The 126,500-nt window shown below is 58.2% G+C and overlaps 5 protein-coding genes across 6 annotated transcripts in view; 3 read left to right on the top strand and 2 right to left on the bottom strand.

Annotated features, from left to right (window-relative positions):
• Window positions 1–4,969: 4,969 nt before the first annotated feature.
• LOC117643073 (SLIT-ROBO Rho GTPase-activating protein 1-like) lies at window positions 4,970–53,427 on the bottom strand. Of its 2 annotated transcripts, none has more exons than XM_034381727.1 (15): window positions 52,851–53,427; window positions 14,697–14,935; window positions 13,959–14,291; window positions 13,692–13,820; window positions 13,383–13,604; window positions 13,001–13,294; window positions 12,765–12,914; window positions 12,519–12,684; window positions 12,221–12,433; window positions 12,035–12,137; window positions 11,727–11,954; window positions 11,566–11,636; window positions 11,295–11,478; window positions 10,947–11,205; window positions 4,970–8,051 (listed from the first exon to the last, which is right to left on the bottom strand). In XM_034381727.1, the coding sequence occupies exons 1-15, from the start codon at window positions 52,933–52,935 to the stop codon at window positions 6,864–6,866; spliced, it is 3,864 nt and encodes a 1,287-aa protein (XP_034237618.1). In that variant the 5' UTR covers window positions 52,936–53,427; the 3' UTR covers window positions 4,970–6,863. The 2 variants fall into 2 exon arrangements, with proteins under 2 accessions (XP_034237618.1, XP_034237619.1); XM_034381728.1 differs by lacking the exon at window positions 52,851–53,427 and adding an exon at window positions 36,895–37,010.
• A 183-nt stretch (window positions 53,428–53,610) lies between these two features.
• Window positions 53,611–56,371, top strand: LOC117643075 (intraflagellar transport protein 74 homolog). The gene is made up of 8 exons (XM_034381730.1): window positions 53,611–53,946; window positions 54,035–54,241; window positions 54,308–54,557; window positions 54,643–54,839; window positions 54,921–55,325; window positions 55,407–55,733; window positions 55,813–56,037; window positions 56,122–56,371. The coding sequence occupies exons 1-8, from the start codon at window positions 53,881–53,883 to the stop codon at window positions 56,338–56,340; spliced, it is 1,896 nt and encodes a 631-aa protein (XP_034237621.1). The 5' UTR covers window positions 53,611–53,880; the 3' UTR covers window positions 56,341–56,371.
• A 126-nt stretch (window positions 56,372–56,497) lies between these two features.
• Window positions 56,498–58,927, bottom strand: LOC117643076 (uncharacterized protein F21D5.5). Its single transcript, XM_034381731.1, has 8 exons — window positions 58,699–58,927; window positions 58,216–58,556; window positions 57,988–58,125; window positions 57,716–57,895; window positions 57,338–57,619; window positions 56,958–57,245; window positions 56,797–56,858; window positions 56,498–56,710 (listed from the first exon to the last, which is right to left on the bottom strand). Exons 1-8 carry the CDS (start codon window positions 58,835–58,837, stop codon window positions 56,584–56,586), a joined length of 1,557 nt encoding a protein of 518 aa, XP_034237622.1. The 5' UTR covers window positions 58,838–58,927; the 3' UTR covers window positions 56,498–56,583.
• Window positions 58,928–58,976: 49 nt separating this feature from the next.
• On the top strand, window positions 58,977–64,334 carry LOC117643074 (probable ATP-dependent RNA helicase kurz). The gene is made up of 17 exons (XM_034381729.1): window positions 58,977–59,167; window positions 59,369–59,551; window positions 59,621–59,920; window positions 60,004–60,271; window positions 60,358–60,583; window positions 60,688–60,877; window positions 60,957–61,172; window positions 61,260–61,630; window positions 61,712–61,880; window positions 61,985–62,217; window positions 62,304–62,527; window positions 62,607–62,870; window positions 62,958–63,190; window positions 63,282–63,495; window positions 63,581–63,887; window positions 63,971–64,068; window positions 64,153–64,334. Exons 1-17 carry the CDS (start codon window positions 59,000–59,002, stop codon window positions 64,227–64,229), a joined length of 3,741 nt encoding a protein of 1,246 aa, XP_034237620.1. The 5' UTR covers window positions 58,977–58,999; the 3' UTR covers window positions 64,230–64,334.
• A 60,742-nt stretch (window positions 64,335–125,076) lies between these two features.
• Window positions 125,077–126,500, top strand: part of LOC117642949 (zinc finger protein ush) — a 10,483-nt gene continuing 9,059 nt past the window's right edge. The window contains exon 1 of the mRNA XM_034381586.1: window positions 125,077–125,167. Coding sequence (XP_034237477.1) covers window positions 125,092–125,167 — 76 coding nt within the window. The 5' untranslated portion in view covers window positions 125,077–125,091. The remainder of the gene's footprint in view (window positions 125,168–126,500) is intronic.

Below are 126,500 nucleotides of genomic sequence, written 5' to 3'. Positions count from 1 at the left end.
TCTCGCCTCGAGTCCCAGCAGGTGTGTGACTCACCATCAAAAGTCATTTTGTGCTATCATTCGCGTGTCCCCTCGGGCCCCTCCACTCGTAAGCCCTCGACACGGGACATCGCTTATCGATGTCGGCAAGCCGGCGATGGACTGAGGCTGAGGGACCGGGGCAGAGCACCATTAGGCGACGTCATCCGGTTTGTGTCACTCTGTCTCTCTCGCACCCTGTCGGATCGCGTCGTGAGTGCGAGAGGGACAGAGCGATGGCAGCGCCAGGATTCGGAATCAGCCTGGTGGCCCTGCGTCACCGTGACAACGGCTGGCTGGTTGCGCGACCCCGGGCCCGGCCGAAGGGCCAGGCCGAAGGGCCAGACCCACCTCCAGGACTCATTTCCAGGACCCGGGCGGCTCCTGCGCGCGTCCTGCACGCGTCCTGGACGCAGGCTGACTCGACCCGGACCCCGCGGTCCTTGCTGCACTCGGTGAGGATGCCCGTCCCCCTCGATGGCGCGCGATGGCGGGTAATGCTGGGCCTGGATTCGGTTTTACAGCTCAAAATTGGGGGTCATATTTCTCCGTCGGTCCGCGCGGCGGGCGTCCGCCAGGTCCCTGTTCCAAACGCCACCTGTTCGCCTAGTGCGTCTCTTGTTGTTTGTTTTCGGTCCTTCTTCGCGTGGAGCCGGGCGCGCCACGCGTTGCACCTACCCGAGCCGGTCACAATAAAAACTAGAAAAAGAAAAGAGGGAGAAGAAACAGGCGCGTTGCTGTCGTGTGTTTTGTGGTGCCGCGGGACCGCGCGAGACAGGGTGATGAAAAGTGGCCGCGCTGGCGGTTTCGGCAAAGGTTTTCGCGGACCCCGGTAGGTGATTCACAGCGTCATGGGTTCGCTGCGACCTTGCATAACCGGGCGGGTGTCAAGGTCGCAGGCTCGGCCGCAGGCTTTCCTGGGGAGGGACCAGCGCGGCGCACAGACAGTGCAGAGCGCAGAGCAGGGCGCAGGGCGGGCCTGGCCTGGCCGTGCCTTGCCCCGCGACGCCCGCACCGCACAGTGGGCCAGAAGACTGGTGGAGGCGGACAAAACTCTAGACGCGTTTTGAGCTCCAGAGTCGCTAAGCAGGACTCGAACCGGACGTGTGACCAAACCAATGGACTCCTCGCTCGGAGAGCTATCCATTGGTGGGGTCACACGTTCCGTTCGAGTCCCATTTAGCGACTCTGCAGCTCAAAACGCGTCTAGAGTTTTGTCCGCCTCCACCGGTCTTCTGGCCCACTGTGCACCGCCGTGCCAGCCAAGCCGTGCCAAGCCGTGCCAAGCCCTGGGTAGCCAACTCAACAGCTCCTCGGTCCCGACGTCCCGACACTGGAGCGGTGTAATTTCAATGATTAGGCGCCATTGTGTAACCTGCGACGCATGCGATGAGTGAACTCACACACACGCACCGAGCGAGTCGTGCCGAGCCGCCCCAGCTTGTTGTAAGAGAGAATGAAAACGAGTGTGCGTGTCGGGGGAAGCGTGTGAATTCACTTTTGATATCCACTCAGGTTTCCGGTAAACACGGGCATCATGATGGAATCCTAGGAACCCTAGGATCTTAACAATCTCCCCGTAAATTTCCAAACGAAAAAAATAATTCAGTGCAATCTTTGACACACGTCGTGCAACTGGTACTTGTCAGTCAACGGTTTCCAGTTTGTTAAACGGTCGCTGCTTTGTTTCCAATCCAGGCGAGGTGTGCTGCTTGAGAGTCGCCTCAGGCAGCCTCGGGTAGCCGTCTGATTCCGAACACTGCTTTCGTCGCTCTGTCTCTCTCGCACTCATGGGGCGCTCCGTAGGGGTGCGAGAGAGACAGAGCGACGAAGCAGTGTTCGGAATCAGACGGCAGCCTCGGGCCTCACAGCAGATGCGGTATACAATTAATGAAGCCATGGGGCATCTGGAATGAAGCCGCATCGCATCTGATCGCCTAGGCTGTGGCTGGCTGTGCCTGGCTGTGCCTACACTGGCTCCGCGCGGTCCGGTTTGCCCGGCGCGCCGCACTGCCCAACGGTCACTCTGTCTCTCTCGCGCCCAAACGGGACGCCCCACGAGTGCGAGAGGGACTGACTGGGCTGCATCAGCGAGTGACCCGTCGTGATAGATTACCCCCTCAGCTCGTGCAAGGTGCGTTGACTGGGATGGTAGCGGCCCGGCGCCAGCCTCCAGGCGGTCCAGGCCAAACTCCAAACGCGCCCGTCACGCCACTGTCACGGAGTCACGGCCCGTCCCCGTCACGCCACTGTCACGGAGTCACGGCCCGTCCCCGTCACGCCACTGTCACCTAGTCACGGTCACGGCCCGTCCCCGTCACGCCACTGTCACGGAGTCACGGCCCATCCCCGTCACGCCACTGTCACGTAGTCATGGTCACGGCCGTCCCCGTCACGCCACTGTCAGGGAGTCACGGCCCGTCCCCGTCACGCCACTGTCACGGAGTCACGGCCCGTCCCCGTCACGCCACTGTCACGGAGTCTACGGCCCGTCCCCGTCACGCCACTGTCACGGAGTCACGGCCCGTCCCCGTCACGCCACTGTCACGGAGTCTACGGCCCGTCCCCGTCACGCCACTGTCACGGAGTCACGGCCCGTCCCCGTCACGCCACTGTCACGGAGTCACGGCCCATCCCCGTCACACGCCACTGTCACGGAGTCACGGTCACGGCCCGTCCCCGTCCACGCCACTGTCACGGAGTCTACGGCCCGTCCCCGTCACGCCACTGTCACGGAGTCACGGCCCGTCCCCGTCGACGAGGTGCCGCAGGAACGAGGCAAATCCAAAACTACCACTTTTCGGCCGGCGGAGCGGAGCGCCGTGGGGGTAGGCAACCCCACGACGCGCGTGTCACACGGGCTGGCCTGGGCGGCAGGCGCCCATTACCACTACTATTAAGGGCTAGACCACACATGATCGTATGCCATTTCGGGCCCGACACATGCCCGCCTGCACTGCAAAACGAGACGCCCGCGAGTCCGCCCCGCCCGCTCTGTGCTCAGTGCTGCTACACTTTTAATTTGGACCGTGCGTCTGGAAGGGCCGGCAACAGGTCAACCTGCCCGGCGGCCGGGTGGGCCGGGTTGCGCAACTGCGGTAACTAGATCTGGAGGCGAGCGAGAGAGAGACAATCGGAGGGCCGCTCATCCGACGTGCGAGAGGGAAAGAATCGGGCATTTCTTCCCATTTTATTTTTAATGCGTTTCTGAGGAGAGACACGACACGTGCGGACGTGGATAAAGCGGCTGGATGGATTGGGCGGGGAAACGACCACCAGGACGAGCAGGACGAGCAGAGGAATGCGTTTGCGTGTGTCTCAGAGTCCCAGGCATCGGCCATGTCCTTTATTTATCCACGTCACGCCGAAATCCCGGGCCGCCTTCTCAGGCCGTGACAGCCGGCACCGCCACGGCAGCATCAAAGTGTCTGTCTCTCTCGCACCCGTGCGGAACGCCCCATGAGTGTGACAGAGACAGCGCGATTCTTCGATTCTTCGGAATGAGACGGTAGGCTTAGCGGTTTCCGCCGCGATCCGCGCGTGCCGCCCCGCCGGCCATTGTCTTCTGGCCCTTCTGGCCTGCTGATCTGCTTAGGCTGCTTAGGCACGGCGAGCGCAGCGTGCACAGCCTTGGCTGCTTGGCGGACCGGCCGGATGCCTATTCTTGAAGGCGGCTGGATGGCTGGATGGCCCAGGGCGCGGTTAATTAAAAACAAAAACCGATGGTGCTGCGCTGGGCTGCGCTGAGCTCATCGAACATGATCTACCGCCCAGCTTCCTGTCCGCCGGGTGGACCCGCTGCCGCCTGTTTGATTTACAAGCCGCTGAAGGACCCGTCACACACGAAATAGGCGGCGGGGTGGGGCGGGTTCGACTCCCGGCCAGGTCGCGCGCTTTTTGTGTTTTGTTTTGTTGAAGCAATCGCTGGCTCATGCTGGGCCCCGCGGCTTAAGGCCGCCCGTGGAACGCGCTGTAGGCAACCCTTCGTGCTTGACATGAAAGGCAGCCTGCCCACTGCAAGCACCCCAGCACCTAGAGACTGCTTGTGACCGAACACGGCGAAGGGGCAACGCATCATCACAACATCCAGTTTGGCCACCTCGGCCTGCCCAGGCCTGGCCGCACCCGGGAGGGCCGCCGGGCCACCATCGACGCTTCCCATACCAGGCGGGCCATGCCAGGCGGGCCATACCATCCCGACACGTCCTTGACCCCCTGAGCCAGCCTGCCTGCAGGCTGATTCCGAACAGTGCCAGACCAGCCACCAGCCATGGTGCAGCAAAACCAGGCAAAACCAGCCAGCCAGCATCCGCCGGCACGGCAAAGGCATAGATAGTCGCAGTGAACCAGTGTGCCCCGCCCCCTCCGAGGCCCCCTCCCCTGCCTCTCCAGCCCTATGGCGCCCTAGGGCCTGCACCGTACATTACGGCATGGTATGGCACGGCATGGTCCATCGCCACTTGCGCGTGGCGTGGCCACGCGTGGCCTCTCACAGACCCGGCGGGTTGGCTCCTTGTCGCACTTTCCATTTCGATAATTTCGAGTATTTTACGAGGATGCGGCGAGGAGGTACCCGAAGGGGCTCTACCCAGTCGGTCAACTGATGATGAGTCCCCTTGCGACACGCCACCGGTACCGCCGCGCCAGTGCCGGTGACGCTCCAAGCCAGAGTGAGGCAGAGGCTTGGGCAGAGGCGGTGGGCGGTCTGGAATCCCATCAGGCCTGCCATTGGGGTGCCCTTACATGTGGCTTGCAGTGCGGTGCCTTACACACGGCCTTCCCTGCAGTGCGACAGCCCCGACAGCCCAGCCAGACTAACGTTTTCCCCTTTTTCAGGCACAGGCAAATGCTGGCCACTGGAGTTTATCACATTTCGACCCTTACCCATTCACTGCAATGAGCCGGATGTTCCAAAAAGTGATTGTCAGGTGTGAAAGAAAAATGCAGAGAATACATGTATACAAGTCTTTCAATTTTTTATTCAATCAATTTAGTCCATGAACAGAACCACGACCGGACGGACAGGCCAGTAAAATCAAGAGGAATACAAATTGAACTGTCTTGAATGTATGAGCTTGGTGATCATTTTAGTGGTCTGCCTTGAACACCCTAGCAAACAACTGGTATAATTCAAGTTTTATCAGTTCTGCTGGTTCTGAAATGCACGCAACAAATATCACAATAATAAAAGTAGAGAGGCATGAAATATTTGAAAAAAATAAGTCGAAAGTAAAATAAATTGCTATTGCACATTTGTATTGATAATTTGATTAGGGCTGAATTTCACAAACAATTTCACATTCATAACGGATGATATCACATGCCTTCGTCTCTTTGGTTTATGATGAGCAAAACTTTGAGTAACGACGGACAAAGTATCAAAGTAATGCCAGTACTCAACCAGCTGAAAGCTACATTAACATTCAGAAAACCCAGGTATCATAAGCATTAGTACTGTACATGAAAGTATATGTTTGAACAATACAACCATTACATAAGTAAGTGGTATACATGCAATCACAAATGAAAACTAGTATCAATCACAATAATATTTTTTCAAACAACAACAAAAAACGTGTGACTTTCACAACATTGAAAATACTTAACTCGATACATACAAATCAAAATTATTCTCACTTTCTACATCATGAAGTCAGTCTTGTGAAAGTAATAAAATGTTAATCTAAGCAATATGACCGCATTAATTTAGGAATATTCATTCAGAGAAAAATAATACATTCCAAAACGTGGACCATTATGACCTTTCTCTAGCCCATAAATACATATCTTTTCTGTACACATTAGATTTGTTGTTAAAACAAAGTCAAAACAGGTTTCCATTACAACCATTGTTACAATTAACATACATAAAGAGGGCAGAATCGAGGCAGAATCACTCCTCTGGATGCCAACTGGATGCAAAGCCAGAAATGTTTGCATAAGGTCCCTTCATCACAAATTTATTGTTCATTGAGCACATTAGCAAAAATGCACTCTGAGATATTAACAAGGAAAGTCATATGATCAACTCAAGTGAATTCTCTCAAAACAGGTGATGAACTAATTTTCACACCTGATTTAAATTCTGTTTCTCTTCCTTAAGAGTTTACATTTGAAGATTTACCATGGTCCAAATCAGCTGAACTCACAACATGTAGCACACCATATCAGAAAAACCTATCATTCAAAGATGAACATAAAAGGAATCTGTAATCAAAACTACCAACCTTTTTAACAATTTTCAAACAACACAATTGTTACATGTGAAAATAGAGGCATAGAACGACCTACATTAGTACAATTTGTCGCAAGCTCATGATCAAAAGATTCCATAAAAACAATTCAAAGAAAAGTTAAAGTACAACTTAATTGCATTTTAAACAGAGGTAAAATGCAGCAAAACTGCAAAAATAGTACAACATTTCAACAAAACAAAGCATTGCTGTAAAAGGGGCCCGAAATAACGCTCTTCATTATTAACTTAGGTTTGGTGCAGTCGAATAAACACACCTCAGACAAATCAGGCATCCCCTTCATTATTGCCCTGCTTTCACATTCTCAATTAAGTTTTAAGACAAGAGAAGTAAAAAAAATCTAACCAAATTAAGTTATGAAATGAGTTCTCATACACTATACAAAAAAATCAGTCTCAAAACCTAATGGATAAAAATTAGTTCAAAATTCTTTTACAAAATAAAAGTTGAACACTGAAATTTCTATGCATTATGTGCACACATGCAAAATGGAATAAAATCTATATTTGATTGGAATAGCCTACTTAGTTAAATAATACACACTATAAAGGACTGCTTAGAATGCCAAATTAGAAAACTAACTGAACATGCTTAACTGGCACTTTCTGGTGCCGATGAAGTATGATCAGAATCTTTTGACACCGGATTGGGAGGCACTGGTACCGTAGACACAGGGATGAGAGGTTTTTTCATGATTTGTGGCTTTGCTTTGAGAGGTGGTTTGAAAGAGGATCCAAGAGGCTTTTTGTCAGTGTCACTAGGAATAGCAGCTGAAGCTGAAGATTGTTTTGTTAAACAAAATACACCGGATTTTACATCTTTCTCACTCTGGCAGTCAACAGACTTTGAATGTCGTGGGGAACTGTGAGATGTAGAGCTAGACTTACTCTCCAGTGGAGAGCCTAAACTTTGAGAAGCTTTTGTGTTCTTCTTCAAGGTACACTGATTTTGCTTTGCAAAACGTTCTGCAGCTGTAGTCATATCAGGACTCTCTGGACCTGTAGGACTTGGAATCGCGTGTGAATCAAGATCTTTCTCTTCAGCAACAGACGCACTGTGACCGTTTGAACTAGAGTTGAGTCGAAGTGGCAGGTCAAGCACCAAGTCTGGTGTCTGTTTTTGACGTAAATCACAAACACCCTCAAGTGAACTACTCCTAGAATACTGTTCGACCTCGAGGGCAGCTACTTGATTTCTGACAACAGGAGCATTCTTATTCTTGTCTGCGATATCGTTGCCAGACAGAACTGCAGTGGCTACACACTGTGCCGAAGACAGAGCCTCGTCTATGGAATGGTGAGAGCGTTTCAGTCCTGATAAGGGCAAGGAGGATTCAGTATGCGAGGCAGGCCGCAGGCTGGCCTGGAAAAGGGCCTCAGGTTGAGGTTGGGGCTGGACTTGGGGTGGGGGCTGTGATGGCGGCTGAGCCTCGAGCTGAGGTTCGGGTTGTGCGGGTTCAGGTTCGGGGTCGGTTCGAGGCTCCGGTTGAGGTTGGGGTTGGGGTTGGGCCTGCGAGTGCGACAGAGCGAGGATCACGCTCACGGCGGCGGCCTCGGTCGGGGGCGACTCGCTGGAACCACTGGCACCGCTGTCAGGCGAGTGCGGCGAGAGCGCGCTCTCCTTCAAGCACAGCGTCAGCTTGTCCTTCTCCGCCCCGTGCCCGTGGTCCGAGAGGTGGTGGAGGTGGTCGGGACGCGACAGCTGGTCGTCGCACGCCGACTCCTTTCCCGAGTCCAGGCTGGTGCAGCTGGCCGACTTGTGCATGGTTGAGTCGACAGGCTGAAATAACAGACCAATTTCATTAGGCACGTCATGCTGGATGTTTCAGAGCAGCTGAGCCACACCCCCCAATTGTTAATAGCTTCCTCAAAAAAATTAAATGACAAGTTATCATCAAAAATAATTTAACCAAAAGTCTAAATTAACAGTCTTCAAGAAAATTATTTTTGGCACACCACAGCCCAAACAGCAGAATAAGCATTTCTAACTACATAAGACGCATGCAAAATAGTCTCATGAAAAAACTTTTCTACTTCTAAAGATCAAAGCACAATCAAAGTGCAAACTTTAATAACTCAATTTCAAGAGTTGAGTGTCCAGTCGCCAGAATAGAATTCACCCGCAGCGTTAGCTGGTGACAATAGATGCCATGATATCAATTTCATCAATTACCTTCATTTCAACCTCAGGAGGGTAGAGGCAGAAGATTAAAACAGCTGTAAAAATGTATATCAGAAACAAAATTGGAATTATATATGAACATTTATTGTCAAATAATTACATCTTGAATGATACATGAAACTTAAATCTAAGCTTGCAAAAGTGGGCCAAGCAATCAATGGTTCCTGCCACAGTCCAGACATGCACCTTCTGTCAGGACTGTATTTTACAAAATATTTATGGACAATTATGAAACCTTGATGTAACAAAATAATCATGCACTAATGATAATTGCTTCAGCAATACATGAAAAATAAAAATACAGGCACAAATGACTTGAATTGATCTCAGTTCTGTGTGCAACTGGGTTTAAAATAAACCCCAGAGGCTATGAAAATATGTACAGGACTAATTTAAAAACAAAGATTTCATAAATTTGTATGTCAATGTTTGAAACAAGAAATGTGATGTCCATAAATTGTAGGTACAATGGAAGAAAAGCTGGGGGGTGAGACATTACCAAATTACTGGCCTCTGCTAAAAGGGCATTTACATCCTGGTATAAAAAATACTGTACATCCTATCAGCACAAAAAAATTCAGAACGTGCCAACATAACAAGCTCACAGCCTTTTCAATAAATGCCATAGATAGCTTCTGCTATCAATCTATTTGTCTTTAATTGCTGGTTATGTAGAATAATAATAAGAGCTCTGAATGTGATCAATAGTTACACAAAACCACTGTCTCACAAATGAAGTCCGAAATCTTCACACATTCTCCCATGTACATGCCTCAGCTGTTCAAAATAAAGTATTTTTACAGAAAGTCATCACAAAAACACAGTCCTAAATTGATTATCAATTTGTAAAATTATTAAGCAAGTTGCTTTTCTTCATCTCATCAAACAATAAAACAGATTCAGCTACAAATGTAAATGTAATCCTCTTGATTTTGGAAGATAACTGTACGCAGTTAAACCTAGAAATACAATAATATTCAATGAAAACACTTATGCACAATAAAGTGATGGCAGAAATGATGTCAAATTAATTTCATAACACACAGGTAATAATCCAAGGAGAGAGAACATAAAGTTAAAAGACAAACAGAGAAGCACAATTGACCAAAGAATGAAATCTAGGATAAGCATATCATGGATCTATGCCAATAACCTCGAAATATACTGAAGCACAATCAAGATGAACGAACATGAAGCTTTTGGAGGCAGAATGGGAGCTGTTGAATTTTAGGTGGTTCCAAATTTGAAGGGGAGGCTGGTGGGAGTTCAAAAAGCGAACATGAGAATGGAGGATAGGGCTGGTTAAGAGGAGACAAAATGCACAAAGGAGGAGCTAACTAGCAAACATTCTTAACATTAGAAATTAATTACAAATTATGATGATTCAAATGACTAAGTAAATGACAAAGCCTTACTTTTTAGAACACAATATCACAGATTCTTAATTTCATAAAGATAGATTTCCATCACAGCATCATGAAACGGGCAGAAAAGATAGTGGTATGATATTCACTTTCAAAAATGTACTATGGCAACCACAGCAGGAAGGACCAAAGTCACTAGAAGTGAATTGGTTAGATAGTTTGATAGCTCAGAGCTCTTTTTCTGGGTACTCTTGGATGTTAAAACATTTAGATGAAACATGAAGACAGATTCTTTACATAGAAAGCGCATTTGAAATGCTCACTGGACACTCTAAACGTGTTAAATTAAAACAAAGCACAGTAAGCATGCAAATATTTAATTTCTAAAACATCTGAAGTGAGGCAAGTTGACTACGACACACTAAGAATGCAAGAAAGCCTCTCGGAACCATGTCCCAATTCACACTGCGACAGGTTTCATTTATAAAACTGGATGTGGACAAGAAATTGCAATGAATAAATCTACTACAACTTGCCCCAAGCAGAAAATGACCCTTCTACTGAATCAAAAAGTCTGGTAACCCGTTTAGGCATGCGTCAAAAGTAAAACTAAGAGATTCAAACAAAAAATAAAAATACTAGTAACGCTCTACAACATAAACACACATTCAAACACATGAATCTACAAACACACAGAAAACATACAGACACCTCCACGCAGTTAAGAGCATAGCAGAAGAAACAGAATATTGAATTTGAGATGATGAGAAACATTCTTTTCAGCTATTGTAGTGTATGCAACTTTAAAAATAAAACAAAAAAAAGCTCAGATAGCAATTAAAGTTGAGAGTTTGCAGAACCAAATACTGTAACCCTCGCGTTTCTCATTACCTCAAACAAGCAACCATACGTAACAAAATACTGCTTTTGTATCAAATTTAAAGCAGCACATTACAAATGGTTGCAGTGGGCTTCTAACAGAAAAGGATGATGCAAACAAAACAAATAACCCATAAGAAGCACACTTGACATTATGTTTCTTTTGTTGCCCAGCAAACAAAACACAAACAACTCTTTTAATGAGAAGTAATGGTTTAGAGAAAACAAGCTAAACAGTTGTTTCCAGTACCTCTGCTGTTGGAGATAGGAGAGGTGGTGGTGGAGGGTCACAAACGACCAGGGAAGTGGGAGAGCGACCTCCAAGTCCACCAAGTACCCCCAGTGCAGGCCATGTAGCACTGCTGCCTGAACCCAGCAGTGGAGAGTCGTTTTGTGTAGAGCCAGAGGCTCCTGAAAGTACAGAGTCATTCGAGCTTGATGCTCTTCTTCTCATAGATTCATCTGAGGAGCTTGACTTGAGTAATTCTAATTTATCTCGTTCTTCATCCCTACAAAAATGAAATAAATTTGATAAGCACCAAAGGAAGAACGGCACAAATTATAAGGTATAGCACAAAGATAGTTGTGCACTACTCACTTTATCTTCAGAAGTATGTACTTGTCGGGTATAAGGCCTTCCACACCCCGAGCTCCTCTTCCTCGCCACCAATCATTTGAGACTTGAGTAAAGAGCTGCAAGTGATCTCCTTTCTTAAAACTTAGCTCCCTCTCTGATCTTGCTAGGAAGTCAAACTGTGCTGTTGCTTCAAGAGATTCACATTCTGAAATAAATGTGACAGTAAATAAATAAATATGTGATCAATGATTAACTGTTAAAAAAGACTTTTTCAAATGAAATGTGAATTTACCATCTTCTGATGGATACACCTCTGAATCAACATCTTCTTGTGCATGGTCTGATGGGGAATCACCAACATCACTAGAACAATTGAAATTTATGTTAAGTCTGATGTACTTACAGAGCAAAGAACTATTCTGTTTCTAGCCAGTTGACTTCAACACAACTCACTTATCGTCAGGTTCTCTTGTGATGAACTTTTCATACATTGGACCAGGTATTGAACTAGTGGGAGGGAATATATCTTCATAGTACAGGATGATGTTCTTTATCAGTTCATTAACTTGGTTCTGATACTGCACTTGATCCTTGTCTTCTGGTACAGGAACCAAAGTTGGTCCAAAACAAATTGCTAAATTGTAGGGGTCCATCATATTCTCATCTGAAAATTCTGAGAGACTGAAGAAAAAAGCATATTATTACCAAAACAGCCGCCTAAATGAAAAACACTCTTATGAATAGTCCACAACGAAACTCACTGATTCAAAAAGGAAAAGAGGTATCTAAGAATGACGACAAAGGGCCTTGGCAGACTTGTTACCAGATCCTTCATTTTGATGATGAACTCTTTAGAATCTAGTTCTGGAAGTAAAAGAAAGGGATAACGCTTAGTACTCTACATAGAGCAACTCTCATGATTTTCAAAGAAAATAAGTAATACATACGTGCAAGTTCCATAAAAAGTTCAAAGTACACAATGGGGAAAAGAGGTTCTCTCAGTTCTCTGAGGTACAGTTTGAGGACACCAGCAACAGAGTTTATATCACTAGCATCAGTTGTGTCTGCTAGTGGATCTTCCCCCCTCTCAAATGCTTCCCGGAAATTGTTTATTTCAACTTGTGATCCAGACACTCTGAAAATGCCTTGATGGTGAAGACCTGCACAAACAGATATAAAGTCATTAAAATCAAGTTACAAATGAACAAATTTTTGGTAGTGAATTAGCAATAATGAAAAACTTGCCATATAAATTGATGACTCTAATGCAGCTTTTCACAATAAGGGGTATGTCTTGGTTTGACATCTCTAAGTATTCTTCAAGGGATCCGCCAAACAATTTAGGCTGCCCATTCATCTGCAGCCGGCCAATGCGCTTTCTACGAATTGGCTTTGTGCTGTTTGGTTGTCCCTGCAAATAAATTATCGTGTATCAGTTAAAGAAAGAACAAGAGAAACAAAATTGAAGATAAAATTATATTTTCAACTTACATTTTGATTTGTTGTAAGACTCATGTTGAGGTTGACTGATGGCATATTCTCATTGGTTTCTCCACTACTAACGAGTGTCTGACGAATGTGTTCATGCTTAGAATCCAGTCTTGCTATTCGGCTGGTGCCCAAAAGGTATTCTCTAAATTTCTGTAAAGAAGAAACAAATTTAGATCAATATAGGACATCAATACCACACTGCAAGGTAGATTGGAAATTGAATGAGGAATACTAACAGACAGATAAAACTCTTCAGTCTCATGACGATCAGCACGCATTTTTATTGCTACCGTTTCAGGCGGACGGGTTGGCGGTGTAGGAGTGATGTCTGCACTTCCAGTGAAGAGTGCTGAACAGTCATAATCTTTGGCTGTGATCATTGCTAATAAAGTAGTTTCTGCAGTTTCTAAGGTCTTCCATACTTCTTCCGACTCTGCTCTAAGGCTCATTATACGATTGGTAAGTTGATACAGTCTTGCTTTTAACTCATCTTTTAAGGCTGGTAGTAAGTCATTGTCAACAGTAACCAACTGAAAATAGAGTAAAGTTAAAAGGACTTGAGGACTTGCATAAAAACATGTATAAAAATTTTGTTGAAATAAATGATTAAAAACATACCTCATCACTTCGTAAGCCTTGGAACTCAAATTTCTTGGGTATAACAAAAGCTGTATGATTACTTTCCAAAAATCTTTGCTTATCTAATCGAGAATCTAGAGAATTGATACATGAATTAAGCTGATCAGACTGCAGCTGTGATGATCTAATTCTTCCTTCCTCGAGGGACATGTGTAAGAGTAATGCTCTGGTCACACATTGGTGAAAGCCAAAGTCCATACACTGAAAAGAAGACAAACCAAACAGTTAAAACTTTACGACATAAAATGTACTGGACTTAACAAAGCAGCAACACACAAGAGTACTAACATCTATAAGATCAGACAAGTCATCAACAAAATATTTATGAATTGTTGTGTTGGCTGCTTCAAGGCATAACACATATTCATTCCTGGCTTTCAGAGCCTTAAGACTGGCGTCATTGAATTTGTTTTTCCGCTGCAAACAAACAACAGGCTCAGTTAGTGACAGAAGTTATTACAAGATGCGACGTTTTTTGGGGCTTGCATCTCCTCCGACAGCAGAAATCAAGTAAATGAATCAAGCTGGGCCTCGCCTCGGCGCCCTCGGCCTCACCTTCTGCACCTCCTTCTCGATGAGGCGGTACTTCTTGGAGCGGGGCAGCTTCTCGGCCGAGATGCTCTGCTCCAGCTTGACGCGCTGGGCCTCGGCCAGGCGCAGCTTGCCCTCGGCGGCGCGCATCTCGCCCTGGTAGCAGTGGTACGTCTTCATGGTGGTGTGCAGCTCGTGCAGCACACGCAGAATCTCGTCGTGCAGCTCCTGCCCCACCTCGCGGCAGCGCCGGTAGATGCGCTGCACGTCCTCGGCCACGCGCGCCAGCCGCGGCACCAGCTGCGTCGTGTACACGTCGGCCAGGCTGGCGTGGTCGCGGCTCAGCGTGCGGGTGCTCTGCGAGGACAAGAAGCAGGTCAAGCAGAGCCAGAGCCACAGGCAGCCTCGCCGACACTCTCACACCCACACGGGGCGTCCCACAGTGGGCCAGAAGACCGGTGGAGCGGCCAAAACTCTAGACGCGGTTTGTGCTCCAGAGTCGCTCAACAGGACTCGAACCGAGCGTGTGACCCCACCAATGGATTCGTCGTTCGGAGAGCAATCCATTGGTGGGGTCACACGTTCGGTTCGAGTCCCATTTGGTGACTCTGGAGCTCAAAACGCGCCTAGAGTTTTGGCCGCCTGCGCCGGTCTTCTGGCCCACTGTGCATCCCATCAACTGTCGAGAACCAGCAGCCTCCAGGTGCTAGTAGGAGATTGGCACGAGGGCCTGGCCTGCCAGAAACTGCAAACGAAGCTCACCGTGACGAGCTGCTGCCAGCACGAGTATGACGAGAAGAGCGGCCACTGCTCGCGCTTCAGCTTCTGCTCCTTGTGGCGCATGGTCAGCGACCGGGCCAGCTTGTCCAGGCCGCGCGAGTACTCCAGCTCCACCTCGGCGCGCCGCCGGAAGTAGTCCTGCAGCTCCTGCACGAGCGCCACCTGAGTCTCCAGGCGGCCGTCCAGGCAGCGCAGCTGCTCGCCCAGCTGCACGCGGACATCTGCAAGCAGAAGACGGCCATCGTCAGCGAAGTACGAAGTGGCGGGTTCAAACACTCCGAGTACGCCCTTTGCTGGCGGGGCGTCCGTCAGAAAACAGATAAGCGTTATGCCGTCCTAGAGTCCGGCGGTCGTCGAAACAAACACTCTCGTTTTCTTTCAGTTTACTCCGACTTTTCCCGCGCAAACAACACATTCAACACATCGGGCGCCAGGGCACGCCAGGGCTGCCAGGGCCCGGAATCTCACACCTGGACCCTCCTCTCCTCGACGGCGTCCTCGCCGTCCCGCCTTCCCACGGTCTCACTCAGCACGGCTCGGCCCGCGATAGGCCCGATTCCTAATTATAAGTAAACGGGCAGAGCACAGTGGGCCAGGCCAGAAGACCGGTGGAGGCTGTTCAAATCCCGGACGTGTTTTAGAGCTCTAGAGTCGCTAAATGGGACTCAGGTCGAACATGTGACCCCACCAATGGATTGCTCTCCGAACGAGGAATCCATTGGTGGGGTCACACGTTCGGTTTGAGTCCCATTTAGCGACTCTGGAGCTCGAAACGCGTCTCGAGTTTTGGCCGCCTCCACCGGCTTCTGGCCCACTGTGCAGAGCCGACTCGCCTTGCCCCGCGATCGCGACGCGGACGGCCAGCTGTCTCTCTCGCGCTCGAAGGGCGTTCCGTGTGGGTGCGAGAGGCAGTCTGCAGCGGGGCCGAGCTGAGCCGGGCGACGCCAACGAGTGCGCGTCCGAGGCGCGCGGACGGCGACGGACGGACGGACGGACACAGCGCTGCGTCCGCCGGTTCGCCACCAGAGAGGTGTCACGGATTATTTTTAGCTGGTAGGTGTGGGAGGCGACGCGGGCAGAAAGGCAGAAACCGAGGCAAACAAAACAATAGAACGGGACGAGCAACACCGCCGGCACCGCGGCACCGCCTTGTCGGCCAGCTCGAGCAGCGCCGGGGCGTGGCCGCGTGGCCGCCGGGCCGTCGGACGAGGGCGGCGGGGAGGAGGGAGGACACGGCGGGCACGCATTTCCGGAGGCGGAGGAGGTCGTGATCGAGAACAGAAACAGGCGCCAACGCATGCATGCGCGGCCATGCACTCCCATACGTCGCGTGTGAGAGAGACGGAGTGCCTGCTAGTCCGTGCGATCGAGCGAGCGAGAGAGAGAGCGCCGTGCTGGTCGGGCCGCCCCGCCGAGCACAGCCCCGCGGCGGGTTGCCTACCCAGCACGGCGCTCCACGCTCGCTCCGCCAAAGGCCGCCAGAGGCTTGCCGACGCACGCGCCGCGCCACCGCAAAACGGACGGCACACTGCAAGGCGTGCACACCAACAGAGATAAGCGAAGTGCACAAAGTAGCAGCGCCGCGCGCCGCGGCCAAGAGGCGCGTCAACAAGGAGGGAGGGCCGCCGCAGCAGCACGCCGCAGCACTCTGCTATCGGCGACACAACGCACAGTGGGCCAGACGACCGGTGGAGGCGGACAAAACTCTAGACGCGTTTTGAGCTCCAGAGTCGCTAAACAGGCCTCGAATCGAACGTGTGACCCCACCAATGGATTCCTCGTTCGGAGAGCAATCCATTGGTGGGGTCACACGTTCGGTTCGAGTCCCATTTAGCGACTCTGGAGCTCAAAACGCGTCGAGAGTTTAGGCCGCCTTCGCCGGCTTCTGGCCCACTGTGCAACGACGCGGTGCGCGGTCACCACCGCCATGTGCAGCTCGTGCAGCTCCAGCGACGAGGCGCACCAAAACAAGTTCCGGGAGGCCGCGGCGCGGCGAGGCGGCAGGCACGCACACGTGTTGATAAGCCCAAGCACAGCCAGAGCGCGGCGCGTTCGACGACGCGCCGAGACAACGCGACAACAATAACAACAAAAGACAGACAGACAGACACGCAGGGCGTAGCGTGCCGGGGGAGGGGGCCCGCGACCGAAATAGCCATTCAAGTCGAGCTGTTTCCAGTCAGTCACGGGGATTACAAGCAAACACACACGCCCGACTCGACATGCGCAATACCGTCTGCTTTGGTTCGCCCTTCTTGTTTTTCGAATTTCCGCGTCCGCGGGTCCGGCCCAGCCAAGGGCCTGGCGGCGCGGCAAAGCGCGCGACAAACGCGCTTACAAATTGGCCACATTCATCAACCTGAAGAGTCACCACGCACTCTCTCTCTCTCTCTCTCTCTCTCTCTCTCTCTCTCTCTCTCTCTCTCTCTCTCTCTCTCTCTCTCTCTCTCTCTCTCTCTCTCTCTCGCACTCGCGGGGCGTCCCGTAGGGGTGCGAGAGGGGCCAGACTGCAGGCAGAGAGCGGGGCGACGCGACGGCAGCTGTGCCCCCGCGACGGCCGCGACCGCCCGCCAGCACGCGGCACGCCGTTACTCGCGTGGGGCCGCGCCGGGCCATGACGGGGAGGGGGGGAGGGGGGGAGTGGCGGTTCATTCATGGCGCCAACCTGCCGGCCGCCTGCTGGCTCTGCTGGCGCGACCTCTCTCTGCGGGCTTTCGTCGCGCTGTCTCTCTCGCACCCCTGCGGCATCTCGTAGGGGTGCGAGAGAGTCGGAGCGACGCAGGGCCGGGCCGGGCCGCCCTGCCGCCCTCGCGGTCCGCGGCCCCGCAGCCAAGGCCGGGCGGACGCGGCGCGGCGGTCCGTCCAACTGCACCGCTGCACCGCTCGGCCGCCGTCGTCGGGGCAGCGGCCTGCCCATTGGGCCTACCGCACGCCACGGCACGCCACGGCACGCCTCGACGCGAAGCTTATCATCCATCACGTTTCGGCCCGCCACTCACCGAGTCCGTCCGCCTGTCCGTCCGTCCGCCTGTCGCGGCGCTAGATTCGCGAGCCAGGTCGACGGCACGGCACTGCCGTATCGCCCCGACGTGTACTCTGCACGCGTGCATTCCCCCATGCACCCACTCGTCGAGGCCTTCCTTTCTCTCTGTCTCTCTTCCCCTCTCGCTCGATCCCACAGGGGGATTAGGAAACGGTAAAGAAATTCCATCCAACTTCAGCACAACAAAATAAACTGAGCGAGTGTCATTACTTAATTTTACAAGGCACTCATTTTTTGTACGTTGTGCATATCAGTCCCCGATTTTTTTAGAGCCGCTTCCTTCCTGTTGCCCAATCCCCCGAACCTTCGCCCCTCCTCCCCGGACGGTCAATCCCGATCCCGCGCCGATAAACGGCCCGATGCAGCTATGCAGCGCACGCACGTCCACACACACACACACACACACACACACAGGCCGCGTCGCCTCGCCCCCGCCCCCTCCGCCTCCAGCCGAGCGTGGACGGCCGATAGCACCGCGAGCGCGGTCCCCATTTTCCGTCATCACCGCCGCCGCCGCCGTCGTCATTATGAACGTGGTCGCCGTCGTCGCCGCGTCCCGTTTGAACCCCGCCGTGGCGTGCGGCGTGCCCGCCGTGCCCGCCGCCCTGATAGCTCGATTAGAGCGACAGGACGACCGGCTTGATGGCCGAGACAATCCCAGACCATGAGAAGATGACGAGCTCGACGACGATCATGACGTTGCACACACACACACACACGAAGTGCACACACACACGAAGTGCACACACAGACACACACACACACACCCACACACACACACAGACACGGAGTGCACGTACACGACCCAGGCCACGTTTTCCAAACAAGGCGAAAGTCAATAAAGCGACGCGGGACAGGCCTGTGATTCCGAAACGCGCGCCGCCCATCGGCAGGGGCGGGCCCGGCAGGCCGATGCCGGTCCGAACGGTGCTTTCGCCGCTTCGCCGCTCTGTCTCTCTCGCACCCCCGCGAGACGCGCGCCCCGTGAGACATGGACGCGACACGCTAAATTGGATCTTTTTTAAACAGGCCCGGCCGGCTCTCCTCCCTCCTCGCGAAACTAGTACCGGTGTGCGCCCGGCCGGGCCGGGTGGCCGGTCCCGGAGTCCCGGCCTGGTTTCTACTCGACCACGCCGCGCCGCGCGCACCAAACCGCGACCTTGGCCCTGACCTCGCGGGCAAGACGCGGCCCCGCGGCCCCGCCACGCAAAGGCTGTCGGGTTCCCACGCCCCGGGGCGCCAGGCACCGCTCCGCGCGCACCGCGCGCACCGCGGCTAGGTGGTAATGAGGCCCTTGGGGCGGGCGGGGCCGGAAGACCAGCCAAACATCCGGCCCACTCGGCCAAATTGCAGCCGTTTGGGGGTCAGTACTACAAGCACCAGCAGGACGGCGACCACGGATCCCCGCAGGGCGCCTGGTCGGCTGGACTCGGACACGCGCGTGCAGGCGGCTGCTCGGCCACGCGCCATGCGGATGATCCACTGTAGGGCCGAATTCTGGAACGTAGTTCCCCCACGCGCGAGCAACGCCCGTATCCCGCTCGCCGCCCGTTCACGAGATGAGGGCCTTCGAAACCGGAGCAAAGCCAGAGTCCAGCGTCCAGCCTCGCGTCCAGCCTCGCGGCCTGCGTCGCGTACTGACCGCAGAGGGCCGTAGTGCTCCGCGCCGCGGCCTGGCCTGCACCAGGGCCTTGACGGCCTGACCACAGCCACAGCTGTGCGCCGGCCGGCCCCGGGTGACCTACACTACGCTCGCTATACCGCGAACCGCGAACGCGCACCGCCCGCGGACATGTTCCAAATTAAAGCCGCGCAGAAAACGGAAAACGCGGAGCGGGTGGGGCCGCCAGTCAACCAGTGTGCCAGCGAGGGGCTTAAGTCGAAACAGGGCCCCGCCCCGCACAGTGGGCCAGAAGACCGTGGAGGCGGCCAAAACTCTAGACGCGTTTTGAGCTCCAGCGCCGCTAGATGGGACTCGATCCGAACGTGTGACCCCACCAATGGATTCCTCGTTCGGAGAGCAATCTATTGGTGGGGTCGCACGTTCGGTTCGAGTCCCATTTAGCGACTCTGGAGCTCAAAACGCGTCTTGAGTTTTGGCCGCCTCCACCGGTCTTCTGCTGGCCCACTGTGCCCCGCCCGGCCCCGCAAACAGCGAGCACCCAGGGGCACGCACCACGCGTGGGCACCAGCCTGTCTGCCTGTTGGGCCGTCCGTCGGGCTGCAGGCCGCTGCAGGCTGCAGGACGAAAGCCAAGTCCGTCGACGCCTGTCGACTCTGTCGCGCGCATCCTGGACGCATCCTGGATGCACCCCAGTGCAGCATCGCCATGCAGACAGCATCGCGCTCCATCCGGGAAGGCGAGTTGGGCCCCGCCTGTTAAGCCCCCCCCCCCCCCGCAACACCCAGCCACGCCCCCACGAGCCCCCCTCCCCCGCACAGCATCCCCCCACCCCCTTCCAGATATTGATTTCCTGCGAGAATGCCAGGCGCTCTGCTGCTGGACCCCCGAGGGGGCGGTGGGGGGCACAGAGATCCAGCCATCGAGCCCCACTCCGCCCCCCAGCCGCCCCAGCCAGCACCAAGGAAGGCATCATCTCGCCCGGACTAGAGTAGGGCGCAGTTGCACAACAAGTCAAGCCCCGCCATTGTCACGGCACCATTTTTTCTTGCCGCCCCCATTTACACACATGCACACACAGTGTGTCACACACTGGCGTGGCACGTGCACTGCTCCACCCTTCTCCGAGCAGCAAGGCGGCAACGCGCCATGGGGGCGTTCGGCGGCGCCCCGCCCCGCCCCGCCCCGCCCGCTATCCGGTTTCAAGGGCAATCCAGCGGGACTCGATCCAGGAGGGCAAGGGGCGCGGCGGCACCGCGCCTTGGCACGCCTTCCCTTGCATAAAGGCCCGTGTTTTGTAAACAAACGGGATCAGACCGCCCCGCCCCGCCTCGGACCGCAGACGCACTAAACGCACTAAATAAGGACGGAGGGCTTTGGGGAGGCGGACTGGCTGACTGGCTCACTGACTGGCCGGCTGGCTGGCTGCCTGGCCGGCTGGCTGGCCGGCTGAGCTGTCAGGCTCACGAGGCGGAATAATGGACATGTGTGCGCGGTGCAGGATGAGTCAGGTGCAGACACATACTCTCTCTCTCTCTCTCTCTCTCTCTCTCTCTCTCTCTCTCTCACACACACACACACACACACACACACACACGCGCGCGCGCGCACACACGCCAACCACCCAACACGTCGCTGTTATCGAAATTGGTTTCAGCCCAGCCAGGCCCCCCGCCAGAGCGTATGTAAATCTGATTGATGGTTCACTTTCCCGGTCACCCCGCCCCGCCGCCACCCCGTCCACTTCCGGCTCATGCGGGGCCGTGGCCGTCAGCGCCAAACGCGAAGAGGGGAGCCAGAGGCTCTGCCAGAGCGCACCTCGGGGACCGCCACTGCCACTGCCACGGCCACGGCCACGGGCATGGGAGGGGCAGCCGTCCCTATTCGAAGGGTGCGGAGCGGCGGCGCAGGGCCCGTCCGGGAGCAAGCAGGGGGCGACACGCCACTGATCCAGGTGGGCGACGAAGAGTGCATTAGTGCACCCCAACCCCACCCCGCCACTAACGCCCTATCGCTGCGCAAAGCAGGGTAACGGACTGCTGTCTCTCTCTCTCGCACCCAGACACGACGCACAATAAGTGCGAGAGAGACAGAGCCACTACAGCACTGTGCGGCATCAGCCCCTTAAGGCCGTGTTAAAGACCCCTGTATCGCCCTGGCCGTCGTCATGAGCGGCCTCTACCTCCCCCACGCTCTCGCTCTCGCTCTCTCTCTCTCTCTCTCTCTAAGGTTCTTGAAAAAATAGTCCATGATCAGATGTATGATTATGTTATATGTAATGGAATTATGAACCCACTTCAATCAGGGTTTAGAAAGGGGCATAGTACCACTACAGCTTTGTTAAAGATTGCGGATGATGTAAGGTTAGCCATTGATCAGAGGAAACTGACCTTATTAGTGTTGTTGGATTTTAGTAAGGCGTTTGACAGAGTTAACCACAAGTTGCTCCTAATAAAACTTAGAAATATTGGTTTCTCTGAATCTGTCATAAAATGGTTTCTTGATTATTTGTCAAATAGGTGGCAGAGAGTTCTATCAGGTGACTTCATCTCTGACTGGTCTCTGGTAAAAACTGGAGTGCCTCAGGGCAGTGTACTTGGTCCACTATTGTTCGTTTTGTACCTTTATGATTTTCCTAGTATCCTTAGAAATGTTAAACATCATCTTTATGCAGATGACACACAACTATACGTTCATTTTGATATTAATGATATCGACAGGGCTGTCACATTGATGAATGATGATCTTGCAAACCTACTTAAGTATATCTCTGGTCATAATCTTACCCTTAATATTAGCAAAACTCAACCGATTATCATAGGATCTGGTCCTTATATTAACAGGCTGAACCTAATGGATGTTCCTTTAATCAGTATCAATGATACTACTGTGCCATATAAAGATGAAGTTGTAAATCTTGGAGTCACCTTTGACTCGACACTCAGCTGGAGACAGCACGCGAATAAAGTTGTGAGTAAGGTGTTTGCCACTTTTGCACAGGTTCGCCGTAACTTTGATTGTCTACCTCGAACTATAAGACTGCGTATTGTTCAAAGCCTAATATTGCCTCATCTCGACTATGGTTCGGCTCTTTTTACTGATATGAATAAGTACACCACTGTTAAACTTCAAAGAGCTGAAAATGTATGTATTCGTTTTGTTACTGGAGCTGATTTGTTCGAGCACATTACACCTCATTATGCTGGCCTAGAATTGTTAAAACTCCAAGACAGACGAACAGTAAATTTAGCAACATTGATATGGAAAGTTCTAAGGACTGAAACGCCGCACTATCTGTTTGAACTGTTTAACTTCTCGTCACGTCACCCTGATAGAATTTTGATTCCACAGCATAGAACGGCAAAGTACGCAAATTCATTCTGCATATCTTCATCTAGAGTATTTAATATGTTCTCAGGCTTCAGTTATCTAAGTCATACGTCAGTCACTTCCTTCAAAAGATCCATTAAAGCACAATTACTGTCTAAATATTGATATTGTGTATCATATACTGTCGCTGCTATTGATGTAACTAGTTATTTTCTTCGATTGTTGATATAATTTTTATTTTTTTTTCCTCTGTTACAATTTTGTATCTTTAGTTTATTCTGAGAGCGGTACATACGCTCGTGGGACTCTCCAGTCCCGTTGTACTGTACCTTAAAAGCAATAAATCAAATCAAATCAAATCTCTCTCTCTCTCTCGCACGGAGCATGCGGCGTACCATGAGTGCGAGAGAGACAGCCACGAACGTACAGTCCGGAATCGGCCAGCAGTCCGTTGAGCCCGCGCAGGAAGCGGAGGCTTGAGCGGCCTGCACCAAGACATGCACCATGCAGCCCGCCCGCTGCCCAATACGTCCCCCCCTGAAAAAACACAACCGTCGTACCGCGGCCACGCCCAAAGGTCCATACAACCGTGTGTAAACGTGTGCGTACACGTGTCCGTGTGTGTGTGTGGTGGGCACGCAGCGCCGCGCACCGCGCACGTGTGCTGTCGACGCGGGCTCTGCCCTGGTGAGATGCGAGCCCCGGCAAGCCCCGACCCGATCGGCTTAGCGCGGCATGGCGGCCGCAACGGATCCAAAGGGTGTCTATTTCCGTCAAAAACTAAAACGGACCAGTAGTACACACACACACACACACACACACGGGTCAAAACGAAACCCTACACTACACGCGTGCACGCGCAAGGCACTTCCCCGCAACGCCGCGGTGGTTAAAGAAACGGTTGGTTTCAACAGGTTTCTTTCCCCCTTTCTTTGACATCAACACACACACACACACACACAACTCCCCCCCCCCTTTTTTCCCAAACCGGTCGACACCCTAATCCATCCGCGAGGCCCAAATCCGTCAATCGCGAGGATGGATAAGGACACGTCTGTCTCCCCCCCCCCCCTCTCCAATCCCTTTGCCAGGCCACTGCTCATCCTCAGGACCACCAACGAACGCCCCACCCAGCCGGCCAGGCAGCCATGCAGGCAGCCCGGCCCACACTGATAGAAAAAAGTACAGAAATTACACGGAACATGTCTGGTCAATTTTTTAACTGGACCGTCCGTACCTTGCCAACCACGAAGGTTCTGTACATGTTTTCTGTACCTGTTTACATGAGATCCTTATGGGGACCACAGAGAACCAGTACAGAAGGTCCGTACCTTTTCGGTACCCGTCTGTACCCCATTTTTCCGTACATTTTTCGTGCCAAACCACGGAATTTTTTGCCCTGCAGGGCTGCCCCCATTGGCATGCATGCAGCAGCAGCTCTCGGAGGCCTCCTCGCTGGACGACATGCTGGCGACGGTGATGGTTGTTCTAAGTGCCCGGTCGCCCGGCCCGGCCGGCAGCAGCCTCATTCCGGACAGTGGTTCGTCGCGCTGTCTCTCTCGCACTCACGGGGCGCCCCGTAGGCCGTGGGGCACTGCTCGGCCTCGGCGGGCGTCTTTACGGAAACCGTCCCAAAACGGGGGCAGCACACCAACAGCAGCAGCTAGCCGTCATTATGCTAACACGCGGCAATCATGGCCTCCTCGCGGCCCGCCGCCCGATTCCAAGTGACCGTTTCGTCGCTCTGTCTCTCTCGCTCCCTTGCGAGACGCCCTTTGAGTGCGACAGAGAGACAAAGCCACAGAACGCGCCTCCGGAACCAAGGCGAGGCTGGCGGCCACCGCGGCGCCTTCTCGACGACGTCGACGTCGACCGGCGCGGCGGCGAGCGCGGCGGTCAAACCAGGTCGCTCTGCTGCGTCCGCGGGCCGCCGCGGCGCCGCCAGCTCCGCACTCCCGATGGAACGTACCTCACCTCGACGAGACAAAAGAAACGCGGTGTGTCAATCCGCCGATGAATCAACTAGTCATGGCAATTCGACATGATCGCGCAGCACGGCGTGCACGGCGCGGAGTGAGCAGCCTCGCGCTTCCAAGAAGGCAGTGGAAAAAAATAAAAAGTAGATCCCGTCCGCGCTGCGCTCGTCACGTCAGCGGTGCGAAGAATGGCCAGCGAGCGCTTCGGAAGAGTCTTTCCGTCGCTCTGCCTCTGTCGCACTCATGGGGCTCTGCCAGGCTCTGCACGAGGGCGCGAGAGAGACAGAGCGACCGCTCCTCTAAATCGTCCGACTGGTCGGCTGCACGTCGTCCGTGAGTTTCACGCCCCAAACGCATCGCGACGACGCACCGCGCAAACAACAACAACAACATCCCCCTTCTCTCCGGCGAATGTCGAAAAACCTTTTCCCACAGTGTACCTGACGCGTTGCCGGGACGACAGGGCGCGACCCCGCCAATCAATACGGTGGTGCAACGGATCCAGGCTGGCGACTGGCAGGCGTGGGTGGCGGCAGTGCACTTTAGGGCCCTTGTTGGGTCGAACAGACGGACGGACGGACAGACGGACAGGCGGCTGCAAGCTGCACCGCTAGAATGCCAATCCACACGACGCCGGCAGCATCCTCCAGTGCCTCGGAGGAGGAACAAGAAGAAGGGGACAAAAAGCAAAGAGAGAGGCACGCGGTGGCGGCGCTGGTATTCGAACCCCCGACACGGAGACACGCACGACAGCACTGCTCGAGCGAGGCAGATTTACACGGCGTCGTCCGTCGTGCTGGCTCGCTGAGGAGGCTCGCTGCAGCACACCTTTGCCCCCGTCACTGCTCCACTCCAGCTGGTCCAGCAGGCCTCTCTTTGTTCCAGCAGGCCATCGAGGCAGCCCGCTGGAAGGCCGACGCCTCTCTCTGGAGGCTCCAGGTGGCTCGGCTCCAGCGCTCCAGGCCGCGGAGCAGTGCGCAGAGCGCGCTCGGTGCCCGCGAGCGACGCTTCTTACCCGGGTGACACCTAACGGGGCAGAGTCGAAGAGTTGAGGCACCGTTAGGGGCAGCCAGAGTGCCGGGCCGGGGGCCGGTCGCCGGGCAGAGTGCTGCAAAGCAGTGCTGCAAAGCTCTGCAAAGCTCTGCAAAGCAGTGCCGCAAAGCCACGGCGAGGCGTTGCCAGCAAAGGGCGATTCCAGGAAGCGGCGCGGGCCTCGCTGCCTCGCGGTGGTGGCTCCAGCAGTGCTCCAGCAGTGCTCCAGCAGTGCTCCGGCAGTGCTCCGGCAGTGCTCCGGCAGTGCTCCGGCAGTGCTCCGGCAGTGCTCCGGCAGTGCTCCAGCAGTGCTCCAGCAGTGCTCCAGCAGTGCTCCAGCAGTGCTCCAGCAGTGCTCCAGCAGTGCTCCAGCAGTGCTCCAGCAGTGCCCGCAGTGCTCCGGGAGTGCTCCGGGAGTGCTCCGGGAGTGCTCCACAGTGCTCCAGCAGGGTCCCAGTGCTCCGGCGTGCCCGCGGCCCGGGAGGCCCGGAGGCCCGGAGTCTCCGGCGTTCCGGATTCCGGCATGCCCCCCATCCCGGGAGTGTGGCGTGCCCCCCGTGCTCCCCCAGGGCCCGCGTTCCACATCTCCAGCATCCCCGGCCCGCGGGCCCGCAGGCCCGATGCCCCATGCTCCAGCAGGCCCCGCGGCCCGCAGGCCCAGCAGGCCCCGCATTCCAGCATGCTCCGAGTCCCGCGTGAGAGGTAGCGGCCCACACCCACATGCCCAGATGCCCACAGTGCCCAGCACCCACAGGCCCGGCAGGGCCCCCAGGCCCGGAGGCTCCACAGGCCCAGATCTCCGGGGTGCTCCCCATGCCCGCGTGCTAGCGTCTCCACACCCAATGCTCCACTGGGGGGCCCCCGCCGGACAGCAACGCCCCGCGAAAAGAGAGAAAAGTCCCACAAAGTCCTAACCTTCGGGGTTTTTCCCGCTTCCGGGCAAAGCAGCCATCGGCCAGCCTGGGCGGTGAAAACCCCGTGCCGTCCGACGTGCGCCAACTCTAAGTGATCCGCCCCGCCCCGCCCCGCCCCGCCCCGCGGGGGCCCCGCCAAAAAAGCCCCATGATTTTCATACCCCTGCATGCACCCGCCCACGCGGGCGGGCGCCACACCCAAAAAAAAGGCATCATTCCAGCCGCAATTTAATGACTCGAGTCCCGCGTTGGGGGGGAGGGGAAGGGGGAGGGCGAGCCCACACACACCGACACACCTTGGCGCCAGATGCACACAGTGCGCCACGCACACCCACAGCCGCGCGGCCGATGCACCAGCCCCGCCAGCCCGCCGCGGGAGGGCACAACGTCGAACAACAAAGACGCCATGAATTTTCATCACCCGCTGCGATGCACCAAGCACTATGCACTGCGGTGCATAGGGGCGCTCTCTCACACCCAAAAAAAATAAAGGCATCCACTGCCACGAACCAGGAATGCAAAGTCAGAGCGAGCCGTTGCGTGTCCGAAAAGCCAGGAATAGGAAGTGGACACCGCGGCTCGGTTCATTTCTTATTACATCTTTTAATTTCCTTTTCAGGTTTATCCTCGCGTCGGTTTCGCGGTGCGTGCGGAATGGCGAGGCGAGGCGCCGATCCGGTCGTGCAGCCTCCGGGCGCCTCCGGGCAGCGTCCCGTCGCACAGTGGGCCAGAAGACCGGTGGAGGCGGCCAAAACTCTAGACGCGTTTTGAGCTTCAGAGTCGCCAAACGGAACTCGAACCGAACGTGTGACCCCACCAATGGATTCCTCGTTCGGAGAGCAATCCACACGCTCGGTTTGAGTCCCATTTAGCGACTCTGGAGCCCAAAACGCGTCTAGAGTTTTGGCCGCCTCCACCGGTCTTCTGACCCACTGTGCGACGCCTCTGCGCCAGGCAGGCAGGCAGGCAGGCAGGCGGCGGCGGAGTGAAAGTCCCATGCCCTTCGGTTACCTTCGGAGCCATCAAGGCATCACGCCTTGCTACGCGCCACGCCGTGGCTACGCCGCTAGCCTGCAGTCTGCCCCCTAGTACACTGGCAGCGGCAGCGGCGGCCAGGCCCTCCAACGCCACCACCACGCCATACGGACATAAATTGCTCAATTGGGTTTTACATCCGAAGCCACAATAAAACACGACGGAAGCGAACGTTGCGTCACCGCCATCGCCGCGGACCGAGCAGCGGCGACCACTCCACTGTAGGACTCTACGACGGCCCGGCCGGCCCGGCAGGCGGCAGGCTGGCTAGACGATTCGTGCGAGTCTTTCGACAATGATGGAAAATAATGACACGGCGTCGTGCGTGGAGCAGCACTGCAGGGCTCCGGCGAGCCACTCCAGCAGGCGGTGTGCTCTGTCTCTCTCGCACCCACACGGGAGGCGCCGTAGGAGAGAGAGAGAGAGAGAGAGGGCAGTGGTCTGCATCGAGGATATTGAAACGTTCCGCAGCGACTGCAGCCGCGGGGGAAAAAGTCACGGAAGCATCAGCACAGCAGGAATTGCAATCGTTCCCAGGCGCACCCGGGGAAATAACGCGCACCAGCCGCGCCAAGCCCGCGAATTTGGTACGAATCAGTAAGGAGCTCGGCGGGGCTGTCTCTCTCGCACGCCCGGCGCAAGTCCCGCGAGTGCGAGAGAGACGGAGACAGCGCGGGCCGCTCATCTCGCCGAACAAGAGCACCGCGACGGCGCACAGTGGGCCAGAAGACCGGTGGAGGCGGCCAAAACTCTAGACGCGTTTTGAGCTCCAGAGTCGCTAAACGGACTCAACCGAACGTGTGCCCCTACCGGAATTCCTCGTTCGGAGAGCAATCCATTGGTGGGGTCACACGTTCGGTTCGAGTCCCATTTAGCGACTCTGGAGCTCAAAACGCGTCTAGAGTTTTGGCCGCCTCCGCCGGTCTTCTGGCCCACTGTGCGGCGGCCGTGGCGTGGCGGGCGGCCCGGGCGGCGGGGGTGAACACCCGCGCACGCACAACACGACGAAGTGCGAGGCGGCCGCCACGTCACCGAGCGCAGCGCCAGCGCGCCAGCCCTGGTTGGTGGTGGTGGTGGTGATCATGGTGTCGGGTCAGGGAAAGACAAAGGCGAGGCGACCCAGCCGCCTGCCAAAGGAACACACCAACACGCTTTTGTCGCGTGTCTGCATACATCGGCTTTCGTCTGCACGCACACACAGACACAGACACACAGACACACACCACACACACACCAAGTTATCGCCTTCGGGGAAGGTTCAGTTAATTCCCGGCCAGACGCGCATTACACGCGCCGACGTGCATCGCCCCGCTTCCGGCCTCCCCCCCCCCCCCTTTTCCCCCGCGACGCTCATCCCGCAGCGACATGGACCGTCACGGGTCACCGCGGGGCGGCAAGAACGGAACGCCGCCGCCGACGGCGACGACGACGAGCTGCTGGCTGCAGCTTCATTCCGAACGCGGTGCGCTACGCAGCGACTCTCTGTCTCGCTCGCACCCGCACGGCCGTCGCACAGTGGGCCAGAAGACCGGCGGAGGCGGCCAAAACTCTAGACGCGTTTTGAGCTCCAGCGTCGCTAAATGGGACTCGAACCGAACGTGTGACCCCACCAATGGATTCCTCGTTGGGAGAGCAATCCATTGGTGGGGTCACATGATCGTTTCGAGTCAAGTTTAGCGACTCAGGAGCTCCAAAAGCGTCTAGAGTTTTGGCCGCCTCCACCGGTCTTCTACGGCGCAACACCCAAAATCGAAAGGCGGTACACATGGTCTTACGAAGGCGGTATTCGTTTTACCGCCTTCCAAGTGTGGTACAAAAATTACCGCCCATTGAAGGCGGTAAAATTACCACCTTTCACCGCTGTACCGCCTTAAATTTCCCTCCAAACGGAACATTCAAGGCGATAAAACTGTGGTAGGTGGAAATTACCGCCTTCAATGGGCGGTAAAACGAATACCGCCCTCGATTGTGGAAATTTTACTATCCTTGGGTTTTGTGTGACTGTGCGCCATGAGCGCGAGAGAGAGAGGCAGAGCGACCCCGGGCCTTCGACGGCGGAAGCCTTCGGGAAGGAAGTAGGGAGGAAGGGAGGCGAGGAGGGCGAGAGGGCCGCCAAGCCGGCCGGACCGAGCGGTGGACGCGGTGACGGTGACTCACCCTCGTCCTCGAGGTGGTCGAGGCCCAGACCCACTCCCTCACGGCCGGCCCGCCATAACAGTGTGGGCCCTCGCTGTGCTCCGCTCAGGGACCCCTCACGTGAAACCACATGACAAATCACGGGCTGGGTCAACTCGAAGGGGCGCTGCATGACTAAACACTGTTAAAAAAGTCTGAAAATTCAGACCAATTTTTTCAGACTTAGTGGTCTGAATCTGGAATTCAGACTTGAGTCAGAATTTTCAGACAGTTGGTTTAAACGTTCCAAGTGCGGTCGCCTCCCTCTAGCGCGCCTCGCGCCTGCAGCTCCACTCCGGAAAGCACACTGGTCTCTCTCACACACAAATGTGGCTTCGCGTGGGGGTGCGAGAGAGACAGGGCGACGAGGACACTGTCCGGAATGGAGGCGGAGTCCGCGGAGAAAACGGGCGGGCTCGTTTGGCGTTGCCCGGCGTTGCCTCGGCGTTGCCTCGGCGTTGCCTCGGTGTTGCCCACCCCGTGCTCGAGAGCGACGGAGACAAAAACAGCGAGAAAGGCAACAAGCGGGCCGACAGCAGCAGCAGCAGGGTCCGCGGAAAAACGAAAGTCAGGCAGCGCCGTGCCCGCGAGAGAAGGCGGCAATTATTTCCGACCCGATCCGACCAGACAAAAGAAGGAAGCAGACTGATTCCGAGAGTCGTTCTCGTCGCTCTGTCTTTCTCGCGCGATAGGTCCCATGTATAGGTGCGAGAGAGACAGAGCGACGAGAAGGGCTCTCGGAATGAGTCAACTGGGTGCCTGCCCTCGTCTGGCGTTCGGTTCTGAGTTCCCTTCCCCACACGGGCTGCGGCATCGAGTGGGGCCCAGCCGTCTGATTCCGAGCACTGCTTTCATCGCTCTGTCCCTCTCGCACTCATGGGGCGGTCCGTAGGGGTGCGAGAGAGACAGAGCGACGAAGCAGTGTTCGGACGGCAGCCGGCCCAGCCCACAGAGAGACTCGGAGGCCTCTCTAGTGTGCCTGGTCGCTCTGGACACAGCGAAGCAAAGCAAGGCGAAGCAAGCCCGAGCTGTAGATGCAAGGCGAAGGATAGCGAGAGATTGCCTTATCAATCGGAACAGCCGTTCCCACAGTCGCAGCGCAGGCCGGCAGCCGACTGGCTCCAAAGCCTATTGCCTATCTCCCTCGCACTCGCCGGGGGTCTGAGTCCGAGAGAGACGCAGCGACGTGGCTGGGGGCCGAGTCCTCTTCAAACACACGCGCGGCTCCGGGACGCCATTGCTGCAATTGCCTCCGCCAATTCCAGCCTCAGTGACTCCAGCACTCCAGGCTCCAGCGCGATGGGCGCCAATCGCCACGTCTATCGCCCCCGGCCGAGCGGCCAACAGAGATTCGCCAAACCAAAACACAGCACTGGCAACTAACGATAATTAGACCAGTGCCGGCCGAGTCTGCCGAGTCCGAGTAGTGGGCCGGGCAGGCCGGGCAGCCTGTCAGTCATCATGCCGTGATCCAAGGCGATTCCCGGCCACGCGGCCACGCGCACGAACAGACCCAGACGGCCGCAGGCCCAGTCCTTTTCGCGTCTCTCTCTCTCTCTCTCTCTCTCTCTCTCTCTCTCTCTCGCACTCGCAGGGCGGGGCGACGGGGTGCAAGGGAGACAGAGCGACGAAGCACTGTTGGGGGCAAGCGCGGATCCACCCCCCGGGGGGGGGGGGGGGATAGCCGCCTGAAAGGTAGGCAAAAAGCACCACCTTCCCCTGAAAGTAGGCAAAAAGTGCCCCCCCCCTCTGGGCCGATCCCTCACTGGTTGGGAGTCATCAGCCAGCAGGGCGGGCCGGGCCGTGACGCCACGACGCAAGCGCCGTTCGCCCCGCCCGCGCGCCACGACGTCACCGTCGGCGTCACGGCGGACCCTGGCCTGGCTGCCCTGGCACGGCAGGTGGCGGCTGGCGGCGCGCGCGTGCCAACACGGCGTGCGCGTAAACATTCGACAGCATTATTGTGGCGGTATTTTTATAGAAAAAGAAACCGCGGCGTCGAGCCGGCGCTGCGTCACCGCGCCGCCATAACCGCGGGGGTCATCTTCATGACCGCGGCGTCGGAGACCCTCGTCGTGAGCAAGTGCAAGGCGGCCTTGGTGCACTGGGACACCTGGCCTCGCCACGCGACGAGCTGCCGCAGTGCTGCCGCCCTCAGCGTGACCCTTCACCCTTCAGCCGGGGCCCTGGAGGACACCCCGACCTGCCGCCGCCCCTTCCCCTCGCCTGGAGTCCATTTTCCCCGGCCGCTCTTCCAGGAACCCTTTGCCTACCACTAACGAGCGCCCCTCCAGCGGGCTGCTTCCGGACAGCAGAGCGCCCTCGTCGCTCCGTCTCTCTCGCACTCAAGGGCCGCGCCGCAGGGGTGCGAGAGAGACCGAGCGACTGGGGCGCTGTTGGCGGAACCACCAAGCTGCATCAGGGCCTCCAGCCAGCCTCCAGGCAGCCTGCAGGCGATGCAGGCTTTAGGCGGCCTGTGCTCATTTTCGCCCATTGAGAGAGGGTTGGCGGGGAGGTGCACGGCGGGGCTGGCGGGGCGGGCCGCCACTGTGTACATCAAGGCATGCACTCGACACTGAGCTTGCGGCATGTCCTTCGCCGAGGGCACAGGGGCGTAGCAAGGCGGGGCGGGGCGGGGACTTGCTCTCGTTAGCGATACTGGAGTTGCGGCCGACACCACACCACACGGCTGGGCTGGGCGGGGCTGCGGGGCTCGGGTTCAGCGAGTCGTCCCTCACCACGCCGCGCCGCGCCACGCCCCAGTCGAGCCAATCAGCGGAAGCGGCCGGCAAGGCGAACAAGGCCATCGCGGCTTCATGTACGTCGCACCGCCGCACCGCCGAGGGGCCCTGCTTGTCGGGGACGGGGATCATCCTGCCGGCATGCAGGCCGGCTCATACCGAGCCGTCGCCTCGTCACTGTCACTCTCGCACCTCTTCGGAGCGCCTCATAGGCGCAAAGAGAGAGAGACAGGCAGGGGGTTCGAAACCAGCCCGCCGCTGCAGCCCCGCAAGCGGCCGACGGGGCGCGATGCGACGGCGGGGCGGGGCGGGGCGACGCCGCAGTGGATTTTGACGCCGCAAAGTCGGCCAGTCGCATCAAGGCATTGCGCACGGCTCAGGCTTGCATGCATGTCGGCTCTGCCCGGCTCTGCCTGGCTCCGCCGCCGCGCCACCCCCACAATCCGATCCAGTCGGTGCGACGGCGTCCTTCCTCCCGGTTGCGGGGAATGCCCGGCACGCCGACGACGACCACGAAGAGCACGGCGAGCGCGTGCGGCTCCCCCTCCCCCATTTAGTGCATTCCCCACGCGCGGCATGCAGGCTGCAGCAGGCCGTGTCTCTCTCTCTCTCTCTCTCTCTTCCCCCTTTTCCCCCTCGCTCTCTCTCCCCTCCTTCCCCTCGCTCTCCCCTCTCTCTCTCGCTCTCTTTTGCCCCCCCTTTCTCTCTTTTCTCTCCCTCTATCTCTTTTCTCTTTTCCCCTCCTCTCCCCTCCTTTTCTTTTCCTCTCTCTTTTCTCCCCCTCTCTTTCTCCTCTTTTCTCTCTCTCTTCCTCTCTCTCTCTCCTCTTCTCTCTCTTTTCCTCTCTCCCCTCCTCTCCTCTCTCCCTCTCTCTCTCTCCTCTCTCTCTCTCCTCTCTCTCTCTCCTCTCTCTCTCTCTCGCACCCACGGCACGGCGCGTCAGAGCGACAGCGACAAAACGCTGGCAGGGCGCTAAAGGCACGCGTGTCGGGTGACGCGACCCCGCGCGCCGCGTGTGTTGTCCGCGCTGTTGGCGCACTTGTGCTGCTTGGCGTCAGCTCCGCGTTAGCCGGAGGGCTGTCTGTCTGTCCGGCCGGCCGGCCGGCACCAAGTGGCCGATGCACTTGGCAGTGCCGAAACGGAGAGCAGGCTAAACGGAGCTAATGGAGCGGCCACGAGCGGGACGGGCAGGGCCAGCGGCTCGGCCAGCGGGCGGGGAGGAAGGGAGATTACACCCATTTCACCCGAGGGGGAATTCACTCCCGAAAATGGGCAACCGACTATTACCTTCCGAAAGTATTACAGCTATTACCTTGACAATACCTGCAATTACGCCATTACCTTGGTATTACGACTATTACCTTGATAATACACCCATTACGCAGCAAATACACCATAATACATGGCAATTACACAGCAAATACACCATAATTCATGACAATTTCACAGCAAATAAACCATAATACATGGCAATTGCACAGTTAATACACCCTACTACAGTGCAAAGAGGGAATTTTCCTTTACTTTGGGTCACTATTTGCATCAGGGTATAGAGTATCTACGTGCGACGGTAGCGCTGCGGGCGGACAAATTGCGAAATATTCACAGTAAACAAAGCTGACAGGCAGAGGAAATTTTTGTTTCATGGTGGACGGTTTGCATGCATGATGCAGTATGAAACAGCAATGATATCACATTATTTTTTATAATTCCGCATATTGTTTGTGAAAAAAAAATCTTTTGAGCTTCTCTGCCTACCCCTAAAATCTTACTAAGAGTCTGTGACACCTCATGTGTTTATGTCTATGGTAATTCACTGAATGTTTTAGGCAGCCCTATAGTGATTTTTTAATATTATTTGTCTAGTTGGGATTTTAGTTACATTACTTGAATTACATTACCTGAAATTACTGTAAAATCTCAGATTTGTTGCATTCGTTTCAACAGGTGTGGGTTGTGCACAAATAAATTACGACTGAGGACATCATAACCTAAGAAAGCACATCGACCCACAATAAATTTAATTTTATAAAAAGGAAGCATTTCAGTATGCAGTGTAACATCTAAAAAAATATTCGAGTTCTATGATTAAGAGGTCTGATAAGCATGTCCGAGCCCAAGGCAAGATTAGAAATCCAACGTGCCTCTGGATACCATGATGATAGATACCAGGGGGCTGTAAAGTTAATCCATGCGCATGGATGCTTGCATGCATGCATGCATGGGTTGCGGATCGCCATGGAATTCATATAAAAAGGTGTTGTTTTCATCCGACAGGAGTTAGAATGACATTTTGTCACATAACAATGCTCGAAACATATTGGCATACAAGATAAAGGGCAGTTTGGAAGAGCACTAGCGACAAGGCGGGAGTGCGTGCATGCATGCGTGCACGCAAGCGTCGGTGCGTCGCGCTGATAATACCACTTTAAAAGCACTGCTATCAATTCTGATACATTAAGGGCTAAAAACTTCTTCTTGGGTCATGCCAGATGGAAACAATAGCCTTCTGAGTGGATTCCGTAGCGATTCGCCACCCATGCATGCATGCATGCAAGCATCCATGCGCACGGTTTAACTTTACAGACCCCAGAAGATAAGTCTCACGTGAAGTAACAATATTGCAGCAAAAAGTAAGACGGAATGCATGGAAAATTAGTCCGGGATGAGACTACAACAATTCTTGCAGAACGAATACGCAAATTGCGTTACTCACTGATGGGAAGCAGCCAGAGCCAGGCTAGCGGTTTGGTTTGTGACGCTCGTCTCACCGCGACTCCAGCCTCCCCCACCCCACCCTACCTTCGGAGGGAAGGGCACTTCCACGGCATGGGGGTATGTCTAAAACGCACATACTCAGCCACCGCAGTCTCTCCCGAGAGACTCTCCGAAGCGGTCGCGAGCTTCAACGGAGACTTTTCGTTAAAAAAATGTGCCAATTACTCATCTAATACACCCTATTACACCAATTACAGCGCTAATACGACGCAAATACCACTATTACCAGTAATTACGGCCATTACGCAACTATTACCTAATGCAGGCAGTATTACAGACCAATTACACACCCGACAACCGACTAATACCTGAGTGAATTCCCCCTCGATTTCACCCACTGCGACGGGGCAGGGGGAGGGGGATGACCGCACGATCGCGAGATCCAGCCCAGCCGCTTTTCATTACTCACGAAAACTCGTGCCGCGCCCATCAGGACTCATATCGTTTGTGCGGGGCCGACTCCAGGCCGTCGTGGCCGCAGAGTCGAGGCCGTGTGCACGGCGGCGGCCCTCGCCTCCACGACGCGCTGTTGGGCCAGAAGACCGGTGCAGCGGCCAAAATTCGAGACGCGTTTTGAGCTCCAGAGTCGCTAAATGGGACTCGAACCGAACGTGTGACCCCACCAATGGATTGCTCTCAGGACGAGGAATCCATTGGTGGGGTTACACGTTCGGTTCGAGTCCTGCTTAGTGACTCTGGAGCTCAAAACGCGTCTCGAATATTGGCCGCCTCCGCCGGTTTCTGGCCCACTGTGCGCTGGCTGCGCTGCCCCGTTGTGCGAAACGAGACACGCCTCGCGCGATGCTGCTTTCTCCCTCCCACTTCTCGCGGCTCATCGCCTCCAGGCGCCACCGCTTGCTCCGCTCGCTCCGCTTGCTGCAGGCCCTGCAGGCGGGAGAGCCTCGCGGCCACCTTGACCAGCGCGGCCGCGGTGCGGAGGGGCGTGCCTGCCGTCTGATTCCGAACACTGCTTCGTCACTCTGTCTCTCTCGCACCCCTACGGACCGCCCCATGAGTGCGAGAGAGACAGAGCGACGAAAGCAGTGCTCGGAATCAGACGGCTGGGCGTGCCAGACGTAACGGATTCCAAGTGCACGCCGCCGTTCGGCCGTTTCCAGAGCACGGCGAGGACGGTCGGACAGAAAGGGTCACAACGTGGGGCGAGCCCATCAAGTTGGGGTCAAAGAGAACAGGGTCCGTGCCTATGTAAATGCTCACGAAGCAAGCGAGACAGGCCAAAGTGTCGAGGAGGAAGAGTGACGGGCTCGAAGAGCAGGAGCCGAGGCTGGAGCGCCCCCCGAACGGCCTCGTTTAAGGTTTAAGGTTGGACGCTCAACGAACGGCTCTGTCAAGCATGAGCCTCTCACTGTTACTAGAGAACAACAAACAGCATGTCCAGGGCGCGGCGCGGCGCGCGGCCATAGCGCGCGGCAGAAGGACTGTGGCCTGGGCGGGTCCAGCCACCAGCCCACCCCTGGCTCCCGCTCGCGCGCCTCACGGCGGTTTCGGTGGACCAACCCCCAAACGGACGTTACCTGGAAACACCTCACGGAACTCGGGGCTGTTCTTGCCCCAGCCGTTGCGCTGCTGGATGATGCACTGGAACATGGCTCCGGCTGGTCTGCCCGAGGGGCGGCGGGGCGCGGCGGGCGGCTGCGGGGGGCGGGGCGGAGCGCAGCCTCACACCCACACGACGAACGCACGCAAGGCACGCAACGCACGCACACTCGCGCGCCGCATGGCCAGCACCAGCATCCGCGCACACACCACCACCACACCCACACGCGTCGTCGCGTCGTCACACACACACAGCTCGCGAGGGGCAGTCCGACGACGCCGGCTGCGCGGGGCGTGCGCGTCCCTTCCGGTCCCTTCCGTCTCGGACCGCGGCGGCAGAGCGACTGACTGACAACGAACGGCCAGGCCAGGCCGCCAGGCCAACGGGACGGACGGACGGTCGGGACGGCGGCGGCGGATGGGAGAGAGAGAGATCCGCCGCGGCGCTGCGGCGCCCCCACCAGGCCCCACCACCCAGCTGCATCTCGTGCTTACCCCCGCGGAGCCCCCCGCGTGGGGTGGGCCATGGTGGGCCGCCCCGCCACGCCCCGCCACGCCCCGCCAAAGCCCTTCGACGCGTCGCGATGCCGCCCTGCCCTACAGTGGACCACCGTGTCGCCACGCGCAAAAGCATCGACAAAGACAGCGAAAGAGACAAAAATACAACGTGAAAGTCATTTTTATTCGTTGGGGAAAAGGGGCACGGTGCTTGGATTTGAACCCACAGGCTCTTCACTTGCAACGAGCGTGTGCTAGACATGACGGGCCTTTTTAGGCCTCAATCATTATCAAGCCCACACGGGCCGGAAGTGGAAGAATGCCCTTGTGTGCCAGAACTGGTCCACTGTCAACCGGACGGGTAGACGACATGCGTCGGCGCCCGAAAAATGAAAACCAACGAGGCTGCACCAACACAGGAGGTCTTTTAACTGTGATGAGTCCATGGTACAGCACAGCGTCATTTCATTCAAAAGATCCTATGAAATATCCCGAACATTAAAAAATTCATCCCGAATGCTGCTCAGACTTCCAAAGGCTGACACGCAACAAGGGCCCTAAATCTCTTTGAGTGAGAGAGCGAGACAACAGCCAGCCTGCCCCCGCTTCGCCCCCGCCCCCCGCGGCCGCGACGCGCTCCCTCTGGCGCCCTCTGGCGGGCGCCGCGGCCAACCGCGAGCTTGGCACTTGCGCCGCGAGAGCGCGCCACCGGCCAGACCGCAGCCTCCGCCGGTCCACGGCCGCGAGCGCGTCTTCGAGCGGCGAGGGAAAGAAAGAGAGGGGGGCGCTCACCCCTTTCCTTCAGGCTGCAACAGGCACACCGGCCGCACCGGGGACTTGGAGGCGTCCGGCGTCCGCGTCGGCGCGGGGCACCTCGAGGAGGGCAGGGCGTCTCTACACTCCACCCTGGATCATAGGCACTGAGCTCAACAGGACTCTAGGTGCGTTGAATGCAAACACCGCCCTTGGCCGAGGCCATGCCTACCAAAGGGTGTTTACATTCTACGCACCTTGAGTCCTGTTGAGCTCAGTGCCTATGATCCAGGGTGTGTACAATGCACGCACCTTTCCTTCGACCAATGGTGTTCACATGCTAACTTCTATCTGCAAAAGGTGCTCAATGGGGTATACGCCTTTGGCGTGTAGAATCAAGGCGCCTTAAGGCAGTTCCATGGCATACGCCTAAGGCGTATAGTTTCTAGACACCCTGGATTTGGAGTGTAGAGGAGACGGAACACCTGGCCGCCCGCGCCCCACCGCCAGGAAGCGGACGGTCTATCTGTATTCCTGTCGCGTCGCCGCCGGCCCCGCCAGCAGCACACGCGAGTCCAGCCAGGGCGCGCGCCACCCCGCCTCCGAGGACGACATCGACGTCGTGCCCGAGGCGTAGCACCGCGGACTCCGCCAACCGACGGCCGATGAGGCGGAGACGGCAGAGCGCGACAGCCGAACCCGCCGTGTCAGCGAGTCAATAAGCAGCGAGGCGTGACAAGACACCTGCCGGGGCGGGGTGGGGTGGGGCGGGGCGGGGCGGGGCGGCAGGTGCAGAGAGCCGCACTCGGCAGCCACTCCGCCGGGCCGTGGGGCCGAAGGAGAGCGCGCTAGCTTCCAGGAGCGACGCTTCCAGGACCGCCTTCCAGGAGGCGACGAACGCGACCAGAAAAAGAACGGGTCGTGCTCGCCCTCGGGCCCTTCGGGGCACTCTAGGCCCCTCGGGGCACTCTAGGCCCTTCGGGGCACTCTAGGCCCTTCGGGGCACTCTAGGCCCTTCGAGGCACTCTAGGCCCTTCGGGGCACTCTAGGCCCTTCGGGGCACTCTAGGCCCTTCGGGGCACTCTAGGCCCTCTGGACGCTCTATTGCACGCGGAGCGCGGAGCGGGCGAGCGGCGGCGGGGCTCACAATACGAATGGCCTCAATGGAAATTCTAATCAACACAATAGCCGAGGCAAAGTGAGAGGGGCGGGGGAGTGGGGGATTTCTTCTTTACTTGCAAAGGAAGCAGCGGTGGCGGCGGCAGGCCCCTACACCGTTACGTCCCCAGCAGCAAGCCGCGTAAAAGATCAGAGTTGAGACTTGCACTCAGCGTCGCTCAACGCCCCCCTTCCCGAGGCTAGCGCTTCAGGGCGGCGGGATGCAGCATAAAATCGGTCTGGGAAATGACTCGAGCGAGGCTCGTCGGGTCGTTCCCAACAGTGGTCCCTCTCGCACTCATAGGGCGGCCCGTAGCGGTGCGACAGTGACACAGCGACGAATGCTTCATGTCCGCCCCCCTTCTCCCCCAGCGTGCTTCAGTAACGCCCAACAAGGCGGTGATCCCCGGCGAACCCATTCTGGTGACAGCGACAGCCGAAGCCCCAGCCGTAGCACACACAAATGCTGTCGAGGGGTGACCCACTGTCAAATTTTGTGTACAATGATTGTGTGAATGTGCAACATTTCTGGCGTTTTTGCCACACATGTTGCCTACTTACAGGCGTTTTTGCCACCTGAATGTGGAATGTGGTCAAATTTTGTACAATGAATGTGGGAAGCGTTTCCCCCCTCGAATGCTGTCCAAACACTGTTATTCAAATTGCGATAACCACCGTATATATTTTGCAATAAAAAACTTATCACATTTTTTTGCTATGATGACAACTAAATATCTGCAATAAAAAATTTATAGCTAAGTTTTGCAATAAAGTATCACATTTTTGCGATAATGACTACAAAGAAAATGCAATAAAAAGTTATCGCAGAAAAAAATGTGATAAAAGTTACTACAAAACGCTCTATTATCGCAAAAATTATGGGGTGGTTATTGCAAAAAAAGTGCAATAACAAAATTATCGCACTCCAGGATGCGATAAATAGTGGGAATCGCAAACTCGGTTTTATCGCAAAAATTTGTAGTAAAAGTATCGCAAAATGAATGACAGTGAAACCCTCCCAACCGCTTCATGACAGCGGCCGGCCGCGGCAACCGAAAAACACGCGCTCACCGTCCCGCCCCTTTCTCTCTCTCCCTGCCGCCCGTAAAAGACAAGGATAAAAACAAAACAGCCAGTAAAGCCACCGCACGCCACGCCTCGATAAAGACGAAAGGCCCGCCGTGCTTGGAGCACCGCGGCGCCGCGGCCACGGCACTGCGAACTACGTGCTTTGGTGCGGCGTGCGGCGGTGCGCCGCAACGCGCTCCTCTTGCCTTTGACTGTGTCGTCTGCTGGGGCGCCTCCACTGAAGCATGGGGAGAGTGACCCCCCCCCCCTCTCTCTCTTGGCCACGTTTCAGCGAAATGCACAAACTCAAGCGCGCGCCTTGTGTGTGTGTGCGTGTCTGTGTGTGTGCGTGTGTGTGTGGGTGTCTGCTTCATTTTCGCGCTCCACTCCGCGCTCCGCGCCAGTGCAGTGCCCCGTGGCGCAGCGCCGTTGTCGCTCTGTCTCCGTCGCACTCTCGGGGCGTTACCGCTCAGTGGGCCAGAAGACCAGTGGGGCTGGCCAAAACTGCAGACGCGTTTTGAGCTTCAGAGTCGCTGAGCAGGACTCGAACCGAACGAGTGACCCCACCAATGGATTCCTCGTTCGGAGAGCAATCCATTGGTGGGGTCACATGATCGTTTTAAGTCAAGTTTAGCGACTCATGAGCGACCATGAGCGCGAGAGAGAGAGACAGAGCGACGCCGGGCCTTCGACGGCGGAAGCCTTCGTGAAGGAAGTAGAGAGGAAGGGAGGCGAGGAGGGCGAGGGCCGCCAAGCCGGCCGAACGCGTTCGGTTCGAGTCCCATTTAGCGACTCTGGAGCTCAAAACGCGTCTAGAGTTTTGTCCGCCTCCACCGGTCTTCTGGCCCACTGTGTACCGCAGGGCCGCTGGGTGCGAGAGAGACAGGGCGCCGATCAGCCCGCAGGCTGGAACAACGGCACACAGTGTGCCCCCTCGTTAAAAGTGCCATCGCAGTGCTGCAGCGCTGCGCCTTCGCCGCGCGTTTTCTCCTCTAACGAACACTGCATGCAGCGCTGCAGCAAGCGGGCAGCAAGCCTGCAGCTCTGCAGGCCGGCGACGCGGCGGCAAAATTAAAACGTAAAGAGAGATAGCCGATGGGCGATAGAGAGAGGCGCGCAAGGTGCAAGCCACCTTCGCCTTGCACAGATGCATCCAGCTTTCGTCGCTCTGTCTCGCTCGCACCCCAACGGGACGACGGGACGGCCCCCGAGTGCGAGAGAGACGGAGCGGGCCTGCAGAGCCTGCGGGGGCAGTGACCCCCTAGCGACACTCGTTAGAGGTGCAAGGTACTACCCAACCGCAGCCGACGGCGGCGCAGGAGCGCAGGGCGACCAAAATCTCAGACGGGACTTTACAACCAACTTTGAGATCGCAGCGACCGCTTGCTTTCAAGCCACGCGACAACCCCTTCTCCACGTGAGGCCTGGCGAGGCTCACGTGACCTGTGGCAGTGTTGCCGCACTGTGAATGCGACGCAAAGGCAAACGCAGAGGGTCCTGGATGGCACGGACGACCCACGATCACGGGGGACACGAGGGTCGCGAGGGCGGGGGGGGCGCCTATTCATGGTGCTTATCACGAGCGATCCCTCCGACCTCCTCCGGCCCTTCGACGCCCCATCCCGATGCCCGTCTGCGTGGGGCGGCGAAGGGCCGCGGGGCCGCGGGGCCCCCGGGCGCAATCTGACACGTTCCAATCACGGTGAACAATGCCGATAGGCAGGTAGGCCGCCACCACACTGCACAGCGACGCACGGCGACGCGGCGGCAGCCCCAGTCCGAACAGTGCTGTGGTCGCTGTCGCGCTCGCACTCACACGGCGCGAGAGAGACAGAGAATCAGTCTGCATAGGCTGCGAGGTGGCAGGGACTCTGCCGAGACGGGCGGGACAGTCGAACCACACGCCATCCTGCAGGATAGCGACTATCAGTCATTTCATGTGTCTTATTCCGGTCCAACCGAAACCAGCGCAAAGCAAAGCCGTCGCCAAGCTCGCTTGTCACTGCAGCCCAACCGCCACCGCCACTCCGACCGCGACGGGGCCAAGGCGCACATGTGGCGCACATGTGTGCGGGGCGGCGTGGTCGTCGTCGCCGGGCCCCGAGATTCCCCAAAGCGACACCCCTTTCCCGGCAGTGTACACGCAGCCGCACGTTGAGCCCCCCGAGGGGCGGGGGGCAGCGCCGCAGCGCGTCCCGGCGGGGCGTGGGGCGTGCCCGGCGTCGTCCGTGCCCTTGCCCTCCGCGGCCACGCCGGCCGCCTAGCCGCGCCACGCCCGCCGTCCCTCGACGTCCCACAGTGGGCCAGAAGACCGGCGCGCGGCCAAAACTCTAGACGCGTTTTGAGCTCCAGAGTCGCGAAACAGGACTCGAAGCGAACGTGTGACCCCACCAATGGATTCCTCGTTCGGAGAGCAATCCATTCGAGGGGTCGACAACTCCCAAATTACCTCGTACGCAGAGCTTATATTACCTCTATATTACCTTATATTACCGTATATTACCGTTAATTACCCTATATTACCGTATATTACCCTATATTACCGTATATTACCTCTATATTACCACTATATTACCACATATTTCTGTGATTTGCTTGTTTCTAACCTAAACTAACGTTAAACTTGCCGTACTGAACCTTGGTATCAAGGTGTTAAAGCTATTAGGCTTCTCCTTGCGACAGGAAGAAATTCGGATTTGATGTCCGTGTTCAATCTGACATGAAGCTACGCGCCATACTTTTGTCAGATAGGTTGCATCGGGTTGCATACCTTTTATCTGACAGGGGGCGCTGTCATGAAACGAGGGTAAGGTCTGCATAATACCAAAATTCTAGCCAGAACTCCTGATTTTAGCCTTAGTCAAGGATACTGTGTCACGTTCTCATCTTCTTTTATCATATATTACCGTTGTTTTATTTCCGTATATTACCTTATATTACCCTATATTACTTATATTACCGGTAATATATACTACCTCGTACACGGCTCGAGGTAGTTGTCGACCCCTCGAATCCATTGGTGGGGTCACACGTTCGATTCGAGTCCCATTTAGTGACTTTGGAGCTCAAAACGCATCTAGAGTTTTGGCCGCTCCACCGGTCTTCTGGCCCACTGTGCGTCCCTGGACGTCCCGACGCCAACAAAGGGCTGCGCCGGCTGCGGTGCCCTCGGGAGACCGACAGACCGACTCCGCAGAGTCGCCTCGTCGCTCTGCTGTCTCTGTCACACGCGCGGGGCGTCGCGTAGGGCGTCGCGTAGGGCTGCGAGAGAGACAGAACGACGAGAGCGCCGCGCGGAGCCGGCCAGCATGCCCCGCGACGCAGTGACGCAGTGCGACGCCGCCTCCTCGACAAACAGCCCCGCGCTGCACCTAGGGACGCGCAGCCCCCGGGGTAGGAAAGCACGCAAGGCCTGGCGGGGCCTGGCGGGGCCTGGCGGCATGACGCTCTCGCCCTCGCCAAACTTTGGGCCCTGCGCGGCACCGCGGCGCCCTTCACACGTTCACGTGCCCCTGCCCCGCCGTTTCCCAGACTTTCTCGCGGCACGGCCGTCGAGGCCGTCGACGACGACTCGTCCGTGCTGGACGCGCCGATGCGCAGGAAATATTAAAACTGCTTCTGGCGGCCGTTACTCCACTGGCAGTGCAGGGCGCAGGGATTCCCTGCCCGTCCCTTGCATTAGCATGGCGGCACGTAAAAGCGGCACCGGCCGGTTGCGTCCCGTCGCTCTGCCTCTCTCGCACCGCTACGGACCGCCCCGCGGGTGCGACAGAGACAGAGCGGTGTTGAGCATCAGCGTGCAGGTCGGTCGGCCCGGCCCGGCCCGCCGACGCTGATACTCGACAAACCACAAATTTCTCATACTCGCGATTCCCATGCACCGGTCGGCGGCCTGCCCCAGGCCTGCCCGAGGGAAGAGCAACAACCTCATTTCGGTTTCGCGTTTACGACTCCGCGGTGTTGCGGGGCAGGCCGTGCAGGCCGTGCAGGCCATGGAGGCAGTCGGCACGTCCACCGCAAGGCATGTCGGTACCGCCACCGCCCCGGGGACGCCGACGGCGGAGGTGTCTGCAAAAGTCGGCGGCCACCGCGTCTGTGCGAGTGTCTTTGTCTTTGCCGGAGGATGGAGTGTGTGTTCCGTCGTTCGTTCCACGCCGGAGTCCGGAACTCGCGCCATTTGAATGTCCGCGCTCCGCGCAACACAATCTACAGTGCAGGCACTGCAGGCAGTACAGACCACATTGCAATGCTAATCCGGGCGGGAACTGGAGCAGCAGGGCCGGCCGTCCCGCCGGTGCAGCCAACCAGCAAGCATGTTGTTACGCCCGGCGCACCGGTACACACACACACACACATACGCAGCGGTGCCAACCACGGAAAACGACAACACTTTCCACTCGGCCAGCTCGAGCCTCCTCCGTGCTGCTCCCAAGCGGACAGGCAAGCGTTCCCAAGACGCAGCCAAACAACAATGTCGCGTCGCGCGAAATCAAAATCAGCAACAACAACAACAATCGTTTCGCTCTTCGATTCGCGCGTGGCCGCGCGGGGAGTTCCAACAACAACATGACCGCCACCATCACCTCCTGCGAGGGCAGCTCACACAGACAAGGGCCGCCATAACAGTGATTGACGATGCCCGTTACCCTCGCCGTGTTCCTCACCGTCCTGGAGTCCTGGAGCTGGAGTGAGCTGGAGTCACAAACTTTCACGATGTGCTGTCCGCGGCGGGGCGGGGCGGGGCGGGGCGGGGCGGGGCGGGGCGGGGCGGGGCGCAGCGTCCCTGTTTATAGGGCTTGTGGGGGGCCGGCCCTTGGCTCACGACGACGCCCACACCCTGGCCGCGGCCGCCCCGCTCGGCCCTGCCTGACTCAACGCCGGCTCCGTGGCGGCAGGGCAGGGCTGACTGGCGCGCCACGGCAGCTAGTACTTGCCGTGCGGACTGTACCGCGCCGGGCCGCCGGGCCACGAGGGCCTTGTCGAGGGGTTACGTCGCCCCGCCTCGCCCCCATCGGCCGCAAAAACCCGTTTTCCGCTTGGATTCGGATTCCTATTACAGTGGCGGGCAGCCTGAGGGGGGGCTCCGGGCGGCGCAGCTCCGCCGGCATGCTGGAGGCGAAGCGAGTCCGCGGTCCCCCGCCCGCTCGTCTGGGGGCCTCCGCCTCCGCGAAGCTCCCCGACGACGACGACAACAGAGATCCGAAATTGAACACGCCAACATTCGGCGGAAAAATTGCCGCCACACTTTGCTTTCCGCCCTCTCTCGGCGCCGTCGTCGCCGAGGAACAAGAGAGGAAAGGGCCGCCACTTCCGGCGCGGCACCCCGCCCCGCCCCGCCCCGCCCCGCCGCAATGCCCTGCGAGCGACTTGTATATTTCGGGATGCGCCGCGCCGCGTGGTGCTGCACGGCGCAGCGTCGTCCATTTGCCCCGCCTTGTCCATTCCGCACACACTGCGCGCAAGATGGACGCCGGACCGATTCGGCGCCGGCGCCCCCACCAAGACCCCCACCGCCGCGGACGGCCGCGGACCACGGCGCCGTGCACCCGCAACGCCGTAAACAGTCAGCGCGAGGGTCAGCTGGGCGGGCAGGGCTTGCGGCAGGGCAGTGGCAGGGCGGCAGCTCGGCCCGCGTCAAGGCCCTCGAGGCCGCAAAGGCGCCGACGACTCCTCGGCCCCCGCACTGTACGCCAAACGCGACGCCTCACAGCCCGGCGTTGTTTGGCGGTCGGAATGCGCGGAACAAGCACGCCGCTCCACCCCGACGAGGCCCTCCGCGTCGACAAGCCCCAAGCCCCTCAGCGCCGAACAGGCGCGACCCCCACCCAGCACCCCGTCGAGGACGCCGAGGGGGCTCCCGAGGGCGGCACCACGCCCTTCCGAGGGCCCCTCCGACACCACCGCGCACGCACCGAAGCAACACGTGCCGACTGGCCTTGGAGGAGGAGAAGAAGAGGAGGAAGAAGAAAGCCCCCCATCCCCCGAAAAATAAATAAATGACAGACGCGCGTCTCGGCGATAAATAAACCAAGCCGCCGCCCCATTGAACACGACGGGACGGCGGGGCGGGACGACGTGGAGCGGCTGCGGCACGCCACTGCCTGCACCAAGGCCTCTGCGGCTACGCCACTGGCAGCAGACTGAGTCCGGGTGTAGGAACGCCCGAGGGAACGCCCCATGAGTGCGAGAGACAGAGCGACTCTCGGAATCAGTCTGCTGGCTGCCGAAGGGCGCAGCGCGCAGCCGGCCGGCGGGGGGCGCACGGCGCACGTCGCGTCGAGGCGCTTTCTCCAGCGCGCTGTGCCTTGGCAGTGTCTTGGCTGTGCCGCCGCCTGCAGCAAGCCAGCCAGCCTCCCCCGTCGCCGCCATCCAGCCCGTCTGCCTCGCAGTGCCCCAGCCTGGCCCCACACTCGCTGCTCCAAAGGACAGCAGCCGCCACCATCTCGCGCTGCTTTCCGAGGCTTCGAGGGTTCCACCAACGACCCGCCGCGGGCTGTAGACTGATTCCGAGAGTCGTTTTCGTCGCCCTGTCTCTCTCGCACCTGTAAGGGACGCCCGACGAGTGCGAGAGAGACAGAGCGACGACTCTCGGAATCAGTCTGCTGGTGCCAGGAATAGAAGCCCGCCGCTGGAGAGTCCGCAGCGCGGACTGCAGCAGGGTCGTGTCTCTCTCGCACTCATGGGACGTCCGTTGCGGTCCGTTGTCGGTGCGACAGAGACAGGGCGATGAAAACGGCTCTCGGAATCGGCCGGCCCGGCAGACAGGCCGATTGGGGTGGTGAAGGGCCAGTGGTGCCGCCCCCGCCCCACCCGCATCGCGCACCGCGAGCTACTCATTGTCCCGCTGCTGGGCTGCTGGCGGCTCGTTTTTGCGTTTACCCGTCGCCATTGTTCCCGGCACTGTTTGGGTGGCTTTGCCTCTGGCTTGCCTTTGGCTTCGCCCTTCCACTCACTCCGACTCACTCGGCCAGACGCCACAGAGTGGGACAAAGACGCCCTCATCGTGCAGCTGTCCCGCCCGAGGGGGAGCGTGCCACAGTGGGCCAGAAGACCGGTGGAGGCAGCCAAAACTCTAGACGCGTTTTGAGCTCCAGAGTCGCTAAATGGGACTCGAACCGATCGTGTAACTCCACCAATGGATTCCTCGTTCGGAGAGCAATCCATTGATGGGGTCATACGTTCAGTTCGAGTCCCATTTAGCGACTCTGGAGCTCAAAACGCTTCTAGAGTTTTGGCCGCCTCCACCGGTCTTCTGGCCCACTGTGCACTGCCACCCTCCGGAAGGGCGGAGCACGGCATGGAGCACGGCGCGCACACACGCAGCAGGCTGTCTCGCTCGCACTCATGGGGCGTGCCCGTGCCGATGAGGGTGCGAGAGAGACAGAGCGCCCACACGGCTTCTCCCTCGGAATCGCTCGGCCCTGGAGGGCTCGGCAGGCGGGGGTACATTACACGAAGCTCCAATAAGGCACCAAGGCACCCCAGCTCCGCGTCGGCTCCGCGGCCGCGGCGGCAGCGGGCGGGGAGGCGCCTTCCTAGAACGAGGGTAACGCAGTGAGTCATGCCCACGATTCAGACCGGCCCGCCGCCAGCCCCTCGCGGAGAGGCCCGTGACTACCCCGTCGGCCACGTCCATCCGCGGGCCCTTCGCGGCCACGTCCATCCGCGGGCCCTTCGCGGCCACGTCGGCCACGTCCATCCGCGGGCCCTTCGCGGCCACGTCTATCCGCGGGCCCTTCGCGGCCACGTCTATCCGCGGGCCCTTCGCGGCCACGTCGGCCACGTCCATCCGCGGGCCCTTCGCGGCCACGTCGGCCACGTCCATCCGCGGGCCCTTCGCGGCCACGTCCATCCGCGGGCCCTTCGCGGCCACGTCGGCCACGTCCATCCGCGGGCCCTTCGCGGCCACGTCCATCCGCGGGCCCTTCGCGGCCACGTCCAACGCGAACCTCGCGCCGCCGCGGTGGCGGCCGGACGGGCGTCGCAGCTGCAGCAGTGCCTCGTTGAACTTGCGGGGGACGTCGTCGTCGAGCTCGTTTGGCGACTGTCATTATCTAAACGACACGACAGCCACTTACGCCGCGCTGCCGGGCCGCCGGGCCGTGCTGCAGTGTCGCCGCCAGCCCTTCCGTGCATCCATATGCATCGCCGTCTTGACCCCTGCGTCGCTCCGTCTCTCTCGCACTCGAGGGGCGTCCCGTGGAGAGACGGAGCGAGGACGGAGCGACCAGGCAGTGGCGGAGCAACGCGGCGCACGCCAGCCCCTCCGGCCCCCAGGACGACGGCGCCGTGCTGGCCGTGCTGCCGTACCGTACGTGGTGGTATCTGGGCGAGGCATCGAACACCGCGGCCTGGGCCGGGCGCGACACAGTGGGCCAGAAGACCAGTGAGGTGGCCAAAACTCCAGACGCGTTTTGAGCTCCAATGGGACTCGAACCAAACGTGTGACCCCACCAATGGATTGCTCTCCGAACGGGGAATCCATTGGTGGGTCACACGAACGGTTCGAGTCCTGCTTAGCGACTCTGGAGCTCAAAACGCGTCTAGAGTTTTGGCCGCCTCCACCGGTCTTCTGGCCCACTGTGCGCGAGCACCGGCAGCTCCCAGCACCAGGCAGTGGCGTGCTGATAACGCATCAGGCCGCGCGCCACCGCCTCCCACACCACAGAACACAACGACGCGCATTCGGGAATGGAAAAGATGGAAACGAAATGTTGAGAAGGGCAAGCAGCGTCCGGGTGGGTAGGGGCAGGGCGGCGACGGCGTTGCCACCGCGTTGCCGGACGGTCCCCGGCGGTTACACCTTTTTCGCGCCCCGCCCAAAAACCCGTGCCGCGCCGGCCGCCGGCAAGCTGCTCTGCTGCTGCGGGAGTGTGAGTGAGTGTGTGATGCGCGCGCCAGACAAGGGCAGCTGTTGTGTGTCCTCCTCCCCCTCCCCCCTCCCGGGCCACGTGCGACGAGCCCCGCCCCGCCACATAAGGGTTCGAATTAATTAACCCGGCGTGACAACAACTGCGCCAGCGCCAACACAAATCTTTTACACGCATTCCGGCTGCAGGGCTGCAGAGGGAAAGAGGAGGGAGGGGGGCCTTGGCTGCAGCGGGGCACTCCAGGTGCACGCCACAGAACGTCACCAGCGCGTTCTATACGTTGCAAGGCAAAGCAGCCAGCGAAGCCAGCGAAGCCAGCGACCACGGACGGCTTCGTCGACGCCGTCGTCGTCGCCAGGCAGGAATACAAAGTGTGTGAGTGTGTGTGAGCGTTTCAGGAGGCACATTTATTGAGAGTGCGGCGGAAACAGCCGCCCTCGCGACAACGCCCGCCGCTCGCTGTGCACAGTGTGCACGCCGTGCGCCGCGCGGTGCCGCGCGCCAAACCGGACATACACTCAGTACTTCTCATTGAGGTGCAAAGGCGACAGCTTCCGGTGCGACTGCGACACCAAACAGCGGCGCGCCAATGCATGACTCAGAGCGGAAAAAAAATAAAAAGAGAGCGCGAGACGTTGGGCTGCTGTCGGTCCTTTGGAGTCGGGGAGAAAGGGAAAGTAAGCGAATTAAAGTGTTGCCCGAAAGGGACGCCGCCAAAATTATACCCCCGACGTCGCTACCGTGCGTCGCTACCGCCTCACGGAGTCCACTTTGTTGTGCTCGGCGATGACGGAGGGGTCGAGGAGGACGAGGGGAGGGATTGCCCCCTCCCCCTTTTCCTCCCCCGGGACTCTGACCGGCGCGGATGCAATGTCAACACGCAGTGCACACCAGAGCGGAGTCGAGCCTTACCCACACAGTGTAACGTTCAGCATTCTGCGGCGAATCTGGATTTGGCCACAGTCTGCCCGCCCCGCCCCGCCCCGCCCCACGCGCCGGACATGCCACCGCCCCGCCCCTCCTCGCCCCCGTCGGCCGGCCTGCGGACGGACGGACGGACGGGCAAGCAGCCGCCCCGCCTCTTCGAAAAAGCAATTGGGCAAAAGCGAGTGGTGCTCTCGAACGCCATGACGACCGTAAAGTAGAACGGACTCCACCCGTTGGCGCGTTGGGCTCGGACGAGGACTCGGAGGGGGAGAGGGCGAGGACGACGATGCGCATCAAGAACGGGCGGCAGCGGCATCCACGCCCAGCAGCGCCCAGCTCATCCTGCTCGCCCTGTAGACTGATTCCGCACAGTGTGCCCGTCGGTCTATCTCTCTCCCACCGGTATGGAGCGCCTTATGAGTGCGAGAGAGAGAGCTCTCACTCGGAATCAGTCTTCTGGACGCGGGGCTCGCGGAGGGTGCCCGCTGCCTCTCTCGCAGCCCTACGGACGCCCCGTGAGTGCGAGAGAGGCAGAGCGATCGGAATCCGCCTGCTGATGGGGGCCATTCCTCAGCCGACGAGGAGGAGCACTGTAGAAGTGCGGCGTCTCGGTGCTCGGTGCTTTGCAAGCGGCATCCACTTCATAGCACCAAGATGGTTTTGGTTCGGCCGGTTTTGGCGTTTTGGCTCGCGCCGCCCGCACCTGTTTGAATAGCACAGGGCCGGCTTGGCGGAAAGACAAAAGGCGCAGGTAGAGACGCCGACGAGAAGATGGCGGCCTGGCGGTGTAGCTGCAGGTGCGACAAGACGCCAAGACGGAGATCGCGTTTCCTTGTTCATTCCAGGGCCCACCAGAAAGCTCATTCCGAACAGTGCTTTCGTCGCACACACTCCAAATCGAAAGGCGGTAATATTTCCACCCTTTACTGGCGGTAATTGGCTATTGGCGGGCTCCAGGTTTTACCGCCAATACGAAGGCGGTACAGAAATTACCGCCCTTACAGAACCGTTTGTACCGCCTTTAAAGAGCTTTACCGCCGATTTCTTGGCGCACTGAGAGAACGTAAAAGGCGGTAATATTTTGTACCTCCTTTTTCGCACCATCTAAATGGCATGCAATGGGCGGTAATACTTTGTACCGCCTTTTTCGTTCAATTTGTAGGGTGCGTAATTGGCGGGCTCCAGATTTTACCGCCAATAGAAAGGCGGTACAGGTTTTACCGCCTTTTCCACACCATGTGTACCGCCAATAGATTTGTAGTGCAGTGGGCCAGAGGACCGGTAGAGGCGGCTAAAACTCTAAACGCGTTTTGAGCTCCAGAGTCGCTAAATGGGACTCGAACCGAACGTGTGCCCCCACCGATGGATTCCTCGTCTGGAGAGCAATCCTTGGGGGGTCCACGTTCGGTTCGAGCCCCCTTTGCGACTCTGGCTAAAAAAACGCGCCCCAGAGTTTTGGGCCCCACCGGTCTCCGGCCCACTTGCGTCCACTCGGCCCCTCGCGGGGCGTCCCTGGGGGTGCACCCCGACAGGCGCGACGCCGCACGGCCCTTCTGTCGCCTATCTCCCGCTCCCCCCGGCCGCTGCCGTTCCTCGCACCTGGTGCCACACACTGGGCCCCCGGCCGCACAATGGGGCAACGACGGGGGGCAGCGCCCCGGCCCGGTTCTTTCCCTTTTCTTTCCGCTCCCCCCTCCCGCTCCGGGGTTCCTCCCTCCTCCCTTCCCTCCTCCCCCCCCGGGGGTCCCTTCCCCCCCTCCCCTCCCTCCTCCCTTCTCTCTCTCTCTCTCTCCCCTCTCTCTCTCTCTCTCTCTTCTCTCTCTCTCTCTCCCCTCTCCCCTCTCCCCCTCTCCTCTCTCTCTCCCCTCCTCTCCCCCAAGCCCCTCACTCCTTTTCCCTTTCCCCTTCCCTCCCCCAGCCGTCCCCCTTGCACCTGTCGTGCCAGCCGCCAGTGCCCCCCCCCCCCTCCCACCTCAATGCCTGGAACTAATCGCCGGCCAATGTCCGTCGCTAGAATCCTTCCTTCCTTCCTTCCTTCCATCCGTCTCCTTCGCAGCGCGACGCTGCACTCGGGAAACGAGACACAAGTCGGTATTCGAACCCGCGACCGCCGGTGACGACATCGGTGATGCAACCCAGAGTGCACACAGATTGGAAATACAGCCGCGGGGCATCGCGTCGCGGCGCGTCGCGGTCGTGGGTGGCTCCAGGCACTCTCTGTCTCTTTTTTTCTCTTTTCCGCACTCATGAGGGCGGCGTCTCGCTCCAGCGCTAGTGTGAGAGAGACAGAGCGGATCCAGTTTTCCCACTAAGCCACAATTTGCGGCGCCAACTGACCCGCAGCGCGCTGCAGCGCCGGGGAGCCTCGTCGGCCTGCATGGCCTCCATGGCCTGCATGCAGCCAGGGGCGTAACTGCAGGCTGCGCTAGTACACTGCCACGAGCGGCGCCAATACTTGCAATAATGAAATACGTATTACATGCAGTAATTCCAGTTGAGAAATGCCTCGGAGAACAGACGGCGGCGGCGCGGCGTTGAGCGCCCCGATGACCGTTACGCTGGTACGCTGCCAAACTTCGAAACGAAAAGCCGGCCGCGCAGCAGCAGGTCGAGACGGGTACTCCACTCCATCCGATGACGACGACGACGGCGATACTCACTGTTGAAGAACACCTGCTTGCGCGTCGAGCCGAGCCGCTTGATGGGGGACTTGGTCCCCATCGGGTTGCTGTCCTCCTCATCCATGGCGGAGGGCTGCTTGTGCTCGACCAGGACGCGCGACGCCGCTGCACCGCGGCAGTTGCACTTTCACTGACACTTCACTCGGACAAGGATTCACTCGCGGCACATCAAGGTCGGAGGCTCGGAGGGGCGCGCGGCGCTGTCGTCCACTGTGGCCGCTCTGCAGGGCCGTGCTAGGCCGTGCCGGTCCTCGTGTCACCGACGGCACATTCGCGATTCACGCTGGGCTCTCTTTTTCCGGACCGCGTCGGCAGCATTCAAACGAAACGCGGCGCGCCGGCTGCCTGCCTTCCTACTTGCCGGCCGTGTGGCCCACTAGTGGCGCGCGCGCATTGCCGCCGTGATCCTGGAGGGACCCTGGAGGGACGCGCACGACATGAACCATGAACGGGACTCCGGAAAGCCCAGGACCGCGACGACGAAAGGACGCTGCGAGGCTGTTGTTGAGGCGCGGGTACAAACACTTTAGCCGGGCGGCGCGCAGTGCAGACGGGAGGCAACTGTTGTGCTTTGCTTGCGCTGCTTCGGTGCTTCGGTCGGGTTCGGGTCGCGCTCGGCTCGCCACTTCGGCTCGGCTCGGCTGCTTTGCTTTTGTTTGGCTTGTCAAGGGACCGCTCACTCCCTAGCAACGCCGCCGCCGAAACGGGTTTGCGCGGAGTGGGGAGCCGAGCGGCAAGGATGTTGCTTGCCGTGGCGCCATCTGTGGGTCGTCTCCGGAACTCGGTCGCCGGGTCTTTCCCCCACCCCCACCCTCCCCGCACCGGTTGCCATGGCAACGGGAGACCCAAACACAAACACTGCGTCGTCTGCTCCGCATCCGCATGCCTAGAGGCCTCTACGCATACCGTGCAGTTTGTGGGTGACAGTTGTGTTTGCGACTGTCAAGCTTTGCCTCATTTACAACGGGTAAAAGTGATTGACAACTGTCGAACTCAGAACTTTTGAGTCATGGAAAACGGAATTTCCGACCGTCCAATGACGAGAATGAGAAGGGATGATAATGCCACAGCACAGGTAGTGTTTGCATTGCTCTTCCTTTGACCACAACTGAAGCGGTCCATTCATTGCTTTTAAAACAAATGCAAACAACGTCAAATTTCAGGCAGCATCCTTGGGGTTGAGACCTTACACTCAGCAGTCTAGGCCTCCGACATCGGCAGGAAGGATGAACAGGCCTCCTTCAGCAAGGCCGCCTTCTGCCGGAGCCAGTGCCATTCCCCCAGGCACGGCCAGCAGACTGGCATCTGCAATGCAGTATCAGCCTCCGCCAACCAGAGCCGGATCCTCAATGGGACGGCCACCTTCTACTGTGAGTAAAAGTCTCATCAAAACATTTTAAACAACATGACAATCCATAAATAATTTCTTTTGGCAGGCTATGAGCATGATGGACAGACCAGTCACCCAGCAAGGACTGTCAGGACTTCGTTCTGCTGCTCCGCGAGGGCCCATGCCTCGTCAAGTACAAGACAAACGTTACTTTCAAGGCCTACTTCAATTGAAATCGAGAGAAATAGGAGCTGAAGTTCAGAGGCTAAATAATGAATTGGAGGCCTTAGGCAGAGAACAGTCAACATTTTTAACATATGACCGTCGTGCAAAGGAAATGGCACAAGAATTGACAGGTGACAAGATAAAATGTTTTGTTTTTGTTTTTCTTATTTTGAATCAATGATTTTGTTGACTATAAATACCTTGATAACTCTACAGAACTACAAGGGAAATTAGGAGATCTGAACCTTGTTGTCGATAAACTAAGTACAGACACATCAAAGGAGGATGTACAAGCCGAAACTAAAGAGTTACGAGGTATGAATGAGCGAAGGAAAGCTACAATAGAGCAAGCTTTTGAAGAAAGGAGACAGCGTGAAGCGCAAATTTCCCAGCTTGAGAAGGAAATACAGCAGGTAATGTATTTTGTTAAATGAATACCATTCCATCAAGCAAACAAGTATTATTTTAACATTTTGGACTTGGGTTCCTCACAGGAAAGGCAAATGGCTGATGGACTCATTGAGGCAATGGATCCTTCATTGCGTCACAGGTATTCTCAAATGAAGGAGCAGAACCAACAGCTCCAAGTCACCATGGATCAACTGCAAGCTAAACTAGATGGCTTGACATCCCGTAAAGCAGCTTTAGAAGACCAGCTATCCATGTCTCGAGTGAAGCAGGAGGCTGTGCACCTGCATGCTCGCCTTGCAGAGGCAGAGAGTAGACGCAATCAACTGCTTGCTGAGGAACAGACAAGGGCCTCTCCAGCACAAGAAAGAGAAACTTTATTGCAGCATGTGAAAGAGGACAATGCAGAAACAGCAAGTATGGAGAGACAACTAGCAGAACTAAGAGAAACCGCAAGGCGCCGGCAAGAAGAAATAGATTCCCTGGATCAGGTAAGACAAGTTTAGCTCCCAATAGATTTAAAAAAAAAAAAAAAAAATTGCAAGTAGCTGAATAAAAAGAAATATTTGCAGGATCTTGAAGAGAGCCAAAGCGAGAGGCACCAGAAATACAGAGAACTGCGGAAGCGAGAGGAAACAATTGAAAGCTTCCTGGCAACTTTTGAAGAAAATCGAGCACAGGAGACAGATAGAATAGAGCAGTTGGAGAAAGAAGTGGTACAAAAATTACAGAGCCTGTCAAAGGCTGTAACTCGAGTAGCCCATGGTCTGCCAGACAAAGACACTTTAAGTGCCATTCAAGAATCATTATCTATCAATGAAACAGAGCTTGATAGGTCTAAGCAAACAATTGAATCCCTAGCGACACAGCAAGCTCAACTTCAAGTGAATCTTGATAAGGTAAAATCGTAATGAGCTATTTGTATACAGTACAATATACTAGTCAATATCAATATTTAAATTAACTCTTTATCTTCAGGTGGAAGAATTAGAAACGAAAGCTCGTCAAGAAATGGAGACTCTGAGAGAGACAATGAAGACAATGCAAGCTGAACTTCCAAAGCTAAAAGACTTAGGATCACTGCGCACTGCATGTGATGCAAAGCGTGAGGAACTCCTAAAAAAGAAGGAAAAGCTCCAAAAAAATTATGAAGCTGCAAAAGGAGAACTGAAAAGAGCACAAGAACGGAACGCAGATCTCAAAGTATTGTTATTTTTTAATTACAAATTAAATACTATGTATTTTATAGAATCTGAAAAAGTTTTAATGAAAACTTAATCTTTTCAGAAACAACTGTTAGAAAATGAAACATATGCTCAACTAAGCAACTTAGAAAGGAAATTGTCACTTTTAGAACAAAATAACTTTGCAATGAGAGAGTTTGTTGCATCCAAAAAAAGTGAGACTGACTGCGGCCCTATCAAAGCAGATGCAAGTAAAACAATCCAAGCATACAACAATGTTTTGAAGGAAGCTCTACGGCCAAGACAGAATATGGTCTTTTAGGCCAATGCCCCCTATGAAATGCAGTATGAAACCTTGATCTAGACCAAAATTTTGTTGGAAGACAATTACTTCATGCGACTGTGTAACAACCAAGGAGCACAGCACTTTATCAGTACCACTCTGCACAAAATACCATAGAAGGGGGCACATACAAACGAAGAGCAATAGCATTCTTAATATTTATTGTAGGTCGTAAGTGGAAAAATAAATAACAATTAAAAAATTACCTTTGTTTTCTGTTTCTTAGTACTTATCCAGCAGATACATTTTATACAAGCGTTCATGCTTCTTATTAGTAAACTTAGGTTTGAAAGATATTTTTATTACTTCTTGGAAGCCTTCAGTTTCCTCTGGTTCCTTAAATTTTGATCTGAAAAAAAAAAGGGGCGGGAGGCTAGGATGACGTACTCATTGTAAAATAAAACATTAGAAACAGAGAACAAACTTAGGACTCACTTGTGAGAATTCATTATCATCTCTGATATTGGTTGATGAGGTTCCCCAATCAATTCACGAAACTACAAAAGAAAAAATAACAAATTGTCAGCATTGTGGCAGGGATAAAAAACACTTCACTGTCATGTAAAAATAAAATACAGTGATAGACAAAAATTTACCTTGTTGTTATGCCTAGCTCTAGTGATAGACTCTCCAATCATTGCACACCTGCAAGGAATTTTATACTTTGATGCTAACTCAATGTACCTGGCTCGCGATTCTGCATCTGGATTGGTATTATCAACAACTACACTGTGTCCACCTTTAAGGGCAGATTCAGCTGCAGCCACACATTTTTGCCATGACCCTAAGGTGTCTCTGTTGACATGCTTATAGCCTGCTGGAATAAGATACTCTTTGCAGAAAAAGCTTTTGCCTGACCCAGGAAATCCAACCATTAGGAGAATCTAAAACAACAAATAATAAAATGGATGTTCTAAGATAAATATAAATAACTGGTAAAGGGTGAGACATGATATAAAGAGGCACTCTCACTCACCTCTTGACTTGATGATATTAGTTTTGCACTTGGGGGATGGATGAGTGCAGCATCTGCTTCAGGCATTAGGGCAGGGTCAAAGTCAGGTAATTTGAATGGTGCGGCTCGTTGGCCAAGAAAATGCTCCTCAGGAGTGTAGAACCTTAGACCAAGGTTTCTAGCAAACAAACGATCCGAACAACTGAAGTCTTTTTTCCTTTTAGGAACCCAGTTCTCTGGGCGTCCAGCAGCATCTCCACAGTAAAACGATTCATCCATATTAATTGAAAGTTCACCATTTCTCTAGAAAAATATTTAAAAATAAAATGTTAGAAGCAAAACTGAGAAAATTTTATGTTGAACAACAGCTTTAATTTGAGTTACTAATAGCTGTCAAACCTCTTTGGTAAGGATATCCCACATGCCTGGGGCAGGTTTACGGAATATGGTGTCACCAGTAGCAACAAAAGCTTGCACTGGCACGCCTAAAGCGGAAATTACTTTTCCTATCTTCTGTTGAATCTCGGAAACTGTAGTTTTGCCTCTTGATATGCCAGCCTGATTAGTGAATATCACAATCTGAAATGGAACAACAATTGATGAAGTCTTCCAATCATGCAAATGAAGTCCAATCGAAAAATTATTTAAGTTCAATGATAGTTGGCAATTACTTTGAAACCATCCCGGTGTAACTTTTGCAGCTTTGATGGAATTTCTGGCCACAAAATCTTCCAATCATTGGGGTTCTCAGGAAAGACTTTGCCTGATTTAGTGGTAATTATTGTGCCATCCATATCGTAGGCTGCAATCTGAAATTTGAAAGCCAAAAAATGATTAGAAACAGGTAGTTTCATTAAAAAGTGGATTCTACTCACTCAAATTCTACAAGCCATTCTCACCTTGTCTGAACAATGGCAACCCTTACTCAAAAAAGTAAGGAGCTTTCCATTTTCAATACTTTGCCACGTGTCCTGTTCAAATTGAGACGAGGTTCCAGGATCCTCACGAGCTTTCTTTGACGTATTGGGTTCATCCTCGGATTCATCGCAGTCCAGTTTCCGCTTACACGGATCAAACTCCACCACATATTCAAACTGGCCAAGGAGGAAATTCACAGTGTCACCGTGTTGAGCAACTGTCTCGCCATTCCGGCCCAAGGGACGACCATTAACTGCGGAGAAGTTTGTTCCAAGGTGTCTGACCATCACCGACAACTTGCTGACATCAGCTCTGAAAGCCACTGTGACATAAATAAATTCTCGTGTTAGAAATTGAAGACAATATAATGGAACAAATCTGCACATGCGACGAAATAATGTGCATCCAAAAACGAACAAACGTAATGTCATGTTGACAGTCTCTAAAGGTTAAAACGTACTCACATTGTTTTTTGGAACACCTTTTATCCGTTATTTGCGTCTCAGGACACCTTCCGAGGATGACGTCCTCGAGATGAGGAAGTGAGATGGGTGCATGAGTCTCTGCAACGCATCGCAAGAAACATCTCACCGGCTTCGACATATTTTAACGATTCTAACGGGTATTTTGTTGCCAAGAAGTCAACAAGACATGTGACAATTCAAAGAGGTGGCGGGCTACCATCCACTGCCTTCTCATTTTTGGTCATAAGCGTATTTATCAGTTTCTCATAGACAGTACGCCTTGTCGTATGAGAAATTATTGATGGCAGAATCATGTTGGTGTGATCTCCATGTGTGTTTTGTGCAGTTGATACTTTTTCTTGAACAGAAAACACCTGTGAGTTCTAAAATGGGGAAGGCCGAAAAGAAATATAATTGGAAGGCTCGCCAAGTCAAAAATACAGTCATTGACAATGCAGAAACGTCAAAGGTACTTAAAACATTGCACATTTGTCATGTCTTAACCTTTCTCTTCACATTAGGAACTTTGTAAACAGTGGTACAAATAATATGAATTTTCAGATAATCACTTCGATACACTTCACACACTTTTCTCATTTATAACTGGTCGATTTTATTCGTCATCATCAGCTATTTTCTGCATTGTATTGGTTCATTGTTTCAATTCCAGATCAAGCTTGACATTGACACTCAAGGAAAAGAGACATACGATGCAGCAAACCCTTTAGTAATACCCTCCCAGAAGCGCAAGACACAGTTGGTAAAAAATGCGGGCACAATTACGAAAGTCCTCTCCAGGAAGCAGAGGAAACGCTTGGAAAAGATTGTTGACAAAAAGAAGAAGAAAGAAAACGTAAGTATTTTTTGAATATTTTTGTTTGTATATCATATCACATTTTATAATTCATATTTAATTTCACAGAGGTCACAGTTACTGCAAGCTTTATCGGAAGTTCAAGCAAATCCTGAGACAATGAAAGAACTTACCTCAATTGCAGCTGTTCAAACCAAAGGGCGTAGAAAGATATTTCTTGAACAAGAGGCCTCAACTGATCCTCGTGACAATTTAAAACGGTCAGCTGATGAAATTCAAGGAGATTCAAGGAGTTCTCTTAACAGTATATCAGGTAGCAAAAGAAGAAAAGCTCTTCTGAAAGCTGGTCTTTGGAGACCAGAAGAGGAAAAAAAGGCCTCCAATAATTTGAACGTCATTGGCTTTGAGGTATTTTTATTAAATACTATTACAAAGGAACTTGTTTTTACTGTTTTGTGCATGACTCAGCGAACCCTCTTTTAATTTGATAGGAATCCTCCAGTGATGAATCTAGTGAGGCTGAAGAAGAAGAGATGAAGGAAGACCCAGAAGATGATGATGAAAATGGGCAGGTTGAAGATGATGAGGGTGCAGAAGAAATTCCTGATGATATTATGACAGAAGCTAAAGATAGTGAAGATTCGGAAAAAAATCAAGAAGCACCTGATCTTAATGGAACCTCAAAAATTGAAGATTGCAAGATAAAGACAGAAACAGACAAAGAATGTCCAAATGAAGAAGATGAGTCCAACAAAAAGAGTGCGTCTACTGTTTTGTTAATGTTTGTGCTCCAACCAGATTTTTAAAATTCTGTTACTAAACTTGTGCTTTTCTATCCAATTTAGGCTTAGCCCCTAAAATGAAATCAATACCTTCAAAACCAGCAATATTTGTACCGGTAAACAGGAGCCCTGCAATTCAGGAGGCAAGAATGAAGTTACCCGTTCTGGCAGAGGAGCAGGCAATTATGGAGGCAATCTCTGAAAATCCCGTGGTCCTCATTGCAGGAGAAACAGGCAGTGGAAAAACTACTCAGGTCCCCCAATTCTTGTATGAAGCTGGATATGCCAGGTATTAATTGTTATTTTACATTTAGAAAAAGTATTTAGAAAACAGCTAATTGCTGTTTGAATTATTCTTATTTTATTTATTTTTATCATAATAATAATTTACAGGGATGGCAAGCTAATTGGTGTCACAGAACCTAGACGTGTGGCAGCCATATCAATGGCCAGGAGAGTAGGCGAAGAACTTGATTTAACTTCTAAGGAGGTTTCATACCTTATCAGGTTTGAAGGAAACGTTACCGATGATACCAAGATCAAATTTATGACTGATGGTGTTCTGTTAAAAGAAATTCAAAATGTTAGTAAACTTATCTTCCTGTGACAGGTCAGAATATGCTTTGGTGCTTCTCTAATTTATCTATTTTATTCTATTTTAGGATTTCCTTTTAACCAAGTACTCGGTTATCATACTTGACGAAGCTCATGAAAGGAGTGTTTACACTGATATTCTAATAGGTCTTCTCTCACGCATAGTTCCATTGCGTCTCAAAAGGGGTAACCCTCTCAAGCTTATAATAATGTCGGCCACTTTGCGCCTGGAAGACTTTATTGAGAACCCACGCCTCTTCAGAATAACTCCTCCTGTCATAAAGGTATAGTCTGTGTCTTGTATTGAATCGCATTAATTTGGTTTGCTTGAAAGGCATTTTCACTTAATTGTACCATATTCGCGTTTACAGGTTGAAACTCGCCAGTTTCCTGTAACTATTCATTTTAATAAACGTACCAATCCTGATTACTGCCTTGAAGCATTCAGGAAGGTATGCAAAATTCATGCACAGCTTCCTGATGGTGGCATCCTAGTGTTTCTTACTGGCCAACGGGAAGTAAATACATTGGTTCGGAAATTGAAAACCGCATTCCCCCTTAAAGGTAGAAATTTAAAAAAGGTTTTAAAAGAAAAATCTGAAAGGGCAGTACCCAAAGGAAATAATACTGAAGAAGACAATGAGGAGGAAGTAGAACTTGATATGGAAAGAGCTATTCAGAAAGCAAGGAAACACATGAAACAGAAACATCAAATGGCTCTTCCATCAGTCAACTTAGATGAGTGAGTGACGGGAATTTCATTTTTTATGGAGTTAATAGCATCTGTACTTAAATGTAATGCCTGCTTTCTTAATTTTTAAAGATATGATGTGATACCTGATGACACAGAGTCTGATCTATTTGGTGATGACTTTGATGAAAATTCTGATGATGAGGGGCTAGATGATGCAGAAGTGCTACAAAAAACCACTACTCAACCTATGTGGGTGCTCCCTCTTTACTCCATTTTGCCTACTCATGAACAAGCTAGGGTGAGTTAATGTATTTGTTTATTTGTTTGAGAAGAAGAATAGCTGGAGGTAGTGTTAAAAAAATCAACAACTTTGTTCTGATCATCATCATTCATTGTACTTAGGTTTTCCAACCACCACCAGAAGGTTGCCGGCTGTGTGTTGTTGCCACCAATGTAGCTGAAACCTCTCTGACTATACCCAATGTTAAGTATGTTGTTGATAGTGGCAAGTGGAAGTCACGAATGTATGACAAAGTCACAGGAATTTCATCATTTGATGTAGATTGGTGTAGCAAGGCATCAGCCAACCAGAGGGCAGGTCGTGCTGGTAGAACTGGACCAGGCCACTGTTACAGGTGTGCACTTGTTGCTGATGGTACTTTTGAAAAACATGGAATTTTTAATACATGGAACCCTTGTCTGATCTTGTTTGAATTTACAGATTGTATTCATCAGCTGTTTTTAATGATACATTTCCTTTATACACAACTCCTGAAATTCAAAGAAAACCAGTTGATGATTTAGTTCTGCAGATGAAAGCCATGAGCATCCATAAAGTTGTGAATTTCCCTTTCCCCACTCCTCCTGATCTTATACAGCTTAAAATTGCTGAGCGTAGACTAAGACTGTTAGGTGCATTGTCTGCTCTGAAACCAGGAACTGAAGGTAACCAATGATGAATGCATCAATTTTAAATCATATTGACCTGTATCAAAATAGAACCAAAATGAAATTGTGTTTCCAGATGACTTTTCCGGAAAGCTCACACCTTTGGGGCAGTCTATTTCACTTTTTCCGGTTTCCCCAAGGTTTGGTAAAATGTTAGCTCTTAGCCAACAACATGACCTATTGGCACTTACAGTATGCCTTGTGGCTGCCTTGTCGGTGCAAGAAGTGTTATTAGAGGTGTCACTTACATCCGGTGCCAATGAGAAAGAAGGCAGTACTCAGCAGAAATGGCGTCAAATGCGAAGGAAGTGGTCTGGATTTGGCAACTCAAAATTGTTAGGTAACGTTTCATCTCTAGTTATTTTAACTTTCTTCCTTATTATGTTTGTTGCTAGATAGTTTTGTAACTTGTCATTTTGATTTACAGGTGATCCAATGATTCTACTGCGTGCAGTTGGGGCTGCTGAGTATGCAGCAGAGCAAGGGGATTTGATGGGTTTCTGCACAAATAATGGTTTGCGGCACAAGGCTATTGTAGAAATCAGAAAATTGAGAGTTCAATTAACCAATGAAGTTAATCTTAATGTACCCAATCTGAACCTTGGGGTTGATCCTAATATGCCGCCCCCATCAGATATACAGTCAAAATTACTGCGGCAGGTAAGTACAGCAGTCGGCTGGAAAATTTCTTTCACACCTGTTTATTTCATTAAATAATTTTTTTGTAAACTTGTTTTTAACATTTGTGCAGATGATGTTGAGCGGGCTTGTGGACCAAGTAGCTAGAAGGGTTGATCTAGATGAATTAAAGGAGGGTGAAGATAAACGTAAGTGGAAACATGCATACCAAATCCCAGAGATGGAAAGTCCTGTTTTCCTGCATTCTGCATCAGTCCTTCGGAAAGATCTGCCACAATGGGTTGTTTACCAAGAGATCTATGAAACTAACAAGACATACATGAGAGGTATTTTATCTCAGCACCCGTTCTGTTTTGTTTCTCCACAGTTCTGAGTAAGGCACAACATGACATTTTTTCCCAACTTTTTTAGGTGTAACAGCCATTGAACCAGAGTGGCTACCTGTATTTGCTCCTGCCTTGTGTAATGTTTCGGAGCCAATGATGGAACCTCCTCCAAGATATGAATCAGAAACTGATAGACTTCTTTGCCATATGTCATCTACATTTGGAAGATCGGGGTGGCCACTTCCTATCATGGAATTAGAATTCCCACCATCTCTTAATAGGTACAAATGGTTTGCAAGATTCCTACTAGAAGGTTCAGTTTTCCCAAAACTGGCTACATTCTCCAAAATTCTTTTATCTACACCAGCTACTATGGTGAAAACTTGGGCAAAGTAAGGAAACATTTTTGTTGAGTTTATTCTAATGCTCATCCGAATATGTACCTGTTCCAACCATGAATCCATTTCTCTTTCAGTTTACAACCTCGTACTGAATTTCTCTTGAAAGCCCTTGTTTCTAAGGAGTGTGACTCTGCTGAAAAAGTTCGTGGTGTGTGGAAGAAGGAGCCTCATTGTAAGTGTCAATCTGGAAACCTTTTTTTTTCACATAGACCTTCCAAACTTGATTTACAATAATAAGTTTTATTCTGTTTTGCAGATCTTTTAGACGCGTACAAGCAGTGGCTCCCAGAATCTGCTCAACACAAAGCTGTGGAAGTTTGGCCACCATTGTAAATGCGGCTGACGTTGACTTATCCTTGACAATGAATTTGTAAAAGCAATGTGTCCATTATCTGTGATCATTAGCAATAGCCATTAAACTATGAAATCAACTGTCTATTTCTTGTTGCTTTTTTTTGTTTTTTGTTTTTTCATTTTCCTCTTCCCGATGTGCCGGGGGTGTCATGGGGAAAGGGCAATCAGCCCTCTCGACTTGAGGGGTGCCATGCCGGCGAGCGGAGCGCGGAGTGGCGCGGACGCCGGGAAAGGGAAGGGAAGGGAAGGGCGGAGGGGCGGGGGCGGGCGAGGGCGTCCGGGGGCCCCGCATGCTCGCCGCTCGCCGCTCCGCTCGGCGCTTCGCGTTCGCGCCAGTCGCGCAACGGCTGCGGCGGCGGCAACACGTCTGCTCCGCGACAGTGCCGCACCGCAGTGCCCCTCCGGCTGCCGCGTCCGCCCGTCGCTCGTGTCGTCGATGCTCACGCCTCACGCCCGCCGAGCGACGCCCCGCGCGCCACGCGAGTGTCCTCTGCCGCTCAACAACGCCGCGACGACGACCTCCTGTGTCCAGTGCCTGTGTCAGTGTAGTGCCTTCAAGACGACGGGGTGCTCGTAGCAGAGCGGCAGTGCGATGGGGAAGTGGGCCGCGAGTGGACGGCGAAGCGCGAAGCCGGTGTCGGCGTTGCTGAGGCGTTGACACCCGGCGCGGCGCTCTGACGGCGAGGTGCCTCCCCGAGGACGCGGACGAGGAGCACCATGTCCCGGAGGAAGCAGAGCCACCCCAAGCCGCTGCTGAAACGTGAGTACGCGCGCTGTCGTCATCTCGTCGTCGCCGTCTGCCTGCAGTTTGCCCAGGTTTTCCCGCCATGTCGGCCTGCATGGCCGGTATGGTCTGTGGGCTGATGCCGAGCGGCGGTCCGGTGCTTGTTCCCGGACCACACGCCAGTCAAAACGATGTCCATGTGCAGCGACAGCCAAACGGCGGCGCGGCCACCGCGTGTGCCTCTAGTGCCTTGCTGCCGCGCCATGAGATTCTTGTCGCGCCGAAGCCGAAACGCACGCGCGGAGTGCGCGATGCGATGCGATGCGCTCGTTGCGCTGTTCGGGTTGTTAAGGCCAAGGGCGCCGTGGCGAGGGCTTTGTCCACTTACCCGCAGAGCGATTTCGAACAGTGCCACCGTCGCTCTGTCTCAATCGCACCCATACGGGACCCCCCATGAGCGCGCGCCGGAGAGAGTGAGAAAGAGAGAGAGATGTGCCGTTTGCTCGCGGACTATCGTCGGACGGCGGCCTGCCTGCCCACTTATCAAAGGGGTTTCGGATTCGAGCACCCTGTCCTGTCGGCGGGCTGGCGGCTCCGACTCGGCTGGCTCGGCAGAGCGGCAGTGCGCGTCGAGATGCCTCTGGCCCGGCAGCCCCCGGCCCTGGCGCGCCCTGGCGCCCCGGCCCCGGCCCGGCCCGCCTCGCAGACACGAGGCTTTGTCACTCGACGGCGACGCGGCGACGCGGCCTTTGCGGGGTGTACTATCAATTTGGTGCGGCGAGATGGCAGGGAGAGAGGGGGGAGCGGCGTGCTGTCGAGGCGTATTCTCGATGGGGTGCAAAAGAGGCGAGCGGGGCGCGGCGGGGCGCGGCGGGGCGCGGCAGGGCGCCTCTGGGACTGCGCAGCAGCCTTTCTCTGTGGCGCCGGAATCGCTACACATTCGAGGGACGCTAGGAACAAAAGAGATGAGGCAGAGATACCCGGCGGGGCGGGGCGGGGCGCGCGGGGCGAGAGCGTCCTACGTGTCGCCCCGGCCAAAGGCAGCCAGGGCAGCTAAAGGCTCCAGAAGGGGAGGGACGCCATTGGCTGCCGATGACGAGGAGCTACTCATGACTTATGGGAATCAGTAGGGATGCGAAGGACGGTAATATTACCGGTAATTACCGGTAAATAACGGTAATTTACCGTAATTTACCGCGACGTTGAAAATCCGGTAATTAACGGTAAAATTCAATTTTTGGCCATATAGTTGTTTTTGTAAATTAAATGAACTCGGGACTCAAATAGAAGCAAAGTGTAACATATTATCATCGTAACGGATTCAAACTGACCGCCCTTCACCACCGTGCAACAGTCCACATAGGAGCTTTGGCTAGCTAGCAAGAAAGCTGTGCCTGCTGAAGGGGAATACACCGCTGCTTTGCTCGTCGATCTTTGTGTACGACGGCACTGAGAATCCAAACGCTTTAAGTGTAGCGTCAATTTGTGCAATGCTTTTGCATTGCTTTCCCATTCCCATGCATATGGCTATGGCATTGCACGTATGGTGCGATATCTCAGTGCATTGCACCTTACGTGATATACCCATAGCGTTTGGAATCTCAGTGGGTTTCTTATAAAATTGAAATTGGTCGATCAGTTAATAAATATTGACCCTATCCGCTGATTTGTAAATTTTGTCGATTTACTGTCATATCAATAAAAATAACCCCTTTTTACACTTTAAATACATTGGAAAACATGAATATTTGATAAATCAGCCAAAAACTCGAACTTTACCGAAAATTACCAATTTTACGGTAAATTACGGTAAATTACCGTTTTTTACGTAACGTTGAATTTTACCGGTAATTTAGCATCCCTAGGAATCAGGGCATCACGCTGGAGAGGCTCTTGGGGGAGCGCAGACAGTCGCGGTGATGCGTTCCGCCGGCTGGCGCGTTGGCCGTGCAGGCCATCCAGGCCTGGCTGGCGGTGCTGGCGGCAGTGCTCGGCGCCTACAAGGCAACAAGGTAGCTGTAGCCTGCGGGCTGCCGTGGCCTGCAGGGCCTGCAGGGCTGCCCAGCCAGGGCCCAGCCCGCCGTCTGGCCGCCGGGCGGTCCGCCCCGCTACACTGCTACAGCCGAGTGTGCGGCAGAGATACGTGGCGAGCACTATCGCGAACCCGCACGCCGCCACGCCACGCCACGCCCCGTCGCCCCGGCCCCACCCCCAAGGCCCTGCCCGGCCCTGCCCGGCCCTGCCTGGCCCTGCCTGCGCGTTGTGTGTGAGAGTGTGTGAACACAAGTCGCTCGGAGGGGTAGAAAGGATGGGCGGCGACGGCGCCTTTTTATTCTATCCATCACTGCCTTCAATAAGATGCGGGATTTATTGTAGCAGTCGGTGCGGTAGCGAAGCGGCGGAGACCCCCTTTCCCCCGTTTCTTTGCCCCTTCCCTCCCCCTCCCACCCCTTCCTTATCCGGCTCGCACACGGTCGCGCGCGCGACGCCAAAGATGACGTCTGGCTGGCTGGGCTGGCTGGCCTGGCCCTGCGCGGCGCCGTCGCCGTCCTGGCCTGGCAGGGGTGGTCGCCGCTGGTCCCCGCTGGTCCCCACTGGCCCCCACCGCACGCCGATCTGGCATCGGACCCCGCACCCCCTCTCACCCCCTTTTCTTTTCCCATCTTCCGGGTGCAGAGTCGTGCTCGTGCTGGGACGTGGCCGACCGGCCGACCGGGCGGACGAACTCACCACCTCGCGGTGGATTTCCCGAGTTTCCGACCGTTTCTGCCGGTGTACTCTACCGCGCGGCGCTGCGGCGTGTGCGGCGTGTGCCGACGGGGAGCTGTTGCCGCCTTGCCGAGCCCCGTTGGCGCTGTTGGCCCTGGGGGGCGTTGCCGGCGATGGCGCAGCGTGGCGCGGCCGGTGCCGCCGTGATACGCCACAAAGTAAGGTTAGGCTACATTTCCGCGACAGAAGGTGAACGGAGTGGATGGCGGGCATGGGGGCGCGGGCCAGCGAGGCAGCTGGCGAATGATGCAGGTGGGCAGCTGGCGCAGAGCCGGGATCGGGGTGGGCTCTAGTGGGCTTGGCTCAGCGAGCCCATGTGGGCTTCCCAAGCCCACTAAGAGCCCACGATCCGTAGTGGGCTTCTCCAGCCCACTAGGCGTCTCTAGGGTCAACCTCTGTCCGCTAGGTGGCAGCACCTGTCGGGACGAGTTGCGACAGGCACAGGCGAGGGGAGAGGCGGGGCGGGCGACGGCAGCAGCCGAACGGGCTACGGAACGTGGGCTCTACGTGGGCTTTGTCGTTCGGAGTGGGCTTTTCGTGGGTCGGGCTTCTAGTGGGTTTGGCGGAAAAGCACGAAGCCCACTAGAGCCCACCCCGATCCCGGCTCTGAGCTGGCGGTGCATCAGGTGGAGAGCGCCTGGAGGGTAGGCAGTGGCTGCGCACGCCTGCGGCTGCGTTGCCTACCCGCCGGGCGGCACGCCGCGCGCCGCACCGCACTAGACACTAGGCGAACGGCGACCGGGGAGTCGGTGGAGTGCGGCGAGGGGGTGCCCCTCGGGGTGCCTTTAACGCGGAGGGGGAGGGGGGGGGGGAGGGGGCTAGGCTCTGGCCCTTATCGGAGCGGGCCAGGCTGAGCGCGGCTGTCCTTGTCGCTCCCACTACGCCCTGCACCGCACGCGCGAGGCGGGGTGGGGCGGGGCGGGGCTGTCCCCCATCGCTCTGCGTCGCTTGGGTCTTGCTGATACGCATCAGGGCCACCGCTGCCACCGCCGCCTACTCCGTATCTCTGGAGAACAGTCACCCAACTCCCCGTCCGCCGCCCCGCCCCGCCCCGGCTCTGCTCATACAAACATTCATATACGACAAAGATGAGTGTCATTCACGAGTAATTCCGTCGCTATCTGCCGCCCCGGGCCCTTCCCCCTCCCATCCCCTCCCCCGCGAGGGTGGCGTCGAAGGGCTGCAGGCGGTCCGGCCGTCCCGGTGCACGCCGTGCGCGCCGTGCGCGCCGCCTGCAAGGTACTGCAGGTACTAACGACGGGGGCGTGGGCGAGGCGTGGGCGAGGCGTGGGAGGGATGCCGAGGTATCCGCGGGAGTTGCGCACGTAACTGCGCCTCGCACAACTGTGTGTCGCCGCCACTCCGCGCCACTGCGCTGGAGTCTGAGTCTGCTGGTGTGCCTGATAACCGCCGCGAAGATAGGCATCTCCCCCCTCCCCCTGCCCTGCGCGGCGGGTACCCCTGGCGGTACCCCTATCAGCCATCCGGTCCGCACTGCTCTGCCGCTCGCCCGCCTGATATGGCACCCGTACTCTGTACTCCGTACTCGGGGCTCGGCGCGGTGCGGTGCGGCGCGGTGCGCGGACTCGTACCCGCGTCCGTGCGCCGTGTGCAGCCGCGGCTGTGTCCCGGTGGCCGCGGGACGCCGTCGAAGGCGCACGGCGGGGTGCGCTGCGCTGCCGCGTGTGCCGCGTGCCCGCGTCCGGCTCAAGGCGATGCGTGGCGAGGCGAGCAACAGGTGACGGAGGGAGCGCGGAGTTGGCGGGGCGGGACCAGGACGCCGTCGTGTGGCGGACGACCAGGATCTCCCGCTCCCGCCGCTCAGCACCACCCAGCCGCCCAGTGGGCCGGGCCAGGAGACCGGTGGAGGCGGCCAAAACTCTAGACGCGTTTTGAGCTCCAGAGTCACTAAGCAGGCCTCGAACCGAACGTGTGACCCCACCAATGGATTCCTCGTTCGGAGAGCAATCTACCGGTGAGGTCACACGTTCGGTTCGAGTCCCATTCAGACTCTGGAGCTCAAAACGCGTCCCGAGTTTTGGCCGCCTCCACCGGTCTCCTGGCCCACTGTGAGCCGGCGGTTTAAAACCCGGTCAAACCGCGAGAGGGAGGACGACGTACACCTTTGGAGCGCCCTTCGTCCAAGCCGACACCAGACCGGCCACGAGGACGTCGTCGTCGCGAGCCACCACGCCACCACGGCCGCGGCACCGGAGCGGCCAGGGCGTGAGTGCCGGCGATGGCGCCGGCGATGGCACTCGGCCACCAGGGTGATGGCGGCCGCCGTCCTAATACCATAATAACCACCCGCGCGCCGCGCCACTGCGAGGCTCGTGCAGACGGACAATTTGATTTTTATTAATGAATCGGATATCCTGCAGCCACTACTGTACTACACACCGACGCTCTGCGCGTTTAGTTGTCACCCGCGTTTCCAGCGACGCTTATCGGCGCCGTGGTGGCGGTGCGGAGGTGGGGGCACTCTCCCACAGACACACACACACACACACTCACACACAGAGACAGACAGGGACACACACACACACGGCGAGTGGCGTGTGCACCCCGCATTAGCCCGGGCACGCCCCCGCGCCACGCCCCCCGCGGCACGGCGGCACGGCGATGGACACGTTGGCTCGGTTGGCGCCAATTAAGCAAATATTGAGGGATTGAGTGACGGCGCCCATTCCAGTGGCGTGGCGTGGCGTGGTCGGCGCGCATGTTGACACCGCGAGGCGAGGGGGTGGCTTTGTTTACGTCGCAAATGAAAGGTGCATTAGAAAAATGAAATCTGGCCGTCGGATCGCGGCGGCGGCGGCCCCGTCGGTATGGTGGCCCTGCCGGCGGCCGTGGATGGCTGGATTGGTTTTGGGGGTGGGAGGGAAGGGTTGGCGGCTTGTCGCAGCGCGGCAGCGCGGTGGCCGGACAGTGAGGAATGCCCGTCGGGGAAGTCGCTATTTCAGTGTCACAATGCTCGCGCGCGCGAAAAAAATTGTTTTACGAGGTCGGGCCGGTCGGATGGCATTTTTGAAACTGCTGCTGGTTGGGATTCGTGGCGTTTCTCTTGGCAGTGATTTGGAAAGGCGCCGGGCGGCGATGCACAGTGGGCCAGAAGACCGGCGGAGGCGGCCAAAACTCCAGACGCGTTTTGAGCTCCAGAGTCGCCAAATGGGACTCGAACCGAACGTGTGACCCCACCAATGGATTGCTCTCCGAACGAGGAATCCATTGATGGGGTCACAAGATCGGTTCGAGTCCTGTTCAGCGACTCTGGAGCTCAAAACGCGTCTAGAGTTTTGGCCACCTCCACAGGTCTTCTGGCCCACTGTGCGATGCCTCGATGCGACGGATAGACTGCTGGAGGTATGCCACTGCCTTGGCACCGCCACGGCACAGCCACGGCACCGCGCCACCACCTCGCGACTTGGAAGCGAGCGGCGTCCCCCACCTCTGCGCAAGTCCTGCATGTCCCCCGTCTCCGCCACGGTCTCCTCACAGGCAGCACCTTGCTATCTGTGTTTATGCTAAGTGCCCAGCGCGGCTGTGTGGCACTCCATAGCCGGTGCGGCCGGGCCGTGGCGAGCTGAGCCGGCCGCGTGACGGGTCGCGAAGACGGCGGGGTCCTGCGCTGCATCCGCGTCGCCGCGTCGCCGCCGCCGGCCGCAGCACCGCCTGCCTGCTGACAGTCATGGAGGCGGCCGCGTTCAGTCGGCCCGATCCGCCCGATCGAACGGGGCGAGCCCGAAAGGACCGGCGATAAAAATAAATCCGGCAAAAAGAACACACGCAGTGCTCTACTGACTCCACTGTGCGCGGCGTGGCCAGGCGTGGCGCGCTCCAGCCCCAGATAGGACCGCCGTGCCCGGCCGGCGGCCTGGACACGGGCAGGGGCAGGGGCAGGGGCAGGGGCAGGGGGGTCTGTCCTGCCACTATCGGTGTGATAAGGTTCCGCCGAGCAGCAGGCCAACGCGTTTCTTTTGTTCGCCCATATCGCGCTCCTCCATCTGCATCCGAACCGCCTGAACCGCCCGAACCGACAGCGCGGGCTGCGGGGCTGCGGGCTGTGCGAGGCGAGCGAGAGGCCAGGCCGAGGCATCGGAGCAGCCCAAGCCAGGCCAGCCCAGCCGGGCCCCGCGCCCCGCGCGTAGCAGGAGGGCGTTATTTTGTTTCTAGAGAATGCGGTGCGATATTGAATCTCAATCATTCCCCGCTGTTTTTGCTTTTTAATTCCTGGGCCGTCGTGCCTCTTTCTGCTCCGCCCGAGGCGGGCCCCGCGGCGCGGCGCTGGCGGTGCGGCGTGCCGGGCCCCGGAAAATCAATTGCAGGAGGAAGGGGGGAGGGGGCGTTTGCAATAGTTCGTTTTTCGATTTTCGTCTAGTTGCAGTAGTGGTCAGGGTACGCACGTCGGGCCAGGGCAACACCAATGTGCTGATGCACTGTGAGGTGCGCCACCGGCTGTCCGTCAACGCCCCGCTGGCCCTGCTGGCCCTGGTCGCATCGGACGGCCGACGACCACACTGTGCGACACAAAGACACGAAGACGCTGGCAGGCTTCCACTTCTTTTCCCACGCGGTTCCGGCTCGGCCGGCCCGGCCGGCAGCTCGCAGTGGATCCTGTCGATGCGATACTCTCGATCGAGATCTCGATGACCCGGCGGCGCTATCAGCCATCGCCGCTGTATCGGCCGCCATCGGTACGCCCCGCAGGGCCGCAGAGTGATTCCGAACGCTGCCGCGTCGCTCTGTCTCTTTCTCCCCCCCGCAACGCCCCGCGAGCGCGAGAGCGGCGAAGCTAACGAAAGCACGGCTCGGAATCAGCCCGCTGGTCGGCGCTGGCCGGGCCGCGTGGAGCCTGCCGGGGTGCATTGACGGGCCGAGCGACGAGGGCACGGGCCGAAAAGAAAAGGAGGTTTCTCTCTTGCACTCATGACGGCCGCGTCCGTGCCGAAGAGTAGCAGGACCGAAACAGCCTCTGCGGCAGCGCGGCGCGCCGCAGCCGCCGAGTTCTGAGTCGGACAGCGTTGCCGGCAGGCTTCGCTCTCGCTCGGCTTGGCTTTTTCTTGCCGACGCAGCCCCTGTCGGCGGAGCACCGCGCGCACAAAGGCTGGAAAGCCTGGTCGCGTGGCCGGCCGCTGAGCGTGCCGGGGTGCATTGACGGGCCGAGCGACGAGGGCACGGGCCGAAAAGAAAAGGAGGTTTCTCTCTTGCACTCATGGGGCGTCCCGTCCGGGTGCGACCGAAACAGCCTCTGGGCAGGCGCCTCGCCGCGCCGCGGCCTGGGAGTCGAGACAGCCACGCCGGCAGGGCTTCGCTCTCGGCTCGGCTTGGCTTTATTTTTCTTGCCGATCGTTGCTCGTTGTTCGGCGAGCACCGCGCCGTCGCCATTGTGTCCTGACAGTTCATTAGTACACTGGCTAATCGGCTGCTTGCGCTGCGTCGGACTCGCTGGCCCTGGCCGCCCTGGCCGGCAGGGAGTGCGACAGAGAGACACCGTGCAGTGTGCAGCCTGGCCGCTGCGCTGCTGCGAGTGCGACAGAGACGCCGCAGTGTAGCGCCTGGCGTCCCGCGCGTCGCCTCCTTGAAGCTAATTTGAAGCTAATTTGAATGGATTTGCGCCGCGATTATCTCCGAGCTGCAGCCTGGACGCTGTCTCTCTCGCACTCTTGGCGTTCCCTTGGGGTTCCCTTGGGGTTCCCTTGGGGTGTGAGAGAGACAGAGCGACGAGCCGTGCAGGTGGCCGCGGGGGGTCGCTCGTAAGTTGCGCACTTCTGGTGCGGCGGCAGCGCGGCGTCAACTACTCTAGAAACTGAAGAGAGTGCATGGCATGCTCCTCCTAGGAGTCAACCACAAAGCACACTCTTACCAAGAGCATGCTTGCAAGCACACTCTTCCCAGGAGCATGCTTGCAAGCACACTCTTCCCAGGAGCATGCTTGGCAAGCACGCTCTTCCTGGGAGCATGCTTGCAAGCAAGGAGAGTGCTTGAAAGCATGCTCCTGGGAACAGTGTGCTTGCAAGCATGCTCTTGGGAAGAGTGTGCTTGCAAGCATGCTCTTGGGAAGAGTGTGCTTGCAAGCATGCTCTTGGGAAGAGTGTGCTTTGTGGTTGACTCCTAGGAGGAGCATGCCATGCACTCTCTTCAGTTTCTAGAGTAGTGCAGTGGCACGGCGGCACGCACGACGCCGTCACGGCGAGAGCCCCTGCGGTGGGCCGGGTAGGCCACCCTCCTGCGCGCGCGCGTTCGGGCTGCCTACCCGCGCGGGGCGCGGGGCCACACCGGGTGGCGCGGCAGGCTCCGGCGCTCTGTCTCTCTCGCACCCCTGCGGGACGCCCCACGTGTGCGGGAGGGACAGAGCGACGAAGGACATTTCCCCCTACCGTCCGCAGGCTGGCGTCCGCGCGTCCTGCGCGAGGCCATCTACGCCGTCGTCGCCGGCGTCGTCGCCTGGTCAGAATATGCAAATCGGATAGGGGCGGGACCCCGAGGGACCCCGAGGGACCCCGCTGCCCTCTGTGGCAAATGTGAATCTTGGCGCGTCGTATTTCCGGTCAGCCCGGAAGCCGGAAGGCCCGAGGCGGCCCGAGGCCCGGAGAGGGTGCAGGTCTGCAGGGCCTGCAGGTCCAGCGCGGCATCACCGCAACGCCGCACCGCGCGGCAAGGCAACGCCATCACGGCCCGGCCCATTTCCGGGCCCAAACGTGCCCGGGCTAGTCTCCGGCGGGGCGCGCTCCGTATGCACGTACACCATTTTTGCGGCCACCTTGAGTCCCTTCCGCTCCAACGCCCACCCCGGTTTAAATCGCCGTCCTCTGCCCCTTCTGTCCACCCATTACCCAGTGCTCGGCCGCCCTCTGTGTTTTGAGTTGGACAGAGTCTTGCCGCCTCGCTCAAGATGGCCGACGAGGCTCGCGGGCGGTCTCCCGGGCACACTGCGCCGCACAGTGGGCCAGAAGACCAGTGGAGACGGCCAAAATTCTGGACGCGCTTTGAGCTCCAGAGTCACTAATCAGGACTCGAACCGAACGTGTGACCCCACCAATGGATTCCTCGTTCGGAGAGGAATCCATTGGTGGGGTCACACGTTCGGTTCAAGTCCAATTTAGCGACGCTGGAGCTCGAAACGCGTCTAGAGTTCCCACTGTGCGCCGTACTGCGCACTCCACGTCGCGTTGCCCCACTTCACGTCCTGCAGGGCCAGGGTCGCGGCGGGGCCGATCAAGTAGTGTATGAGCGGCCCCGCGCAAGCCGCGCAACGAGCGGTTTAATGCTGGTCCTTTGGATGGCGCGTCGGGGCCGGTCGGGGCCGGTCGGGGCCCGGCGTGTCGGCGTGTCCGCCTCGGTGCTGCTGCGGGGAAGTGAAGCACAGTGCCATCTGATGGGGTGCTCGGTGGCCCGGCCCCCGACGGCCCCCCGGCCCCGTATGTGTGGATCCCAAGGATTCTGCTGCATTCGGCCCAATCAGATTCAGCGGTGGCGGCGAAGCCGTGGCGCGGCGCAGCGCGGGCAGCGCCCCTATGTCTGGCTCGACTCGGCTCGCCGATACCATCTCGGCCGCCCCGCCCCGCCCCGCGTCCAAGTCCCCAAACAAATAGAGGGCAGGTACTTACCAAGTGCCCGGTGGCGGTAGCCTATCACCAGTCAGGCGGCACGGCGGCGGGGCCGGCTGGCGAGACCAGGCGAGACGGCGCTGCTGCAGCAGCATGCCGTACTTGTCCACCTCCTCCCGGGCCGTGCGCGGTGCGCGCTGCGGCAGTCCCAGAGAAATCCGCACGCGCGTCGATTCTTGTTGTTGTTGTTTTCATTTTGAGAGCGGGGCGGGTCACCGCGCGCCTCTGGCCGCGAACGACTGAAAACCGGAAACCTAATCTGAGCGCTGGCTCGGCTGGAGCGGGCCGTCTGGCCCCATAGCTCTTGATACGGATTGAGGCTGCTTTGAAACAAAACCCTATTCCAGAGATTGTTATCCGCGGCCCGTCCCGTTGCTCCGGTCACACACCACTACTTATCACTTGATGGATTTCCACCTGTGCCCCGGCCGGGCCCCGCCCCGCCCCACCCGCCCCGCCCCACCCCGCCCACCCCGCCCCGCCCCGCCCCACCCTGCCCCGCCCTCCGGGACGGATCGACTGGCTGGAGCGTATCTGGAGCCACCTGGAGGATGTCCCCATCGGCACGTCGGACTGTCCCTCGGACTGTCCGCTACGTGACGCCGGCCTTCGAGGTTCGAGGCCTCCGCGCCTCCAGCTCCAGACACGCGTTTCACTCGCTCCGGCGGTGTGCTGCAGCGTGCTTTGTTTATTGGCCTAGCAGGCCCAAAACGCGACTGCCTGTACCTCTCGAAAACTTTGGGCCACTTCCCACTGTCGCGTCCACCGCCGTCTCCTTGTCCACTCTCCAGCGCGGCTCGCTCCACTCGTGTTCGTTTTGGCGGGGCGTGCACGGGGCGTCCATTCACATCTCTGTCTTTGTCTTTGCCTGCATGTGTCCACCAATCGCGAATCAAATCTGGAAAAACGAGAAACACTCAAGGCGCAGAGGGCGAAGGAGAGGGAGAATGCCAGATTGATCTGAAAGACAGTGACGTACGTAAGTACATACGACCGCTGGAGTGGGAGAGAGCGGCAGGGGGAGGGGCGAGGAATCCATCTCTCTTGTACAATCTACAAAACAAAATAACTTGACTGGCCGGACCTTACCGGGAATCAAGCTATCGCCTCACTGCGCCCAGCCGCGCCCCGCGCCCCGCCTCCGCCAGCTGCTCTCGCTGATATGCAGATAACCTTAATGAAGGGGACATCCCGCGAGACACGCTCCAGACGATCGGGCAGCAGCCCACGGCCAGCCAACTGGGAGCCAATGGACAGCACACTGGCAGCCAAAAGGTCGCCAACTAGGAGCCAAGTGGGAGCCAGTGGACAGCGCACTGGCAGCCAAAAGGTAGCTCACTGACAGCCCATACGGGCAGCCAACTGGGAGCTAATGGACAGCGCACTGGCAGCCAAAAGGTAGCCAACGAGGAGCCAATAAACAGCACACTGGCAGCCAAAAGGTAGCTCACTGACAGCCCACGGGCAGCCAACTGGGAGCCAATGGACAGCGCACTGGCAGCCAAAAAGTAGCCAAAGAGGAGCCAACTGGGAGCCAATGGACAGCACTATAGATCTGCTTGGACGGTGATGAATTTCGGCGGTTCAGGCGGTCCAGGCTGAGAACGTCTTGGGCTCGGCGAGGCCGTCGGCGAGGCTCGGCAGCGGCCACTCCGTGCTCGCCGTCAAGGCGGGGATGGTGGCGGCGGCGACTGTCCTCGGCTCGGCGTGCAGCGCCTAGTTTGCGCCAGCTCGTTGGTACCGTGGAGGCGACAACGATCATCGTGTCGACTCGGCTTCATTCGGTCTGTCTGTCGGTCTGTCTGTCTGTCTGTCTGTCTGTCTGTCTGTCTGTCTGTCTGCTTGTGTCTGTTTCTGCCTGTCCGGCCGCCCGTTAGATTGGGACCTGTTGGGCTCCAGAAACCGAATTAGTTTATGGTGCTGCTTCGCGTTGAACCTCGCGTTGAACTCATGCGTTTTTCTTCGCCGCTAGAATTGGCGAGTGTGTCGAGGAGCCTTTTTCTTCTGCCTTCTCATTACAAATTCGACAGAGAATAAAGAACGGACTGAGCGAGGGAGGGAGAGAGACGGAGAGATAGAGCGAGAGAGGCAGCAGGACAACAAGACGCATGGCCGCTCGTCCTGTCTCGAGTGTGTAGCCCACTTATCGACACTCATCTCCCGTGTTGATCGAACACCGATCCACTGTGCACTCGCTTCGTAATAAGACGCCAAGGACTCGACACTGCCGAGAAAAAGGCTCGCGCGCTCACCGGTATCCGAACCGCGGACCTCACGGGCGTCGGCCCGTGACGCTGCGCGCTCGGCTAGCTGGCCAGGGGGATGAATGCGGCAGTTCAGGGCCCGTCGTCGCGTCGTCGCGCGCAGATGTGTGCCACTCTGCCACTCGTACGTTTTCTCATTTTCTGTCTGTTCGGCGTGGTGCCGATAGCGAGCGGGCCGCCAGGCTGTATGCGAACCGACGCGTTGCGACGCGCTTCGTCACTCTGTCTCTCTCGCACCACGACGGAAAGCCCTTCGAGCGCAAGAGAGAGAGAGAGGGAGAGGGAGAGAGAGAGAGAGGGAGAGGGAGAGAGAGGGAGAGAGAGGGAGAGAGAGGGAGAGAGAGGGAGAGAGAGAGAGAGAGAGAGAGAGAGAGAGAGAGAGAGAGAGAGAGAGAGGGAGAGAGAGAGAGGGAGAGAGAGAGGGAGAGAGGGAGGGAGAGAGAGAGAGAGAGAGAGAGACGGCGCGACGACAGCACTCGGAGTCGCGGCCTGCTTGCTCGCCCCAACCCCCGGCTCGCCCCGCCCCGCCCCGCGCAGTCTCCAGGGGAAGGGAACCTTTCACAGGCAGGAAAGTCTCTCGTAATAGTTTGAGAGTTATCGTGCGTGCGCGGACGGCGCGGACGGGCCGCGGGGGAGTGGCGGCAAGAGGACAAGAATCCCGCGCTCTTCCTGCCGCGGCCTCTCCGCTGCGTCGGTGCCTTTGTCTTTCTGAGGACAAAAGTCACGAAAATTAAAAATGACGATTTGTTGTGTATACGAGTCGGCGGGGATGAGCCCGAGTTGCTGAACAGTGCGTCTGTGTGCGTGTGCGTGTGTGTGCGTGTGTGTGTAGGTGTGTGTGTGTCGGGGGGGGGGGGGGGGGGGGCTTGCTGCGTCCCATTAGTCCCGAGCCTTCCTAAGATGCAGCAATCCTTTATCTCGGCGGCCAACTTTCGTATTCGCGCGCGCGGCGAGCGTGGTCTCGCGATTACACACACGCTCAAACGTGCCGCATGCTCGCGCGCCACTGTGAGACAAATCTGGCGTTAATTATTATCAGTGCCGCGCCATAACTACTCGAAGTGCTTCTGAGGGAGGAGGGCTCCGATAAAGTAACACTCTCCTCAAGTCTCATTCTCGCGAACGTCACTGCCACCGGCGCAGGCTGATTCATTCCGAACAGTGGCTCTCGCGTCGCCCCGTCTCTCTAACTCCCCTGTCCTGCGCCCATGGGTACGAGAGAGACAGACCGACGAAACCTTCCTCGCTCGGAATCAGCCTGCCGCTTCTTTTTCGAGAGGAGAGAATCTTTCCTGCTTCTGATGTATGAATTCGCCGGATTTTCAATTATCCCGGTCCGCCGGGTGGTGCGACTGCTTCTCGCTTCCAGGCCGGGGGAAGGGAAGTGGGGGGGGGACTTAACCCCCCACTCCCTGCCGTGCTCTCGGCTGGTTGTGTTCGCGCGTGGGCGTAATGTGAAAGTCATTTCCTCGGGATTTGATTTGAGTCGCTGCCGCCAAGATAATCTGGGGGCCCATCGGCCCGGCAGCCCCGGCAGCCCCGGCCCGGCCGGCAGCGAGCTGTTTTATCTGCGAGTCGCACATGTGTGTGTGTGTGCGTGTGTGTGCGCGTGCGTGCGTGTATGCGTGCGTGCTGCGCCTGGCCCAAGGTCTCGAGTGAATAATGTGCACTTTGCAGGCGGTCGGTCCAGCCAGGCAGAGCCTGGACAGCCAGCCTCTCCGCGGCTCCATTCACGGCGGTGACAGCGCGGGACCTACACCGTCACACCGGAAGGGTACACATCAGTGTACGTCTAATCAGTTATCGACATAATCCGATACAATCACAGTCGTACTTTTAGAAATTGGGTCACTTCTGGACCAACTTTGTGAGGCTACTGGTCCCAAAATCGTTGAGATCAGAGCCTTCCCGAGGCAGGGTATGAAAGAGTAGGGTCTTAAGAAGACTAGGGCGTTTAGGGAGGCCATCGACATCAACTGGATTGAACGCAGTGGCCACCACCCAATAAGGCACTCCGGGCACACTAGCTCAGGACGCCTGGCGGGCCTGGCGCCTCTCGAACAAGGGCGCGGCGTTCTCCATCATTCAGAAGCGTTGACGAGTTTCTTCGTATGCCTCGAGCGAAAGTCGCTGCCGTGCTGCCGCCACACACACTGCCGGGAACGCCCTGGTCTCGGTGGTCGCGAGGCGAGGGTGTTTGAGGGTGTTCGCCGCCGCGCCCGTCTACTACATTGTTTTCCATCCGCCGACTTGGTGACTTCGTTTCCGGTTTCCCGGTGGCCCGGAGCCTCCGCGCGAAGCCTCAGCCTCCAGCGGGCTGCTACCGAACTCGGCGTCTTGCCCCCCCCCTCTCTCTCTCTCTCTCTCTCTCTCTCTCTCTCTCTCTCTCTCTCTCTCTTTCTTTCTCTCTCTCTCTCTCTCTCTCTCTCTCTCTCTCTCTCTCTCTCTCTCTCTCTCTCGCACCCCTGCGGGACTCCCTTTGGGTGCGAGTGAGGCAGCGCGGAGGCTCCGGGCGCAGAGCGCAGAGGGCGGCAGAGAGGCTCCACTGCGGCCCACAATGGGCCGGAGGCGGCCAAAACTCGAGACGCGTTTTGAGCTCCAAAGTCGCTAAACAGGACTCGAACCGAGCGTGTGACCCCGACGAATGAATTCCTCGTTCGGAGAGCAATCCATTGGTGGGGTCACACGTTCGGTTCGAGTCCCACTTAGCGACTCTGGAGCTCAAAACGCGTGTAGGGTTTTGGCCGCCTCCACCGGTCTTCTGGCCCACTGTGCGGCCACTTGGTACTACAAATCGGGCCGATATCGATGGCAGGCCGATCGCACAGTTTATAAAACACGATGGTATCGCTGTGGCCCGCCGGTATGGCTATGGCCTGGACTGCCGGACCGGCCGGCCGCGCCCCGCACAGCGCAGCACAGCGCCCTGGCGGCAGCGACGCCGCCTCGGCCGAGATCTGGGCCTGCTCCGCCTTCTCCTCGTCCCCACGGCACGGCCGGCACGGCCCTTTATCGGGGTATGACATCTCTCGGTGCGCTGCAGGGTACGCCGGGCACCGTACACTCCGTACACGGCACACCCCGCACACCCCGCACACCGTTTGCGATACTCCCTAAACCGAGGGGGTAGTCATTTGTTCGTTCTCAGTGGGAATATGAACATAAAGACATAATAAATACCAAGAATATCAATGGTTACACATTCGTTTTGGAGCGGTACACTGAGAAAAATTTGAGTCTTCACTTGATGACAATTTCAAGTCTAATTTCCCTTACAACAATGTCATAAAAACAATTGATGACATTGTCGTCACGCCCTTGCAATAAGTATAGGAGCGTTGGTGAAAATGTCATCAGTTTGTGATGAGATTGTCATAATTTGAAAGAGATGAAAATATCATCCACGTTTTTGTCATAAAGTGACAACAAATTTTCACAGTGATACGGCCGAGGGGAAGGGACGAGTAGTGGGATAATTCGTTCTCCCTCCACTAGAGGGTGGCCGTCTGGCCTTCCCTTAGGGTCTCAAATTGTTTAAAACAAATTCCGGTTGACAGAAAAACGGCGAGAAGAAACAAGCGCACGCAAATTTTGCCCCCCCCTGACGCAGCAGTAGCAGTAAAAGCGTGGCAGCCGTAACATAGCGAGGGCAGCACCGGCGCGCTGTCGCCGTCTCCGTCGCACTCGCGGGGCGTCCCGTGCACAGTGGGCCAGAAGACCGGTGGAGGCGAACAAAACTCTAGACGCGTTTTGAGCTCCAGAGTCGCTAAACAGGACTCGAATCGAACGTGTGACCCCACCAATGGATTGCCCTCCGAACGAGGAATCCGTTAGTGAGGTGCCACGTTCGGTTCGAGTCCCGTTTAGCGACTCTGGAGCTCAAAACGCGTCTGGAGTTTTGTCCGCCTCCACCGGTCTTCTGGCCCACTGTGCCGTGGCGGGCTGGCGCGGGCTGGCGGGTGCGAGGGAGACGGAGCGACGAGCCACTCGCGCGCTCTGCTCGCGGACAAAATCTTATTAACGAGATTCCAATCTACCGGCCGTCACACCACCTCGTTATTTGTTGGGCGCGCCGCGCCGCTCAGCGCTGCTGCAGAAAGGCGCGGTGCGGACGACGGGGACGGCGGGGACGACGGGGACGCCGCGCCATCACCATACACATGAAGGAGGGCCTGTTTAGCTATTCCCAGAGCATCTCCAATACATTCATCACACCCCTTTCAACCGGCCGTCGCCACCGCCCCGCCCGGCCCCGCCGCCCTGGAGCTGGCAGTCACCCCGCACGCCCCGCACGCTGTCACACGGGCTCCGCGCGAAGTTGCAGCCGGAGGCCGAGGGCCAGGCCGAGGGCCAGCAGGAGCTGACCGGCCCGCCGAGGCACCGCCAGTAGAAGTGCTGCAGTCATGACTGCAGGCGGTGAAAACTCAAACAATTTCGGTGCGCATCCTGACAGTGTCAAGAACGCTTGTGTCTGAAGAAACGCTCCTAGAGAAAGGATCTTACTCTAAGGAAACGCTCCAGACACCAGCACCAGCACGGGCCCTCCCCTGAACCGTCCTGAACGGCCAAAAGTTGCCAAACGTGTGGCGGGCGGCGTCGGGTTCCTCGCGCGGATTGATGGTTGTCCTCGGCGCCACTCTGTCGACGGCGTCCCCGTCAACGAGTCCGAGGCCACGATGCCGCGTCGCCGGCCTCATCATCCATCTCCAGACTGGGCGGGGCGTCCTCCCCTTTGGCGTTCGGGGCGCGGCGGGGTGGGGCGGGGCGGGGCGGGGCGGGGCGGGGTGGCTCCGGCAGGTCCGCGCGGCGGCCGGCCTAGGAAATGGACTCGGTCAGCAAGGCCCTGGTCCCCGAGTCCCCGGGCCAGCACCCTGGTGCTGCTGGCCATCCACCGATCTGCCAGTGGCCAGGGCGGCACGTCGCAGAGCGCGTCGTCCATCACCACGGCCAGGTACTGCATGGCGTCGAGCGGCCCGCTGCCTGCCGCCACCGCCATGCCGGCTGGCTGCCTCTACATTTGTTGGCCCGCCAACGGCGTGACAGCTCGCTACACGCCGCGGCACCGCGGCGGCACCGACCCGCCCGGGGGATGGGGGCGCCCAGCCACTCGCCCGGCGACGTCGGGCCGGGGCAGGCAAGGGCGACGCGCAGTCTTGCGGTTATCTCTCTCGCTTCCACCCATTGCTCAGTGTGTTAAAGTGGAAAGATAAAAAAGGAAAAAGAGAAAGGCGCCTCGCTGCCTTGGCGGCGTCACCGCGGTAAAGTCGCACTGTCCATCATGCTTCGTCACCACGGCGGCCGCGGCGGCCTCGGCGGCGGCCGTGATGCGTGATGGCGGCCTTCATGTCCACCACTAAATCACGGGCCGCTCCGCCACGCTAATTTCCTCACTCGATCGCTGCTGCTGAGTCGCCCTGCGGGGGGAAGAAAACGCGATGAAGTTTTCAGTTGCTGGAATAAGCTTGCTCTTGGGCTGGAGAAATGCTCGTGGACCAAAGAAACGCTTTTGGGCTCGCTTTTGGGGGGGGGACATGTTTTGAGTCACCCCGTCTTAACGTGTTACGTGCTTCGTGCACGCGGCAGACGTAACGCAACAATCCCCCGCGCATTATCTTGGCCGCGGGGCGTCCCCCTCCCCCTCCGCCAAGTCCACCCCGCTGCTGGCGGTGGCTCCCCCCCCCCCCTTTCCCCACCCCTTCCTGCTCTTTATAGCCGGCCCGTAATGTCCCCGCGCAAACAGGTAAGGCATTGTTTTGCGGCATTGTATTCCTTTTGGCACCCGCTGCCGCCGGCCTCGGCCTGGCCGGGCCTGGCCGGGCCATTCGCAGCCCCTATCTGCTAATCGTAATTCTGAGACGCTTCCTGGCGGAGGAAATCAAACAGGAAGGGGGCGACAGCGCGGGGCCGCCGTGCCACGCCGTGCCGTGCCGGGCCGCGCCGTGCCGCGCCGTGCCGCGCCACCCTTGTCTTGGAGGGCTGCATCTTTAGGGCCCCTCGGCCGGCCGGCGCGGCCCACGCGCCCAGCACGCCAAGTCCGGCGTCCGGCTGGACGAGGGACGGCGGGACGGGGTTCCGGCTCGGCGGTGTTTCGTTTTGCGTTTCGGCCGCGCGCACTTCCTGGCCTTCCTCTCCTCCCCGAAGAAGGGCTTTATCACCCCAGCGCCTCGCCGCGATGCCCCGCCGCTTTAAATGGAATTGTTTTCATTTCCACGTGCGCGTCGTGAGGCATGAGGGAGGCTGTCACACCGCCAGGCCCGCGGCTCCAGGCCCGGCCGCCAGGCCCGTGGCTCCAGACGCCAGACGGTTTTCTCCGGGCGCAGTTCGCGGATTCGCCACGATTCGGCCCAGGTTGCTGACTCCCGCTTCCAGCTCCAGCGTGGCCTGGAGCGAGGCTAGGCGGGCCCCGGCCTGGCCGCGCGTCAAAATAAACCAATCGGCGATACCAGCCGTGCGCGCTATCTGGCGGCCGGAGAGATAATTTCCAAAACAACAGGCCGACAGGCCGGCCGGTGGAGATGCCGGAGCTTGGCAGATAGCGAGATAGCGACGGACCGCGGGGCGGAGTGGCGCAGCCCAGCGCAGCCGCTGCGGGGGTGAAGGACCGACAAGCAGTCGGTGCCAACTTGACAAAAATTCTGACTTCAACGTCAATCTCTTTAACGATGGCCGTAAGCAACGCCTTTCACTAGATTTGTTCAGTCGATTGCCGCAGTTTGTCCTAGAGGGGGACAAGGAATTCCCACATTAATGGACAAATTTAATGAAATGACAAAATTTGACCACATCACATTCAGATGGCAAGAACGCTGTAAGTAGGCAACATTTTGCGCAAAAAACGCCAGAAATCTTGCACATTCACACAATCATTGTACACACAATTTTACAGTGGGTCACCCCTCGAGTTTGTCAGTCCACGCGAGACACTTGCAACCCCAAACCGTTTACCAGATCATGTTTTTGAGTTTTCGTAAAGTTAGTTGGCATTCTTTGCGAGGGAGCGCCTTGCGAGCTCGGGGTAGGCCGCGCGGGCTCACCTGGCACAGTGGGCCAGAAGACCGGTGGAGGCGGCCAAAACTCTAGACGCGTTTTGAGCTCCAGAGTCGCTAAATGGGACTCGAACCGAACGTGTGACCCCACCAATGGATTGCTCTCCGAACATCGGTGGGGTCACACGTTCGGTTCGAGTCCTGCTTAGCGACTCTGGAGCTCAAAACGCATCTAAAGTTTTGGCCGCCTCCACCGGTCTTCTGGCCCACTGTGCCTGGCCAGCCTGCCATCACCATTACCATTACGGGCTAGACCACACATGATCGTATGCCGTTTCGGGCCCGACACAAGCTCGCCTGCACTGCAAAACGAGACGTAGGCCCCGCACCTTGACTTGACTTGACTTGACTTGAGCACGGGGGGCTCGGTGCCAGCAGTGCCATCATGGCGTGCGCCAAGCCTCGCGCGTCAGGCCCCCGGGAGGTCCTATCGTCGCTCTGTCTCTCGCGCCGCCACGGGGCGCCCCACGGGTGCGAGAGAGACGGAGCGGCCCGAGCGGGCCGAGCCCCCGGCGGGCAGGCAGCGCGCCAACCACGCCTCCATGCGGGCTGCCTGCTTCGCGGCCGCGCGGCGCCACGCCGCCTGCCGAGGGGAACGGAGCGAAGACTGGGTCAGCCCGGCCGTCGCGGTGCCACCGAACCACAGTGGGCCAGAAGACCGGTGGAGGCGGCCAAAACTCCAGACGCGTTTTGAGCTCCAGAGTCGCTAAACAGGACTCGAGCCGATCGTGTGACCCCACCGATGGATTCCTCGTTCGGAGAGCAATTCATTGGTGGGGTCACACGTTCAGTTCGAGCCCCATTTAGCGACTCTGGAGCTCTAAACGCGTCTAGAGTTTCGGCCGCCTCCACCTTTCTTCTGGCCCACTGTGCGAACGGCCGGACGGTCGAACGCACTCCGGAAGTGAAAAAGACAGGCAGGACAGCCGGAACTGATGTTAAACCGCCTGGAAAAACAAACCCGCGCTTACTGGAAAAACCATGAAAAAGAAAGAACTCTGCTAGCCGAATGCTCATAGGCATCTTCCTGCCGGAAGCTGACGGGCCGTGACGCGTCCGTGCAATGGCCTGCACCGCGCCGCGTTGGGCCGCGTTGCGCGCAATGGTGGCGGACAACAATATTTACATTGGCTGTGAAAACACATGACCTGCCCCGCCAGCCCCGCCCCGTCCGTCCGGCCGGGCCCAGTGACACCCGGCATTGCCATGCAGCGGCGGGGGAGGGGAGGGGAGGGGAGGGGGTGCAGAGCGCTGCCTTATCTCCGGCACACAGACGCCAGGCCCGGGGACGCCAGGGGGTGGCGGCGTCGGATGCCCGCTGACGAGCAGCGCAGGTATAAAACAGCGACCGCACTGGCGCACTGCCACCGCGAGGTCCGCGACGACCGCGAGGTCCGCGACGACCGCGAGGTCCGCGACGACCGCGAGGTCCGCGACGACCGCGAGGTCCGCGACGACCGCGAGGTCCGCGACGACCGCGAGGTCCGCGACGACCGCGAGGTCCGCGACGACCGCGAGGTCCGCGACGACCGCGAGGTCCGCGACGACCGCGAGGTCCGCGACGACCGCGAGGTCCGCGACGACCGCGAGGTCCGCGACGACCGCGAGGTCCGCGACGACCGCGAGGTCCGCGACGACCGCGAGGTCCCCAAGTGCGCGACGACCGCGAGGTCCGCGACGAACGCGAGGACGACGACGCGGTGCTCGAGGGCGGACCGTGGACCGGCACTTAGTTGCCTACTTCCCCCTCGGTCGGCCCAAAGCTTGACCTGCTAGTGGTAGGCCGCGCGTCGCCGTCACCAAGCCCGCGGAATGCGAATGCACATCCCTTCCTCTTTGACGGCCACCCCCCGTCGGCCCTGGCGGTCGGCTGGCGGTCCGTCTATCTTTTCGTCCTCCGAGATCATCGTCCGAAAAAAGGCGAAAAGGGGTGAGCTCGGCCCGGGTCCGGAGCCCTGGCTCCGAGCCTGGCTCGGCCCTATGGCCGCGAAGGGCGGGCCGGCGGGCTGGTCCCTTCAACATATCACATTTGGCTCCGATATGAAATCATCCCGGACGGGACGCGGGACGTCGCCGTGCCAACTTTATCGACCGACAGTCGCTCCGTCGCGTCCCGTCTCACTCGCACTCGCGACGCGTCGCGACGCCCCCAGCCCGCTGTCCTTTTCGCAGCCACGCGATATCTCTCTCTCTCTCTCTCTCTCTCTCTCTCTCTCTCTCTCTCTCTCTCTCTCTCTCTCTCTCTCTCTCTCTCCTCTCTCCCTCTTCGGACACGGGCGGGGCGTGCGCGAGCGTGGATCGCGTGGTCACGCCGTCAATCAAGGGTGCAGCAAGGAGGGTATAGGGGGGGGGGGCGTATCTGCGCGGGACCCAACCCCTTTATGAAAACATACATGAAATATATTGAATGTGCTCCGCATGATAAGGCCGGCCTGCTCGCCTCCTTCTTGGCGCCGGGCCGTGCGGGGGCGGGGGAGGGGGTGGGGGAGGGGGCGGGGGTGGTCAGCGGCGGGGCATATTTTCGATGGATGTCCACACGCGATAGCCTCCTGGAGGCACCCTTTCGTTGGGGGTGTCTTTCTGCTATTCTTCCACCCACACACCGAGGCGCCCGGTGTCTGCGTCTGTGTGTGTGTCGGCGAGTGAGAGTGTGTACGCACGTCCGTGTGTTTGTGAGTGCGCGTGTGTGCGTGTGCGCATGCAAGTGTGAGAGGGAGATAAGTACACGTCGCCGTGTGATGAGGCGGCCGCCGGGAAGGCCCGGGAAGGCCGAGCCGCGGATTATCGGATCCTTTTCGTCCCTTGGCTGCCGTCAGGACCTTCAGGACCTTCAGAGCCTTCAGGACCTCCAGGCTGCCGCGGCGCGTCTTCAAACCGCCAGCGGCGCCAGCCAGCCAGGGCGAGGACGGCGACGACGGGGTGCGGGGCGGACACGTCCACGACGTCACGGCTCTGGGGCTCTGGACCGCGGGCCAGGACCTCGCCGTGGATGCCGTGTTGACGCCGGCTGCTTGGGGGAGTGCAGGAAGGGGCGCAACCAGGGTGGAAAGAAAGAGGGGGGGGGGGGCTTCCGCCTGAACACTCGGCGCGTAGCGCGAGGCGTGGCGCGCCGCATCGTGTCCTGGGAAGCGCGCTGCTCGCGCTGCTCCGCCATCCGCCAATCTCTCCTGGAATATCTCGCTCATGCAGACAGAGATTACACTTTCCGTCGCAAATTCATTTCTGCTACATAAAGGACGCTATCGGAAACTTCACAGGCCGTGCGCACACATGTGTGATGTGAGATATCCCCCGCCCCGCGCCGCCCCGCGCTCGCCGTGCAGCGCGCACATTTTGTATTCCCCTGTCACGCGGAGGCAGCGGGAGGCAGCGGCGAGCCGAGTCGCGACGAGCGTCGCACAGTGGGCCAGAAGACCGGTGGAGCGGCCAAAATTCGAGACGCGTTTTGAGCTCCAGAGACGTGAATGGGCCTCGAACCGAGCGTGTGACCCCACCAATGGATTGCTCTCCGAACGAGAAATCCATTGGTGGGGTCGCACGCTCGGTTCGAGTCCCATTTAGCGACTCTGGAGCTCAAAACGCGTCTAGAATTTTGGCCGCTCCACCGGTCTTCTGGCCCACTGTGCGTCGCCCTGCTAGTTGAGGAACTAACTTTCTTGCAAGCGGTTCAGCCCCAAGCGGCATCAGCAGAGCGCTCACGATGAAGATCGCGTGCGCGTTTGTGTGCCTGTGTGAGTGGGTTCAAATCCTGCAATAAACAATTTTCGTCTGGCTGTACCTACCTGTCGGTCTGTCTGTCAGCCCGTGTGTTGCCGGCTCGCTGCTCGGCGTCGAAGGCGACCCCTCGGGGCGACCCCCAGCAAGGGCCTTTCGGGACGGCCCCCGATACGAGGAAGCGCCCAGGCTTGGCGTCAGAAATAACACTTCGTCACCGATACATGCTGCTATCATGCCATAGTGGGCCCAGGCCCGGCCCGCCCAGGCCCGGCCAGGCCCGGCAGGGCATGCAGTAATTGAATATTGGAGATGATTGGAGATCTGGCCATCGGGCCATTAGAAGTAAAGAGCCCCGTATTGATGACTGTCACATTCTGTGGCCCCGGTAGGGCGGGGTGGGGTGGGGCGGGGCGTGGCGGGGCGGGGCGGGGCGGACCAAGCGGCACACCGAGAAGGCGCGGCGCCCCCGAGGACCTCCGCGGGGGTCCCCGAGTCTTTCTCGGTAAAGCAACAACGAGAACAAGATGAGGAAAGCGCGTGGCGGTGCGGGTATTCGAACCCACGCCCGCGCGCCGGGCGCTGGGTTCGCGAGGGGGCGGACGCGGGACTTCGCCGCGTGACGAGTGACACTCGCCAGACCAGCAGTGCTCTCGTCGCACAGTGGGCCAGAAGACTGGTGGAGCGGCCAAAATTCGAGACGCGTTATGAGCTCCAGAGTCGCTAAGAAGGACTCGAACCGGCCGTGTGACATGGATTCCTCGTTCGGAGAGCAATCAATTGGTGGGGTCACACGTTCGGTTCGAGTCCCATTTAGCGACTCTGGAGCTCAAAACGCGTCTCGAATTTTGGCCGCTCCACCAGTCTTCTGGCCCACTGTGCTTCGCTCTGCCTCTCTCGCACCGCTGTTCAGAATCGGCCTGCTTGGCGCTGCCGGCGCTATCGCAAACTGCGGGTGAATTTCGCGAAACACGATGTAGCGGCGCTGCAGCCAACGGAACAGACGGACGGACGGACGGACGGACAGACAGACAGACAGACAGACAGACAGACAGACAGACGGGCACGCTCCGCTCGATATGCAGAGACGCCGAGACTCCATAAATCAGTGAGGCAGCCAGCGGCTCGGTGTCACGCCGCTGGAAAAAGCTGCGGTCTCCGCGAAGCGCGAGGCGCGAGGCGCGGAGCAGCGATGGGTGACAAAGTCGGTTAGGTGAGGCTGGGTGGACTCGGTTGTTGGGTCGCACAACGTTGATAAGGTTGGGCGAAAAATTGATCGGGTTCTGCCCGTCGTTGCAGTGGCGTGGGCAGGCTTCGGCTGCTTAAGGTTAGGTGCAGCAGGGTTGGGGTGCGGTCGGCAACGTTCGTTAGGTAAGGTTTGGCGGTCGGCTGCCTCGTGTTTTGGCGATGCGGTTCTTTGCGGCCGTCGGGCCCGTCGGGTCGAATGGCGCACAGTGGGCCAGAACGCCGGTGGAGGCGGCCAAAACTCTAGATGCGTTTTGAGCTCCAGAGTCGCTAAACAGGACTCGAACCGAACGTGTGACCCCACCAATGGATTCCTCGTTCGGAGGGCAATCCATTGATGGGGTCACATGTTCGGTTCTAGTCCCATTTAGCGACTCTGGAGCTCAAAACGCGTCTAGAGTTTTGGCCGCCTCCACCGGTCTTCTGGCCCACTGTGCGGCGGCGCAGCGCAGCGGCAGCATCCCCGAAGTGCCGCCAACAGCCAACGGCAGCATCGCTCGTAATCAGATGGTGACATAACCACCCTAACGACCGGCACCGCTATCGATAAAACAAAATGACAAAATGACCACCGCCGCTCAGTACTTTGTACTCGATTCTGATTTGCGCGGTTTGCTTATCGTCTTGCCGTCGCCACTTATCAATAACGTGACTCGGGGCGAAGCGGCGGAGCGAAGAGCTGTTTCGCCACCAAAATCTCGAATCCTCCGCGGTTTGGTCGGATCGCTCGAGAATTTTGGTCGCGAGGCCGCAGGGTTTGCGGGCCAGCCGAGTTGAACAGAGGCAGTGGCAATGCCGAACGATGTTAAAGGTTATTGCTCTGCTGGAATCGGCTTCGCCTAACCTTGATGATCTTCGCGTCGTGGATGCCAGTGTATGCCCTGCGTGCGGCCGAGTTGCCGAGACTTGCGTATTTTGGCGCGGAGAAGTTGGCAACGCGGCGTTCAGAATGAGGTCCCGGTGCAACGCCAGCAACGCCAGTCGCCAGCACTAGTGCACCTGTTGCTGGGCGTGGGGGTGGCTTCGGCGCGGAGGGGAGGGTGCGGCCCGCGGCCTGGTGGAGCCTCAACCGCACACGGCACCAACATCACACACTCTCTCTCTCTCTCTCTCTCTCTCTCTCTCTCTCTCTCTCTCTCTCTCTCTCTCTCTCCTCTACTCTCTCTCCTCTCTCTCCCTTTCCCCTCTCTTCTCTCTCTCCCCTCTCTCTCTCTCACACACACACACACACACACACACACACCTCTATGACTCCAGCAGTGTGATTCATCAGAAACGATTGTTGCAACTAAAACAATTTGGCGAGCAACAAAGACAGTCCGTTCGGGTGGCTTTGACCCCGGTCGTCGTGGACCCCGCCCCGTCCCGGTTGGATCTCCAGCCGGACTCCAGCCGGACTCCAGGCGGGCCGCGCTCGCCCGAGCTGGAGCGGGCTGGAGCGCAGCGCCGTCGCACACCGATCCGAATTCCGATTGTCGTCCAGAAACTCTCCGATCAATCAAATCGGGCCTCTCTCCCCTCTCCTCTCTCTCTCCTCTCTCTCCCTCCCCGTCCTCCTTGTTGTCCTCCGCCCTTCGCTATCGCCATCTCCGTCATCTGCCGTCATCGCTATCGGGCCATCTCGGCCTGGCTCGGCGTGGCGGCGTGGTGGCACGGTGCGGCCATTCGTATGTATCGCCTATCGCGCCGATCTGCCGTCAGCCCGCTATCGCTGCATCTCTGCCCCCCCCCCCCCCCGTCTCACTCTTTCCCGCTCTTCTCCGCGGCCGTCCTCTCCCACTCGTCCTGCTATCTCGCCGCTCCATCCCTATTTCCCTTATCGGCCCCTGGCGTCTATTTTCGTCTACGTCTACCGCGCACACAGTGCGCACACAGTGCCGTGTCCTGGCGGTGCCGCGTGCCGCCAGCGAGTGCGGGCGCCAGCGGACGCGGCCTCGGCAGTTCGTCGTCGGCGTCCTGGGCCGCGGCGGCCGGGCCGGCCACACATGCAGGAGGGCGGCCAGGGCGGCCAGGCCTGCTATCACCGAGTTTCTTCACTCCGAGACGCCGAGTCTTCTTATTCTGTCCAAAGTGCTCTTCTTGTCTCGCCTATCGGTGGCATCTTATCGAGGTCTGCTTGCCGGGCTGCCGCGGCTCGCGGCGGCGGGGCGCTGCGGGGCGTGCGGCGGGCGCGGGGCATTGTATTGGGCTTGTCTTTCAACGACCTTGGTGACTACTTGACCGTGGTGGGGTTACCTTTATTTGTCCGGCGGCTCGGCCTCCTCGGCCTCCTCGGCCACCACGCCGACGGCGGGCCGGGCGTGGCGTTGCGAAATGGCAACGCCGGGCAACGCGGTTCGAACCTGCGACCGGCCGCCTTTCCTGGCTCCGTGTTGGCCGGTCCCTGGCCGGGCCCTGGCCCCCACTGACGGGGCTGCACCACCGTGCTGCAGTGCACACCTCTCCATCTCCCTCTCTCTCACTCACACATACACGGACCCCCTGAAAGGGCGTGTGGACACAGCGCGGTGGGTACCGGGGCCGGCCTTGACGCCGAGCTTGACGCCGAGCTTGTCGCCCGGCCTGGCCCAACAGGAGGAGGTACTATGTGGCCTGCGCTGCCTGCGCTGCCACGCCCGCCGTGTACGAAGCTGCGACGCCTCGGTGCCTCGGTGCTTCGGTCGATAACGCCCGAGTTATTTGGCCCTGTTTGGACTGTATGCTGATAGTATCTGAAGCCGGCCGAGCTAGTTACGCGATATCATCAGGCATAGAGCTCGGCCAGCTTGGGCAGCTCGGGCGCGCTCGCCGGGCCGGCCCGGGCGGGGCGGGGTGCGCTGGGTGGGCGTGCGCTAGGAGGCGAGGGCACTGCGCGGCATTGGTGGGTGTGCAGCGCTCTGCAGCGCTCTGCAGCCGGCCCGGGCGACGCAACACATAGCCGCCCTTGGAAGACGCGAGGCACTGCTGCTGCAGGTTGATTCCGACGTAGTGCTCTCGTCGCTCTCTCTCTCTCTCTCTCTCTCTCTCTCTCTCTCTCTCTCTCTCTCTCTCTCTCTCTCTCTCTCTCTCTCTCTCTCTCTCTCTCTCTCTCTCTCTCTCTCTCTCTCTCTCGCACTCTTGGGGCGTGCCGTGGGGAGCGAGAGAGATGAAACGAAGATGCGCTGCGGGGCCCAGGATACGTTCCGTTCGGGCGCACTCCGTCGTCCTCGTCGTCCTCGCCCTCGTGCTCAGCACCTCAAACCCGATTTTTCTGCCGCTTCTGCCGCCACTGTGGTCTGCCAATCAATCCTCAGGCTTATCTCGCACTTCCATTCGGCGGCCCAGCCAGCAGCCAGGCCAGCCAGGCCGACCCCACACCGCCACACTGCCACACCGCCACACCGCGCGGCGCCCGCTGCCATAGCCGACGCGTCTTCTCTCTCTTTCTCTCTCTTTTTCTCTCTCTCTCTCTCTCTCTCTCTCTCTCTCTCTCTCTCTCTCTCTCTCTCTCTCCCTCTCTCTCTCTCTCTCTCTCCCTCTCTCTTACACACACACACAGCGCGCTTTTGGCAGGTGCATGAACGGGGCGCGCGGCGTGCATCTGCAAGTGCAGGGCGGCCCCGCGGTTGCCCCGTCCCTCACCGCCCCTCCCCCGCCCCCACCCCCTTGCACCGCCGCGCCACCGCCACCCGCGGGCCCTCGGCTAGCAGGGCCCGATCTCGGAGAGAGATAGCGGGCCGGGGCGGGCGGTGGTGTGAGTGAGAGAGTGCGCGAGCGAGCGCGAGATTGTTGCCTTAGCAACCGACTTATCGTAAACATCAATCAGCTTATCGCGCTCAGTTATTTCAGACTTTCTGTTATAGGGTACACACGAAAGTCTCGCTGCGCTCCGTGTGTGTGTGAGTGCGAGTGCGAGAGTGTGTGTGAGCGGACTGACAAGTATGGCATGGGTTCTCGTCCCACACAAGTCATGCCGCAGTGCGCAAAGGCTGCACAGCAAAGGCTGCACCGCAAAGGCTGCACCGCAAAGGCTGCACCGCAAAGGCTCGCGGTGCCGTGTTTTGCGCGTTTTGCGGGTCGCGTTTTGCCGCGGCTGTCCGCTCGCTCACGGTGTACACACCGCCGGCCGGCCGCCGCCGCACCGTCGCACCGCCGCCGCCTCGCGGTTCGGGAAAGAATAAAAAATAAATAAGTGGCGCTGGCTGACTCAGCTGCTGTCGAGGTTTACTTGTATTCCGTTTCCGTTTCGTACAGTATCGCGATCCGATGGCCCCGCCGCGCTGATGCCTCGCGATAGGAGGGGGAGGGGAGGGGGGATGAGGAATGTAGACAAAACAAGCTGAGATACGCCCGGCCGCGCCCCCTCCGGTCGGCCCGGTCGGCCCGCCGAGCCGCGGAGCCGCGGACGGACTTATTATGCAGATAAGTTGGCACGACTGAAGGCTGAAGGCGGCTGAAATGTCTCGTTGTCGTTGAGCGATTCGTCGCCAGGAGGGGGAGGGGGCGGGGGAGGTTTGCAACACCGGCGGACCAGCGCCGTATCGGACATCGGCCGGCCTCGGCGGTTCTGCGGGCTATATCCGAACAGTGCTCTCGCCCGCTGTCTCACTCTCTCTCGGGGGCGTACCGTGGGGGTGCGAGGGAGACAGAGCGATGCGAGACTCCTGTTGGCTAATTCCGGCTGCGAGTGGCACACGGCGGCGGGGCACGGCAAGGGTTGCCTAGGGTTGCCGCCCGGCCAGGGCCGCCAGGGCCAGGGCGCCAGGGGTGCGGTGTACACTCCCCTATCAGCCTCCCTGGCGCAATGATATTTAACTTGCCGGGGCGGGGCGGGGCGGGCGGGCCTCTGGGGCGGGCCGTCGCAGGGGGTGGGCGGGGCGAGCCTGGCTAGGCACGCATAGTGCGATAAGGGTGTGTGAGGGAAGCGATACCGCCCGGCGCGGCGCGGTGCGGCTGCGGCGGTGGCGGTGGCCGCGGTGCAGAGGACGGGACAGGGTGGGGGCTGCCCAGCTGAGAGCCGCCATGCCGGGCGAGCCGAGCCGAGCCGCGCCGCGCAGCCATGGCGTGGTGGCGGCGGCGTGGCCGTGGCATGGCAGTACCGCTCCACCCCTCCACCCGAGCACATCGCGCTGTCTGAGCGGAGCGAGCGCGGCACCGGGCCGTACGCAGCAAGCGGGGCAAGCCGCCGACTGGCCGTCGTTGTTGTCCTCCGCGACGTCGTCGTCGCCGTCCTCCGCGAGTGACAGTGCCCCGCCAGTGTTCGTCGGCCACGCGACGGCAGCACGCGCCGCGCACGCGCCGCGCACGCCCCCTGGAGGGCCCCGGCGACTTGTTTACCTGCGTTATCGGCCGCGACGCCCCGGCGCCCCAGCCCCGCCAGTGTGCTGAGCAGGGCGACGCAGGCACGGGCAGCCCGGCCTGCCACTCAGGACTCGCGACTTTGGATTACACCGGCGCGCAGTCGTCGTCGGCGTCCCCGTGCCGCCGGACTGTGGCATGGTGCGCCGGCCGCGTGGACCAGCGGGTGTGGCTGCATGCTGCGCTGTTTCTCCTTGTTGACGAGGTGCTTGGCAGCGCACAGCGCGCGCCGCCAGCGTGACCAGCAAGCTGGGTGAGTGGAGCGGCGTGTCGAGCAGTCGTTTGAAGGTTGCGCCCCCCCTCTTTTTTCGCGCCAGCAACAGCTTACGGTGGCGGGGAAGTCCTGCCGGGGGCGTTGCCATGGCGTTGCCAAGGCGTCGCTGGTGCACGTGCTCCAGGGGGTGGCGGGCGAGGCGACGAGGATCCCTGCAAACTGATTCCGAGAGTCGTCTCCCCGCACCTATGCAGGGCGCTCCTTGAGTGCGAGAGAGACAGAGCGAGTGTCAGTCTGCAGGGATCGACGCGATGGACTCCGGCATCCGGTGCAGGACATTATCGCGGACCGTTGGCGTCGTCAGGCCGTCGGGCCGTCAGGGTGACCTGGTATCGGGCAGAGCGGCCTCGGTGCTGGCGACCGGCGGCCGTGTTGCGTCGAAGGCGTTGCGAGCTGATAGTCCACAGAGCACCGGCTCGGCGCGGCCCGGCCAGGCCAGGCCCACTGGACGACAAGGGAAGGGACATCGTGATACGAGCCGCCAGACTTATGCACACTTGGCCCGCGCGCGCCCCAGGCACAGTGGGCCAGAAGACCGGTGGAGCGGCCAAAATTCTAGACGCGTTTTGAGCTCCAAAGTCACAAAATGGGACTCGAATCGAACGTGTGACCCCACCAATGGATTGCTCTCCGAACGAGGAATCCATTGGTGGGGTCACACGTTCGCTTCGAGTCCTCTTTCGCGGCTCTGGAGCTCAAAACGCGTCTAGAGTTTGGGCCGCTGCGCCGGTCTTCTGGCCCACTGTGCCGCGCCCCGCGGACTGCCGTCGCCTGCCTCCAGCCACACGGGGTGCACGGGGTGCTCGGAGTGGAGCCGAGGGGGCCGCCGGCGACACGCCCATCTGGCCGATGCCTCGGCGATGGCGATACCCAGCGGGCCGGCCGGCCAGGTCCCCCGGCTGCGGGGCTGCGGCTCTAATAGGTGTCTTAATTGGATCGCCGACGCTCGACGCTCTCCCGGACGGACGGGCGGACCGGCAGGCCGGCGGACAGGTGGACGGACGGATCCGGGGCCCACGCCAGGACGATGTCACGCTACGCCCCGCCACGCAGATAAAGATCGAGGCCAGTTGCTGATCGAACGCCACCGGGGTGACGCGTTTTGGTGTTGAGATCGCAGACAACGATAGCGCCAGCGCGCCGGGCCCGTCCCGTCCCGTCCCGTCCGGATAGCACAGCACGCAGTGGCGGTCGACCCGGGCGGCACGGCCGCGCCGCCACGCCGCCACGCCGGTCAGGTTCATTGTTCGGCGTGTCGGCCCGGGCCAGGCCACTGCAGACTGATTCGGAGCGGTGCCCCGCCGCCGTCTCTCTCGCATCCCCGCGGACTCCACATGAGTGCGACAGAGGCAGAGCAAACTGTTCGGTCCAGGGCCGTAGCTGCCGGGGGGGGCAGGGGGGGCAATGCCCCCCCCAACTTTTGGCCAGGGGGGGGCAAGGGGGGGCAAGGAATCTGGCCAGGTGCAAGCAATGTAGACACAGAAATGTACGAGAATACCTTTTAAAAAAGTGTAAATAACCCAAAGAACTGCAAATTTTCTCAGCTCGCTTCGCTCGCAAATAATTTACATTTACCAGCCTATATATCCCTAAGAACCGCAAATTTTCTCAGCTCTCGGACAAACACTGACCACCCTAGTAAGTCGTAAGAACCGCAGATTTTCTCTCTTCCCGCGCGAGCTCTGTTTGCTCGCAAACAAATTACGCCGTTTACCACTCTAAAAAGTCCTAAGAACCGCAAATTTTCTCAGCTCGCTTCGCTCGCACACGTTTGCCACCAAGTAACCCTTAGAACCGCAAATTTTCTGAGCTCGCTTTAATTGCAAACAAATTACGTTTTCCACCCTAAAGCCCTAAGAACCGCAAATTTTCTCAGCTCGCTTCGCTCGCACACGTTAGAACCGCAAATTTTCTGAGCTCGCTTCGCTCGCTAACAATTTACATTTACCACCCTTTTAATACATTCAATCGTGTGTTAAAAATTGAAAAAGCACCTGCGGGACCCCCTGATAGGTAGGCAACCTTCAATGCAGACAAAAATTTGCCCCCCCCTGGCGCGAGGAGGCGGCTACGGCCCTGGTTCGGTCACCGCCACGCAGACGCGCACGCCAAGCTCCAGTTTGGTCGGTGCACGGCTGCGATGGGATGCTGGGTACAATGCGATGGTTAGAGGTGCTTAAGGGCGTAGGAGCGGGTGACTTCTGAGAATGGTAGCATCCGAGAGCGTTTTCGGGTGCATCCGCAGTCGTCTGAGGCCGGGGTCCCGATGCCCCGTAGACCTGGTTCGCAGACAATGCACCCTCGGCCGGCTGTTTATGGCCGGCCTGCCGGAGTGCGGGTGAATGACACCCCGGCACGGGGCTCGGCCTGGGCCGCACGGAGCAGATCGCCAGCTTTTCGTGAGCTCGTGGCCGGTCTTCAACTCCTAAGTCCAAGTTTCAGGTCAAAATTAAAAGTTTCGACCAAATTTTGACAAAATATTTTTTGCGAAGTACTGATTATTTCTATATAGCTAAAAAAATTGTTTTCATTGCTCTGTTAAAAGTGGCCGCAGAAACTTAATTTTTAGATGGAAAGTTCGAGAATTTCATCCCGAGTACGATGGTGAACATCCCATCAGCGTCAAACGACGCGTTAGAAAAATTTTAGCTTTCAGGTAGCGAAGGGACCGCCTCCCTTTTGTGTGGAGAGGCCTGCTTCACAATGGGCTGCGCCGAGGCGACGATGATGACAGGCTGATTTATTACCCCAAGACACAAAATAGGAATTTTCAAACGAGTCTTTTTCCGATTTTGGAACATGCGGCAATAGATTCGTTGTAAAAAGCTGGGCCGAATGGTGTTTGAATTCCTGTTCTACGATAATTTCTACCGAAATCGCAACGAAAATCGGCCAAAACTGGTCGGGGCTCGGTGCCGCCTTCATTGCAGACGGCTCCTTGACGGCTCGCCTATTGTCCGCCCGGCGCGTCCCCCCGGACCCCGACTACCTGCCTCGAGCTCCGGTGTGCGACGGAAACAACACATCGGCCGAAGCAGCCTGTCTCTCTCTACTGGTGCAGGGCCTTCAAATCTGGGTAGTTTTCTAACGCACGGATCTCGAAAACCACAAGTCGTGGCGTCACCGGAAAAACTTTGCCTTGAAGAGGAAGATTGGGCCTAGTGCACTTGGGGTTTCATTTTCTCGGCGTATTATTAGTTCCCCCTCAGTGGCTTTCCAAACATCACTAACTTTCAAGGTGTTCCAGGAGCGCTCCTGGAACTTGGACCCCAAATCAAACCACCACTTGCCCTTCATATCGTCACTGCCAACATGTGTGCAAAATTTCAAGTCGCTGTGACCCTTGATTCTCCCAATCGGTGCTTCCGAAAATGCTAAAATTTCGAACTTTGAGGCGTCGCGACGCCTAAACTAAGCGTCGCGGGGCAAAACGGTTCGACATGATGGTTCAACACATCAGTCACTATCGATTAGCGAAAAAAAAATTTTGCGCTCCTACGGCCTTAAAAACGTCAATGGAGCTGCCTAACCGAGGTGCCCGACGAAGGTCGCCTGCCCGATTTCGAACAGTGTGATCGGCGCTCTGGCCTCTCTCGCACTCACGCCGCCTCTTGTTGAATTGCGAGAGGGGCAGATCGACGAAAGTTGAGTTCGGAATCAGCTTGCTGGCCGCGCTTTGCTGGCGGTGCACGACGCGGAGGGCCTCCAGGGGGGTGCAGCGGGGTGACCCTGCGTCCTTGACGGCCACTCTTGACGGCCACCCTCGGCGGCCACCCCTGCCCCAAGGTACGGGCTGCCGCCGCTGCCGGCCGGGCTGCGATAAGCCCTCTCCGTGATAAGGGCGCGCTGATAAGCTTTCATTACCAGGACTGCTGCCATCTGATAACGCCCCGGCGAGGCCGTGCAGGCCGTGCTGCTGGTATACGGGCCGTGCGGCGCGCCGACCCGCAGCACTACGGGGGCGGGAGCAGGAGGAGGTGGAGGGGAGGTGGGGGAGGAGGAAGGGGGGGAGGAGGAAAGGGGGGGGGAGGAGGAGGGTCAGCGCCACCCTCACATCAGTACCTCGCGTCCTTGAAGTGAAGCGATAAAAACGCCGCGGTGTCGGTGAGGGCAGCCGGCACAGTATTTCATGCAAAGCTCGCGCTTTTCTGCTTCTCCCTCTTATTCTCCTCTTTCTGCTTCTTCTCCTTCCCCGCGTCCTTCTCCTCCTCCTCCTTCTTTCCGACGCCCCGACGCCGCCCGGCGATATCTCCGTTTTGCGATAGCGACGGGACGGGACGCCGGGTCCGGCGCGGGGCGGCGTCGCTGTGGTGGGAGGCGTGGCGCGGCGCGGCGCTGCGTCGCGGCTCTTATCAGCTTCGGCCACCCTTATCGGACGACGCCAGGCGCCCACCGCAAGCCGCAGCCACGCCGCGCCACCCCCCGCCCCGCCCCGCCACCCCCCGCCCCGCCCCGCCCCGCCCCCCGCCGTGGAAGAGCTCGCGTGGTTTTCCCGGGAGCGCCCGAAGCCGAGCAGTGCCAGGTGGTGGTGGAAGCCACGACGCCGAACGCGAGTAGCAGCGTATGGCCCTCGCCCTTGCCGTCGTCGGGGTCGTCGGCGAATGGCGGCCGCCCAACAGCGAGTCCAACCCGTGACTCACGACAAATACAGTTACTTTTTCATCTACCCGGACACATTATGGGAGGCCGGGCGAAATCCGGCGCCTTGTCACTTTGGAAAACGCAATCATTTCCCATTTTCCAGTGGGCTTTGTATCTCCTTTCCGGCGCGCGTTGCGGGGCGTTGTGGCGTTACCGTTATCGTGCAGTGACTTGATGCCGTTCCGTTTTCTGTTTCAGGTAAGTGGTTTTCGGTGGGAATCTTCCCGGTCGCGACAAGGCCCGACAAGGCGGGCCCGGCCCGGCATCGCCCGGCATCCGGCCCGAGGTGCCCGACGCGGCCCGTCGTCCCGAGGTAGTATATGTAGGCGGTGGTGATTGCCGCCTTTTATCACCAAGCGCGCCGTGGTGACGTGACCACGGCGACGGCCACGGCCTGCATGGCCTCGGCCGGGCCTGATGTGGGTGGCGCGCCGTGCTCGCCGTGGCGGTGGCGGCCGATGCAGCGGGTCGCCCGCCCGCGGCCACCCGCCGCCAGATAGCGCTGCTGATGCATTTCAAAATCTACACTCACACGGACACTGGCCAGGCTCGCCAGGTGCCAGGGGGGACGTGAGAGCCGCCACGGCCGATGACCCGGGCCGTGCGATGGCGATGACGTCACGCCCAGAGGTCTGCAATGGACAGTTCTGGCTCGAACTGAGAGCTGCCGCGACCAAAGCCACTTGGAACCGATCCGAACCGTTGGCTTCATAGCCATTGGATCTACAAGAACTGTTGACCACCTTCGAGTCCCGGCACCGCCATCATTTTTTTGAGGGATTTGTTTGCTGTGGCAGCCGCTAGATGTTCGGCCGTCTGTATGGAACAAGTGCTTGTTTTTGCGCGGTTACAAACAGTCATTTACACCGAAAAAAATGATTGCTTCTGCCGGGATTCGAAGCCGCACTGCCAAGTCGACTCGTGAAGCTCAGCGACGGAACCGAGTCATGCCATCTCTCTCGCACCATGGGGAGCGCTGGAACTGGGTGGACTGTCCATTGCAGACCTCTGGTCACGCCGCTAAGCAAATCGCTGGAGATGGTCGTGGAGGTCGCGGAGACATCAGTCATAGACATCGGGCGTGGCAGGCGCGCGCCGAGCGATTCAGCGCGGTCTCTTTCGCACCCCCCACCCCCGCGGGGCGGCCGAGGAGTGCGAGAGAGGCAGAGCGATGAGAGCGCAGTTCGGAATCAGCCTGCTGCACTTATGTAAGTGAGACTAACCGCCGCGCCGTCTTCGTCTCGCTCCGTCCTGTCCGCGCTCCGCTCCGCCGTGCCGGGCAAGGCTATCGCCGCCTTCCTTGTAGGGGACACGCGTGCTGGCCCCGCCGGCTTGTCGCACCAATGGACACGCGCAAGGCAGGCGGGCAGGCAGGCTGTGGACGCGCACGGACAGCAGGGCGAAGCGAGGCTAGGGATAGGTCAGCGCCAGTCGGTCGCTCAGTCGCACAGTGGGCCAGAAGACCGGTGGGGCGGCCAAAACTCTAGACGTGTTTTGAGCTCCAGAGTCGCTAAGGACTCGAGCCAATCGTGTGACCCCACCAATGGATTCCTCGTTCGGAGAGCAATTCATTGGTGGGGTCTTACGTTCAAGTTCGAGCCCCATTTAGCGACTCTGGAGCTCAAAAGGCGTCTAGAGTTTTGGCCGCCTCTAACGGTCTTCTGGCCCACTGTGAGTCGCTCGCGCTAGGTGCACTCGTCCTCGAGCCGGGCCAAAGTCCGGGCAGGGCGGCTGCATTTCAAGTTCCTCATGAAAGGACTAGAATCGAACACACGAGAGTACCAATAGATTCTTCGTTCGAAGAGTAATTGGCACCCACATGCGTTTGATTCGTCCCCAGTTTGACCACTTTGGGAGCTCAAAATGTGCACAGCACTCCGCCTAAAGTACGTCCGCCATCCGCACCACACCGCACCACGAGGTTGTTTGTCGCCGATGTCCGGGCTCCGTCTGTCCCTCTCTCTCGCACCCATGCGGGACGCACCACGAGTGCGAGGAAGAGACCTCCGGTTCGGAATCAGTCCCTGTATTTTCGGAAAAGTGCATAAGTAATGGTTGGGTATCGCGGCATCGCATCGCCGGGCCGCTAGGCCTAATGCAGGCCCGATATCGGCCGCCACCTCCTGCAGACCGCGCTCTGTCTCTCTCGCACCCATACGGGGTGCACCGTGAGTGCGAGAGAGACAGAGCGACGACAGCGATGTGCGGAATCAGTCTGCGGGCCGCGCAGCGACCGCCTCGCCTCGCCGTCGTGCTCCCCAGTGCAGGACAATGTTAACCGGGGAGATCCTTGTCGCGCTGGCACTGCGTTGCACTGCGTCTTGTGTTTATTTTGACGATAAGCCTGCCGGGAGGGCGGCGGCAGCGGCGGCAGCGAGCGCAGGGCAGGATTTAGGGCAGGTGAGAATGGGGGCAGGCCGGGCAGGCGTGTCGCAAGGACGAAGGACGGCCGAGGACGAGGCGTGGAGGCGTTGAGAGGGCTAGGCCCGCTAGGCAGCGGATGGCAGCAGTGGATAGGCAATCCCATTAAACAGCCCTGTTCGGCAGGACTGCCTGCCCGCGAGGGGCGAGGGCGCCTGTGGGCGGGCATGTGTCGGGCCCGAAATGGCATACGATCATGTGTGGTCTAGCCTTTACTGGCAATGTTAATGGTTGGATAGGCAATCCCGTTAAACAGCCCTGTTCGGCGGGACTGCCTACCCGTGAGGGGCGATGGCGCCTGTTGGATAGGCAGTCCCGTTAAACAGCCCTGTTCGGCGGGACTGCCTACCCGCGAGGGGCGATGGCGCCTGTTGGATAGGCAGTCCCGTTAAACAGCCCTGTTCGGCGGGACTGCCTACCCGCGAGGGGCGATGGCGCCTGTTGGATAGGCAGTCCCGTTAAACAGCCCTATTCGGCGGGACTGCCTACCCGCGAGGGGCGATGGCGCCTGTTGGATAGGCAGTCCCGTTAAACAGCCCTGTTCGGCGGGACTGCCTACCCGCGAGGGGCGATGGCGCCTGTTGGATAGGCAGTCCCGTTAAACAGCCCTGTTCGGCGGGACTGCCTACCCGCGAGGGGCGATGGCGCCTGTTGGATAGGCAGTCCCGTTAAACAGCCCTGTTCGGCGGGACTGCCTACCCGCGAGGGGCGATGGCGCCTGTTGGATAGGCAGTCCCGTTAAACAGCCCTGTTCGGCGGGACTGCCTACCCGCGAGGGGCGATGGCGCCTGTTGGATAGGCAGTCCCGTTAAACAGCCCTGTTCGGCGGGACTGCCTACCCGCGAGGGGCGATGGCGCCTGTTGGATAGGCAGTCCCGTTAAACAGCCCTGTTCGGCGGGACTGCCTACCCGCGAGGGGCGATGGCGCCTGTTGGATAGGCAGTCCCGTTAAACAGCCCTGTTCGGCGGGACTGCCTACCCGCGAGGGGCGATGGCGCCTGTTGGATAGGCAGTCCCGTTAAACAGCCCTGTTCGGCGGGATGGCATACCCAACAGGCGCTACGTCGTGGTGGGAAAAGCGTAGACGAGGTTTCGGTGCGATCGAGGGGAAAGCCAACGTAACATGTGCACGGCCTGGTTTGGGGCGTGCGAGCGGCGTGCACGCAAATCCCCGCCGCGCCACGCGGGGCTGTGCAGGGCCGGCAGGGCAGCGAGGACAGCGTGGGGAGGGCCGGCCGGGGCGGCGGCAGGCTGCGGAGCTGCGGCGGGCCGATGAGATCGGACAACTGTAAGCATTGCCACAGCCTCGGCCACAGCGGGAACAATGGTACGATGTGTGCGCCGCTGCCGCCGCCGCCGTCTCAACAGGCTCAGCGACGGCGGGGCGGGCGGGGGGGGGGGCGTCGCAGCAGCAGCCAGCAGGCGATTTGTTTTGTCGTACCAATAGCGTCAATTTGTGTCGCACTCCGGTGGGGCGGGCGCGGGCTGGCGCTCTGGGCGGCTGGAAGGGGGGGGGGGGGGGAGGCCGGCGGTATCGGCCGCCTGGAGCCTGCAGGTGGAGGTGGCTTTGGCGGGCCCTCTGCCGACTCCAGGACTCCAGGACTCCGGTGCGACCGGACTCCAGAGGCGGCTCGGATAAGCCAGCGAGATATTGGCTCGGCGGAAAGTGAACTGATTAGGTAGGAAGTCCTGGTCGTCGGCTAATGCAGTGTAGGGCCTTCGGCCTTCGGGGTTCCCAAGGGTGTCCGGGGCCTCCTGCAGCTCCAGGACGGCGGCGGCGCACAGTGTAATGAAAGATCGAAAAGTGGGAAAAAAATATTTTATTGTTCTAACTGACTTAACTTAATGCAGAAAGACGCATTCTGGTAGGAAAAGTGCCACAGGACCATCCAAGCGTCACAGAGACGCCATTTTTGAGAAAAATGGGGTAAAAACGCCGTATTTTCAGTTCTTGACACCCATGGCTTCTGCTGTTTTGCGAATCCGCAACTTTTCTCGACGCCAACTTGTTAAGGGGTACTAGGACAAGACTTGAGAACGTTTGTAGCATTGAACTAGGTGGGGAACTCGAGATATTTCGCCTCAAAGTTTACAAATATCAGAAAAATCTACCAAAAATGCCGTTTTGAACATTTTTGAAGCCCTGGCTTGGGCTCAATGGTGAATCCGCAACTTTTCTCGACGCCAGCTAGTTAAGGGGTACTAGAACAACACTTAAGATCATTTGGAGCATTGATCTAGGTGGGGAACTCGAGATTTTTCGCCTCAAAGTTAACAAATTTCCTAAAAATCTACCAAAATGCCATTTTCTGACCTGTTTGAAGGCTTGTATTCGGCTGTGGCGAATCCGCAACTTTTCTCTACGCCAAATAGTAAAGGAGTACTAGGACAACACTTGATAACATTCAGAGCATTGAGCTAGATGGGGAACCCGAGATATTACGCCTCAAAGTTAAATTTTTTTCTAAAAACCTGCTATTTTCTGACCTTTTTGTAGCCCTGGCTTCGGCTCTAAGGTGAATCCGCAACTTTTCTCGACGCTCACTAGTTAAGGGCTACTACGACAAGACTCTAGATCATTTGGAGCATTGAGCAAGGTGGGGAACTCGAGATATTTCGCCTAGAGCAGTAGCCAAGCCTACAAAAAGGTCAGACACTAGGCATTTTTGGTAGATTTTTTTAGACACTGGTTAACTTTGAGGCGAAATCTCTCGAGTTCCCCACCTAGCACAATGCTCCAAATGATCTCAAGTGTTGTTCTAGTACCCTTAAACTAGTTGGCGTCGAAAAAAGTTGCGGATTCGCCATAGGACCGAAGCCAGGGCTTCCAAAAGGTCAGAAAATAGCATTTTTGGTAGGTTTTTAAAACATTTTTAAACTTTAAGGCGAAATATCCTGAGTTCCCCACCTAAATCAATGCTCTAACTGATCTCAAGTGTTCTTCTAGTACCCCTCAACTACTTGGCGTCGAGAAAAGTTGCGGATTCACCATTGAGCCGAAGTCAGGGCTTCAAAAAGGTCAGAAAAGAGCATTTTTGGTAAGTTTTTTGAAACTTTTTAAACTTCGAGGCAAAATATCTCAAGTTCCCCACCTAGTTCAATGCTCAAAATGATCTCAAGTGTTGTTCTAGTACCCCTCAACAAGTAAGCGTCAAGAAAAGTTGCGGATTCGCCATAGAGCCGAAGCCAGGGCTTCAAAAAGGTCAGAAAATGGCATTTTTGGTAGATTTTTGGGACATTTGTAAACTTTGAGGCGAACTATCTCGAGTTCCCCACCTAGCTCAATGCTCCAAACGATCTCAACTGTTGTTCTTGTACCCCTCAACTACTTGGCGTCGCGAAAAAGTGCGGATTCACCATTGAGCCCAAGCCAGGGCTTCAAAAATGTTCAAAAACGGCATTTTTGGTAGATTTTTGGGACATTTGTAAACTTTGAGGCGAAATACCTCGAGTTCCCCACCTAGCTCAATGCTCCAAACGTTATCAAGTGTTGTCCTAGTACCCCTTTACAGGTTGGCGTCGAGAAAAGTTGCGGATTCGCCATAGAGCCGAAGCCAAGCTTTCAAAACGGTCAGAAAATGGCAATTTTGGTAGATTTTTGGGACATTTGTAAACTTTGAGGCGAAATATCTTGAGTTCCCCACCTAGCTCAATGCTCCAAATGTTAAGTCTTGTCCTAGTACCCCTTAACTAGTTGGCATCGAGAAAGGTTGCAGATTCACCATAGAGCCGAAGCCAGGGCTTCAAAAAAGTCAAAAAATGGCAGTTTTGGAAGATGTTTAGGAAATTTGTAAACTTTGAGGCGAAATAACTCGAGTTCCCCACCTAGCTCAATGCTCTTAATGCTATTATGTGTTGTCCTAGTACCCCGTAACTAGTAAGCGTCGAGAAAAGTTGCGGATTCGCCATAGAGCCGAAGCCAGGGTTTCAAAAAGGTCAGAAAATGGCATTTTTGGTAGATTTTTGGGACATTTGTAAACTTTGAGGCGAAATATCTCGAGTTCCCCACCTAGCTCAATGCTCCAAACGATCTCAAATGTTGTTCTAGTACCCCTCAACTACTTAGCGTCGCGAAAAGTTGCGGATTCACCATTGAGCCCAAGCCAGGGCTTCAAAAATGTTCGAAAACGGCATTTTTGGTAGATTTTTGGGACATTTGTAAACTTTGAGGCGAAATACCTCGAGTTCCCCACCTAGCTCAATGCTCCAAACGTTATCAAGTGTTGACCTAGTACCCCTTTACAGGTTGGCGTCGGGAAAAGTTGCGGATTCGCCATAAAGCCGAAGCCAAGCTTTCAAAACGGTCAGAAAATGGCATTTTTGGTAGATTTTTGGGACATTTGTAAACTTTGAGGCGAAATATCTCGAGTTCCCCACCTAGCTCGATGCTCCAAATGTTCCCAAGTCTTGTCCTAGTACCCCTTAACTAGTTGGCGTCGAGAAAGGTTGCGGATTCACCATAGAGCCAAAGCCAGGGCTTCAAAAAAGTCAAAAAATGGCAGTTTTGGAAGATTTTTAGGAAATTTGGAAAACTTTGAGGCGAAATATCTCGAGTTCCCCACCTAGCTCAATGCTCTTAATGCTATTAAGTGTTGTCCTAGTACCCCGTAACTAGTAAGCGTCGAGAAAAGTTGCGGATTCGCCATAGAGCCGAAGCCAGGGCTTCAAAAAGGTCAGAAAATGGCATTTTTGGTAGGTTTTAGAAAATTTTGAAACTTTGAGGCGAAATATCTCGAGTTCCCCACCTAGCTCAATGCTCCAAATGATCTCAACTGTTGTTCTAGTACCTCTAAACTACTTGGCGTCGAGAAAAGTTGCGGATTCACCATTGAGCCCAAGCCAGGGCTTCAAAAATGTTCGAAAACGGCATTTTTGGTAGATTTTTGGGACATTTGTAAACTTTGAGACGAAATACCTCGAGTTCCCCACCTAGCTCAATGCTCCAAACGTTATCAAGTGTTGTCCTAGTACCCCTTTACTGGTTGGCGTCGAGAAAAGTTGCGGATTCGCCATAGAGCCGAAGCCAAGCTTTCAAAACGGTCAGAAAATGGCATTTTTGGTAGATTTTTGGGACATTTGTAAACTTTGAGGCGAAATATCTCGACTTCCCCACCTAGCTCAATGCTCCAAATGTTCCCACGTCCTGTCCTAGTACCCCTTAACTAGTTGGCGTCGAGAAAGGTTGCGGATTCACCATAGAGCTGAAGCCAGGGTTTCAAAAAAGTCAAAAAATGGCAGTTTTGGAAGATTTTTATGAAATTTGTAAACTTTGAGGCGAAATATCTCGAGTTCGCCACCTAGCTCAATGCTCTTAATGCTATAAAGTGTTGTCCTAGTACTCCTTTTCTAGTTGGCGTGGAGAAAAGTTGCGGATTCACCATAGAGCCGAAGCCAAGCCTTTAAAAGTGTCAGTAAATGGCATTTTTGGTAGATTTTTCAAATATTTGTTAACTTTGACGCGAAATATCTCGAGTTCCCCACCTAGTTCAACGCTCCAAATGTTATCAAGTTTTGTCCTAGTACCCCTTAACTAGTTGGCGTCGAGAAAAGTTGCGGATACGCTAAACAGCAGAAGCCATGGGTGTCAAGAACTAAAAATACGGCATTTTTACCACTTTTTTTTCTCAAAAATGGCGTCTCTGTGACGCTTGGATGGTCCTGTGGCACTTTTCCTACCAGAATGCGTCTTTCTGCATTAAGTTAAGTCAGTTAGAACAATAAAATATTTTTTTCCCACTTTTCGATCTTTCATTACACTGTGCCCTGCGCGCGCGGGACGCTCCGTGAGCGCGAGAGAGACAGACCGACGAATCTGCCGACGCCGGCCCGCTTTTGCAGGAGACTTGACCGACTCCAGCGAGAGACTCCAGTTCGGCGGTACCTGCATGACGGGCCGAGGCGCCGAGGCCTTGGTGACGTCACCGGCCAAGTCGCACAGGCCGTGCTGGGGCTGGAGCTGGGGCCGCGTCGTGGCGTGGATGTCCAGAGGACCATGGCCGATATCTCTGGAATGCGCGACGTGGGGGCTTTTCGTCATTAATGTGGAAGTCTTGTTCCCTTATCATGCCTCCCGCTCTCTCTCTCTCTTTCTCTCTGTCTCGCTCGCTCCTCTTCCTCTCATCTCCCTCGTCCTGTCGTGGTCCTTCCCCCTTCCCCTATCTCGCTCTCTGTCTCTTCTGCTCTCGCCGTTATCTCTTCATCTGTCCACACGCGCTACCGTAGCAAGGACGCGGGCTGCATGCTGCATCGGGGTCGCGGTGTGCACGTTTTACGTAACCTGGGTTGGCGCCGTCCGAAATGGGGCGTGTGTGCGTGCGTGCGCGTGTGTGCGTGTGTGTGTGTGTGTGTGTGTGTGTGAGTGAGTGAGTGAGTGAGTGAGTGAGTGAGTGAGTGAGTGAGTGAGTGAGTGAGTGAGTGAGTGAGGGAGAGAGAGATAGAGAGAGATAGAGAGAGAGAGAGAGAGAGAGAGAGAGAGAGAGAGAGAGAGAGAGAGAGATCGCGTTAGTGTGTGTTGCATTGCGGCGGGAGCACGGGGATCGATCATCGTCATTGAGGTGTGTGAGTGCGCTTGGTGGTGGTGGAGGCCTTCCTCTCAATACGCAACACCACTTTGGGAGCGTTTTGCCGCATTTCCCGCGTAGTGGCGGCCGACGCCACACAGTGCACCCGCGCTGCAGCAGGCTCGGCAGCAGGTCCAAGCCGCAACGCCCCGGACAGGATGGCGCTCTGCTCGTCCTCGCCCTCGCCCTCGTCATCCCCAGCCAACGCCCGGACCCGCGGACGGTTTGTCACCGTGACGTCTCCAAATGACGCGCCCCCCGCCGCTGACCGGGTGAGCGTTGGGCGTGGCCGGCGGCGAGGCCCCCGCCCAGGTCGAGCCCCGTCGCAGCCCCGCGTGGGGTCCGGCCCGCCCCGCCCCGCCGTATCTCGGCCGCATATTTCAACCGTATCAGAGGTATATCCCCCTCGTTAACCGCAGTTTCTTTAGCTTAAATGCGAAATTAAGTATCAGATGTAAAGATTAAGGCGCGATTCGCGGCGCGACTCTGGAAGAAAGCGACGAAAAAAAAAACAGTCAAAAAACAGAAGAAGAGCGGAGAAGTGTTTGTAAAAGTCCGAGCGCGGCGCGTATCGGCAAGGTGGATCTTGTTAAAACAGCCGAGTGGAGATTCCGCCCCGTTTTGGCGCGCTGCGCTGTAAGCAGCGCCGCCACTGGATGGAGAGCACTCGGGGGGAAGCTCCGATTAATTCGAGTTTTCGGGCGTTTTTTTGCGCGTTTTTTTACGTTTTTTTTTGTCGTCTTATCTCGCGAGGCTACGCGGCGCGGACGACGCGGCCACATCTGCAAACTTGGTGGGGCCTCATTTGTGTGACGTCCGGGGTCCGGATGGCTCCAGCGGGGCTGCGCTGCTGTGAGCCGAGCGAGCCGAGCGAGCCGAGCCAGGTGTCCGGCCGGGCCGCAAAGCGCAATCCGCCATCCGCCATCCGCACCGGGGAAGTTTGAGCATTCGCTGGCGACGCTCCAGCGCGCCTTTTAACGTTAGAAAAATAAAATAAAAGTGCTTTTCCCCGCGAGGCCACCTAGACGGCGATGGCGTGGCGTCAAGACGCGCGCCGATCCGCCATCATTTCTACAATTCATATTCGCTCCGTCTCACAGTGGGCCAGCAGACCAGTGGAGGCGGCCAAAACGCTGGACGCATTTTGAGCTCCAGAGTCGCTAAATGGGACTCGAACCGAACGTGTGACCCCACCAATGAATTCCTTTTTCGGAGAGCAATCCATTGGTGGGGTCACACGTTCGGTTCGAGGCCCATTTAGCGACGCTGGAGATCAAAACGCGTCTAGAGTTTTGGCCGCCTCCACCGGTCTTCTGGCCCACTGTGCGTCTCTCTCGCGCCCCCGCGGGACGGCCGGGACGCCTCGCGAGTGCGAGCGAGACGGAGCGACGAAGGCGGCGTTCGCGGAATCGGCCCGGGGCTGCGCCGAGCTGCGCGCGGCGCGCATCATCGCGATAAGAAAAACGCGGTGGTACTTTTTGATGGGCTGGAAGCTGGCTGGAAGCTGGCTGGAAGTTTTGGCGCGTCACTCACCGTAATGACGGAAGAAGTGACGGAAATAAGATTGGCAGGCAAGGCGGGCAGGCAGGGCAGGCGGCCGCGGCCACCGGCGGGCACTGGCGGAGCTGGCAGCCACGCACTCCGCACTCGCCCCGCGCCGCCGTGTTGTGATTTTTATTTCGCCGCCGTCTCCGTCAAACTTTCGGCGCCAATCTGGCCGGACGAATCTCGGCGGCTAACTAGAAGCGACACCGACACCACCCGCAGTCAGCCCAACCCGACGACGCGGTGCGCGTTCGAGGGCCGGTGGCGGCACCTAGCTTCGCTGTTTCAAAAGAATGTTTGAAGTCTGGCGGCTGCTTGCGGCGGCCAGTTGCCAAGGCGACGGACCCGGGGGGTGAGTGTCGCTCTCTCTCTCTCTCTCTCTCTCTCTCCCTCTCTCTCTCTCTCTCTCTCCTCTCTCCCCTCTCTCTCTTCCCCTCTCTCTCTCTCTCTCCCCTCTGTCCCTCTCTGCCCCCTCGCCCCTCTCTCTCTCTCTCTCTCTCTCTCTCTCTCCTCTCTCTCTCTCTCTCTCTCTCTCTCTCGCACCCCAACCTGCGCGCCCCACGCGTGCGAGAGAGACAGGGCGCCGAGAGCGCGGCGCGGAACCAGCCTGCAGACAAATGGGCTGGAATGCGACCGGAACAACGATAGGATGGCCTGGCCTCTCCCACTTTGACTCCCCCCCCTTTCCCCTCGCGGGTCCCGGACAACGCCAAGTAGACCAGATTGTCAATCGACTGTCCTCTTGAAACTCATTCCACTTGCTCCCCTGCCACGCCACTGCTATCGCGGGCAGTGCAGCTGTACGAGGCACCACGAGGATGAGGATGAGGGCGGGCACGAGGTGCGCGGTGTGCCTTGTCAACGCCAGCGCCAGGCATCTCCACTCTCCGGCCGGATTCGCCCTTTTCACGTTTTCCGCGATTGTCGACCATTTCGGAGCGGCGAGTAGAGAGGACGAAACCAAGGTGCTTGGCAGTGCCAGTGCCGGCCGGCGGCGCGGCCCGGGGCGCGGTGTCCGAGGCGTTGTCCGGGGCGGTGTCCCTGCTGGGTGGGTGTCGGCCTCTCGGCGTTGCGGTGCAGGCGTCCCGCAGGACTGCCTCGTCACGGGTTTGTCATTACGGGGTCGTTGTTGTGCTGCCCGACGCCCACCGCGCCCACCGCACGCTGTGTGGTCGGGCTGGCGGGGCTGGCGGGGCTGGCGGGGCTGGCGGGTCACGTGTGGGGCGAGGCACCTCTATGACTAATCCCTGTCGCCAATAAGGGGCCTCCTGCAGGCTCGCGCTGTCCCTCTCGCACCCGCACGCCGCGCTCCGTGAGTGCGAGAGGGACAGCTCGACGCTGCGGCCGCTGCGGCTGCGGGTCCGCACGTGCACATCGAGTGCATGACGTCGGCCACGTCGGCCGCCCGCATGCGCCACCACCTCGGCGGAGGGTGTCATTTTGAAGAGTGCCGTCTTGACAATAATTCAAACCTCAATCTCTCTCGCACCCAGGCCGTCACGACGCCAGGTTACACATGGCTTTATATCATCTTGAAATGTGGTTTTCTATGGCGTTTGTACCCGTGCAAAACACCTGCCGTTCACAAAATCGGTTCTCGTCAAATTGCAATTTTTAATTTTTGTCAAGTTGGCCGCACTCCCCGCGGCTTCCTGCGAGATGGCTGCGCTGGGCTGCGCGCCGCGGCGATAGCGAAGTTGGCCGAATGATGCCCGATGATTGACAGGGCTCCAGGAATAAAGGATATCTCGACCGCGCCACCCCCGAGCGCTCCCTCCCTCCCTCTCACTTTTTTCTTCCTCGTTTTCAATACTTTTTTGCTCTGGCCCCCCCGCCGCCTGGCGCGCCGATTCAGCAGGGGGATGAGGTTGTTGAAATTAACCCCGCGTGCTTCGGTATTCACCGGATCGCGCGCGGCCTGCACCGCGGCCTGCACCGCGGCCTGCACCGAGGCCCGCACGGCACAGCTAACGGCCGAGTGCTCGTGATACAAGCATTGCCCGAGCTGGCCCCAGCCACACTGTTTCAAAACGTGTGAGAATACACGGAATGATGCCATCTCCGTTCCTCCCACACCCCTTTTGCCGGTTATCCGCTCGTGCATCTCGCTCTCGCATCTCCGGCTTCCCTCTCCCACATTGCCCCGCCGAGTGAGTATCCGTCACCCGATCTTCAAAGCGAATCTCTTGTCTCGGTCGAATGAGCTTTACTAGAATCAGACAGACTCGGTGTCTGGCGTGGCCGGCCCGCCGGGCCGTGGCCGTGTAGGTGCAAAGCTCCGCGCCGTTGCTCGCCGGGCCGCCCCCTCCCTTCCCCCCACCCCCGCAACAGGTTACACTTTCCCTCCAATCACGAGCAGGGTCTTATTCCGGCGCCAAGCCGCGAAGCGCGTGTGGAACCAAAAGGTGTTTGATTTTTCGCAGTGCAGGCACCTCCTCGGCCCCGCCCGCCCAAACCAACCACGTTCCATAGACGACGTCCTTCTCAGCCGGAGACGTCCTCTAGCCCCAGTCCTGAGGTGCCAGTGTCCCACTGCTGCCTGGATTCACGGAAAAAATTCGAAAATTTCGTCGGAAGAGCAGAAAAGTTTGTTGCAACAACGAATCTATCGTTGCAGCAGCAAATTGATTCGTTGCAGAAGCCGACTCTTAATTCGGTCGTGCCGACCAATGAATTCACTGCTGCAACGAACTTTCCGCTGTTCTAACAAATTTTTCGTTCTTCGAACGCAATTTTCGTTACTGGAACAAAAAATCTTAGTTGGGCCAAAACCAACCGAAACATTGGTTGGACCAACTAATTATTTTTTTCCGTGTTCAGTGGGACTGGGTGGGACTGAGTGGCACTGAGTGGCACTGAGTGGCACTGAGTGGCACTGAGTGGCACTGAGTGGCACTGAGTGGCACTGAGTGGCACTGAGTGAGACGGGACTGAGTGGCACTGAGTGGGACGGGACTGAGTGGCACTGAGTGGGACGGGACTGAGTGGTACTGAGTGGGACTGGGACTGAGTTGGACTCAGTGGGACTCAGTGGGACTGAGTTGGACTGAGTGGGACTGAGTGGCACTGAGCCGCGGCGCAGCCCGCCGTGACTCGGGGGCGATTTCTCTCTCTCTCTGAATGGACCGACTGGGCTGTGCTGGGCTGCGCTGGGCTGACCTGGCCGGCCGGGCCGGCCGTGCAGCCTTCAGCCCGATCACATCGCCGATATTAAATTAGAGGGAAGTAAATAAATACGGAGCGGGCCGGCGGGCCCCACCCCACTACTAATATCAACACGTTGCAACGCCGGTTTGTTTGTTTTGTTGCCGTGCCTGGCCGTGCCTGGCCGCGGGCCGGAATGACCGCCCAGATCGATCTGCATCGTTTTCTCCCGGCCAATGAGGACGCTGCATTCGGGCGGGAGATTCGAAACGGGGTCCTGTGATTGGCCGGCCGATTTTGAATCCCCCTCGAATTTTGAATAAGCCTGCGGTGATGGTCGTTTTGGCGGGAAGTTCGGGTCGGCGGTCGCGTCGCGACTATCGCGGCGGCGAGTGAGTGCGTCGCGACGACGACGGGGGGCTTGATGCGGGCAGAGAGACCGCCGCGCCGCGTCACCTGGACGAGGACGTCGAGGACGGCGCGGACGTCGAGGACGGCGTGGACGTCGAGGACGTCGAGGACGTCGAGGACGACGCGGACGTCGAGGACGTCGAGGACGACGAGGACGTCGAGGACGTCGAGGACGTCGAGGACGACGCGGACGACTCTGAGCCGGCGCGGCTCGGCGTGGCCTCCCCGATGCCTATCTCTCCGCCTATTCGTTATACCTCGGTCCGATAATGTATCGCCGGCCGCAGTGTTTTATTGAGTCGAGGCCTCTTTAGTATTGGCGCAATTCGAGATCCCCGATAAGCCAAATGGATTGAATTCTGAAAGGTAAGATGGCCGCGCGCTGTGTCGGTGTGTCCGGCCCGAGCCGAGCCAAGTCCACTCAGACGAGCAGGCTAAATCGGACCAGGAAGCAGTCGGCGATGGCTCGGCTCGGCCATCGTGACAAACGACGCGCTTTAGCCAAACCAAAACTAACACCACTTGGCTATCAGCCCCGCGGCCGCTGCAGCGATTGTCGCGCCGAAGACGAACGAGTAATCGAACGCGGGTAATCGAAGCTCAAACGGGCAAACGAGGATATGAGAGCACCTTGCACGGCCTATCGGCGGGGCCGCGGTCTGGAACGCGTCCATGTTCCCCCTCCCCCCTACTCTCTCCCCGCGGCCCAGGGCTCTGCCACGGCTCTGCCGAGGGAGGGTGCGCCCCACGCACTTCCGCTATTCACATTTTTATGCCTCCTTGAGCGTTTTTCTTATTTTTCGTTTGCCCGTTCCCTTTTATCTCGTGGCGAATTTTTGGTTGGCGGAACTGATTACGCAGACGACGTAAGTTAAGGTGGGAGGGGCGCGGCGTAGCGGCGCCGGTGCCCTCGCGGGTGGGGCTGCGAGAGACAGGGAGGGGGTGCAAGAGAGAGAGAGGGGAGGGGGTGCAAGAGAGAGAGGGGAGGGGGTTGGAGAGAGAGAGAGAGCGACGCTATCGCCGAGTCCTATCAGTCATTAGGGGTGGCTCCCAGTGATAAAGGGTCTCCACCCGTTGCTCCATTTTTATCTGTTCTGCTTTATTTCCCCCGGCCCGTCCCTTACCGACTGTCCTTATGGATGACTCTTTCAGTTTGTTGCCAGCGAATTTTTAACCCACTTCTCTGCTTACACATTTTCTTGTTTCTTTTCCTTTGTCAGTTTGAGTGAAAAGTTAACTCTTCCGTCGGTCTCTAGTACGTGTCGCTGGACTGTAAGTCGCGTTGTTTCGAGTTCATTCTCGACCTCGCTGTTTTTTTCTGTGGTTTTGTTGTTGCTTTTGTTTTTCTCCGAGTGGTTCTACTCGGACCCACATGGCCTTTTCTTCCGGCGTGCTGATAAGGCGACGGCCCGCACTGCCACCCGCACGACGCGACACACTGCTGCAGCACCGCGTCGAGCACCGCGTCATCGGCGTCCTGGCGGCCAACAAGCCACCAGTCGTTGGCGTCCTGGTCAACCATAAGCTCTCCGTCGCGGTAAAGTCCTGATGGCCATCATGCTCCCCATCGTCGGCGTCCTGGTGGCAACGAACTCCCCTTCGTTGAAGTCCTGGTGGCAACGAACTCCCCTTCGTTGAAGTCCTGGTTGCAACGAGCTCCCCTTCGTTGAAGTCCTGGTTGCAACGAACTCCCCTTCGTTGAAGTCCTGGTGGCAACGAACTCCCCTTCGTTGAAGTCCTGGTGGCAACGAACTCCCCTTCGTTGAAGTCCTGGTGGCAACGAACCCCCCTTCGTTGAAGTCCTGGTGGCAACGAACTCCCCTTCTTTGAAGCCCTGGTGGCAACGAACTCCCTTCGTTGAACCCCTGGGGCAACGAACCCCCCTTCGTTGAAGTCCTGGTGGCAACGAACTCCCCTTCGTTGAAGTCCTGGTGGCAACGAACTCCCCTTCGTTGAAGTCCTGGTGGCAACGAACTCCCTTTCGTTGAAGTCCTGGTAGCCGTCATCGGCGTCCTGGTCGACCACAAGCTCCCCGTCGTCCGCTCAATGGAGGCGCGGCGGGGACGCTCACGCGTTCAAGTCGCCGCCGCCGCCGTCGTCCACCAGGGAGTGTCCAGCCAGGGCCGCGCGGGAGAGGGGGAAAGGGGGTGTGGCAGTATAATGTTTTTATGTGCACTCACCGCGCACTAAATGGAAGGACTCACATGGAGATCTCGTTATCGGTGTGGATCGGACAACCTGTGGAGTAGGAGTGAAAAAGGTGCGTGCGAGTGTGCGTGTGTGTGCGTGAAGGAGGGGACAGTGTGGTGGCTGCAGGTGGTGGGGCAGGCAGAGGCCGTCGTACGCACCAAGTTGTCGCGCTGAGGGGTCGGCGTCGGCGTCGTCGTCGTCTCTCTCTCTCACTCTCTCTCTCTCCCTCTCTCTCTCTCTCTCTCTCTCTCTCCTCTCTCTCTCTCTCTCTCTCTCTCTCTCTCTCTCTCTCTCTCTCTCTCTCTCTCTCTCTCTGCCCGTCGGCGTCGTGGTGTGTAGTGCACAGCCGACGGAATAGTAAGCGCGTCACCGGATTGACGGCCGACTGAACCGTCGTCGGAGAGGCGCGGCACGGCGCCACGCGCGACGACGAGAAGATCGCCATCAACGACCCCGAGGCCCGGAGATGGATTCTGTGCGTGGACTGGCAATGCGCCCGCTGGCCCCGCTGCAGGCCCAGGCCGTCTCCCTCGCACCCTCGTGGACGGCCGGACGGCCCCGCGAGAGCGAGGGAGACGGAGCGCCGCCCGGAATCGGCCTGCCTGCTGGATGCCTGCTGGATGCTGGGGGTTGCGGCGTCGTATCGTGCCGCGCCGCTCCCTGTTAGTTTGCCACCTTGGAGCGCTGCTATCTCTAGGCCGCGCTGGCCGCAGTGACGCTAGAGACGATGTAATGGAGATGCAACTCTCTAACGTAACGCGAGACGCGGGACGCGAGACGCATGGCAGCATAGTCTCCACTCCATCAATCGTGGCCGCCACCGCGCCCCGCCCCGCCTGCTGCCGCTATGACAGGCCTCACGTCAGGCCGAGATAAACCTATCGCGGCACCTTCTCTTTCTCTCTCTCTCTCTCTCTCTCTCTCTCTCTCTCTCTCTCTCTCTCTCTCTCTCTCTCTCTCTCTCTCTCTCTCTCGCTCTCCTCTCTCGCTCTCTCTCTCTCTCTCTCTCTCTCTCTCTCTCTCTCTCTTTCTCTCGCACTCGGCCGAGCCACGCCCAGTAGCCGGCGATGATGCTGGTTAGGTAAACATCCACACTACTATCCTCCTCGATCGAAAAGGGGCAAGAAAAAAAAAAAGCGGCCGTCATCGCGGCGGCGGCCGGTGGTATTCGAACCCGCTCCAGGCTGTCCGGGCGAAGGTCCGTCGCCAGGTCGCTTTTCCGGTGTACCGTCTATATCGCACCGGGCCACGCACCGCCAATGAAACGCGCGGCGAATGTGTTTGTCTACCGGGCGGTGTGCGCGCGGCGCGCGGCTCGGGGCGAAGGCGAAGGAGGTCACGATCCTCTACACCGGCATAAACCCCGCCAGGGGGAGAGGGGGAAGGGCCATGCAGATGCGTCACGTAAGGGCGCGAGGCGCGTGAGGGGCGAGGCGCCACCTCCGCCTCCGCCCTGCGACGCCCTGCAGGCCCTGCAGGCCCGGCCCTGGAAGACGCACGTGACCAGGGGTACATTACAGGCGGTCCGGCCGTTCGGTAAGCAGGCTGAGGTGGGCATGACCGGCGCCTGCTGGAATAGATTTAGAGACGCCGCTGCGTCGCCGGGGAGGGGGGATAGTCGGGACTGGGGCGAGGTGTCAGGCATGCTGGTCGGTTCACTCTTCTCGAGTGTGTGACGGGGACGGTCTTCACCTGCGGCTAAATTCGCTCTCAGGGCGTTTGATGGACTTTCGAATGCGCCATACCATGGTCCCTCAAAGGCAGCCAGGAGCGGCCACTCCCTGCCGTCCTCGCCCAGGGTCGCCTGTAAAGTCCTTTTTAATGGCCTCCAGGACCTCCTTCGGCGAGCGCACACACGGCCGGTGCTGCGCCCTGGTGGCGGGGGCGGGCTGGCTGCTCGGGCTGGCGCGGTGTTGCGGCAGCCAATGGCAGCCAATGGCGAGGCGCGAACGGAGAGCAGCGGAGAGGCGACGCTCAATGATTCATCACCCTGGCGATTTGTATCCGATATCGGCTCCATCTGCGCGCCTCCTCCCCCCTCTCTCCCTCCTCCTTCTCGCCTCTTTCCCTCTCTCTGCCTCTCTCTCGCCGCCTCCTCCAGCGGCGCGCGCGGCGCCACTGCCTATATATTCCGCGACGCTCTTCGACTCCTCCTCGGTAATCGCGGGTCATCACCGAATTTTAGGGGGAAAAAATTGTCCGCTAACGGAAGAAGACATGAATCAAAGTGTTATGCAAATAGAGCGTCAGACAGCGCGGGGAGGGGGAGGGGGGCGCGGGCAGGCAGGGGGGCTTGCCAGGGGAGTAATCGGTGCAAATCTAAAATTGATCTCTCCGAACCATTGAGATGCGATATTCCGATATTAATGGAAGATGCTCTGGGGGTCCTTGGCCCTCTCCCGGTGGTGGCGGCGGCCCGGCGGCGCGCGATCCCAGGCAGTATATCTCCCGGTATAGTCCCACCTGCGAGGCCTGCAGGCTGATTCCGTCCGAACCGCGCTTTCCTCGTCGCTGTCTCTCTCGCACCCCGGGTGGAATAGCCATGAGTGCGAGGGAGACGGAAGGTGCTGTTCGGAGGCGCTTCTCGCGATAGAAATGACGAGAAAGGAAACTCTGCACGCGCGGCGTGTGGCGGCGTGGCGGCGGCCGGCTGGCGTCTTGCACGTCCACACCTTGACGTTGACGGCATCGTGAAGTGCCCCGCCCTGCCCCGCCCCCGCCCCTCCCCGCCGCGCCTCGTCGTGCCCTATCGCACACCGGCGTCCCCACGCCGCCCGGACGGCCCGGACGGCGGCCCGCTGCTGCCGGTGCCGGCCTGCCGCCCGCGATGTTGTACTTCCTGCATATCGGCGGCCACCACGGCCACCAGGCCCACCAGGCACCAGGTGTCGGGGTAAAAATGGAACACCGGCGGCAAGGCGATAACGGACGGGTAAGGCGCGCGTCTTGGCCTGCGAGCCGAGTGTCACCGCGCGGACATCGAACGGCGGGACGACGGGGAGCTCCTGGAGGGGGTGGGCCGGGTGGGCCTTCCCTTCCCTTCCCCCGCCCCGTTGCTGCCACACAAAGAATCTGCCCGTGAATAATGATGCCGTGAAGTAGGGGCGTATCTCCGCCTCCCCGTCCCCGCCACGTTCTGGCCGCTGTTATCGCGGGGCCCACTATCAGCAGCCGTGGCTGGCACGGTGCGCGGCGCGGCGCGGCACGCCCATGGCTGCCCATGGCACAGCGCACAGCGCCGCCGAGGCCTGGCGGCGCACAGTGGGCCAGAAGACCGGTGAAGGCGGCCAAAACTCTAGACGCGTTTGGGAGCTCCAGAGTCGCTAAATGGGATTAGGATCGAAAGTGTGACCCCATCAATGGATTGCTCTCCGAACGAGGAATCCATTGGTGGGGTCACACTCTCGGTTCCAGTCCCATTAAGCGACTCTGGAGCTCAAAACGCGTCCAGGGTTTTGGCCGCCTCCACCGGTCTTCTGGCCCACTGTGCGGCGTGGGGCTGGCCGGGCCTACCGCCCCGCGACCATGGCCACCAGCACCACACTCATTCCGAACAGCGCTCTCGTCCGCTCGGTCTCTCTCGCACCTCTGGCTGACTGGCTGACTGGCTGGCTGGCTGACTGGCTGGCTGGCTGACTGGCTGACTGGCTGGCTGACTGGCTGACTGGCTGGCTGGCTGACTGGCTGACTGGCTGACTGGCTGACTGGCTGGCTGACTGGCTGGCTGACTGGCTGGCTGACTGGCTGACTGGCTGGCTGGCTGACTGGCTGGCTGGCTGACTGGCTGACTGGCTGACTGGCTGGCTGGCTGGCTGACTGGCTGGCTGACTGGCTGGCTGACTGGCTGACTGGCTGGCTGGCTGACTGGCTGGCTGGCTGACTGGCTGACTGGCTGACTGGCTGGCTGGCTGGCTGACTGGCTGGCTGGCTGGCTGGGCCTTCCCTCCTGGCCCTGGCGGCTCCACGGCCCTCCCCACGTCCTCGGCGGTGGCTCCGGGCGGGAAAAAAAATGCGCGTGTTGGTTTTAGACGGGTTATTGGTGGCGTGTTGGATGAAGTCATTATAATGTTGACGCTGGCGGCTCGGCTGGCGGCGCTGCCTCCCTGGCAGCGCTGGCGGCGCGCCGCGTATCTCGGCTTCGATCTGGACTCGGGCGGCACTGCTTGGCGCTTCGCGCTTCGCACGTGCAGCGCTAATACGCGACACACCGACACCGCTCCGTCTCTCTCGCACCCCTGCGGGAGGCCCCATGAGTGCGAGAGGGACAGAGCGACGAAGCCGGTGCTCGGAACGGCTCTGAAGACTGCAGCCGTGCGGGCCGAGGCACTGCTGAAAATAAAGCGCGGTATCAGCAGTGGCGTGGTCGAGGAGGAGTCCGTCCTGCAGCATGCTGGCGAGGGCGGCGGTCCGCGGCGGCGGTGGGCCAGAAGACCGAAGGTTGGACGCGCCGTTCCGAGTCAGCCTGCTGGCTGACACGGCGCGAGATACTCCATCGCCGGGCGGGACGCGCCCAGATGGCGGGAAGTAGATAAAGACAGATAGACGCGCGGCGTCTTCCGATAGAGCGAGGAGCAAACTCTACCCCTCGTATAGCCTCTTCCTGGTTGACGTCTGCCGAACGCGAGCTCGCGAGACGGTCCGGCGCTGTCTCTGTCCCGCTTGCAGTGTGTGAGGCGTTCGCGGCTCCCTCCTCCTTTTTCCTCGCCTTGTCGCCCTTTTATCATATTTCTTCATCCGGCCGGACCGGTGGTGACGGTGAGGTTTCTCCCCGGGCAGGGCAGGGCAGTGATAGCAGTGGCCGGGCCGCACCTCGTCTCGCTGCATGTGGGGTTGTACGTGGACGTCCGCGTGTGTGTGTGCGTGTGAGTGTGTCTGTGTGCGTGCGAGGCTGGTATCTCGTTGGCGCCAAGCAGCCGACATCTTAAAAGCATCTTATCGTCCAGCTGGCCTGTCTGCCGGACCAGATAGGCGCGGCACGGCCAGGCCAGGGCCAGGCACGCCGGACGAGCGCACTTTCAAACGGACACGGCGTGGCGCGGGCGGGCGGGCCGGGGGCCTTGGTGGCCTCGCCGGCCACGGCGGCATCATGGTCGGGGGAAACAGACTCGGCCCTGGCGCGGCCGAGGCACCGCCACCACCACGACGGCCCTCCGCCGATTCGGTTCCGCAGTTACAGGATAAGTGACAGACGTGGAGGCGCGCCAAGTGCCGCATCGGCCGGGGTCAAGAGGCCGGCGTCGTGGCGCTGCGCTGGGTGCTTCGCGCCTCGCGGCCAGTCCGCCGAATGGCCGAATCCATGACCGGCCACCTGGCAGGCCGTGGCCGCCGTGGCCGCCGTGCCAGACACGCCAGCGCGCCGATAACGCGACGGAAATGGATGCGCGATGCGCGTCGCGGCATGAGATGGACGCCGTGGCCGCGTCGTCGCCGCGATGCCGCGATCCGCAGGCCGTCTCTGAACGGCGCTCCCTCTCTCTCGCACTGCCGAGGGAGTGGACAGGCAGCGGGAGCGAGAGAGACGGCGCCCTTCGGAACCGGCCAGCCGCCGCCTCGACGCGGGGCCGGCGAGATGGATCTACCCCGTCAGCGCGCTATCCCGGGCCGTGCCTCGGACAGGCACGCCGCGCGTCGTCGCGGTGCTCGTCGCGGTGCTCGTCAAGGCCCTGGGCCAGGTGTCACGACCACCGCCAGCTCGTGCGAATCACCGCCCTGGCGGTCCTGCCGGTCCTCGCGTCGACACTTGCAGATTTACAATTTCCGGTCCACCTTTCCCCGAATTATTTCCTTCGTGTGTGTGTGTGTGTGTGTGATTGTGTGTGTAGGTGATTGTGAGTGTGCAGGTGATTGTGTGTGTGTGTCACGGGCGTCACTGCTAATGAGCGCTCCTCCGCCCAAGGTCGTACCTTAGCACAGATTCTCGACGCGATACCGACGGGCCGACGGCGGGCCGACGGGACGGGGAGCGCGTCTTCTGCAAACCGTTTCGGGATAAGCATCTCGACGAACAAGAGCAGGAGGTCTTCGACGGACGGAAGGACCGCGTCTCATTCTTTTTTCCGCTTGTACGGTCGCCACGTCGCCACGTGTTTGGTGGCGTCCGAACCACTACACTCGCACCACTACACCGGGGTACGCCGGGACGCCCGGGACGCCCCCACGAGTGCGAGAGAGACGGCGGAACCGGCGGGTCGGTCCGCGAGAGTGACTTACGCCCCGCCGCGCCGCGTTGTGTAATCGCGAGCCCTCATCTTTTCCGCGTTATCGCTCGAGAAAATTCTCATACTTAGTTTTGACCGCGCGGCACCGCTACACCGTAAGCCTGATTCCGTATCGAGACAACGCGGGGCGGCGGGGCTGTCAGTCAGGCAAGGCGGGCGAGGCAGCGCTGGGGCAGCGCGCGGGAAAACAGCCGCCCAATCGCGTTTCCCGATCTCGATAACCTTAAAGTTTGCCTTCTATTCTTTTCGTTATATAATGTTTGTTCCGAGATGAGAAATGAGTCGGTCGGAGCGTATACTCCGCGCCCATCGGGCCACAGTGGACGCGTTGGACCACTCTCCGATCCCCTCCCAGCTAGATCGTGTCAATGCCTCCACCTTCCCTGCTCCTTCGACTTCTCCAGCTGCGGGCCATCCAGTAGGCCATCCAGTAGCAGCGCGCCGTGCCAGCGCCGCCATCGCCAGGTGTCTCAATGTCCCAATTATGTGGCCGGGCCGCCGGGCATCATCCCACGTTGGTGCGTGCCCCGCCTCGCCCCGCCCCGCCCGGAGCCTGCCGCCTGCCCCACCGTCGGCCGGCCGAGGCGGCATGTACTTCCCTGGGGAGGCGTTCCCGAACAGCCGCTCCCTTGGCAGCGCCTCTGCAGCAGTCCCCTGGCTTCGGCCCCTTCGGTCACACACGTGGTTTGGGCGCGGGCCCCGAGGTCCCCGTCGAGGCCTCCGAGGCCGCCGTGCTGAACCGCGGCACCGCGGCGGCGCACTGGCCGCCCTATCTGATGGCGGCACACACCGGTGTCCCCGGGTTGTCATCGGCCCGGCTTGTCCTGCTTGTCCTGCTTGTCCTGTCCGCCGAGTGGACTCCTGCTAGCCGACCGCGCAAGCCTGCGCACCGATACCGCCCCGCCCGGCTGCCCCGCGGCGCCCTGCATCTCGCTCGATCTTATTGGTCGGCGTGTCAGGCGAGAGGCACTACAGAACGGCGGCGAGGAGGTGCCGTACCGGTGGCCGCGGAGGGCGCCGCCTCTGCAGGCGTGCGACGTGCTGGTCATTGTCCGTGCTGACGGTGTTGATGTTGTGTTGCAGGTGAAGACGAGGGGTGGGGACGCGATGGCGACCCGGGCGCCGCAGCGGCGACGGCGCAAGCGGACAAGGACGACGCCGTCGTCAAGCAGAGTCCCGCGGGAAGCCCTGCCGGCAGTCCCGGCGGCAGTCCGCTGCAGGACGGCGGTGGCAGCCGCGCCGCGAGTCCCGGGGGAAGTGCCAGAAGCGGCAGCCCCGGCCCTGGAGGCCCCGGAGGCAGCCCCGGCCCTGGCGGCAGCCCTGCTGACCGCGCGGACCCCGCCGCCAGTCGCAGCCCCAGTCCAGCGGACCGCAGCCCCGCGCCGACGACCACCAGTCCGGCGGCGACCCCCAGGACCCGTCACGACGCGCCGGACGGCGTGGTGGACCTCGCCGACGACAAGGAGACCGCGCAGGGCGCAGACAGGTAGGCGTCGGCGTGCTCACAATGTAGCAGTTTAGTATCGGCGCATCTCCGCGTGCGCGGCCACGCCGCGACCCGCCCGGGTGCGGTGGTCGTTAAGCCCTATCGCACGCTGGCAGTGTGCATGGGCTGCATGGGCCCATGCGATGGGCCAGCCCGGCCCAGTCGGCTCGTTTTATAGTTTGTTCAAGATGCGCTTCCCTCCCCCTGCCCCTCCCTTTCGCCAAGATGCCGGCAGGTTGTAGCGCAGACTCAAGTACCCACTAGCCCGCGCGCCCCGCGCTCCCCGCGCTAGCACGTGTATTAGCATGCACTTAGCCCGCGCTATCTGCTCGAGTATTGGGTCTGGCTGCCTTGCGCTGCGCTTACGCCCCGCGCGGCCATGGCGCGGCGCGTGGGTGGGCCTTGGGCCTGTCGCTGCACCGCCCGCAGACCGATTCCGAGAGTCTTTCCGTCGCCCCGTCTCTCTCGCACTCATGAGGCCCCTGCAGGTGCGGCGAGAGAGACAGACCGACGAAAACGGCTCTCGGAATCAGTCTGCAGCCTGGCCGCTCTGCGTCGCTCCGCCTACACGGTCGCACTGTCGCTATCGCCTCACTGTACGCAGAATGTTAACGAGACTCAGACAGCGTGGCCGATAAGCCACCCGGACTATCATTCAGGAAAGTCTTCCGCTCAAAAGCAGCTTGCCGTTGAAGACGAGCCGCGTAGGGCCTTGCCAAGCGATTCCGCAGTGCCATGGCAGAGCCGATGCGTCGCCATGTCCCTCTCGAACCCATAGGGGGTGCGGCAAGGACGTGGCGACCACGCGTCTCTTCGGGATACGTTTTTCTGTGCCACATGTGAATTCGGGTGAACAGCTCAACTAACTGCCTCCTCCTGTCCACAGGCCCAGCAAGCCAGCCGGCGCGGCCGCGGCCTCGGCCCCCGGCGACGCCCGGCCAGCGGACCGCGAGCGGGCCCCGCGGCTGCGGCTCAACCCCAGCCTCGCGACGGACCCGGCGGCCGGCGCCGCGGTGCTGCCATCTAGCGGCGTGCGCCGGGACCTGCTGGCGATGCCCTTCTCCGCAGGTTGGTATAGTGTAGCTGGCAGCAAGCTAGCAGCGTAGTGGCGGCCACAGGCGGCCGGTAGTCTCCCCGAGGCGCGCGCTCCGCACGGACGTCGTCACCGTCCTCGTCGTCGTGACCTGCTGCAGCCGCCGGCGTGCCTCGGCGGCCCGCTGCCCCGCGAGTGTTGTTGTCACACTGTCAGCCACACTGTTGTCGCGCATGTGCGTCAAGACGTCCTCGCCGACCCCCGCCTCGGACCAGGGGGGCGCGTCCGAGGGTGCTGCTGCAGCCCGCGGTGAGGACAACAACGTCGTGGAGGCCGTGGGGGCCGTGGAGGCCCTCCGGACAACGCGCTGTGTTGCAGTGGCTTTTGATTCTCGAATACAGTAGTGGCTACTTGCTCTGTCCAATTTTGATCGTGTGATTGACACACGGTGTGGTTGGTGCGCGTTGTTTCTGCGGGCGGTGTGGTCCACGCTCTCGGCGTGGTTGGGCTTTCCGGGACTTCCCCGCGTGCCGTGCCGTGCTGGCGGTGGCGTCGCCAGAGTCGCGAGAAGGAGACGCGAGTCCTCGGTGTTTGCCTTGCGCTGCGCAACGCGCAACGCCAAGACCATTATCTACCCTTGGACTTGGCCACGCGGGTACGGTGTAGACCCGACCTGGTTGTTAGTTATCTAAATGGTTCTTAAATACCAGTAATACCACTGCACACAGCCAGGCACACACGCAGGAGTACACACACACTCGCGTCGCTATCCGAGCAGAAGGACAAGCAGGGGGCGAGTTTGTATTTGTAGGCCAGAGCGAGTCGCGGCCCAGGTTCGTCACACCCCGGCCCCGCGTCGCGACAGCGGACAGCGCCCCGACGGCGCGGAGGCGGAGCGAAAAGTGAGCCCCCGTCTTCGTCTTCGTCTTGGCGGTCTTGCATGGCGGCCGGCTGCGTGACGGCCGCCTTGACGGCCGCCTGGCGCGCGACTTGAGCCCCTGGCCGGATCGGCGATCGGCCGACGGCGGAACGGCCGCCGTGCTACTGTACGCCCCCCTCCCCGGCTGCCCCACAGTGGGCCAGAAGATCGGTGGAGGCGGCCAAAACTCTAGACGCGTTTTGAGCTCCAGAGTCGCTAAACAGGCCTCGAACCGAACGTGTGACGCCACCAATGGATTCCTCATTAGGAGAGCAATTCATTGGTGGGGTCACACGTCCGGTTTGAGGCCTGTTTAGCTACTCTGGAGCTCAAAACGCGTCTAGAGTTTCGGCCGCCTCCACCGGTCTTCTGGCCCACTGTGTGCCCCCGGCCCTGTCGCAATCCGTCACAACCCAAACAAGCGCACTCGGGGCCCGACGGCACGGCCCGGCCTGGCTACGCCACTGGACCGGATTCTGCGTGAATCGCGCGTGGGGGCGGACGGGCGGACAGGTACGCAAGCAGGCGGACAGACCGACTCGGGGCCGGGGGGGCGGGGTACGGATGGAGAGATAGGCGGGGAACACGCTAATGCAAAAGTTTGATCTAGATAGCGGTGATGGGAACGCTTATCTATCTCTGACAGTAGACTGGTGGCGAGATAGGGATCGGCGGATACCTGCTGTGGCTGCGGCAGCGCGTAGCAGCGCGTAGCAGCGCCGG

The sequence above is a fragment of the Thrips palmi genome, unplaced genomic scaffold (assembly GCF_012932325.1).
Source record: "Thrips palmi isolate BJ-2018 unplaced genomic scaffold, TpBJ-2018v1 HiC_scaffold_16, whole genome shotgun sequence".
Taxonomy (NCBI): domain Eukaryota; kingdom Metazoa; phylum Arthropoda; class Insecta; order Thysanoptera; family Thripidae; genus Thrips; species Thrips palmi.
This window is presented reverse-complemented; position numbering and strand designations above follow the sequence as displayed.

Bases quoted from the DNA above. Each gene is read 5' to 3' on its own strand.
- LOC117643073 (XM_034381727.1), bottom strand. From the start codon at position 52,935: ATGGATGAGGAGGACAGCAACCCGATGGGGACCAAGTCCCCCATCAAG. The intron at 14,292-14,696 runs GTGAGCTTCGTT...TTGTCCTCGCAG, and splicing joins GCTGGCAGCAGCTCGTCACG to AGCACCCGCACGCTGAGCCG. The intron at 12,434-12,518 runs GCAAGTTTTTCA...CTGTTTGTGCAG, and splicing joins TAGAGTCATCAATTTATATG to GTCTTCACCATCAAGGCATT.
- LOC117643075 (XM_034381730.1), top strand. From the start codon at position 53,881: ATGGAAAACGGAATTTCCGACCGTCCAATGACGAGAATGAGAAGGGAT. The intron at 55,734-55,812 runs GTAAAATCGTAA...CTTTATCTTCAG, and splicing joins TTCAAGTGAATCTTGATAAG to GTGGAAGAATTAGAAACGAA. The intron at 56,038-56,121 runs GTATTGTTATTT...TAATCTTTTCAG, and splicing joins AACGGAACGCAGATCTCAAA to AAACAACTGTTAGAAAATGA.
- LOC117643076 (XM_034381731.1), bottom strand. From the start codon at position 58,837: ATGTCGAAGCCGGTGAGATGTTTCTTGCGATGCGTTGCAGAGACTCAT. The intron at 57,246-57,337 runs GTGAGTGAGAGT...TTGTTGTTTTAG, and splicing joins TAATATCATCAAGTCAAGAG to ATTCTCCTAATGGTTGGATT. The intron at 56,711-56,796 runs GTGAGTCCTAAG...TTTTTTTTTCAG, and splicing joins ATGATAATGAATTCTCACAA to ATCAAAATTTAAGGAACCAG.
- LOC117643074 (XM_034381729.1), top strand. From the start codon at position 59,000: ATGGCAGAATCATGTTGGTGTGATCTCCATGTGTGTTTTGTGCAGTTG. The intron at 61,173-61,259 runs GTATAGTCTGTG...TCGCGTTTACAG, and splicing joins TAACTCCTCCTGTCATAAAG to GTTGAAACTCGCCAGTTTCC. The intron at 61,631-61,711 runs GTGAGTGACGGG...TAATTTTTAAAG, and splicing joins CCATCAGTCAACTTAGATGA to ATATGATGTGATACCTGATG.